The following is a 144,179-nucleotide window of genomic DNA, read 5'->3' as shown; positions in this document are numbered from 1 at the left end:
AGTGTATGATTTTAAGTATCTGACATTCTGGAAAGGCAAAATTATGGAGACAGTAAAACATCACCCACAGCCAGGGGTTCTGGGGAAGGGAAGACTGAATAGATGGATCATGGAGAATATATAAGACAGTGAAACTGCTGTTGTTTATACTTGTCATTATATGAGTACATTTGTCAAAGCCTATAGAATGTGACACCAAAAATGGCTCATAACTGATTTTAGGAACTCTAGTGATGTGTCAACACACATTCATCAACTTTAAGAAATATACCATTCTCTGGGGCCTGGGGATTTAGCTCAATGGCATAAGTGCCTCCCTTGCAAGCTCGTGGTCATGAGTTTGATCCCTGGTACCGGGAAAAAAAGAAATATACCATTCTCATTCATAGACTGCGGGGTGACAGAACAAAGCCTTACCAAGAAGCAAGCCCTCCCTGTGAACCAGTGCCACGTGCAGGCTGCCACCAGAGTGAGGACAGCCAGACTCAAGCCTCTTCCAACACATAAGCTGGCAAACAAGAAGAGCCAATCCCCCACCCCCATAAGCAATCAGATGATCCAGAGAAACACAGGCTGTGCTGATAGCAATTGAGGTGAAATGCAATTTGATAATTGGGATGTTTTTGTCTAGGGTCAATGTTCTGATCATCTATTCAGAGGATGGTGGTATGTCATGTGGCACCTAGCAGGGATCTCTTTCTGAGGGTGGTAGCCGTTAGTAATTAGTAATTCCTTATTGTCTTGTTTTGAAGTCCTATATCATTTTCCTTGTTTTGTTGGGTTGGGGTTTTGTTTTGTTTGATTTTGTTATATCAGATGGCATGAACAGCTACTTCAAAGATAGCAAGATACATTACAGTAGCCAGTTTGAATTTACTATTGTCTTGTTTTGAAGTCCTTTATTGCATTCATTGTTTTGTTTCTGTTGGTTCTATTCTGTTTGATTTTCACTACGTCTGAGGGTATCTGCAGCTATTTTGAGGACAGCAAGAGGCATTATGATAACTATCATTGATTTCATATTGTTTTGAAGTCATCTGTCACTTATACTGGTTTGTTCTGATTGGTTTCATTGTTTTATCTTCTTTGTTTTTTATCCACTTTAAAATAAGGAAAGAAAGAAAGAAATATATCATTCTGCTGCTGGATGTAGATGATGGAGGTGGGGAGACGTACATGTGATAGTGGAAAGGGATGGAATCTACTTTGTATTCAACTCTAGTGTGAACCTAAATCTGTCCTAAAATTCTTCAAAAAATATATTGCTTTTCTTGCCCACTTTTGAAAGATAGTTTTACTAAAGGAATCCAAGATCTGAGGTTGTTATGCTTTGCTTATGATACTTCTGCTGCTGAAATATTAAATGACCACTGGACATTGTTTTGGAAAAAAGTATTGTCACGCTTTTTGGTTTTTAAAATTTTTTCGGTCTTTGGCATTTTGTAGATTCACCGTGATATGTCTAGGTGTTCATTTTTTATTTGTGTTATTCAGAACTCATTGTGTTTCTTATATCTGATAATTTGTTCTTCCATTCAGTCTGGAAAACTATAAACTAATGGTCTCTGTGATAGAATTACTTCATCTTTGTCCAAAGCCATGGAAAATATATCCTGTGTAGGGGTTTTTGGGTTTTTCTTTGTAATCCATTTGGGGTACGGATATTCTTGAGCTATCCTCCACTGCAAAAGGCCAATTCCTCAGAATCTGAGAGTGTACAATAATAAAATATAATCTTTTACATAAATGAATTCATTGGTGGAATTAGAGGCCACCTGGTTGCCAGCAATATGATACTAAGTCTGTGGTATCGATCATACCATTGAAACTTGAGATGATCCTGTCTCTAGTCATGGAAAATTATACAAATGTTCCATGTTCTATTGATTAACACCAGTTGTAGACTTTTATATAGTTTATGAAAATTCGAGCCATAGCAAATTAATAACAGGTCTTTAAGACTGTTAACATATAACATGAGTATAAAGTTAACTTTTCAAAGAAATTTACAACTCAATTTTGCCATTTTATTTTTCATTTTGTTTTCATACTGGAACTTGAACTCACAACCTCATGCTTGCCTCGATTTTTAAAAATAAGGCCTCTCTTATTAATGTAAAGGAACCACCAATCTATTTCTCATCACTATGAAATCACAAATAAGGAAATGAATAATAAGCTTATTCATAGTTGCTGAATGTCTCCATCTGCGTATATTTAGAAGATAATTTCTCAGGGCAAAATTTCAAATGCTTTTGCTTCAGCATTTGGAAAAGAAAGAGCTTATTTACAGTGGCCACTTTCATTTTTGTCTGATCACCTTGTAACTTGAGTGAAACCTACTGTAGAAGCCAGGAATCTGTTTTGGACAGAACTTGGGACAGCAAGAAACACGGACAAGCTGTGAACCCTCCAAATATTAAAATAACTGTGGTACACACTCAATCAATTACTTTTGCTTACTAACCATAACCAGTTCTCAAAGAACTTGCATTGGCCATGAAGAAGATCAAAAGTTAATTGTAAAGACCCTTCTTGGAAAATAATAAACAAAAACCTATAGTTTAGTAAAATACATTTTGAGAGGTTTTTTATGGCAGGTACTGACTATTAGGTATTAGGACACACAGATGAGAAAGACCTGGCTGTACCTTCATATAATCATAGCTACCCATACAGTTATATAAACCACTGTAAAATCACTGTGTGAGTTGACTGTACATTGGAGTGTGAGCCAGGTTTACTGCTCCCTGCTAAAGTGATATAGCAGCTATTTCTCAGCACAGAAAGCTCCATTGTGAGGACCTGGCCCCTGAGAGAAGGTGTGTCTCAGACCCAGCCGAATTCTCAGAAGGTAGGGTGAGGAACCTGGAAATGCTTTTCTAGGGAGATTGGACTGATGAGACAGCCATGGGTCACTGGTCTCCAAGGAACAAAGAGTCTTTGATTGCAGACCAGCCTCAGGGCCATACTCGGTAGTGCTTCTTTTATTTAGTTTGCCCTGACTGCATCAGATAAGGGTTCACGGTCACCTATACTCATTATCAGCAAGCATAGACAGGACCTCTTGGGGAGTGCGTGCCCAGAAGCAGGAGACAATTGAGAAACCAGATATTCTTTTTCCACCTTAAGGTGGAGTAACAAAGCAATGTGCTCCACGTAGTTTCAAAAATAGAACTTCTAATTTCAGAATGAAGAACTTAACAATTAGTATTCCCATTAAACTGCACCTTGAGACTTCATAAATCTTTTTGAAGCTGTTTCATGGCTTAAGAAAACAGCTTCCCAGCCGCAACCCCTCAGGTTGATGCCCATATTAATAGAGAACATACATTGACACTTTTCACAAAGCTCTCATTGTTACACTGCAGACTTCACCAATTTTAACCAACACAGATGATGACTTAAATGTTATGTTCACTTTCTCCACCTAGAATTTTCTGCAATAGCAGTTTACCTATGCTTTCTTCCAGTATATTTATCTTTGGTAGACATACAATTGATATGGCAAATATGCACACCATTTTGGCAGGAAGCACTAATGTAGCCCAGGCATGCCAAGAGCCTGGGTGTGGAGGATGTGAGTGACTACAAGTTGATTCTATGAGAAATCCTGACTAAACTGACATTCATGGAGCAAAATGATGATCCTACAATTTCACTTGGTCAAAGAAAATTAAAAAATTTTCCTTGCATAATTGAGGGTGGGCCTATACCAAACAGAAGTTTAACATTTTATCCAGATTTAGAGATAGACTTTTCAGGAACATACTCTTAGCTAGGAAGACCTAAAATGCCAATGAAGATGGGAAAGGCACACCAAAGAGCATCACTGGTGTGGAAAACATTCACAAACAGAATGTTTTAATTGGAAAAAAGGAGAGAGCTTTGAAAAGCTCTCAGTCTTTTTTGAGAAGCAGTTTCAGGAAATTAAAATATATCCAGTTCTACTCTGAGACATCCTATGTCTCACTCCTTTTAGGCCAGCTCACAATATTTTGTCTTTCATACTTCCAGTGTTGTGAAGTATTGCCAGGAAGCCCATTAATACAGACTTCTTGGTTTCAGCTGGCTTCACTTTCTTGAGACTCTCTTCATCCTTTTAGCTGCAATCACTTTCTTCATGCATGTGGATAAATTTGCCCCCACTCTGCACTGTTTCAAACTGGCATTGTCAACATTTCCATTCTCTTCTCTTCTATAATTTCATTTTTAACTGATTTGAGTTCTATTTCCGCACTAGCATTTATTGCCACAGTGATGCGCTTTCGTCTTTCTTGACCAGTTCTTTCTGAAAGGTTCTTGCTGAAAGGGTTTGGCCCAGACCGGACACTGTAGCCAGTAAAGCCAAAGAGCTCCTATCTCCGTCATCCTTAGGAATCTACCTCTGGTGCCAAACAAAGACAAATGGGCTACCTGTGCATCCTAATGCCCCCTTAGGTTCCACCCCAAGTCAAGGCTACTTATGTGCCTCACTCCACGTGTTCCACGGAGAGATCACCAACCCTGGGGTGGAGATACCACACCCTGGGGGGTCGGGGGTGTCTCTCCCTGCATTCTCAAAATAAAGGTAATTTATATTTCATACTTCTTATCTCTTCAGCCACTGCCGGTCCCCCACAGTTCTATCACTTGCCTTAGTAGAAATTATGGTGGTGGTCTGACATGGCAGAAGGGCAAAGCGGAAACACCTACCACTTCCTGCTTCTTCCTCAGCCTTAATTGCAACTCCCCTTCCTGTTTGTACACAAAGAAAAATTCCAATCAGCTCCATGTGCCTCATCAATCCCTGCCCTAAGCATCACCCCCGGTTATATGTAAATCTCATGTCCCACATTTCCGGCCGAGAAAGCCAGGCTGCTGCTGGTGGTCATGGACTTGTCTCCACATCCTTGGAATAAAGACTGTTTTTACTTTATAGTCTCTGTTTCATTGCACCAAAAACTCTTTCATAATGTTGCCGAGTGAGTGGCAACACATGGCAGAGTGAGTGGCTCCCAGGAATCCCTCCCAGTTTGAGCCCCAGTGCCAAAGAATCACCTTTTTCTTCCTCTGGGACTGTTTACTTGCCACCACCAATCTGCATGCAATGCTGTACACTAGCAAAAAGAGCTTCATTATATTTGTGTTATGCCAAAGTACCTGTAGTGCCACTGTACTGTTCTGTATGCATTTTCCCCCCCACTGGGTGATGTAATATGTTAATCAATGCTCCCCTCTATAAAGAATTGTAAATCCCTGGGAACCTAACCTAATTGATATGTTAACCATAGTTGCCCTCTACAAATAACAGATGTGGTGCTAAAATAACTGACAAAGGATTGTTAATTACTGCTAGACTACTCTGTCCTCTGCTGAGGGAAATATTTCCTTAGCAGATTTCCTGATCCATGTCCACAACCCCTTACTTTGTAAACTGTGATATCTACAAAAAGGTTGGAAAGTTTTGAGGGGACACACAGCTTTTGAAAATTCCAACTGCACTGTGTCTCCAGGCCCAGGATAAAATAAATCAATGCTCCTTTTTAAAAAAAAAAAAAAAAAAAAAAAACAAAAAAAAAAACATATTTTGTCCCATTTTTGAACTCGAGTTTGGGGCTCATTTGTGGATTACAAGATGCAACAGTAACCTTCCTCACTGAACACAGGTGAGTTGCTAGCTGTCTGGGGTTTTGTTTCCATTCTTTAGCAAGCTTGCAACAGAAAATCCATCCTGCCTTCCCCAAACAGGGATACCAGTTTTCATGCTCCTTAAGCCATATGGCTTGAGGCAAGACTGATAATTTTTTTCCCTGGGACCCTGCAGCACTCTTCGGTGACCCTGCTGAGGAGAATGGGTTTTGGGACTTTCCATGTCATACTTTCAAAATAGGTGACAATCTCTTTTATTAAGTGTGACCCAGGACAGCTTCTACATTCCCTGGGGGGAGTTTAAGTTCTTACATCCGGAGGCAAAGTTGTTCTCTCAGCTTACTTATAATTCGGTCATGGGGACCACTTCCTGTCCCCTGAAAAACACACTTCTGGGGTGCCTGGTTCATAACCTTGGTGCTCTTGGCCTAAAGGCTATAAAAACCAAAAAGCTGATCTTTTATTTATGCTTTTGTTACAATGGTGGCAAGTTGGCAGAAACCCTTCATCTTTAGGCCTTTTTCACTTTAAGGACATGTCTTTCTCTCACTCTGTCTTCTGTGATGGCTCAAATACTTCTGACTCACTCTGCTCCTTCAGGATCTCTCCCTCCCCACCAGACCTCCTTAGACGATGCAGCTCCTGTCTTTATGGCTCCTCCCCTGCATCTCTCATATCAAACCCCACAGCCTTCTCAGCCAGAGGTTTCTTTGCCCCCTGTGCCATCCTCTACTTCTTCCTCACCACAGCAGCCTCTAATCCTTCCCTTAGCATCTCTCCCCAGTCTCCAACTTCTCAATGCCCCCAACTCAAGCTGTCTGTTCTGTTAGAGGTTTTTTTGTCCCCTTCCCCTGCATGGTCGTTTTCTCCACGAGTTTACCATCCACAGTCTCGGGCACTTCAGCCTTCTGGCAGGCCACATGTTTGCCAGTAGCCATGTTGCTGCAGCTTGCATGGAGGACAGCTGCCATCTTGCGGCCCTCCACCATGTGACAGGGCACCGCCATCTTGCAGTGGGTCTCAGGATCAACGGTCGCCCCTTGTGGTCCCTCATGTGATCAGCAGCAGCTATCTGGCTGTGGGTCACATGATGACCAGCCGCCATCTTGCACCCCCTCATTGTGTTCCTGGCAGCAGCTAAGCTGCTGTGGATCACAGGGTAACCTACCAAAAGCCTGCGTTTCCTTGTTGCATGGTGAGGAATGGCCATTTTATAGCCAATCATCAGGTAACTGCCCACACACACCTGCTGGATGGTTGGATGCTTAGTGGCCACAGCCTTCTTGGCCTCAGTCTCTACTCTCGCTTTGGGAACTGGCTGGCCCCATTCCCGAGGGATTAAGTGATAGTCACGTTCCTTTTATCCTTTCTGAGCTATCTCAGATTAGCCATAAATTAGATTCTTTTTCTAGTATTCTTATTTCAAGAGATCTCTATTAATTGATCTACCAAAAGGCTCATGCTAGTCTATTTATTATAGTTCAAATTGTCCAAATATATTTGTGTGCACTCTGATTTTATAAGATGATTATCAGTCTATATATCTATTGTCTGTTTGTCCAGCCTGTTTATACTGTACAGATCGTCTGTCTATGTCTGTCCATTTGCTTGCTCTGTAAACAGGTGTTCCTTTTTATTTGAGCTCAACAATCTTGTTTCTTCCTCTTTTACAGTTTCAGATCATTTAATTAAATGATCTGATTTAAAAAAAAACATGCTTCCACCTAGGTTGCCAGATGGTCAAAATGATGCTACAATTGGTTAAACAAAATCTCTTGGGGTGAGGAGACATTGGACAGGACTTCAAATGATGAACAAGAAAGTGTCCACCTGGTAACTTTAATCAGATCTTGTTCATTAGTTGGAGGCTCCAGTGATCTCCATAGCCTTATGTGAGACGCCTCAACTAAAGTTCATATGACTAAGATAATTTTTAAACACAGATTTATGTAATGTATATGTTGTGCTTAAATAGTAAGCAGTCCAAACAATGTCACAAATTTCTTCAGTGCTCAAATGTTAAAACACCCATGGTTAATAGAAAATAGTAGTTCCATTTAATATTCTATGTTAAGCTGACTGCCTCTACTGCACTGTACTGTTATCAGTCTTCTGGATGTTCAATAACTAAAATTAAGAGATAATTATAAATTCATTTTGGATTCCTTTTGCTGGGATCCACCAGATCTTTTCCAGAAAAAAGGTTATATGACTGGTGCTGGGGCTGAGGCTTGGGCAGGGGCCAGGTCTGAATCTTTCCCAGCCTGTCTGCCAGCCCTGGATCAGCCCTTCACTGACCAGTGGATGCTGGGCATATTGGGGCTATAATTAACCGTACTCAACTGGTGTTAAATGACACTGTAGCTGATCTCTCTCTTAAATAAAAAGGTAAAATTAATAAAACAGGCCATCCTTCAAAAATCAGATGGCATTAGACATTCTAACAGCATAAGAGATACTTATACAATTGTAAAACCTAAATGTGTGTGTGACAAATAAATGACATGTCAGTTTCTAAAATTCCCTGGACCTTATCCTTATCCTCCGTATGGTAAGCCATTAGTAAAGTTATAATCATAAATACCCTGCTGATTCCTTATTATTTGACTCCTGCATACTTGATTCTTTGCTTTTGTCTCCTTTAGACTTAAAGCTGCACACCTACCCAAAATAAAAACCAGATGTCTTATGACTGTGGAGGAGACAGATGCCTTCCACTGTGGGCCAGATTCCAAGACAAAAGGCTAAACTTGGCCCTCAGACCCCACAGGGAGACCTTCTGAGTATGGCTTTTCATGTTTTCAATAACAGAGATAAAAATCAAAAGGAAAAATAACAATGTGATCTTTTAGCAGTGACACTTGGAGCTCTGAGACAGATAAACTGACACAAAGTAGAACTGCCTGAACCCTTCCTGGATTATGTTCCAAGTACAACGAAAGACACTGGGCAAGAGAGTGCCCCAACCCTGGCATTCTTCTGGGGCCTTGCCCTTACTGCAATCTCAAGGACCATTGGAAGAGCAATTGTCCTAGCTGCCAGAGAGCGGATAAACCATCCTCTAACTCCTTGCCCTCATAGGAGATCTCATCACCACTGGATTCATCGCTGACTGATCTACTTGGACTTGCTGCTGAAGACTGATGGGGCTCGGGGTCCACAGCCCCCATTAAGGTACCCTTCTCAGAGCCCCAAGTCCCATTGAAGTCTCAGGTAAGACATTCTCTGTACTTGTAGACATAGATGCCATGTATAATGTTCTTCCTGAGTCTGCTATACTAAGTTCTCAGCCTCTATAATGAGTGTTGACAGCCAACCTATGCAGCCTTTGCAGACAAGGCCTATTCCATACAAGTTTCAGACTCTCTTCTTCTCTGGTCAATCCCATAGTTTGAGGTACCTCTAATCCCACCTGCACTACCCATGCCATGCCTATTTTAATTCATCTCAGGGATCCTGCAATTTTTCCTTGAATTCCCCAGTATCCCATAGCTCCCAAACATTTACAGGGACTTAAACCTATAATTAAGTGCCTTTTAGACAATGGTTTTCTTAAACCTACCCATTCATCCTATAACAATCCCATTTTCCTAGTACTTAAGCCTGATGGGTCTTATCATCTAGTGTAAGACCTTGGGGTAATCAATAATGCTATTACCCCAGTCCACCCAGTGATGCCAAACCCTTATACCATGCTCTCTCTTATCCATTCTTCCATCACTCACTTTACAGTCAGAGATCTTAAAAATGCCTTTTTTGTTCCTTTGTGTTTATGCAGACTGACCCAGACAGTCTGAGGTCTCATCAACTTACACCTGTTATCTCTATAGTAATCTGAAAAAAGGAGAGAGCTTTTTTGCAAAGGGTAGATCTCCTGTGCACGCAAAGGTCTGACAGTATAATTGCCATATGCTTCTTCTCCCAGGTTTAGTCTTTGTATACATATGAAATTCTTTTTAAGGATATTTTATAGTTGAGGGTAGATTTTCCTATTTGTGTAAAATGAGCTTATCACTAATTCAAAGTAAAGAGGTCTTGTTGGTTTGGCATACTCTCCACTGGCTCCATGAATTAAATTAAATGCTCGTTTCAGTGATTTTCTATAAGGTTTTGGTCTTCCATGAAAGAAGCCTGTGGATTTGGAATCTAAACATATTTTATTACTCCCACAAAATCATTAAAAAGAAAAACATCTCAAATGTTCTGCTTCCTATTTGTTAATAGATATTGCAATCTTTATTTTTATATATTTTTTGAGACAGGGTCTCACTATGTGTAGTTCAGGTTCTTAAACTCATTATGTAGCTCAGGCTGGCCTTGAACTCATAGCAGTCCTCATGCTTTAGCCTCTTAAGTACAGGAATTACAGGCATGTACTACCATGCCCAACAATCTTTTCCTTTCTAGCATTTATATATAGGGTCACTCACTTAATATGGGATAAATACCTAAATAATATTTTATCTGTTTTCATTTTATTACCAGTTTTGTATAAAAGTGAAATTTTTTTCTTAACAAAATATACAAACCATGTCCCATAAATATTGTGTTCTTGGGAGTCTAATATACATAAATTTAAGTATAAATATTATATATATAGTTATACACACACACACACATATGAAACTTTCCTACTCTTCCAAGAAAAGATTCCTCAAAAAAGCGGTTAAAGTTTTGATCAACTAAGTTGCTCTGTGTAACTTTGATACTACACAAACATTCTATATGACTATATTTGCAATTTTCCTTATATTTTTTGTATATCTCCTCAGTTTTCTTCCATTCAGATCTACCCGTTGGCTCATTATCATATGTCTTAGAAGATTTGGCCTACAAAAAATGGGACAAAGGCAACTTTGAAAATATAGGTTTTTTTTTTTAAAACATGTTTTCAGGTCTCTGAAATTTATTTTGGTTACTTAATGTTTTAAACTGCATTTAAACAAGTGAAATATTTGCTTGCTGTATATGTTTATTTATATTGTTGTCCAATGCTTTCTAAGAAAAAAATAAGAATGTATGTCTTGGTTACTTTTTACTTGTCGCTGAGACAAAATACCTGAAGCCCAAAGTTGGGAAAGGAAAGGTTTATTTCTTACAGTTTTTGGAGGTTTCAGTCCACACTCAGTTAACTCTAAGACAGGCGGGCATGGCTGGACCGCAGTTCACGGCAGCCACCGACAGCAAGCTCGAACCAGCAAAGAACATACCTTCTTCCTGCCATTACATCACATCCTGGCTCCACCCCTATGTGGGTGGAGCACTGACGCCATCAATCCAAGCACTAGGCAATGAACCAATCACAAATACACAATGCAAACTCATGAGGCCTGGGGGACACAGACATAAACCATGACAACGTATGATTCAAATAAGCTATGGTTTCAGTGAAGTAATTCATTTTGATAAAAAAAAATTTTGAATGTATTTGAAGTCAGCAAATCCCACTTGATAGTGTTCTAATTCACTTATTCTATGAGTTAGCTTTTTGCTGAGTCCTCTTTTAATCTTCTTTCCCCTAATGCTGTCTAAATAGTACAGTAATTTTTGTCATCATGTTTGTAATTTTCCTATGTACTTAATTTGTATATTTTTTAAAGAAAAATATCTTCATGTCTTAAAATATTTCTCTCTGTTTTCCTTTCTAGAATTTTCCAGATCCTTTTCTTTCCTCTTGGAATAATTTTCCTGATTCTTCTTCCTTTTTAACCTTGGGAGATGCCATTCACTTCTCTTTATTGAAGTTCCAAGAATAATGAGACTTACCTTATACGAAATACCATTAAGTGGGCTGTAAAAGACATTGTCCTTTAGTAACATACAATCATACAAAGTAAGATGGACTCAGATACTGTCCAGTGAGTTTATAAACTGAAAAGATTGAAAGAGTCTTTGAATTTTGGTGAACAGTGACTCCATTTCACGTGTGTCTGTGCCTGATGAGCCATCTGGGTCCTGGTCATTGGCAGACTATATGCCCTTCCCAAGAGGTGTTGTTCACGTCAGTGCTCAACTGACCAAAGAAATCGATTAGCCAGAAGTTGATTAATACTGATAGAAGAAAAAATATGGATCCAAAAAAAGCTGAAACACTTATTTCTGTTTTTATTTTCTCAAAATACATCTAAACCTTACCATTTCCTAGAATGCAGCAGTGAATATGATAGTCAAGATTCTTTTAGAAGAAAGAAAGCTTACGATGTGTTGAAGTTCATAACACTGTTCATTATGATTCTCTAAATATGGGTGCGTATGTATCACTTTAATATCTTTTAGGAATATATTTGGAAGGGTATTAACTGGGTCAAATGGAATTTCTGTTTTCAAATATTTGAAGGATCTCCATATTAACTTCTATAGTGATTGTACTAGTTTACAATTACACCAACAGTATACAAGGGTTCTTTTTTCTCCTAAGTCTTGCCAGCATTTATTGTTGATTTCTTGATAATAGCCATGCTTTCTGGAGTAAGATAAAATTTCACTGTTGTTTTAATTTGCATTTCTTAATGGCCAGTGATGTTGAACATTCTTTAATATATTTTTTGGCTAGTTGTAATTCTTCTGAGAAAGGTACATTCATTTTAGTTGTCCATCTTTTGACTTAGTCTTTTATATTGGGAATTTGTTACAATTCTGGAAATTCTCTTCACTCTGTTGGTTGTTTCTTTGCTGTGCAGAAGCTTTTCAATATGACGTGATCCCACTTGTTGATTCTTGATGGTATTTCTTGTGCAACTGAGTTTTTGTTCAGGAAATCCTAGCCTATGCCTATGTCAAGACCTTTGTCTATTTTATCTCCCACTAGATTGTTTGTTCTAACATTCAATCTTTGATTTATTTTGATTTTAGTTTTGTATGTGATGAGAGCTATGACTCTGCATTCAACCTTGCATATGGATAGCCATTTCCTCAGCACCATTTGCTAAAGAGATGATCTTTCTTCCAGCTTATATTTTGTCCTTTGTTTTCAAAGACCAGATAGTGAAATCTGTATTTCTGTATAGAGAATACTTCTGTATCCTCTATTCTGTTCCATTGATCCACATGTCTATTTTTGTGCCAGTACAATACTATTTTTGTCACTATAGCTTTGATATATAACTAGAATTTTGCATTGTGATACCTCCTGCTTTGTTCTTGTTGACTGAGATTTCTTTGCTAATCTGGGTCTCTTCTGGTTCCATATGAATTTTAGGATTATTTTCTGTAGTTCTGTGAGGAATGCCATTAGTATTTTGATTGGAATGGCATTAAATCTGTATGTCATTTTGGAAGTATTGCCATTTTAGTTATTTTGATTCTGTCTATCCAGGAACAGGGGATAACTTTCCATCTTTGTTTGCTTTGATCTCAGCATACTAAGTTTTCAATTCCACTATTATTTAAATTCATTTTCTGATAGATACCTAGAAATTCATACATCTTAATTTCATTGAAGTGCCATAGATTAAAATTAGATGAATCAAAAACTTAGATGAATATATTCTAGAATCAACAATGAGAACATTCAATGCTAACAGTGACACAATTTTTGTTTGTTGGGTCCTTGCCTAGATCCCCGATCTCCCAAATGAGTGTATGGTGAAGGCTTAAATAAAATGAGACAAATGGTATGATTTTAGGGCTCCAGGAGGGTCAAAACATTTTAGCTGAGCTTGGAACTCTGAGGGCTAGGACATTCTCTGGACTGCCCATTTTTCTTAGGTCCAAAACAAAGGGCAGGAAAACAAGAAAGCTTAGGCAATGAGCAGGTTCTTGGGAGTCACTTCAAAGACTTCTCCAAGTAATGAATCAAGTCAATTCAGTAGAACTGCCTTATCATGAAGATATGGTAGAAGTGAGACAATAAGTAATTCCTACAGCTGCAGTCTCTAACTACCTAATTGATGTTTGAGCCAAGTGTCCACAGCTGGCCTTGTCTTGCCCTTTGAGGTATCTCTGGCCTCACAGGCCACTACAGGCCTCAGCCAGGACCAGTGATTCATAGAGGTTCACTTACTATGAATCAGCTCCTGTTGCCAAGCAAGGGGCCTAGACTTAGGACCCATTCACAGATAAACATAGAAAGCCAATTAGTTGATTTTAAATCCTGCTCAGAGGTGCTTTATTGTAGTCTTCAACAACTATTTCTATATAAAACATTTTTCTGAAATCTTTGGTTTTGTAATATCATCCTCTTTAGTTAGAAGTTCTATTTTTAATTCACTTATGTTTTCTGCTGGACTAAAATCAACAGTGAAGTTATACATGACTCCTAACACTCTTCCACCCCTAAATAAAGCCGCTGAAAACCCTATGTTTATGCTAAATTAGGTACTATGGAACACTTTGGCTGCTTTAGAAATTTGGAAATGTCAGGTCAATTGCTATCAGGGCTGAGGTGTGCTATTACACTTTGATTAACCAGAGTGAGAAGACTGGCATTGCAGTTAGAAGGTTTATGCAAGAGTTTTGGAAAGGCAGGCAAGGACCAAAACCAGACAAATTACCACCTGCATTTTACATGGAAGCAGTGTTTGAAATGAGCTTGGATTGCAACTGCACATTCACTGGGAAAGCTAAATTGAGGCCCTTGATTCAAGCAGCTGGAGTCAGAAAGGGCAAAGTTCCTGGCACGTTGAAAGCCCTTTGGCTGAACCATGCAGGACAGGCTCAGAGAAGACTAAAGTCATCGTTCGATGAGTTAACAGGACCTGCTAGACAGTCTTAACAATCACAGCCAGCCAGCCCAGCAGAAACTGAGGCCTAGCTCGGCAACAGTACTAAGAACCAGTCCACAAGACCTAAGAGGCTGTATTTACCTTAGACTTTTCTCTGTGTGGGCGGGTACAAGTCTTCCTTGTCTGGTGTCAGCATTTTCAGGAATGCCTTGTGACAGGTCAGCAGACATAATTTAAAACTCCTCTCCCTGGATCTTGCTGGTGCTGGACAGAGGCACTCTGCAACAGGACCTCAGCAGGAACTCTTCTGGAGGCTGAGTACTCTGATTTGCTTTTAGCCACCTTTGTGGTGTCTCCTTTCCCTCAACATCATGGACAAAGGGCCAAGCTTACAGGTCCAGGCTTTGTATTAGGATGTACACACACATAATCTTTGAATCAGGAATAATTAACTCATGCAAATGTATTTGGCTCCAAAATGCAACGTGTGCTTAAGAATTGCTCTTCTTGGAGTTAGGTCTGTGGCAGTAGGTTGGTAATGATATAAATATTTTCAATCAATGAGGAAATACAAAACTTTTAGTCCTACTGCACTGTGATCTTAGGTCCCTATCTTAGGTCCCTAAGTGCTCCCAGGGGAAGCCATAGATGACTGTGATTTGATTTTGCTCTATTGCAAGGTTATCTCCAGTCAGCTAAGTGATTCTTAACCTGGGCATTTAGAAATGAGTGGGAGCGATGTGGGGTCATCACAAGGAACAATAGTGGCATTGACTGGAGAGACCAGTTATGTGAAACTTCCTGCAGTGCACAGGACAAGAACCCCGCACAGTAAGAATCACCCTGCACAGGATTTCTCTAGCTTTGTGTTATCTGTCATCAGTTCCCATGTGGACTCCAGGTACAAATAACCACTTTCTGCTTTTAAATTCACTCAGGATCATTTACTGTTCCAAATTATTTCATATCCTTGTGTTGTCAAAATCTTCATATGAGTAAACAAAATCTTACTTGAATTCCTGCCTCTTCCTCTTACTATTTTTTTTTTTTTTGGCCTGTGCCCATACTTCTTTATTCCAAAGATTACAGCAGCTGCACCCAAGGCTTTGCATGCCACTCCCCATCACTTCTCACTTCCTCCTGCCCTATCTCATCCCACCCCATCTCACTTCATTCTGCACCAGCCCTCTTGGCCCACCTCATTCCATGTCTTACAGTTTGGATTTGGAGTGTGCCCCCAAATTTCATGAGTTTAAGGCTTGGTTGCTAGTCTGTGACATTATTAGGATGAAGTGGAACCTTTTGGAGATAGGCCTAGGACAAATAGGTTATTGGGGAGCATGCCCTTGAGGCTATGTTGGGACCCAGTCTCCTCTCTTTACTTCCCAGATACCATGAGATGAGGAATGTTCCTCTACCATGCATCCCATAGTGAAGGAGCTAGTGACCCTGGGCTGAAGTCTTTGCAATGGTGAGTCAAATGAAATCTTTTCCTCTTATTATCTGAGGCATTATTGTCACAGTGACAGCAAGACCATGCCATTCCATCTCGTCTTAAATCTGATTTTATCTGGCATAAGCGCCTGCCTTGCAAGCAGGCAGTCATGAGTTCAATCCCTGGTACCGATAAAAATGAAAAAAAAAAAAGACAAAAAAAAATCTGATTTTATCCTGATCCATCCCATTTTTACCCGTCTTATGACACTTTAATTTGTAGCCAAGTCAAAAAACTTTGAAGGGTGGACGGAGAACTATTTTCTTCCCTGCAAAAAAGCAAACCTCATATATTCTAATTCTCTGTAGTTTCTTCTTCAGTAAATATTCAGTATTGAATAAAGCACATTTCTCTAAGAATTTACTAGTCTTTAAGAAGTCAATGTTAGATAAAACTTCATCATGGGTTTTAAGTAGTACTCAGAATTAGAAATTTGTACCCACTTTTAAAGTCACTCCAATTTAGAGAAACAGAGTCCTGCAGCCTGTAGTAATAAAATTACCCAGTTTTTATTTTAAATATTTAAGTGAGTATGACATATTGTCTTATCCCCAAGGATTCAAATAAATTTCTACCAGTTCAACACCAGCTCCTTTGGTGTTTGTAAGATGTATTTGTAGGAGCATCTGTATTAGTGACTGAAAAACTAGTTATCCTACATGAGCCCAATTTTGTACCTATTAGCAACTTGCTTTAATCAATAGGACTAACTACTACCAACAGATTGGGATGCTGAATTTAAATAGTATTTTGGGAATACAATAATTTAAAAGTAGATCAAGCATTATCCATAGTTATGGAATCTTAGCATCTGTACTTGAGAAACTGAATCCTATGAAATATGTACATCTAGAAATGCAATTTCTCATTTTGTCAACCAGGAGAAACTCGTGGCCACCATATGCATTATCTTCCACTAAGCAATGTCACCACTGTCTACTTACCTCTCCAGGCTCTCCTCACAGCTTTGAAATTTTCCTGAGAACAGAGCACAATTTGTTGTTTTTCCTAATAAACTCAGTATTAAAAGAGAAATGTAGTCTGTGTGTTTCTATAAGTAAGTATTAAGGAACAACACACAGCATTGTCTCATTGACTATCTTTGGCTGACAATGACGAGGAATTTCTGTGTAACATCATTTCTTAGCTTGATGAAATCATGAAAACTACCATATATTTAAATTTTTGTTTGCTGGCCAAGTAAAGTTGAAGAAAAAGCCTATTTTTTGCCATTGAGGCACCTGCCAGCTTGACAAAGGAGATGAGAGTATTTATGTTTCTAGTTGTTTGAGTAAGCCATATGGAACCAGCCATTAACCAACACAGACCAGTAAGAGTTGAATTTTACTAGAGTGCCTCAGGATTTAATCTGATTATCTCTCCTTTTTATTGCTAGAGTCTATGGAGGTAGGTTTTATTTCTTGAATTTTCTCTTAAAACCTTCAAAAAACTATCTCAAATTGACTATATTCTATTTTTCTATATAATTAATCAGTCAAATTAATAATAAATTAGCCAAAATTAACAGGAATTTCTCCTAGATACTTGACTTTTAATGGACACTGAAACCAAGTTTAGTAATTAAGAAGGCTTTTCATTGTGCTTAAGTGTATTAGAAGAGCCAAAACAAGATTTTTCTATTTTATAAGCTTCTGTCAAACTTAAAGTATGTCTAAATTTTAAACAAAAATTTGAGAGAATTTGTTAGGAGCCATGGTAGTGGGTAGATATTTATTTCAAAAATTATTGTGAGGACTGGGGATTTAGCTCAGTGGTGCAGTGCCTCCCTGGCAAATGTGAGGTCCTGAGTTCAATTCCCTGGTAGGAGAAAAAAAAAAAAAAAAAGGAACAAAAGGGGTTTAGCTCAGCGTAAGTGCCTGCTTGGCAAACGCAAGACTGTGAGTTCAATCCCTGGCACTTAAAAAAGAAAAAATTATTCTGCATATAACTTAAAGGTGAACTTTTGAAACAAATGGCCTTTATATACCAATAAAAGTACATCTAATAAATGTCAAGGTATTTTCCAGTTAATTATAGTAGGCAAACGTGTGTGTGTGTGTGTGTGTGTGTGTGTGTGTGTGTGTGTGTGTTTATATCTGTGTGCGTACCCATCATGTAAAAACAGTTAATTTTGGACAGTTAAAAGGGATTGAAGGTTTCACTGTCTTGTTGTAGAAAGGGCACCTGCCCCTGTTTCCCCAGGACGTGGTTAGCTAGCGTGGCTTCTCACCTTTCACTCTTCCACCTCGTTCACAGTGTTCATCACGCACCGACCACTGCTTGACTTTACCCTTAGGACTTCCTGGACTCATCTGAGACTCTTTCAGGTACTTCCCTCACCCGCTGCCTCCAAAGTGCGTTTACTTTCTTTTTCTCACTCTAACCCAACCCAACTCTGACTTTACTCATTTATGTTTTTAGTGGTGCTAAGGATTGAGCCCGGGGTTTGGTATATGCTGGGCGTGCTCTGCACCGTTAAGTTTCTTCCCTTCAACTTGGACCAGATAAGATCACAACCTCTGTTTCCCTTTCCAGTCTCACATTCATAGTTTTTTCTCTTGTTTTCCCAGTCCTTTAACCTTTCCTAAAATCCTTCGGTGGCACTGCCTGCTCGTTAGTGAACCCTCAAGGTGGGAAGGGGAGTGCTCAGGCCCTCAGAGCTGAGCTGTGTACTGGTTCCCCATCACAGTGGAGAGGAGGAGTCGTCCAACAGGCAGGTGGGGTGCCAGGGAAGTCTAATGCATGGAGCAAGTGGCCCTTTCCAGGAAGGGCGCATGTGCAGCCGTCTAGGTTGGAAGGTGACCACCTGGGCAGTTAGATTGTTGTTCAGATTAGCAATTTTGTGAGAAATGAAGTCCTAATTTTTCTCTGGGAAGTACTACGCAATCACTTTTTCCAGGAATCAGCCTATGGGGCACTGTGGAAGGAATTTGAGCTTGCATCAATCACCTGGAGGCTTGTGAAAACAAGCACTGAAGCTCCACTCCCAGAGCTAATTCTGTTTGTCTGGGATGAGGATCATTAATTTGCAATCTGACTGGCTTTCAGGCTACACAGATCTGCCTGTCCACAGTGCACCTGTGATTCAAGTTTTCTGACCTCTGATTCAAATAATTCTGGATGCAGTTCAAGGCCATGAGCCTGTATGCCATACAGGTAACCTACAGGCAACTGTGCCATTTAACTGGTACATAACAAATACCATTTAAATGGTACTTGTTAGATTCTTTCTTAAGAATCTTGGTGTTAAATAACACCAATACTTTTAGCTTTTCTCCATGCATTTGAGCACCTAGACATTCTCCTAACTTTTCTTTCATTAGTATCCAGTCTTTTTTTTTTGGTACTCAGAATCGAACTCAGGACCTTGTGCTTGCCAGGCAAGTGCTATGCTGCTGAGCTATATCCCTGGCCCCACTGCTTTTTAAAAAAAGCTTTTTATAAAATCTGTTTGCAAAACTTTCATCATTCTTTATTGCTCTTTTACATTCATTCTGCCATTTGTGTATATCTTCCTCCTATGTGGATATGCAAAATTAAACAATACGTTTATTTACATATTTTAGTTTTAAATGTGATATATTTACTCCATATGCAAGTAGAATTATATCTCTGTGTGTATATGTATGAATGTATAGTACTGAGAATTGAACCAGCAGCTTTGTGAATGCTAGGCAAACATCCTACCAATGAGCAACACTTCTGGCTTTTATAAAATTTTGAGACAAAGTCTAAATTGTTTAGCTGGCTTCTGAGAGATTCTCTTGTCTCAGCCTCCTGAGTAGTTGGGATTACAAGGCATACCTTCAAGCCTAACAGTATTTTTATATTTTAAATTGGAAAGAGACATATCTAATTCAGACTTTGTCATGTAGATGATTTTTGGTTGTTATACATATTATGCTTACCAAATAAAAGATATTATAGTCATTTAACATCTGCAGGTAATGTACTTTGCATAGTGGGTTACAGATATGACAAAAATAATATACAGATCTAGAACTCAAGTTGTTTTGAAGTGCTGTGGGAAGACAAAATAAAATAATAGTATGACAACAAAACAAAAATATAACAAAACAAACAAAATCACAGAGAAATAGAAACATAGGGACTGGATTGGCCCAATGAAACACCAAGCACTGAGAAATGATATAAAATTGAAACAACAGTTCAAGGGCAGATCATTGAGTTAACACAGGCTTAACCAGAAAAAGCGAGCAGATTATAATGGTCCACTCAGATGTCACTACTTATACAAATATCCTTGCTATCTGTGTTGTGGTACATATCTGCTTCTGGTGACAATTTGTTGTTTGTATCTTATCTCCTTTACTACAATTTAAGCTCCTCTGGGAAGAGACAATGTCCACACTTACATGCATAAGAAAATACTGCCATTTATTATTGCAGATAGGACATGAATTAATTGGGAAATAAAATTGTCATTGTATCATAGTTTATAAATTTACCAAGTGATTTCACAATGACCATATTAACAATCCCAGGAAATAGCATCTAAATCCACGCACAATTTCCTGCATGAGGAAGGACACTGAGCTAATCAATTCATCCACTGAGTGTCATTTATTGAAAGTCTGACTCAGGTATAAATAGAACAGGCCCTGTATGAGGGTCTGTGGCTTTGCTGTGATCTAGCAGTGATCTATTTAAAGTATGCAAGTTTCAATAGGGAGAATATTATAGCTTAGTCTGAAGCTGGTTTGAACAGAATGGTTCATGTTTTAGTACAATGTTTTTACAGTTTTAAAATATTAAGATGAGTATTTTCAACACTTTTGAAGTTTGGCTGTTTGTAGTATTTGCAAATAGTTGTCCCTAGTATAGTTTTTTTCTCTCCAGTAAGATGACTGACTTGTGTTCTTTCTTTTTGCCAAATTGGACACTGACTCTTACTGAGTACAAACGGGATATGTGGTGCATGTAGATTTGTGGCTCAACCCTGATCTAGATGCATCCACTTAAAGCAATTCAACTTTAAACACTATGCACCAGTCTCTGTCAGCATTTTATCTTTCCTGGGCTGTTAGAGGACTTCATATCGCTTCTGTCATACACTGCTCTGCATTATTATGAAAGGCTGGTGTATGTCCAAGACAGCAGAAAGGCCTTATGATACCCATTAATCAGTGCCGATAGTCTATGAACTATTTTTCATGCACACAGACTTGTATATAAAAATTCCATTAAGGTATATGGCTATGTGTATGTTTATATATATGACTGTCTTAACCATTCTCAGAGTGAGGTGAGCCCTGAACAATACAGCTTTGTGCTGCACCATTAGTAAATCTTCCTGTGAACACGTTCATGGTGCCTCTACTGAGATGTTCTAACTTTAGCATGTACTCTATAGTATCTGTGTGGTTCATGACCAAAGACTAATGCGCCTTCAGGCAAACAAATTAGAGGAGAAAATTCCATCTCAGTTAACTGTCTCGAGTTACAATACATATGTTTAGGTTTCTTGTTTCTACCTCCAATTTTGAGCCTTGGAAAAAAATTCTAGGACTGATAATGATGTATTTGTGTATGTAATGTACAATACATATGTATGTAATATCCACTGAGGATAAATCTAAAGCAAATAACAAAAAAAAAAAGCCTTCCATTTGATACTTTTCCACCTTTCCTTTTTGCAAGGAAGATGAAGGAATCATCTCCCTGTTCTTTGCCCTGCCCTTCCCTTTGCCTCTTAGACCTTTTCTCTACAGCAGCCAGATGCTTGTGAAGTCACCGCAGCACTTCAGCGAGTCTTTTCCTGCCTCATCCCGTGGGCTCCTGACCCTCTCCCTAAGTCTCCTGCAGTTCGGTACTGACTGTGCCCTGCTAGTCAGCTCTTTCTCCAGCCTGGCCATGTCCAGGTTCTGGCTTTATTCCCCAGCACCATGGCCGACTCTGTGTCCTTTCCTCTGTGCACAGCTCTGTCCTGGCTGCCTTCCCACTGCAGAGTGTGTCTGGTCCTCAGCAGTTTCTTACCCCGCAAAGATTGTACTACCATAGACACTTCTGATGCCCTACTTTGTCTTGTGGCCCTATTTCTTTTCTCCTGTGTCTTGCTTCATCTATTTATCTGTCTACTTCACATCTCTACTCAAAAAGTCATAGGCTCCAGGAATTCAAAATGCCCAAAATCAAACTCAGATTTTTGTCCTCTTACCTTGCTTGTCTTGGTGGATAGTTTGACTCTGTGTTCAGCTGCTCTGGCAAGAAACTTCAAAGGCATCCCGGGTCCCACTGTCTCCTCTTACCATGCCCGCCACCATGCCACATGCAGGTCTTACCCACTTAACTCTAAGTGTCCCTTTTCTCCATCTCAGCATTTGCTACTTTGTCTGCCCCTTTCCCTCTCTTCTCAGGACCACCTCATGGCCTTCCAAATGCTCTCTGCTTCAGAAAACCTTCATTCATATAATTTTTCTTGACAGTTGCCCACTGTGTACAGAATAAAGCCTGGGCTCCCAACATAGCCTCAACGGCCCTTTACCACCTGTCCCCCCAAACCTCCCAGCCAGACTTCTGACCTCTGCTTTTGGGGAGGAGTCACCTCCTACTCTATTGGAGATAAGATTACCGGCTTTCCTTTGTTCATACTGTCTCCTTGCCAGGTTTCCAGCTACCCTCTCTCCACTGCTTGTGTACCCAGGAAACTGTAACTCCTAAACTGTGGGATTATGCCTTCTCCTCGCTTTCGGTACCCTCAGTGAGACTGAATTGCTCACCTTTAGTGCATGCTGCTTTTTTCAGTATATTGCACTGAATTATGAAAGTTGATTTAGGGTTTCCTGGTGTTCAGGCTCTGCATTCCATTAAGCAGAGAACTGCATCCCACTCATTGCTATATTGCTGTGCTTCTATGTAGAAACTGAAAAAATGTTCAATTAACAGTTATTGAGGTTAATTAGAGATTAGAATTCTTCCATTTCTTTTTACAGAATTTCTTAATGCTCTATGAGTCTTGCTCATATTTTGTAAATATGCATAAAAGTAATGGGCAGTGACTGGATTGCTGAATGTCTTCCATAAATAAAAAAAAGTTTTATACAGTCATCGTTTCTGCAGTTATTACTAGGTATTGCTCCTAAATAATACATACATATTGTTACAGCAACTTTAGGAGGTAGGCATTTTGAGTACTATGTTCTCACTTTAAAGGAATGATTACAAAGAAATAATTTGCCTAAGGTCACAGAACTAGAAAATAAGAAAAATAGAATTTGAAACCTGGCAATTTGGTCACCATTACCATGCTGTTTCTGTTATTACTGTGCTGTCCTGTTCTAGTCCCTTGTGCATAGTCATTCAGGAGCAACAAATGTTACTTCAAGAATAGGCAAATATAATTTGGCATACTTTGACAATATAGATATGGGAATGTTTTAATATATATATTTCTTGTTATTCTGAGGACTGAACCCAAGATCTTCACACTAAGTTACATCCCCAGCCCTTTTCTATTTTTTATTTTGAAACAGACTCTCACCAAATCTCTTAAATTGCTTAGGCTGAGCTTGAGTTTTTCTTCCTGCCTCAGACTCCTAGAATGCTGGGATCACAGGGGATGTGGTGTGTGTGTGTGTGTGTGTGTGTGTGTGTGTGTGTGTGTGTATCACCTGTAATTTTAAAAGAATTAAGCCAATATGAAGGCACATACCTACAATCCCAGATACTTGGGAGGCTGAGGCAGGAGATCACTTGAGCCCAGCAACTGAGATCAGCCTGGGATACATAACAAGACCATGCCTCAAGGAAAAAAATATGAAATTACATTCACAATATGCTTTTTTTTTTTGCATTTTCTTAGAGACACTCTCCCTATGTTGCCCTTCTGGTCCCAAACCGATGGGCTCAAGTGGCCCTCCTACCTCAATATTGCAAATAGCTTAGACTTCAGTCTTATCACTATATCTGGTTTATGCTAGTATTTTGAGATTTGCTTTGCAATTTGCATGTTTAACCTTTGGCTAAAGGAAAATATTCAAATATATTTGTGTTTGTAAAAGATGTATACAAAAACAGTAAGTGTAGAATTTGAGTTGGAAAGACAATTTTATTTATTCAAAATCACACTTTAAAATTTTACATAGACATAAGAATATAAGCCACCAGATTTAAGATTCTTAACTAATGCAAACATGCATAACTCAAAATAAAAAATTATAGTAATAAAAATTAGAACAATAAATGTTAGATTTAATTATAAGCAGAAGTTTTAGTGCATGTCCACTGTCAACTTGAATACTTATGAATAAATTGATTTACCCAAGGAAGATGCATTTCTCTTTTTGTTTGTTTTCTTTTGAGGAACAGTTTGAAACCTTTAGATAAGGTGCCCCAAGGTACTTTTGAGTTCTGGTACACTAAGATTTGATGAGTGTAAGAAGTGGGTGAGTGATGAGAATTTGGAGAGCAAATCAAGTCTTCTGATTCGTAAGGAGCAGTTGTACTAATGGATATAGTGATAGAGGGTAAAATCAGCAGTGAAGAAAGAGAACGGTTTGGTAGACTTGCAAACAAAATGAAGGCACTGGAGGAGGCTTTGAGAAAGCGTCTCATCTTGATCCTGCTCAGGATTCTTTACAAATGAGGATGTGACTTGAAGTGTCAGTGACCTCACATACCAGTACATTTCAGTGTCTATCATGAAGCTGCTGTTAAGAATTTACTGTATTCAGTTACCTGTTGCTATATGCTTAGGGAACATGCACACTTGAGAATTTTTGAACTATGTATTAATTACATGCCATTAGTTACTCTTCCTGGTGCTTGGTGGTATGTGTTTGCCAGTGTGCTCTTGTGTTTGGGGAGACAGCACTACTCAATTTCTCTGTACCTTTTCTGTATGAATACAGTGGAATTGTCTTTTAACTATGTAGCTAAAGGCTGTCGTGTTTGTTTCTGTGAACAATTCCAGGCTACCCAGTATCTATATTTACTGTAAGGATGTCAAATTAGTTTTTGTTGTTGTTTGCTGGTTGAGACAGGGTCTCACTATTAGTTCAGGCTGACCTTGAACTCACTATGTAGCTCAGAGTGGCCTCAGACTCACAGGAGATCCTTCTGCCTCAGCCTGCCAGGCGCTGGGATTACAGGCGTGCCCAGCTATAATGTCAGATTAAAATCAAAAGGAAACAAGCTGAATTTACAAAACAGTTGCTCAATTTGTTCCAAATTATTAAGAAGAAACATGGCTTGCCATCTACCGTCCATAAAGTGAAATGTGCTTTGTTTTGTGGGCTTCTCAAATTTTTAAACTACTTGTTTGGTTCTTGCCATATAATTTTTAAAATGTACATTTAGGGGGTCTGTGTACCTTGTGAGAGTCATTTGTGAACAACTGACAGGTTCTCTTTCTTTTTAGGACTCATAAATGACTTTAGTAGCAGGGAGCAGAGCTCTATCAGAGCTCCCGGATCTCCCAAGGACTGATTCTCTTTCACAAGCTGTCTGCTGATAGTACCGCCTTGCTGCCATCACCTCTGTGGGTGTCCTCAGCCTCTGCATTGGCTTTCAATTCCAAAACACACAGGGGCTTCCCTTCTCTCTGCATGGCTCTGTGCCATCGGAAGGGACCTGTGAGTAAAAGCTTGTCTTTGGTCAACCCCGCAGCTTGAATGACTGTGTTAAAGCAGAGACGGGGAGTCCCATTCACCTTCCTTTGTGTCGCTGAAGAACAACAGCAGTGACACTGGAGAGGATGCTTCACATCATGAGTTCCCCACAAGGCTGCATGGTATCCTCGAAAGAGCCCTCTGAAATGTCATTTCCACTTTCAAAAGACAAAACTGAGGCTTAGCGGTGGCCAGCAACTTGTTCCAATCTATTTCGCAGTAAAGGGCACTCACTGCCAGCTCTGAAAGTCAGGTTTTGCTTCCTTCCTCTACACCTGAGCCGATTCAGCCTGTTGTTCATTTGTATTATGCTGCATTCACTTGGGTGATGATTCTTCATAATGTTAGATAGAATTGTTTTCCTCAGTGTCCTGAGTTTGTAAAGCTGCAGCCTTTAATCTCTCCAGAGACAATGCACAGGAGGGAGGCCCTTTACATAAGGTGCTAGCCTACCCAGAGGAAGCTAGGGAAACTTTCCTCCCAGGAGGTAATTAATTCCTATTGGCCTAACAGTCCATGTAGCACTACCGGTCATTAGGAGGCTCCATGAAAAGGTGTCTGCTCTTTTGTTCCCAAAAGCTTTTATTCTCCCCACCCTCCTAGGTCAGCTACTTAAGATCTGTGCTTTCAAGCTGGGGAAGACCTGAGCATATGTAAATGAACTGAAAATCCATAGCTAGCCCAGAAGAAAAACAAACGTTAAGATTATCATTATTTATGAGCTCAATGATCTGGTAACTAAATCAGTGTAATAATGATAATAGTAAAAGGGGACAAGAAGTCATGCAGTTTAGGAAACCAAATTAATTTATCAGGCTTCTGGCTCAGGAAAGAGGAAGAAGACTAAGATAAAAGAACTTTAGGACACAGGGACTGTGCTCTGCCTTTGACACTGCCTTAGTTAAGACATTGAACTCCTACCACCCAGATGCCTGTGCTAAGGAGGCTATAAGACCAGAGCCATTCAAGCGCAGGGGTCTTCCTTCCGGGGACATGGTTAACCAGAACCTCGGCAGCCCTTTCTCATTATCCCAGTAAAACAACTGACTCAAAACTTGGACCCCCTGGCACTTGAAAAATGAAGTCCAGATGACAAAGAGAGGATATGGGATTTAAACAGGATTATTTTATTAAATCCTCAGAACTGAGGGGGCTGGCCACTGGCAGCCAGCAGGTACTCAGGTGGTGGAGGATGGACTGACGGATGGGCAGGCCTTCCTCGGTGGTGGTTAAGGACTTGGTAGCTCAGGAGCCTGGAGGCTGAGTCCTGGTACCCCCATTAGCATTACGACCTAGTGGAGTTACAAGCTTCAGTTCTTCCTATGTAAAACGGAGTGTTGCTTCTCATGGTTGTTAGGAGGACTACATGAGAAAACGCCTACCACATAAGCAGTAGGTAATAAGCAGCACCTATTATTAGTATCAATATTGTGCCCATAGCCTCCACTCCACAGACTTCTCTTAAGCACAGGACCCTCCAGAGCGGGAAGAAGTCTGTGAAGTCTCCTAAACCCTTTGGATAAACCCCTCTCCATCTCCTCCCTGGGCAGCAGGGAGAAACCATCCTAGATCTGAGCACTACACCTAGGAAGGTGCAGGGCTTGGCACCTACCTACAGGCAGCTGCACTGTAGTGGTGGCACCAGCAGCTGGAAAAGGAAGTGGAAGTCAGAGGCTAGGGTGAGATGTGAGTACTCAGGGCAGTCTACACGCTTCCCAGCGAAGTCCAAGCCTTTTCTAAATCACCATGCCAGACACGGTCCCCGACTCATGTCATTCAAGGGCTCTCAACACATTATCATGGAAGATAAACGGGTGCAGGAGGGAAGTGTCAGTGCCCATGTGAACCTGTTAGTATTTTTTGGAAGCCAGCCTCTAGGGAGCAGGCAAAAAATGATCACTCAGCTACAGAAACAAATGCAGCATTGAGAAACATTGAGCAGAACTGAATTTCTGTAAGGTAAGGTTACTAGGATGGCCCACCAAAAGGGGAGAAGACAAGCAGTCTAGGTAACAAAAGCTCATTGGTTGCTAACAGTTTTTTTTCAAAAGCAAACATAACCCTTCCTTCAGGCATAAGATACTGCAGAACCAGGACAAAGGAAGACTTCTCACTGCAAGGTTTGGGTGGTCCCAGGCCAAGTTTCCCACTGGCAGGCAGGGGAAGAGGGCTTCTGGCAGGCAGTTCCTTTGAAAAAAATAAATGTTTTGGCTTAATGCTCGAGATTCAAAGGGGCAAAAATGATCTTCAAAAAATAATAAATAGCCACTCCCCCATTCATCTCCAAGACAGCAGAGTATCCACAGTCTTGAATGTAACACACCACTTCATGCCTCCTATAGCTCTCGCCTCCTTTTTAAAAAGGTTCCTTTGGCCAAAAATGCAGTCAAAACATGGACCCTACCAAGAGAAACGAGAAAACCTCAACTGCAAATCAGCAGGACACTGCCTCCGGAATACCACGCCAGCCAGCGAGAGTACTGAGTACGAAACTCCTCTTTAATTATATTTTGCTTAAAAATTCTTTAGGAAGTGTAAGGGCAATTCTCTATGCTTTTATGCCCTGCAAATTCTCCAGGTCGGAGACCAACCACAGGCGTTATAAGCCTCGTTAGTGACCACTAGAGAGGGAAACATCTAATTACAAAGTGACTTTGATGGCCTGTGTCCCTAGATGCTCCAGCATGAGTGCTTTGCCAAAAACTGCGCTGCCGTCTCCAGAGCTGAACGCGGGATGAGCAGTTAAATACTCCCAACGGTCTGGATCGGGCATTTGACCTTCTCCCCGGGTCCCCAGCATCCAAGGAAGCCTGTGAGCTGGAATGCGGCCCCTAGAAGCAAGTATACACCCACGTGCACAAGTGTTGGATTCACTTCAGCAACTCTCCAGCTTGTCTTTAAATATTGGGGGAGCACGCTGGAGAAATGCATTTTAAAAAATGCACTGCCTCTCCTTTCTCTGCCTGTCTTCTATTTGTTCGTGGGATTTTTCTCCTTTCTTGCTGGGACTATAATGCCACCTGCAGTGAAACGAGTGAAGGAGACAGATCGTTGATGATGGATAGGAGCAAAGGCCGTGCCTTAAAATAATGGGGAGCCGGCTTCCCCTGCCCGAACGCCAGGGCCCCCTCCCTCTTCCAGGTGAGATGACTGTGTCCTTCATTATCTTCCGCCGCGAACGCAGGTCACCGGAGGAGAATGTCTTCGGGTCGGGCGCAGCTCACCAGGGCTCCCGGGGTCACCTGCCAGGCCCCCCTCGGTATCTCGGGACGGAAGCAGGACCGTGTGACTTTGACACCGGGGAGAACAGAACTGCCCGGAATCCCGCCGCCCGGGCGGACGTTGGCCGCGCGGTTTCTGCTGCCCACCGCTGGAAGGCGCGCACCGAGAGCCGCAGAGCCCGCGACCGCGCGGGGCCTCGGGTTCCGACCGTTGGCGCAGGGGGCGGGCCCAGCGGGTGCAGCCCCCCAGCTCCCCGAGGTTACCCAGGAAGCACCCAGATTCCAAGGCTTTAAAGGCTCGGAGAGCTCCGTTTAGGAAAGAATCCGAAGGCGGCCCGGGCGCGCGCACCTGGCGGAGTAAAAGCGAACTCTGGAGTAAGCCGAGGTCTCCGCGGGCGTCGGCTGGCCTCCGAAATCTCGCCCGAGGGCGGGGACTTCGTCATCCAGTGTCCGGCGGCGGCTGCTGAGAGGCCCGCGGAGCCTGGTCTCCAGGGCGGGTCGGAACCCCGGCGGGAGCGCGAGCCGGCGTGGAACCCCGGCGGCTTCCTTCCACGGCGCGCACGGCCCACGGCCTCCGCGGAGCTCGGCGCCGTCTGCAGGCGCCCAATGGGCGACGCGCCGGGTGCGTGACGGCCCCGACCCCGCCCCCGTGACGGCAATAAAACCCGAGGCAGGCGGCCCCGGGCCTGCCGCGCGGCTCTGCGCCCGCACGCTTCTCCAGGGCGCTCCCTTGCGGCTCCGGCGAGCGCGTCCCTCGGCGCCAGTGGCAGCCGCTCCTCTTTCCCCGGTCCCCTTTCCTGCTATCTCCGGGTTCCGCCGTCTCCGTACCCCGCGGTGCGGGGCCCTGGCCTGCAGGTGAGAAGAGGCGCCCACCGCTGACCTCCGAGCTCACTTTGCAGCCGGGCTCGGGGCAGCGCGGCGACCCCGCTCCGGAGCGCCTCTGTGCCCCGCAGGATGAAGAACCCGATGCTGGAGGCGGTGTCCTTACTGCTGGAGAAGCTGCTCTTCATCTCCAATTTAAAACTTTTCAGCCTGGGCTCCCCGGACGGAGACAAAAGGAGCAACCGATTCTACGAGGTCAGTTCTTTCCTCCGCGGTGACGTGCTGGAGGTGCCCCGGACCCACCTGACCCACTACGGCATCTACCTGGGCAACAACCGTGTCGCCCACCTAATGCCTGACATTTTGCTGGCCCTGCCCGCCAACAAGAAGCGCACCCAGAAAGTGGTGTCTAACAAGCGTCTCATCTTGGGCGTCATCGTCAAAGTGGCCAGCATCCGCGTGGACACAGTGGAGGACTTCGCCTACGGAGCCGACGTCCTGGTCAATCACCTGGACGAGTCCCTCCAGAAGAAGGCGCTGCTCAATGAGGAGGTGGCGCAGAGGGCGGAGGAGCGGCTGGGCTTGTGCCCCTACAGCCTGCTGTGGAACAATTGTGAGCACTTTGTGACCTACTGCAGATATGGCACCGCGGTCAGCCCCCAGGCCGACAAGGTACCACTCCTGGGTCCGGAGGCGGTGGGTTCGGTGGGGACACCCCTTTCAGCCCCTGATGTGTTCCTTGGGAGCGAGAGATTTTCCTCTTGGACACCTTCCACACCACTTCCGTGCAATTCTCACAAGTTCTGATGTAACTAAGGGAGGCCAAGTAGGTCAATAAAAGGCGATGTACTTTACAGGGTTATCTCTAAATGCACCGCGAAAGGGTGCGGCTGTGCAGGGTGGCCTCCTGTGATTCCACAGCTGCCCAGTTATTGCTGCAGAAGTCATCAGGAATCCACACACGACCAGTGCAGATGACAAAGGGCAGGAAATCTGCGGCAGTGTGCCTGCGACTCTTCCCAAGAACTGCAATTAGAAAGAAGATGTTCATTGTTTTTATTTAATCGTTAATATTTTTTAAAGTGTGCCTTTAAAGTGGGAAAATATACTGCTTTCTCCCCCCTGTAAACTGCATAGCGTGAGTTCCCTTTGTTAGTCTAAACTATCAAAATTCCCCGTAGGCAGACAGCTCCAGTACATCCCCTCTTCCCTGGTCTGCTTTGGAGAGGCCTTTGCCTTGACATCTGAGTTCTTTTCTAGGCTGGCTTTCATTCCATAGTGATTTCCTTGGGAAGCACCCTTTACCCATTTTCCCCAGCGATAGGTTAGACTGTAAGGTCCTCAGAGACCAAAACTATTGATTTGCAAGAAGGACCCTGAACCGTTAGAAGGTAATTTTTAAGAGTTCTTAGAAAAAGAAAGTATTAAAATTCTAAGGTTCTTAAATGAGCTACAAATACAAAGAGAAAAAAAAGGTTCTTGCGTTTTGAAGCCTCTTCATCTTTAAAAAGTGAACCTGTTAAGCTCGCAACTCCGTTTGCAACTGGAAACTTTTGAAACCTTCAATATAGCTTTTAAAAAAGTGTTAATATTCATGTTTCCTAATGGAAACCAGGGTAATCACACAGTGAGCTTTACTGTTGCTTTTCATGATTAGATAGTTTTTGGGCAAAAATTATGAGTCCATATAGTCATGTTTTACATCTTAGATTTTAATTACTGCACGTCTTGACTCATTTTTTGACCTATATGGGAAAAATCTTCCTCCTCCATGGTAGAGCATGCAAGTATTATGTTTTTATTCATTGGTACATGAAACTTCATATACATTTTTATAGAGGCAAAATAGACTCAATTTGTGAATTCTTTTCCAAGCAAAATACAAATACAGTTAGAGCATTGTGCAGAGACTCAAGAATTACAGCCCAAACCCAAGCCTGTTTAGAAAGGAACTCCCTCACATTAACAAACTCTGCCTCTAGAAGTGTACAAAAGGAAACACTTCAGATTTACTTAGGAACCAAGCAAATTATTTCTCTGCGGAAAAAAGTTTTTCTCTGCAGTAATTAGGAGTTACCCCATACTGAAACACATGTAGTGCTGTATTATATATTTCTACCAAAAAAACACTACGAGTGCTTTTGAAAGATAGTAAAACACTTAATTTTCACTAATAACTAATTAAAGTTTTCCATACGTGGAAACTTTGTTGGATTTTACATCAGGGAAGTGTTTTAATTATTACTGCTACGTAGCACCTCTTGAGAAGCTGAGTTTTTGTCTCACTTTGATTGGTCTAACAAACAAACTGGCCCCAGACTAGATTTCCAGAGTGGGGAAAGTCTCCATCCTAAATTTTCTAATTGTAAGAACTGCTTTTTTGAACATGTCCTGAGAGAAGTAGGTCATGAATCCTGAAGGACAGTTTCTACTTTTCAGAGTGCAGTGTTGGATCTGATCGGACTCCTGTGATCTCTGTATCAATAGCTACTGCCATCTTAAAAGTTACAAAACCTCTCAAGTTACAATGCTTCTCTCAGGAAAACCTCACACTTGGTTTGAAAAGGATTTGGAAAAGAACCTTTTATTCTTTGCAATAATGCTCCCTCTCTCTTTTTTTCTTACAGGTTTAAAATGTTAAGAGATTTTTATATTGTCTTTTGTATTTTGTAAATTATGAATCCCTTTTGACACAATGGCTATTTTTGTGCACTTTTTCTACTACAGTTTTTTCTTTTCTCTGACTTTGCTCATATTGCTTTTTGTTGCCAAAATGAATTCCAGTCCCTCTTTATTTTTGGGGAGTTCAGTGCTCACAAGACACCTGGAACTGTCCCACATCTAGAAATGCCTCCTAGGCAGATGGCCAGCTGAACAAGAAAGGGACGTTAGGAAGAAAAGCTTCCTAAGGAAAGCTTTTTAGCGAAGGAGGAGAGTCCAATAAGAATGATTCTTACTTTGCCTTCATTATGAAATAATCCGAGAGAAGGTAAAATACGCACAGCTACATCAGGACAACTCACTCATCTACCTGGATGCACCGCTGCCCTGAAAACTTCACTTAGTTTGATAATCATTGCTCCCAGGATGGGTATTTGTTCCTTGGTGTCTTATTAGTTTAGGAGACAAATCAGATATCTGTGCTATAAACAGACCAATATTTGGATAACTGACTGTTTCACACTTGTGCTTCACACTTGTTTGTGCTAAAGCATGAATACAGATGACCGAACAGTGAAATCTGTGTGGTTAAATGAGTCATGCAACCTTTAATGGCATTTCATAAGAAATGGAATTTTAGGCAATCCCACTGTTAAGGGAACATCATCATAGAATGAATCTACACTGACGACAATCTTCTGGGCTTATCATTTCATGTATTTCAGTTGTTTACTACAGTGTCATTACAAGCCACACAACTATATTGAATTTGTTTATTTTATCTAGTAAGAATTTAGAAACCTCAGCTGAGTGAGAGGCTGAGGCAGGAAGACCACTGAGTAGTTCAGGGTCTGCCTGGACAACATAGTGAAGCCTCATCTCTTCAAAGGGAAGAGGAGTGGAGAAGAGGGGAGAGGAGAGGAGAGGAGAGGACAGGAGGGGAGGGGAGAGGACAGAAGAGGAGAGGACAGGAGGAGAGAGCAGAGGAGGAGAGGAAGAGAGGAGAGGACAGGACAGGACAGGACAGGAAAGTTGCAAAATTACCTTTCAGTACTGCATATATAATTGTAGGAAACCCTAAAAGCATATACAATTCAGTGTGCTAGAAAAGCTGTTTAAATGTAGTGTGAATAGCAAAATTCATATAAAAATGGCAATTGATGTAAATTTTTGCAGCGAAGGTAACTGAGGTAGAGATAACTGTCAACACATCGAACAATGACAAGGACCTCAGTGCCTTATGTTTATGCAGCATGTAGACTACAAAGCAGGCTTCTGCATAAAAGACCTCACTGGCTCTTCACGAACGCCTCAGAATTACATGAGGGTAGCCCGAGGAGGCCTTGCAAGGGGCTTAGTTGAGGTCACATAGTCAAGAGAGATGGATCCGGGACACTCAAACGGGACCTGTCCCTTTCAAGTTAAAGTTATTTTACTAAGAAAAAGTTACGCCGAAGAATGCCTTTGTCAGGGGTAAAAAGATATTTATCTTTTTTGTCCAGTAGCCAATTATGTGTCTCAAAATTGAAAGTGATTTCATTTAGATGGGAATAGGATATGACCACATCTAATTCATTTAGATGGGAATAGGATATGACCACAAAGCAAAACTGATGCCATACTTTTAGAATTTTGAGAATTATACAAAAGGTATCATTGTTATCACCAGTTTTTAGAACGATAAGGTAGAAGAATTGAGTTCACCAATAATCAGAGGCTAAATTCCATTTTTGCAATTCAAGATTAGAGACCCATTTTATATATAATTTTAGAATAGGCTATTGGGGTAGCTAATTTAACGGTATGTATGCATGTATGTATTTATTTGTCTTTTGAGACAAAGTTTCATTATGTAGTTCAGGCTGGCTGTGAACTCACTTTGTAGCCTAGGCTAGTCTCTCTCGGATTGACAGCGATCTGGTCTTCCTGCTTTAGTTTCTCAAGGGCTGGGATTGCAGGCATGTACCACCACACCTGGCCTTCAGGTTGTTTTTAACTTTAATCCTAAATAACTTTTATGTGGTTACATCCCACCATTGTCCGTAAAATTCTGTATTTACAAAGGTAACTGCCCTTATTAACCTCATTACCTAAAACATCATTTCAGGTGCTATGGGACCTAGAATCAAGAAGCTGGACTCAGAAAACCTTCCTAACAGACAGAAAATAACTAAGAAAACTGTTTTGCTGTTTGCTCTGTGTGGTTCTTTTTAGGTTCATTCAGCTTTCCTAATATTCTTAACTTTTGTCTTCCAGTTTTGTGAGTACGTGAAGATAATTATTCGTGATCAGAGAAGTGTTCTTGCCTCAGCCGTCTTAGGACTGGTGTCCATAGTCTGCATGGGTCTGGCATCGTTTGTTACCTTTCCTGCAATTCTTATACCCTTCTGCTTATGGATGTCTGGGTAACTCATCTACCCATGTCAACGTGTTCGCATTCTATGTACAAATGTGTTTATATTTATAGAGCACAAATCACTATAAATATTGCTGAGAAAAATGTGACCTGTAAACTGTGTTCTGAATAATAATGTGGTTAAAAATCACATAAAGTGCTTACCATGTAAGACCAAGAACAAAAGATTTCTAATCTCATCAAACACCCTTCAGCCCTCAGAAACGTGACAACTTGTGACAGAATTCAGCAATATAGGACAATCACGTGAGGTGGTAGCCATAGGAAATTTATTTGTGTATTTTTAATTTTCTTTCCCTGTAATCATTCTTCCGTATTCTATCAGGCCCAGATTTGAAGATTGCAAGACTTAATAAGATTGCTCACTTTATTGTAAGTTTATTTTGCTTTATTGAAAGACATATTAAACCAAAAACATTTTCCTCATTCAGATGAAAACATGTTGGATTAGCAAAACCAAAACAAAAGTAAAAAAAAATTACCAAAACTCAATTTGTTTTTTTCACATATCACCTGTACTCCCCAGTAAATCAAGAATATTGTATTTTCATTATATGAAACTAATATTGGCAAAGTTAAGGTTTGATGAAAAAGTAACTGACCAGAAAGTGTAGAAATCTGTGCTTTCCTGCAGCAATCACTACTATTGTGTATCTAGTCACTATTTATATTTGAACATTATACTTACAAGGAGACCTGGCATTTGTTAATTTTTTGCCTTTTATGCACCCTTTTGGCTAAAACACTGAGGAATAAATGGATATAGGACTGAAGTACTTTGAGTATCTGCTGTACATGGGTGTATCAAATGAATATGCAGATACTCACATCCACATAGGTTGAAAGACAAATTAAGTTTGATTTTCCTCGCTTTATTTTACTAGTACGATTATTACAGAGCATGCCTTGAAGTGAATATAAACACAAGTCCCATCTGTTTTCTTGTTCCTTGTCATCCGCAGATATATGTCATTGCAAGGGTTACATTTAAAGTGTTTACTAATGCCCTGCATAATTTCTTAAAGCCCTTACATTTGCTTTGTGGTCAGCTTTCTGCATTTCGTTTATGGACATAGCTTATGTGTTTAGTAGGATGGATACTACAATAGCAGTGTCTGAAACCCAAATGAGTAGGAACCAAAAGAAATTGCTGTTTTTATGTGTGTTAGTCCTGCCAAGTTGATTTCACTGTGGCTGTTAAGATACAAGAGTTGAGAGGCAGCAGTGATAAAACAAGCTATCCAGTACTTCTGTCAAATTACTAAATTCTGAAAATTAAGCCACAAGCTAGACTTGCATTTTGACCATTAAAAATGTTTTAGTAACAGAATCATGAAACAGTCATATGAGTGGTATTGAGAGGGTGAGGTCTAGCAGCCAGTGATCTGATCAGAGCAAATTTAAAGAGCAGATTTTAGTTAGCCTAGGTTTATCACAACAAATTCAGTGGCAGTGTGATAATAATTAAACTTTGCCTTCACTTATTCAGCTTACATATTTATTTAAATAGCCTAAATAACTGAAGCATTGAATGGCATCACCAAAGAATACAGATGCTCTATGGCCCTACTTCTGCTGTCTAAAATTACGTAGAATCTAGATTGGATTTGTAAAAGCAACCACTGTGAGAAGTGCTGTGCTCTGGAAGCCTGAGGCGGGAGGACTCAAGTTCAAGCCTAAGGTGGGCAACTTAGTGACTTAGAAGATCCTGTCTCAAAATAAAAATGGAAAAGAAACAGTAGGAACGTAACTCAGTGTGAAGGCCTAGAGTTCAGTCCCTGGTGGTGCATGTGGGTGTGCACACGTGCATGAGGGAGCACACACAAAAATACACTCGCAAAAGAGAATCATTGTGTTAGTGATTTTTCACTTCTACTTGTAGCAATTGTTTAAATAAATTCTTTTTTTTTTTTTTTTTTGGTAGTAGGGATCAAACTCAGGACCTTGCTTTTGCCAGGCAGGCACTTAGCTATATCCCTGGCCTGAGCTATATTCTGGGCATCATTTCTTAAATGCAGGGTTCTTATAAATAATTAACTTTTTTGCATCTTTAGTATTGCAGTCAGAAAAAATAAAGGCTCCCCAAAACTCTTGAAATGAAGCCTGTGTCCAAAGATTATAGTATCTCATTAAATGTCAAGAAAATTCTTAGGGTTATAGTGAACAAAGATCGGTTCATCATTTGAGTGGTCCTGCTTTGCTAGCCACTAACTGGCTGCAATTTCATGCTTTAGAATTAGTACTGGTTTTTTTTGCTTGGCTACAGTACAGCGTATATACACACAGGAATAGAAGGGAAGGAGCAGGTGAGTCTGCCTGAAGGGCTGCAGACGTGGTACTTGAAGGAAGTGTGGAGCTGGGAAATAGCACAATACTGCATGGTGTGCTCACCTGGATGTGGGAAAGGGAAGCAGGCACAAACTTTTACTCACTGAACACCAGAGTGTAGGGTAAATGGTGGATTTTCTTGTGATCAGATTGATTAATTGCTTACAAGGTAGAAAGAAGCACCCCTCCCTGACTGTAGTTATGAAGAAACCCCTTGTAAGATACGGGTACCCCAACTTGAGGCAGTTGGTAGATTTCTCTGGACGTCATCAGTTAAGTTTCATCCTTAGGGTCCTGCAAATCTCTTATCTCTTCGTATTTCTCTTCTAACTTGTGCAGTGATAACCAAGGAATGTCTGCCAAAGCTTTTGTTGCTTTTTTAATTTTTCTCTGTAGTTGCAGGCTGAAAGGACCAGCTGGGCTAAGATGAGTTATGCAGGTGTGAAGTGTCAGGTGTTGGGCAGGTGTTAGGGATGGACAAAGGTATGAGATGTGAACCTCTTCCTTTGGGCTCAGGACCAAGGAGACAGATCTGTTACAACCTTCTGCAGTTAACATCTGAACTGAGCATGGTTAGTTATTAACTGATCTGCCGAAATTATCTGGACTGTGTACTGAGGCTTGAAAGGTGGGGGTGTATTCTCTAGGAGACAGATTTGGGGCAGGATATTCCATGCACTGGGGTTGGCATGGGCAAAGCATGAAACTCCACATAACCTACATAGCCAATGAGGTGCTCCACTACAGGAGGCTGCCAAGGACATTCAGGAAATGCATGGGGCTCAAGGGCCAGAGCACCGCAAGGTTGTGAGCAGAGATGAGAATAAAGTCAAAGTGGTGCAACTCCCTGTAGACCGTGTGATCTGGACTCTGAACAGGCAGTAGAGATTTGTGATACAATAAAGTGACTCTGAAAAACTATAGTGGAAGGATAAGGGGACCCTGGGGCAAGGCTGGATCAAAGGACCAATTCAAAGACTTACTTAAGATCCTCAATCTTCAAATAAGGGTCGCTAATTGTGATGGTAGAAAGCAGACACATTAAAGAAGTACCAATAGACTGTAGCCACATGCATTCATTGGACTCATGATTAATTCTGGGTGGGATGTTAGAGAAGAGTCTTGCATGCTTTGTTCCTACAAACCGTTGATTTTTGCAAAGTAAATTAACTTGATGGTTATATGTATTGGTTGCCCCTCATCTCTGCTCTGCTAGATAGGTTTTTTCCTAAGGGCAAGCAAGTGTGGATTTATTTAAAAATTGTCTTCAGAATACAGACGCAGTACCTTTATTCCTTTTCATATTGTTAATGTCAAGTATCACAAAATGTTTTCCTACAGCAAGTTCTAGCAATGGCAAAAGTCTTTTGTTATAGATGAGAAGCCCATGAGGAATGGTGGCCAATCTTTGTCTCACATGAATGATCTCATTAGAGAGTTTTACCCTGCCTTGATTGTCAGCTAAACTAATTACATATTTGATAAATATGTGTGTTGAATAAAACCAGTTTTACATATTGTTCTCTCTCGTCTTTGAATTTGAAATACAGAAAAGTAGATCACAAATACTTTTTGACCATGGTAGCCTGAATAATATCACCTTTCCGAGTTTCCTTTACTGTTTCTTAAAAATAGTTTCCTATGTTTGAAACTAAAACTTTCTATGAATCTGTCTTTTGCCTGATAGAGTTAAGACTTTATCATTGTGTAATGAAAAGAAAATACTGAACTTATAAATACAAATGAGTTAGGTTTTTTGCATTTATATTTTAACCAATATGGTAACTGTTTACAGTCAGGGATATGCAAGGTAAACAGGCTAAGTGTCTTGATCAGGATCTGTAGTCAGCAATGTAATGTTAGGTAGGACTTGAGCCTGGGTATTTTTATTCCAAATGCCGCAGTCTATGTACTGCCCTATTTGTGACCAACCAAGTAAAGAGAATCATTAATTTCTTTCTAAAGTCACACTGCTATATTTAGCCAATAGTCATTGGGCATAAAGAGGCAACGTATTACTTGACTAATTTTACCTGTGACATTTTGGCTACCAATTTTAAGTTCCATAAATTGTAAGAGATAAGATCTTCATTTCTCATGCAGAGGGTGGTGGTGGTGTGGAAGGATGAGACATTCCCTGACCCAGGAACCTGAAAAGCAAGACACAACTGATGTCTGGTTTGAGTTTTGTGTCCGCTGTGGGCTGAATGTTTACACCGCTCCACCCCATGTTCAATACCTAATTCTTAATGTGATGACATTTGGAAATGTAAGTGACTTTAGTGACATCATGCAGGTGGTGTCTGTTATGATGAGATTAGATTCCTAATCACAAGTGAAGGAGGCCAGAGCATTCCCCCCTCTCTCCCTCTCCTCTGTTCTCCTCCAACCTTTCCTCCCCCCCCTCCCTTTTTCCTCCCTCACTCTTTCCCTCTGTCTCTTCCTCCCTTCTCCAGTGCAAATGCTGCAGTCTTCAAGCCAGCAAGAGTCCTATTAGGAAGGCAATTTGTACAGAACCAGATCTTGTCTTTCCAGTCTCTGGGACAGTAAGAAATAAAACATGGTTTTTGTCGCCTACACTGACTGAGCATCTGTGCAGGTTGTGCCCAGGTATCCTGGGTACCGCTGTGCTCAGCAGTCCACTGGTGAGGACCGTGTGGGGTTCATGACCTAGGGCTATGGGGAAGAAATGACAGTGAAATGCTGCTTCCGGGGCTGGGGATTTAGCTCAGCGGCATAAGCGCCTGCCTTGCAAGCAGGCAGTCATGAGTGGATCCCTGGTACCGATAAAAAGGAAAAAGACCAAAAAAAAAAAAAAAAAAAAATGCTGCTTCTACAGCAACTTCCTTTTAGGAAGTAGCATTGCATCAGATGTTAAGTAAAAACAAAAGCCCATAGTCCAATGACAGGTACATTCTTCTAACACACAGATCCTTAACCTGCACCTGTTGGTATTTGGCACTTAGGCCCTAGGATGACACCTGAACAATTCACATTCCAAATTACAGCGAGGAACTGGGGAGCTGAGATGTCAGGGTGGCAATTGGGCCAGTTCAGTTTGTCAACAGTGGGGAATGTGCGGTCTCTTTGAGGTCTCCAGGTCCATTACGGTGACAGGCAGGGTTACAAATTAAAAGTCATTAGTCACATTTGTGATGTGTGTCTCAGTTGAAGTCTGTCTTAGCCATTTTTAAAGTGTGAACAGCCTATACTGTCCTACAGTTCTAAACTCCCGCACAGATTTCAGCACTCAAGGGCAAAGAATGCCCTACAGTCCTCAGTGATGCTCTTGGGAAGCCATGGTCAAGTGCAGAGGGTGGAGCTCTCTGAGGACATTAGCACAGGAGGTGGGAAATAGGTCTAAAAGCAAAGTGGAAGACAGGCAGGGAAATCACCAGCATGGTCCTGTTGGAAGACCAGGCAGTCCAGTCTGTGGCTAGAGGGAGAGGCCTCCCTGTTGGGCCTGGTCCCTTTGGATGTCTTTTAAACTCCAGCATGGACCTTTGCAGCAGAGTACAAGAATAGAACAAAACCCGTGTGCCCTCTGCAGGGTGGGGTGGAGGTAGGATGGGAGGAACAAAGGATGAATGGAATCAAGGAAATCCTAACTAAAACATTTAGACTTTTAAGAAGACTGTAGCTCCTAGGAATCAACTGAAGTCCCCAAAGCCATGCATATCAGCACTCCTTTGGTTAGATTTAAACTCCTTCCCGACCAGACCATCATACCCACAATTCCTCAGGACCACTAAAAGTTCATAAACTGGTTTCATTGAGACAGTAGGGAATGGAAACCTGATCCCAAGACAAAGATGAAGGTTGAGCAAACCCAAAGAATTAAAAAAAAGTGTGTATGCCTGTGGAATGGGCCGGTACTCTTCTGAAGGGAGGGTTGATAGGATTATTTCCAAAAGATGAGAAGTATAAAACAAAAGAGGCCTTTATTCTGAGAACATGGAGAGAGATGACTGACACGCCGGCCGCTGAAGTCTGGCGATCTCTCTCACGGACACGTGGCCTGGGGGAATATAAGTAGCCTAAGCTTAGGGCAGTGCCCTAAAGCCATTAGAGATGCACAGGTATTTCATTGGCACACATTTGGTGCCAGGGGCAGATTCCAAAGGGTGGAGGGATATAGGGTTACAGGTAAATCTCTAGGGGTGGGGGAGACAGGAGCTCTCTAATTCCAGCTGAGGCTTTTTCTGGCTACAGTGTCCTTTCAAGGGTCACATTTTCCTGGGCTTTTGTACCCCTTCAATAAAAACTTGTTTCCAGTTCCAAACTATAATGTGCCTCATTCTCTGAGGGCTTGCACTCTATTCTTGGCTAATGTCTACTAAATCTCTGCCTAATTAATCCCTTCCCATGCCTCTTCCTGACGCATCCTGGAAATTCTTTGGCCATGGGAGCCTGCAAATCTGCTACAAAAAGATGTGTCAAGTTCTGTATTTCACCTTCAGGGCCCTCAGACCCAGCCTGGTGAAGGGTCACTTGGAGGATGATTCTAGAAGGGGCTGAGGCAGGCGCAGCTCAAGAGACTGAGCCAGTTCCGAAACAACTCTAGCGGCAATGTGAGATAGGTGGGTGAGCTCTCAGAGTTGGCTTGTTCAGGTCCCGAATACAATTATCGGTGTTTTCAAGGAGTTTGTAAGTGTCAAGTACTAGTTCATTCGGCACTCATAAAGTCGAAAGAAAGGATCTGAAGGAATTTAACTTCACTTTTCCCTAGAGTTGCCAGTCAGAGGAAGGAAGATTATTCATTTCTAGCTCCTTCATTTTTCATTACATCCGAACATCCAACTCTTCATTCTTTTCTTTCTGTTTTATCTGTCACCTCCCCACACATTTATACTGAGCCCTGGGCTGCAAGGCCGACGCTGCCCTGCCTGTATTCACTCTGGATGTGGAGAGTGAGCCGCAGGAGCTTCCTCTCAGCAGGCGGCAGAGCAGAGCTTTGCCTGTCCCTTGCTTCCTCCCCGCTGGCACCCTGGAGATGCCATTCAGGAAGTGTTTCCCTGCATGAACAAGGCACCTAAGCGTGCATTGCAAATGTCTCTCCAACCCTTGGCTAATCTCTACAAACAGCCACAACTCAAATGCCAAATCCCCAAACTTAGGACCTGCTCCCAGTTTGAGGTACAGTTTTTTTTCTGTCTTCCCAAATTTCTTATGTTGCCCAGATGGCTCATTTTAAAAAGGATATGGTCAGGATCTATTTGATGTGGATTCAGAGACCCTAACCCTGTTTTAGGGAGGCTGCCCCATTGCTGTGATCCACTGGGGGCATAGTGAGCACAATACTGAGTAACCCTCCTAGCCAGCCTCCCTCCCTCCCTCCCTCCCTCCCTCCTTCCTTCCTTCCTTCCTTTTTCTTCAGTGCAAAGGCCCCCAGCATGGTGCTGGCCTTTCTTTCCTTTTCTTTGATTTTCTTTGCCTTTGTCTTTCCACTTCTCTTTTCTCCCTCCCTCCTTCCCTTCCTTGCAGTACTGAGGCAGTAGGTTTGCAGTGGCAAAGAGGCTGGAAAATCAGGCACGGTCTGTCAGTTGCAGAGACCTGTCCATCACAGCCAGAACACATGGCAGAGCCCTGTGTGCCACGACCCCGATCTGACATCAGATGGAGGACACAAAAGATTAGGTAGCCCCTGGCCACGCGGATCACTGGCCTCTGACTTACTCTCTCATCCTGTGTGCAGGGTGTGTTTTCTCTTTTCTTGTCTTTAGGGCTCTTCTTTAGAGTACAGTACTTTTTCCTTCCTCTTTCACCGTGATTAAATGTTAAGCTTTTATGTTACTTGGTGCACCTGGTTCTTTGACCAGGACCGTAAGATCCCGCAGAGTACCACTGCTTACTGCGATCCCCGGGACGTGCAGTAACAGACTTGGCGAAGCTGGTCAGAAGGCCAGAAGGCGAGGCCCTCTCAGCACAGGGTTTCTGCAGTGCATGGACTCAAGCTGAGAAGGGCTGGTTTCGCCTTCCTGACCCTTCTCTCTCTCTCAGGGCAGGTCTTTTAGTTTTTAAGAGAGGTAGGTGATAGAATTCTGGCGCGGCTGAAAAGATAAGTATGAAATATAAATGACCTTTATTTCAAGAATGTGGGGAGAGACACCCTGACCCTCAGGGGTCTGGCATTGTCTCCGGGGCTGGCATTCTCTCCATTGGACACGTGGTGTGCGGGCATACATGTAGCTTAGGTTTGGGGTGGTGCCTGAGGGGCATTAGTGATGCACAGGTAGCCCACTGGTATTCATTTCGCACCACAGGTAAATTCCTAGGGGCGGGGAAGATGACCTCATGATGAGCCTCTTGGTTCCGCCTCCAAGGCTTTACCGGCTACAGTGTCCGGGCCTAGGGCAAGATTCTTTCAGTAGGCAGCTAGAGGACGGTAGAAATCTGTGGCAGCTGGTGTCCACCAGGCCCACAGTGTCAGAGAGAGGCGAGCTGCCAGGTGTGGAGTGTGGGGCCTCTGGCAGAGCAACCCAATGTGGCTGTGGCTCTGTAAGGCGTGGCCTCCACCACGGAGCAGCTCTGGTTCGTGCTGACTGCACAGTGCACTGCCTCCTCCTGCCTTCCTCACCCAGCTCTGCTCAGCAGCCCTGGGCAGCATCCATCAAAGTCCAGAGGTCCAGGTGGCGAAATTACATACCTTTGGCCACTAGGGGGTACTGTTGCCTTTCAAACGTTAAGAATTGAGCAAACGCTTTTAATACAGGTGAAATTTGTTAAATGTCTTTCCCAGGTATTTTATTCACTTGCTAAAGATTCCAGTGATTCTGTGAGATCTTGAATTTAGAAACGTCTGTTCTACCTCGGCTAAGCGTTGAGCATTTAGAGTTAAAAATATTGCCACAGTCATAAAATCGTTTGACTAAGGAATTTACACAATGTTAAGAATTTTAGCTGAAAGTTAAAAGATATTAAGGCAAAATTTCAAGTATTTTAGAGCTTCAAAATTAAATTTGTTTACCTAGTAAGAATAAAACAGCTATAGTTATTTCCTCCGAAGTCCCATTTTATTGTAAGTTAGATATAAATAATTAGTGCTTCTAATAAAATACCATCAGGGTAATATACTTTCTATAAGTGAACATGATATACAAAGCTATGCTAATTTAATTATGAGAATGTATTTAAAGCTATTTTAGGTGTGGTTTTATTTATAGGAAATTATTTTTGTTGTTCCAATGTAGTAGTAAAGGTATTCTTAAGGATTTGCAAATACTGTACTTTAGATTTTCAATACTGAATGTCTTCATTGTACTGCAATGAAACTCTGAATTTAAGACTTGCAAGTTTGCATTTTGGTACTGCTAGGAGGCAGGTATATTAAATATCCGGCCTATGGCTTTCATGTTTTCTGTGCTGTATTAGGCAAGGCAATTGAAATTTATGCATGCATTTGTGAAAGTCTGTCTCTAAGAACATGTTGGGTTAGTTGTTATTTTATTTTTTACTAGTCAAAAAATGCTTTGGCATCCATGCTTCCCCACCACTGGATAGCTGCTTCTCTTTGAGACTGGGCAACTGAGGTGAGTTCATGAAAGTGTCATTTGTGGCCTAGAGAACATCCAGGGAACTGATCTTCAGTTTGTGGTTTATGGAGCACTTGCTAGGCGTGCAGATTCACAGTGATAGCACATCATTCCATTATATTATGCTTACTGCTAATCCTAATTGTATCACAGCCACTGTCCATTTTCCGTTCTTGTTTACAAATACTTTATGTCCTGAGAGACTTAACCAAGTCTCCAATCCAGATAAGTTTCCTGGGACTGTTATTTTAGGAACATTCGTTCTAGGAGAAAAATGTTGGTTTGCCTTTTAATCTATTCCTTTCATTGCTCTGAATCTGCTTTGTTCCCCTGATCAATCTGTTTGCAATGCTGCTAGTTTGCTTCCTGTTATTCCTGTGGCTTCAGCGAGTCCTGGTTGACTGGTGCTTCTAATTTCTCCCAACTCGTGCAGGTACGCACTATGTATGACAGTTGTTCAAGCAGCTGAGGTATGTGGTTCGTTTCCTCTCTGGGGGCTCTAGGTCTTCAAACCTATTTTTCTCACTTGTGTCTATTTACTGTATCTAGGGTCACACTCAAGTTGTAAGTCAGTACTTTGCTTCTAAGGATCCCACAGCTTCTCCTGAGTAACAAGGGACGGGGCTGATCACTAGGGTCCTAAAGCATCCAGGTGGTTTCCGCTTTGCAGAGTTGGAGGGGAGACGCTGAAAGGCTACCAAAATAGGGATAACAATAGTGTGAGAAGTTGCTGCAGATTCCTTTGGCCACCGTATTTATTGATCTTACAGTTTGAAGTGATGAGGAAGGAGTTTGACGAAAAAGTTGGTATTGTGTTTCTGTACGTGTTGTCAGTGGATGTGGACTGTGGCTTGGGGGCAGGAAAAGTGCTGAGGGAATCACGCATCCTTTCAGCTTTCTCGCCTTTATGGAGAAGAGCTAAATTTGCTGCTTTCACAAGACATGTGGGACTCAGGTCCCCTCCTTGTCTCAAAACTCAGTTACTTTGATTTCTACCTCTTATCAAAGTGGCAGTGGGATAAGTGTAAGAGATATTACTTCCCAGGAGGGGACTCCACTCTGATCTTTTAAGAGGGTTTTCTTTTTCTGATGTTGAGAAACACTAACTGTTTCTCAAGTGGCTAAGGTTAGAGCCCCTCGGGGGCCTCACACTTCTCCCTTAGGAGTTAGTGAACCACAGTATGGAGAGTCCTAAGGTGAGAGAGACCCCAGGCGGGCTCTGTTCTTCTAAGAAGGCATTGTGGTACCCCAGCTTCAGGTAGAGATGACTGTCTAGTGCTTGAGTCTCACAGGGGATGCCTTGGGAGTTCAGCTGGTCTGCCTCCTCCTGCAGGGGATGCCCTCTGAGGGACCCCAGGTCCAGTTCTCTCTGTTTCTGCAGACCTCAAGCTGTGCTATGGCAACACCATACATAGCACCCCATAGATCTTACCAACCTCATCACTAGACTACATGCTTCAACACTGGGAACGACTGGCCCACCAGTCTGGAAAAGGAACTACTTAACTGTATCCACCCTCACAACATGGCTTGGATCCATCGTGAACTAGGGAATGGCGAGAGATAGGTGTAGGATGGTGGTTTAAATTACAATACTAATTTTTAGTTAAATTGTTCCAACAAAAAGCATAGAAGGTGGAGTGCACCCCTTATGTTTAAGCTTTTGTGGCTCTTGGTCTCTGGAAAAGTCCAGAAACTGGTACTTAAAATGGCCCTTGCGGTAGAAGAGGATATCCCTGATGACCCTGTTCTTAGATTCCTGCCTTCTCTCAGAGGGTTACAGGTCTCTCCCACTTGTTTAGTGGAAACAACCACTGGGGAAAGTCTCCTCAACCTCTTCCTTACAATTTTCAGGCTAGTAAAACAGTGCTCTTCCCCTCAGGTGACTCAGAAACTCAACCACAGCCCAACACCTCAGAGGAACCTAGCATTCCCCACCCACCCCTTCCTCAGGCCCATCAGATAGTGCTAGGCCCCAAGGATGTACTTGGAGTAGTACTTCTTACTCTCCTAACTCACAGCTCATTCTGCCCCTGAGAGGTCCCAGGACGTGGGTGCACTATTCAAATCTAGGCCCCCCTTTTTAGTGTAGATATACAGCAATACAAAGAAAGGCTAGGCCAACTTTAACAAGATCCTAGTATGTTTGCAGATAGGTTTCAAACTTTAACCCACACTTTGACTTGTCATAGCAAGGTTTTCAAGTTCACCACCTTTGCTGTACCCAGATGAAGAGGCTAAGACCTATGCAGATTAATAATAGAGTATGAGAAAGAAAGGGAACCCCAGAGAGGCTGTTCTCTCTCAGACAAAACCAAACCAGGACTATAATACTAGTGGTGGACTGGATTGATGTCTAACAAGACAGCTGCTCTTATCTTGGGACTGAAAAGATGCACTAAGGAATCTGCTAACTATGATAAGGTAAGAGGAGTCACACAGGGCAAAGGGAAAATCCAGCCGGCTTCCTAACCCACTTGTAAAAGTCTTTTGTAAACATACAAGACTCATCTTCCCTGGAGGGACAGATGCTGATGGGACATTATTTCATTTATCAGTCAGCTCCAGATATTTGGCACAGATGATAAAAAATTTTATGTGGGCCCTCAGATTCCAGTTGCTGAACACAGCCTTTTCTGTGTTCAATCGGCATCCAGATGAGGGTGAAAAAAGAAATGCCAAGATTATAGCTGTTGAAAGTGGCAGTGCTTTAAACACACCCAAGACACCTAAGGGAAAACCCAAGGAGAATCAAGAGAAGACTTTCTGCTTTATATGCAGTAGTGGACGCTGGACATGCAGTTACATCAAGCCACCCCTTAGGCCCTGCTCCATGTCAGACACCTGATGTGTCTCTTGTGGCACTGGAGGATTGGCGTCCCCACTCTCAGAGAGGGGCTGGGCCATCAAAACCCCTGGCCTCTGCTCTGAGGAGCACTGGAAAGGCCTCAGGCAATGGTGAACCTATTCGTCTGTGCTCCGCAGGCATGCAGAGCCTGTCCAGCAGCTGAGCATCAGAAAATGGTTGTTTTTTCTGAGCTAAGACCTCAGAATTTAGGATAAATTGCAGTGTTGACACTGTGATAAATGCATGGATTTGGGCTTGCAGTTTGGGCACATATTAGAGAACCGAACTGCCTCGGTTACTGTCTCCTCCCTCAGACTCCACATCCAACACTGGCAGCTTAAAGTAGGAGAGGTTTCCATTGACTCATGGTTGAGCCAACAGTCAGTTAGTGGCAGAATCAGCACAGGGGACAAAAGCTACCCACATCGTGGTGGCCAGGGCACGGTGAGAGGGAGAGATGTCGCCTTCCCAGTTAGCCTCAGTGTCCTGCCCCTTGTGACCACGTCCTGCTCCTAAAAGTAGTTTCATCCACACATCTGCAAGCAGATCAAAGCACTGATGAGCCCCATGCCCCCCAGATCCAATCACCTTTCAAAAATCCTGCCGCGGAACCCAGGAGCATCATTCTAAACCAAAGCCACAATGAGTACTCTAAATACCTGACTTCATCTGAAGAGACCTTGGGGCCAGCATCTGATAGCTGTTACCATGAAGGCTGAGGGATGTGGGGGAGCCAGCTCCTCCCGGTCTGCAGTGCTGCTGTGTGACTGCTTCCCAAGCCAGCATTCAGTGACTCTGAGCTAGCAGCATAGTCAAGGATGGTAGGAGCATTTACACCATGCAAATGGGCAATAGGCAAAATCAGGGCTCTGCATCTCCCAAACACTGAGTCAGATGTTCAACATTTACGTGTGCACTACTGACTGTACTCATGTTTCTGCAAAAATTATTAGCAAGGGCACAAAGAAGGGGTTTGTAAGTCCTTCCACCCGGATTCCAGACCGAGCTTTCTCTTGGCTGGTTGTGCTCCGTGTGTTGTTACTCTTTTGATTCATTGCCTCTTTGAGTTCTCGATATATTTAGTGAAATATTTTAAATTGCTAATGCTTTGTATACAAATTTATAAGGAATAAATGAGAATAAAACGCAGTTTTGAAGGAATCTTGAGATATTAAAAGTCCTATCCCTATGTGAAGGATATATTTTTGAGTAACAAATGTGCCAGCTATTAAAAAATATAAGATTTGGTTCCTCAAAACTGATGAAAGAAAGATGTATCAGAAATCATTAAAAGATCTTACCTCAGGGAACCTATTAGCCCTTGTGTGTTTTAAAATTATAACTGTTGCTGGGTGTGGCGGCACATGCCTATAATCCAGCACTCCAGAGGCTGAGGCAGGCGGATCACAGAGAATTCTTGGCCAGTGTAAACTAATGGTGAGGTTAAGACTAGCTAAGCTACAGAGTGATAGAACAAAACAAAAGAAAACAAAACAAAATAAAACGTGATATCTCAGCACCTAGGGCTTATTATTTAGCTTTTGTTTTGCTTTTAGTCAGTTACATTACTCTCGGAATTTTATAATCATAAAGCTGAGAGTCACCCTAGACCTTTTTGTCTTTAGCCCTTTTGACATCTTTTAATTTTATTAATTTTCTGTCTCTTCATAGTGGCTTATGCAACTTTGAGTCCCACAGTTCCACAGTGCCTAATGTATTCATAAACATAGATCAGCTGTGTAGCTTTTCCCCATCATTCCTTCCATAATTTTAAATAGTAATGTTGTGGCTCCCAAAAATAATTCTCTACCTTGATAATTGGAAAGTAGCAAGTTAGATAAAAGCTAAATACAAGATTTTTCTCTTGCAAAAACTCCCTTTGATCTCTACGTAGTGGCACTGTAATGGAAGCATAAGAGCCAGCCCAATATTCTTTCCAGTTCGAAACCCCGCAGCTCTGTGGATCCTGTGCCCTGGTAACATGCCTGAGGACTTCCACGCTTTGCGGAATCATTGAGAGGACCTGATACAGTTACAGATTACACATAACATAAATTACGTGGAAAAAAAAGAAATAAAAGGAAACGTAGCTCTTGTTTAGTCTCTCCTTGCTCTTTGGGAGCCCTGTTTTTCGGTATCCCGTGCCATCTCTGTCACCAGCTCGCTGTGGGTGGGAAGAGTTCATTTTCCTTTTGTCACCTCTCTGCCCAGGACTGTTTTCTCAGTCACAAAAGCTGGAGACAGAACATGGCCCTGTCATTCCGAGGACAAAGTTAGCCTTGCTGTTATCAGGACGTGTGTGTTCCTTGGCACAAAATGACTTTGCTGGGGTCCAGCCCCCAGAGGAGTGGCATGAGACAACTGGGGCCTTTAGAGGTGATCAGATCATGAGGGCTGGTGGACATGTGGTCACTGGGGTGAGTGCTCTCAGACCGCAGGCCCCTCCACCTCATGAGGGCGCACAGGAGACGCCGCCTAGGAGGACCCAGCCAGCAGCACTCCCTAAGTCTGCTGGTGCCTTGATGTCCGACCTCCAGCATCCAGCGCTGTGAGAAAGCAACGACCCCTGTGTGTAAGCAGGTGGTCAGCAGTGCTTTGTGACAGCAGCCCAGATCTGGCTTACCTGCAAAACTGGAGTACTGGTGAGAATGAACATGGATTTTGATGAGTCTCTTCCTGGGAGAATTTAAATTGAATAGTAGTGGTTACTATTTAGGAAAGACAAATATAATATTCCCTCTGGTTACTTTCAGAAGCAGAAACTAAAAGCTGACTATAAAAATTCTCAGTGAATCAGACTGAAAATAAAGTTATTATCTCATAAAACATCTTTTCGGTGTATTCTGTTGTAAATATTTTCTGTCTTCAACCTCATGCAATTTACTCAATAGAGGCACTCAAAATACTAATGCCTTTTTGATGTTTGTTTTCTCCAGCCAGAAGATGCTATAATAGCTACAGAAATGTACTTTACAAAATTAATAAAATTTATAGTTAGCTTGACTTTGAATGTTTGGTTTTTAGTGATTTTTTCAGTGATGAGACTCATAGGTAAACAATAGATTTTTTGTTAGGTCAAGCTTTTTGCACATCATATTCTTCAAACTTAAGGAATTTATCATCAAATTGGCTACTAAGCAATGACATAATTTGTATAAATATACTTGTAATAAAGTCAGCCTCAGATATCTCAACTTCAAGTAAAAGTTTTGAGCAAATTTTTTCCAGACAGACAACATTAATGAGTCAAATAACATATATGCACATAAGTTATACAAATCCATAATAGCAGCCAAGAAGAGAACAAGTCAGCATCTCCTGAGATGTGGCATGTTGGAACTTAGGGCACTGAGTGAGAAAGCAACCTGCCTTCCTTCCTGGTAAGCAGCTATGGCCTGAGCAAACAGCAGATGAGCCAGGAAGAGAACCAGTCAGCATCTCCCATGAATCGAAGGTGTGTGAGCTGAGAATCAAATACTCCACCCCCTACCCCACTCCCTCATTAGCAACTGGGGGCAGAGGTCTCAGCATCTCTTGGGAGGTTGACCATATGCAATATAGCAAATATGGGGGATTTCTTTCTATCTTATCTTTGAAGGCAAATATTGTTATCACTGTTTTGTTTTGTTCTGATTGTTTTGCTCTATTCAGTATTTTGTTTTGATAATGTTTTGTTTTATAATGTTCTGTATTTGGTTTGATTTTGTCTTACTTGATTGAAAGGACAACTATTGTGAAGATGACAAGATATACTATGGCACCTATTACTGTTGTCCCGGCAACCTGCTGTGAAGTTCTGTACCAATTTCACTGCATTATCTCGATCAATTGGTTTTGTTCTATCTTGTTCTGTTGTATTTTAATACCTTCAAAAAAAAAAAAAGCTCTGTAACTTTCCGGTTCGGGACCACTTGTTTGGACTCTGAAACAAGGGGATCTGTGTATGAGTGGTCCTGAGCTCAGTTAATTAAATTTCAAATTTATCAAAAAAATCCATAATGGCAACCTCTTACTAAGTCTGGTACCTGTTGGCCTAGTGGCAAAGTGGTATTTTTCTCTTTTTTATTTAGAAGAATACTGAGGAGCTGAGTTGTAGCAGGGCAAGAACCCTCGATTCAATCTCTAGCACCAAAAAATAAATAAGTAAAAAGAAAGAAAAAGTGAATCTCATAGAGATGAAGTTCTAACGAAAGGAATTTTATCTCAGGATTGTTGTCCTCTGGTCTCTGAAGTTTCTAGTACACCCAGGCTGACGTTCTTTAAATATAATTTATGCCCACCACGGAAAACCGGCTGAAACTGAGGCCGTAACTTGACTCTCTTTCCCCGGTGGTTCATCTAGACTCCCCTCTTTCTTCCTTGCATTGTTCTTTCTTCTTTGCATCCTTTTTGTCTCTCCGAACTTCACAATGTGGCATTGTTGATTCACCGAGTGTCTCATTTTATTCTTTTCCTTTATTCCAAATCCCTACCTCAACTTCCTCCCAAGCCCTAAGAGATTTCATTTTAATATTTTCAAAATATACCTATAAATATACACATATCCAGGTAAAGCAGTTAGTATTTCTCATGCTTGTATCTGCTTTAAATTTACTTTTGTGCTATCGTGGCAAGCCTGTTTCTATTTCTACATTTTTCTTCTCAAAACTAGATTTTAAAACTCTCAACAGGTTTTATGTTCATTTATTTACTGTTTCTTACAGTACATACCTGTTGCATAGTAATCCACGTGGCTTGCACATCCATTCCCTGAGTGGTGAACCTTGATTAGTTCCAGTTTTCTCCTACTCCAGAAAAACTGAAATGTCACATGTGTTACCAGAGGTGGGATTGCTGGGTAGTTTGTACAACCTGTTGCTTTGTGACTGGCTCTATAGTTTATGCTGCCATAAGTAATGTGTTTCTCCATAAGTTTGTCAAGATTGGCTTCACCCTGTACATTTTGTTTTATTTTTGCAATCATTTGCATCATAATGGTTTTTGATTGCTAATAAGTATATCTACTCTTCATATGCTTATTTGATCACTGTTCTTTTTCAATTATTCTGTAAAATATTAAGATTTTTACTCGTTTTTGGCCAAAATAAGAAGAAAAATTGTAGGTACTTGGAATAACTGATGAGAAGCTCAGAGAGGACTTGCTCTTGATGCTGCACTTACTATTCTGAGCATTTATAAGTTTCAAAGAATTCATCTTTCCCAGCAAGCATAAGAAGCACAGAGTACAGTACATACATTCTAATCACACAAGAGCCTGTTGAACAAGAACCACTATGTAAGTGATGCTGAAGTCTTATTTAAACTTCCTTTTACAAAGGTTTTGCTTTTTGCTATCACAGCAATCGTTATCTTACTCATTGTTTATCAAAAATATGAGCCTGACAAATGGAATTTATAGCCTACTAATAGCAGGTTAGGGAATGAATCAAGTATTTCCATCATTGAATCACTTGTGTTGGCTTCTGTATAAATGAGTACCAACATTTAAGACACAAGTATTCATTTGATTAAAGTGACCGCTACAGACTCAAGGACAAGAAAAAACTGAAGGGGCTGGGGGTTTAGCTCAGCGGCATAAGCGCCTGCCTTGAAAGCAGGCAGTCGTGAGTTCGATCCCTGGTACCGATAAAAAGGAAAAAGACAAAAAAAAAAAAAAAAAAAAAAAAAAAAGAAAAAACTGAAGCATACTTACATCCTACTATCATGCTTATTATTTGGTATAGGCATTTTACATTATTTACTATAAAATGAAAATTTAACTGAATCTTATTTGTTCATTTTCATTTTAATACTAAGGATGCACCCAGTTATATAAATTAATGGAACAAATAGAATCCTACTTAAAATATAGTAACTATATTTTAGATATGATTTAAGAATCCTAAACATAGAAATTCTTATAAGAAAATGTATTATTTCAAATTTTGAAATAATACAACATTTTCAATAAAAATTAAATACCAAAAGCAAGTATGTGGCAGATTTAAGAAAGTGTTAAAAAAGTGAGACCAAAAAATCTGTTTTTATACAATTAAAAAACATTTTTTATAATTTCTATTTTATTATCTTTCACTTGATTTAAATAATCAATTCACATTAGATGTCAAAATTAATTGTCTAAGAGTATTAAACTTATTTGTTCTTTTTTCTTTCAGAACTTGTACTCCTTAATAAGTACATAAGTAAATATAATGTTTTATTTCATTATCTTGTGCCTTAAAGTTTATAAAGAATAGGATATATTTCAGTTTTAGTTTTTTCTCTTTTCTTATTTTAATAGATTTGACAACTGTTTGTGAGTTATTTGCACTTATTTAACATTTCTTCACGGAACACTTCAAATCTAAAGACTTCCTGGTTACATTTTTATCTTTTAATGTTTTACAAAGGAAGACCTATTGATTTACTTTCACATAAAGATATGATGCAGCAGTAAAACAGTATTTCTTTACTTTAAAATGCAAATATTTTAAGAAAACGTTATCTAAAGTTTTAATCCAAAATTAATTCACTAAACCAAATCTGCATCACATTTTTAAACTTCTGATAACCTAATATTTACTGAAATTTTCACATATTAAATAATGAGAGGTCAAATATTCAGTGAAAATAGAAACAGAAACAAAAAGTAGACTGAATAAAGAATAATAATGGTAGACATAATCCAAAGCATTATGATAGTACATTAAATATTAGTGTTCAAAATATACCCATGAGAGATGCCCAGAAAAAAGTTATAACCACTGTTAAGGCTTGTGTTTAGATGTCCCCCCACAGCCTCAAGTGGTCATAGGTGGGGCTTTTTCAGAGATGGCTGGATCTATAGTGTCTGATTGATTCATGATGCAGTGCTGGGATTGAGGTGTGTGATTACTAAATTCGTCCACTGATTGGTTTGGCACAGCACTAATCCCTATAGATAAAGCATAAAAGGGGCAGAAACACACTGTTAAGGTTCTTGTTGCTTTTGCTATCTTGTGAGTGCCATGAACTGTTCTCCTCTGTGATGTCCCTCTGCCAGGTGCCAGTCTGCCTTGGAGCTGGTCAACTATGAACTGAAACCTCTACAAACTATGAGTTTAACTTTTTCCCCTTTTAACATTGCGTGTTGGGCATTTTGTTCAGCAATGTGAAAAGTAGCTAAGATAACCACTATTGATATCCATATGTAGTTGAAGTATATGGTTTAGATTATGAATAATAGATATAAAAGATACAGAATGCAAACAGTAGTCAAAGGAAATGTCTACTAGTAAATGTATTAAACTAGACTATATTGAACTACCAGTAAAATTGTCAAACTCAAGAGCAGCATAAGAACAAATCAGAGATCAAGGAAGCGATTATGTAGTGATAAATGTTCAATTCACCTAGAAGAGAGAGCAGTCCTGAAAGTGCATCTCACATACAGGTCTCTCTCTCTCTCTCTCTCTCTCTCTCTCTCTCTCTCTCTCTCTCTCTCTCTCCAGGGATTGAACTCACAGCCTCGTGCTGCCAGGCAGGCGCTTACACCACTGAGCTAAATCGCTGGCCTTATGTTGTTTCTCTTGTGTGAGGAACCAAAGGGTAAATGAACATAATGGGGAGTAGATGTTGGGAAGTAGGAAGAGCATGCTCAGAGGGGAAGGGAAGTGGGAAGTGAGAGGGAGAAAGGAAGAAAGAGAAAAAGAGAAAAAAAGACAATAGAAGGGAAAATGGAAACAAAGCCTGTGTAAATGCAGAGGGGAAGAATGGCTGAAGGGAGGGGAGGTGAATGGGACAAAAAAGAACTGGAATATGTTATGTATAAGGACAAATTCGCTATGATCAATGTGATCAGTATATATGACAAATATACACTAATAGAAAAAAATAAAGTTTTTAGAAAAGAAAATTAAAAATTGGAAAAAAAAAACCCCAAATAACAAAAATGTAAGTTCTTTTGCCAAAGTAGACTCATATTAGAAACCAGTAACAGAAAGATAACTGAAAACCCTCAAACACTTGGAAATTAAACAGCACACTTCTCGATAAACCATGGGGAACAAAGGAAGCCTCAAAAAAATGAGAAATTCCTTTGAATGGGTAGAAAATATGATGTATCAACATTTGTGAAATGCAGATAATGCACTATTTAGAGAAAATTTTATAGAGTTAAGTCTAAATCTTATAATAAAGACCTTACATTAAAAATCTAAGCTATCATAATAATATCTAAAAATAAGGACCAAATAAACTCAAAGTAAGCAAAAGAAAAAATTAGGATACACTTAAAAAGTAAAGTTAAAAACATTAAAGTTAGAAAGAAATTTAAAATACTTAAAAAATGTAGCAAAACTGATAAACTGATAAGCTGTTAATAAAACTGACAAAAGATACAAGCTATAAATATTAGAATGAAAAAGAAGCTATTAAGACACACATTACAGACATTAAAAGGATACTAAGTGAATATTACAATCACATGCATATAAATTCATCAACTTAAAAATTCAATAGACCATATATCCAAAGTTGCAAACTACCAGAACTCACTCAAGATGAAATCTGTCATCTGAATAGCTGTATATGTACTAAGTAAATTGAATTAATAGTTTAAAACTTTCAAAGAAAGTTTTTCATATCCAGATGTTGTCAAATGTAAATTCAGTGTACACATTTACAGGAGAAATAATACCAATTATACATATTATATTTTAGAAAAGTATCAGAAGGGGTACATTCCAATTTATTTTATAAGGACAATGCTACTCTGAAAACCAAAGTCAATGCAAAAAGACACTCCATAAACAAATATTTCTCATGAAATCAGATGTAAAATTCCTCAACCAAAAAACCAGCAAATTGAGTTCAGACATACAGAAAAAGAATACTGTACATATATACCAACTGGTGTTTACTAGATATTAGACTGTTTTAATATTTTTAAAACCATAAAATATGATCCCTCAATTTAAGATTGCAAGGAAGAAGAACTACATATTATGCCAATTATGGCAGAACAAATCTTTGACAAAATTCAACATTTAGTCATAAGAAAATTCTCGGCAAACCAGGAGACCTAGGAGTAGAAAAGATTTAATCAAAATGAAACACTTCCATACTGCAAAGGATATTATTAAGAAGATGACAATACACCATAGATTAGGAGAAAATTTTTGTAACTTCTATAATCAATGCAAGACTCACATTGAAAAAACACATAGAACGCTGAAAACCCAACAGGTAAACAAACAATCCAATTTAAAGACAGGCAAAAGATTTGAACAAATACTTCCAAGCCTCCTCCCAGTTGTTACCAGTTTTACTGTTATATTCAGTGAACCCAGGTTTATTTTATCAAGAAGCTATTTGGGGACCATTTGATAATAGTCTTCCACTACAACTTTTATCAATAGCATGACAAATATTACATTAAAGTATTAACTGCTCAATTAATTTTGTTGGATGTTAATTTAGTTCAAGTTCAGTTAATGCTAGATCATTAACTCACTTTACAGTTATAACAATAATTTCTTAATATAATATTGTTTTACTTGTCAGTACTGGGTATAAATTGCTATTTAAGACATTTTTGTGTATATAAATGTGAGATTTATTTTTGGAGAGTTAATTTATATACAGTCTATAAAATAATTCTCAGAGAGTGATTATGATCACTTCAAATATTTTGTTTGTTTTTGTGGTGCTGGATTTGAAGCCAGAGTCTTGCACATAGGAGGCAGATACTGTACCAGAGACTCCCTTCCAGTCACAAACGTTTGTTTTCCATGGGAGTGATACCTCAAATCGTATTTCGTGCTGTCATTTTCATGGAAATTACCCCATTTTATCCACAAAATAAAAGATAGGCTTTTTGCTTTAATCATATAATTTATTATTTAAGAAGATATCAAGGAGTATGTACTTCAGTACAGATTTCATCAATCAGCGTAGAGCAGCAAAGACAGGATAACACAGTGTGACAACTGAATAGAAGGAAAATACCAAAGATTTCACTTAAATTGTTGGAGTAAAAAGGGAGAAAAATTCTAGCAATAACCCATTTTTAAAAGGCAAAGTTTACAAAAATGCATGGTTTTAGATAAAAATCCTTCTTACCTCAATTCTTTTTCTCTCTTATACTTACAAAAAAGGGCCAGACTTAAATGTTTTTGCTTAATTTTTAAAATATTAACAGAATTCTAGCAAAACTAATACAATAAAATTTTTGCTATCAGTAAATACAGTAAAAAAAAACCAGATTTTTACAGCATATTTACAAGTTATTGTTTTTCTTTTTCCCTCTTTGTATAAAAGAGGGAAATGTGTGTGTACCAGCATGTGTGTATCCATTACTCATCATTACCCATTAAGAACAAAACTTAAAAGTAAGATTTTTGAAGTGTAATGTTGGTAATACGTAATGTTTCGGAAACTTGTAAAATGTTATTTAGAGAAGGTGTGGTAATGTGAGAAAGAGAATCAAATATAGTGGTTTAAACACCATTCTTCTGTGACAGAACTGTATGTTGTGAGTTGTGTTTATAAATTTAGCAAATGTCTTTGAAGATCCAGTTATCTATTGTGGTAAGAAAAATTCAGCCTATGTAAACTTCTTCACCTTACCCTTCTCATACAATGCAAATAATTAGACTCAAAGCATTTTTGAAAATCACAATAATATTCACTATTTACATGTAAAATCCAAAATTATAAACAAAATGATGAATTATGGTATAAATTATAAATATAGAGAGTACTTCAAGCAATAACTATGTAATTTAAATGGATCAATATTTTGATTTAAACCACTTTTAACCAGATGAAGAAAAATTCAGTGTTGTTAGTCATTCTTAAAATTTGCGTTATTTTAAAGACAATACCATTGATAAGTGTTTAGATCTATGTTAGTCTGTTTTCTGCCACAATGATAAAATACCGAAGACCATCAATTTACTAAGGAAAAAGGTTTACATAGGCTCAGGGTTTCAGAGAGTTTACACCTTTGGGCCTGTGATAAAGCAGAGCATCAGAGCTGCGAAAGTGGCTGAGGAGCTGCTCATATCATGGCAGTCAGGTGAGAATGAACTGAAGAGAGAGGTCTTAGCATCCCTGTGATGGCTAAGTGTCACTGTCAGCCTGGCTGGCTTGAAGGCCCTTAGTAAAGCACACTCCTGTGTCTGCGTGTAAGTGAGTCAGGAGGGATGAGCTTGGCCCCTGACCCTTCCTTTCCTGTGCTGTCCCCTTGCTCCTCTTCTTGGTCACCGTGACCTAAGCACCTCCACAAAGCCCTTCTGCCCTGGGGTTTCCACCTTGAAACCAGCATCTCATGGACTGAGTATCCTGAAACCATGAGCCAAATTCAACTTGTCCTTCCTTGAGTTACCAGTGTTAGAATGGTGTCCCAGACACAGGAAAGTGAATTCAATCCCCTTCCAGGGCACATCTTTCAGTGACCTAACTCCACCTCCACCCTCACCTCTGAAAGATGGTACCACCTCCAAACAGCATCACAACCTATGAAGCTTGGCAGGGGAGGGGAGGAATTTATCCAGACCATAGCAGCTTCTTGATAGAGTATAAGAAACAAAAAGATTCAGAGTCAAAACACCAAGACTTTAGTGGGAACGATCTAGGTGTACACAGTATGTCTGATAAGTTCTCTGAGCTTTCTCTGTCTAGGGAGGTGGGGGCTTGTATTTAGATCGGGTAGTTTATCATGACAAAAATCTTGCCTAATGTGGAAACCTTTGCATTTCTTTAAAGGATAGACCTTCAGGGGCCAGCATAGGCAAACATTTCCTGAGGCTCAGGATGGAAAGGAAAACACACCCTGGATTCTAGAGTTCCCCTGGAGGAAAGTTTTCCCATTGCCTCCTTGAAGCCACATGTTGGGATGCGGAAAGCAAGAGGCTTGCTTCGAGATCTCCTATCTGAGGGACTGGGCAGCCACAGGGCGTGTAGAGGGCAGCGTGGCCATCTCCATTCCTATTTGATTTGCCTCCTTCAGGATCCCAGCTTTGGTTTGGGGAGTGCAAGGGGCACCCTCCTAGGACTCCTAGGCAGGAGAAAAAGTAGGAAGAACATGTTCCAATGGAAGACAAAGGGGAGAGCTGAAAGGAGGGGAGAGAGAGAAAGAGAGAGATTCAGAGACAGAGAGACAGACAGACAGAAACAGATTCAGAGAGAGAAGGAGAGAGAGAGGAAAAGAATGAAAAGAATGGAAACAAAGCTTTTGTAAATGGGAGAGGAGGAAAAGTTGAAAGGAGAATGGGGGGAAATACAGGTTTATTGGTTTATGTGCAGGTACAAGTTCCCTATGATGAGTGTGATCAATGTGCATGACAAATATGTACTAGTGGAAAATATTTGTATAAAAAGCCGCCAAGTTAGTACCATCTTTCACTTTGGAGTGAAACTTCCTTTCTGCCCACCTGCTGGGCTTGCAATGCGTCCCCACAGCGTGACCCTGGCATCTCTGGAGGGGCACTCAGCAGGCAGAGCAACCAGGATGCTCTGCAGATGGCTCTGCACAGAGAGCACCGGTATCCAGGGCCATTGGGCTTCTGGAGAGCTCGCCAGGGGTTGCGTGGAAAGCAGGAGATGCCAAAGCCTGGGAGAAGGGGTCTCTACTGACCCCAGGAGGGCGTGGAGCTGGGTGCCCCTGGCTGCTCACCACCCCTGGGAGCCAGAGGACCTGGAGGAGTGGGCAGGAGGTTGACTTCGTAGCGAGGCCGGCTGGAGCCACAGCCTGCCCGACTGGAGTGGGTGAGGAGGGAGGGTCTATGGGCCTGGTCCTGGTCTTCCCATGGTGAGTAGGGGAGAGTCCAGCTGCGTGGAAACAGGGTCACAGCGAGCAAGCAGCAGAGAAGAGCCAGGACCAGAACCCCAGCCCTGGGCAGCAGCTGTGGGTGCAGGACACTGTGGAAGGGTGGCCGGATCAGGACTTAACTTCTGCTTACTTTGTTAGAAAAAGCCATGGGGTAAGAGGAGGACCCACAGAAAACTTGGCGGGCCTTGGACCATGACCAGGGACTGGTCTCACTCCCCTGCTGAAGTTTCCTTTTCTCCACTGTCACTAGCTGGGGCAGAGGCCCCAAGACATTCAGCAGGAAGTGACCTAAGAACACCCCAGGTTTTGTCTTTTATGCCATGAATAGCAGGAGCTCCTCTTGTAGGAGTGCGTAAATAACACTGGCTAATCCTGGGAGAGAGGGGTGGTGGGGGGACAAATAATTTTTCTTTATGGTAAAAAATATTTTTTTAATAAGTTTCTCAAAGGGGTTCACAGAGGAAGTACGTTTTGGCAGTCAGGCCGTCTCATTATCACCCTCTACGCCTGTCACACACATCATGAGTACACCTATCATAGGGTTATCGCAAGCTACTTTGTTATTATTATATTATTATTATTATTTGGTATTTTTGAGACAAGGTTTCACTATGTGATTTAGTTTGGCTTGAATTCACTTTGTAGCCCAGGCTGGCCTTGAACTCCTGGTGATTGTCCTGCCTCAGCTTCCCAAGTGCTGGGATCACAAACGTGCACCACCACCCCTGGTTCACCGTCTCAAGGCCCCTGGGTTTTCCAGCAGGTCCTCTCTTGTGAATGGGGGTAAAGCTCTCCAGGCACCGCGGAAAGCCTGGAGCCCGGGATTGCAGCCACCTGCTTACAGCGCTGGAATGTGCGTGCATCCTCCGTGTCCCTGCGCTCCGGATGTGCCCCGAAGCCAGCGCACGGTCCGGGTCAGCAGCCTAGCACTGGCCCTCCGCGGCCCTCCCGCCTCCCTTAAACGCCCCAGCAGAACCAGGCGGGTTCCTGAGCCCCTCTCTGCAGCGGGGAAGCACGGTGGCGGCCGCTCCCCTCGTCCCCGCGTCCCAGCGCGGGCGGCGGTGAGGTTGAGAGCTCGGTAAGCCCAGGCAGCGTCACGCGGGAATCGTCCCGAGTGAGCGGCGGCTGCCTGCCGCTGCCAGCCCCGCGGGCCCGCGCACCCAGGCCGAGGGGAGGCGCCCCCGCCCGGCCGGGTCAGGGGTGCGGAGGACCGAGGCTGGAGCGGTGGGCCCGGAGGGTGCCGAAGGGTTAGTGTGTGCGCGGCGCCGGGCCAAGCCGAGCGGGACCGTGGGGACCCCAGCGGAGCGGGCGGGCAGCGACCTCAAGTGGCAGGTGTCCCCCCCCCCCCAAGCTGGACCTTAGGAAGTGCCGGTGCCACGCTTGCAGTCTCGTCCTTTGGAGTCAGAAGCAGGTACTTAGAGCTTCGCTGGTTCCCACTTTCCTTGGGAGCGCGGTTGGCCCTGTGAGCGTGTTGGCAACCGGGTCAAACCCACCGTGCCACTGAAAATGGCTGTGTGAATTTCATCTTTCTTTGCTGTCTTGCCGATGCATCGCTGGGGGACTTAGATGGAGGCGTTTTCAATCCTGTTTGTTTTTTTCCCCCTTAAGAAATATTCAGAGTTGGTGTCCATTTAATACCATATTTGGGGGCTGGGACAAACATGGTTCCTGGTCTAACTTCACTCTTAAGCACCTTTTTCCTTTGAAAATCCTCTTTGTCCGTTTGGCCTTCTTGGAAAATCCTAAATCTGGAGCGATCAGGGTAGGTAATCTTGGAAAGAACGTCGTTTCTTTATAAATGGCACTTTTGTGCGCCTTTGAGATGAGTCCCTAGAGCTATGTAAGTCTAAATTTAGGTTGTTGTGGGTCAGCAGTTTCCAGGGGTCAGTTGCTCCTCTGAGCCCTCTGTCTGCAGTGTGCTCACTCAGTGACTGAGAACACAGAGCGTGGGGCAGGAGGAGAACGAGGCTGGTTTTAAAAATGTGTCAGATGTGTTCTTTAAATAGACGATCAATGATTAAACTGCAGTTTGTCAATAAAGCAAACTTTATCGCACCTCCTTAGAGACATAAAGTTTGGGTGACTTAGTGGTAGTTTTTAATTATACATAGAAGAAAACATTTCACTGGAAAGCGTAGCAGCCCTTTTATTGGAAAATAAATTGAAAGAATTCAGTTACAGTTCTTCTCTCATTACTTCATCTCTCAAAATTGTAAGATTAAAATCCCAGCTTCTCAGAATTACAATATTCAGTGTAAAAGTCACATCATCTGAGACATTAAAAGATTTTTCATTCAGGACTTTTACAGCATAGTTGATACTGGCTGTAGACTGAACACTCCGTGTGCCCTGTGTGTGTATTCTTAAGAGAACAGTTTATGTAGGGTACAAGTTGGAAAATGAAAGTGTGAAATATTGATGAATAGGGCAGGGCCTCAATTTTAGGATTTATACTTTGCTGAGACACGTCAGTGAAAATAATATAATACAAGAAATTTGGGACATCCAGGGGCCCTTTATGAGCTAGTATTCTATTTTTACTTTAGAGTTGGAGACTTTTTTTCTTGTCCTTTTGAGTCACCTTTGCTATGCAGTTCACACTGGTCTTAAACTCACTTTGTAGCCCAGGCTGGCCTTGAACTTGCTATGATCCTCCTGCCTCAGCCTCCTGAGTGCTGGGATTACAGATGTGCACCACTACACCTGGCCTGAGAATTTTAAAATAAGAAAAAGAAGCTGGATGTTGGTTAATTATCAAAATGCCAAAAACAAGAAACCCTGTGTGTTTCACATTAATTATGGTAGAAATTTATTTATTGTTCTGAACCTGTGTCTCCTTTGCTCCATAGATGCAGTCTCTGGAATAAAGGATAGGTCCATATTAGAATTTGTTAGACACTGTATACTTGCTGTCCAAGAGGTGATATTAAATTGTTTCTACAGCTAGTAAGTTTGAGCAGTGACTACAGCCTTACACTGAAGACTTTTAGCAGGTTTTGGTGGCCTTATCCTTCCTCCTCAGATGCCTAATTTGTCAGGTATGTTCTGTTTTGCAGAGATGGTCCATGTGTAGTTTGCTGAGAGAGTTCGTACCATTCCCATGGACAAGGAAGGCATCCAAGGATGTACCATGTCTTCCTCTTGCCCTTGCAGCAGAGTGCTTGGGCGGGTAACAGGTCCCTGGAACATGAACCAAGAATGTTTCTGCCTTGGAAGTTGAGTGGCTTCTCAGACTCCTTGTTGCTGAAGATTCTGAGACAACTGTGAGCTTCTAGTCTGACTCAGAAAAGAAGGAGCAGACCTCCCCCTGGCACCCCACACCCTGATTTTATAATGATAAAGATGATCTGTACTCAAGACTCTCGGGATTATTTGCAGTCATTTGGATTGTGTCACACAACGCTGTACAACATTATGTCACATTGCAGCATTATGTCACAAAACTGTCTTGCATGGCCAAGGACTCATCTCCTCTGACCACTGTTTCCTGTTCCTTGGGTGTGACACAGCTCTAATGACGAGTTTCTTATCATCTGGCTCCTGGATGTTGTTGAAGACCCAATGCTAGAAGAAGCTTCAAATGGAGGAAGATGTTAGAGTGGTTCCATCACTATAATTCTACTGTCAAGGTCATACAGCCCCTTCCGCTATGTGGAAACTCCATCAGACTCCCTCTTAAGGACACTTGTGATTAGAGCTCAGCTAGAATCCTCAGCTTCCCATCTCCAGAGTCTTAGTCACGTTTACAAAATGCTTTTATCTCCTATATGGCAAAATTCACAGATTTCCAGACTTGAAGTCTTTGGGAGCCACTATTTAGCCCACTGTGCCTATAGATTCTCTGTTTTTCCTTTGTCTCCATCTCATACTTAGAATCACACCTCCTGACACCTGGCTTCTAAATTCTGCTTACTTTTTTTCTTCTAGTGTATATGCCTTGGTGATAGCGTTACACTGTTCAGTTTTTCTAAAGTAGAGATTAACAATCCCGATGACTTTCTGTGGCAGCTGTGATAATAGAGTAGTGATGTCCTTATAGCCTAATTTCCTTACTTGGGCAAATTGCAATTGTGTGCCATTGAGCACATGTATTTACCAACATAAATCCAGAGTAAATTTGGAAGAAAATGGCCCATAATCTAATTACTCTTAATGGAAATGTGTTAGCTTTTCTAAGCACTTGCTTTTAGGACTATGATAGCTTACCTGATCATTGACAATCTAGAATTCATACTGTTTTATTAAGGGATAATATATTTCCTGAAAGCTGGGCATTTAGATTCCTGTGATCATTATTATAAATAAGATTAGAAGTAGCAACATTCTGGTGCTTTGGTGTCAAACAAGCTTTAGAAGCCTGAACTGGCAGCCAGCTGGGGAGTCATCAGAATTCGGGGTGTCTCGTAGTTCATCATTGTGAGTGGAATTTGAGCAGAACAGTGTGCCGATGAACCCAGCTGGTATCTCTGCTCAGGTAAACGACTCCTATTAATTCCTGGTCATTGTCATTAACCCTGAAAGTGGACTCCTTATATCACTCCCTGGGGACTGGAATAAAATGTACAACATCTTTCCATTTTAGAGCTCGCTCAGTAGCAACAAAATCTTGGGACATCTTGTACATGTCTGTTGTTTTCCAACTCATGTAGAAAGTTAAAGCATTAATATTTTTAATTTTCTATAAAAGTGTTAGCAAAAAGGAAGCGTATGTAAGGAATGAGAAGTGAACCCAACTTTCCAAAGTATGGAATTTCATTCTTGGAATTACTCCTTCAGACCATTGGGCCAGCTTCATTATGCAACTATAGAATACACTAAAGGCTATGTTTAGAATACACTAGGTCTTATGCTAGAAGCCTAGAAACATTCATTTTTCATCTTTAGCATGTATTACTAGGAAGAAAGCAGGGATGGAACAGAGTGAATGAATAGAAAGCACTGTTTGTAATGTTCCCAAAAAACAAGATATGTGTCTAAATACCTTGTTCATCTAACTGTCGGCTCTAGCAAAAATACACTGTGAGAGAAAGAGAGTGGTTTGCTAAAAAACACTGACAGTGGGATCACCAGATGCAAAACAGAATCCTCTGTGGCTTCTCCCATGGGGCTCATTGTGTGACAGTCCTCAGGGCACACGGCACTTGGGAGCCTCATGACAGTCTGACTAGGTGTGTAGGAGGCATGTTTGGTATAGCTGGGAGTTATCCTGACTCATGTATACTCTTTTCAAATGTTTTTGTAGTATCTCAACTTTTGTAACCTGTTTAAAAAGATGAAACAAACATTCACTGAAGGTAATTGAGATGTGTTTTGACCCTGGTCATAGGGCGCACTGGAAAGAGAGTATGTGGATAAGGCCTCATGCAGGAATCAGAACTGGAAGGGATCTTAGAAGTTGAGCCCAAGTTTCTCATTTCACAGAGCAATAAGGGAGGTTATGTGTTATGAGGCAGCTTAGAAGAATCTTTTCTCTTGTTGTGAAAACTGAAATCTAGCAGTGCAGCAAAGCACTGGCTGGAGGGAGATGGGGACCTCCCAACCTAACCGTGCAGATTACCTCCCAGTCAGGGGTCTTCTTTTCCCATCTCAGTATTTTTGGGCAAACATTTTTTTTTTTAAGGGCAAACTTTTTTTAAAAAAATTTTATTTAAAAGGAAAAAGAGAAAAAACAAAACAAAACAAAGCAGTGTAAGGGTATAAGTAATACAGAACTACAAAAAAAAAAAAAAAAAAAAAAAAAACAAAAAACAAAAACCCAGTAAGAAATCACCAGTTAATAGATTACACATTATCATCTTAGAGATAGTTGCTCAAGTCACAGTATCAAAGCATACAAAGTGGACATTCAAACAGTGAGACTGTAAACAGTTGTGTTCAATGATCCAACCAAAAACATTAATATGGTCATCTATTTAACACCCCTAAACACACTTGCAGTTGTATTCTTCAGAGCACTTTTTTTTCCCTCTCTTCTTTACAACAAAATTTACACATTTTGGGTTTTATTACTCCTTAGTTCTTATTACTTTTTTTTTGGAAGAGAATAAAGTCAAATATGGCAAAACAAAGCTGTCAGTTAAAACCAAGGATAGACATAGCACATGATGTAAGAACAGAGTACAAGGTTGTCAACAATGGTTACCATAATGCCTCTTGCTTCCTTAAAAAGAATTGTCTATCTCATTAGGTATTATAAAGTTGAACAAAACAGTAGAGAACAAGACCAATAAAACCTAAACATTGTAAACATTACAGGACTTCCAAAGGAGATAATAGTCAAACCAGAATGGGCATCATGGTGAATCTTATTGCCTTCAAAGTAGTTGCCTATACCCTCAAACTTCATGCTATCATACAGAACGGAACAGAGTCTAATCAGTCAAAACAAGATAGTGGGAGTATTACAGAACTTCAAATCAAGTTAATAGGAAATCAAAAAAGTTACTATAATATATCCTGCTAATTTTAAAAAATTTTTTCCCTTAATTAAAAAATCATAATAAATAGCTAAATAATTTTTTTAATGAATAAAGGAGAGATTGAGATAAAAGAGGACATAACAGCATAACAATACAGGTCAAAGCATGACTGTTTCAGCAACCTAGTGCTCCACCACCAAATAACCCAACTTAATAGTAGTTACCATAGTGTCTGTCTTTTTCCTTGAAATATTTGAATATAACTTCATATACTATAGCTTCAAATATTTCCATATCAAACAGCCCAGAATAAAGCCATTTCAATTAATAAGTGAAAATTTTATAAGGCTTCAAGGCCACATAATGGGGAATCATGATTACCACATACTTTTATATATTTGAATCATTACATTAGGGAAACTATTCGGTATTCACACATGCGAGATTGATTTATTTCACTTATGAGAATGGTCTCAAGCTGCGAAGGGCAAACATTTTTGAAATGGGTTCCTTTAACTCTCATGTTGGCTTGAAAATGTTAAGTCAGGACTGAAATACAAATTTTAAAAAGGTGTGCATAAGAAATAACTGAAGGGTGATGGGAGCACAAAGATGTGTTTTATAATTTGTGAGCCTTCATTTATGTTACATTAGTAATATTTACGTGATACAAATTGGTATAAATATTGTGTATTAAAAGCTAGTTAAGAACCAACTGGGCACTTTGGAAACTATGCAAATCTTCGACTTTTGTTTCTCATTTTTGCTATTTGTGTTTTATCACTTTACAGTTTGTTATGCTTTTTCCCAAAGGGTGAAAAAACTAAAGAAGGGGGAAAAAGCTTGTGGAGGGAAATTGAATAATTGGCAAAATAGAGCTTGCACCTTTCTGTACATTTCAATAAGGGCAGTCTCATTAAATGACCCAAAAACCAAAACAGAATTGACCTCTGTGCGTGTGCTCATGTTTGTGTGTAAGAAGCTTTATGTCTCCCATCAATCAGTGAAGAGTAAGCATCACTTTTGTTTTCAGCTATAGATTTAATTAATGACAGTGGGTTTCACTGGCCTTAGAAACAAAGTAAAAGAAAGTAAAAAAGGATAACAAGAATATGGTTCCACTTTTTACAGGCTCAATCCTTTCATTGTATATGTATATATTTCTAAATCCATGCAGTTACATAAATGACATTTGCACATATCACCAGAATATCACACCAAAGACAATGAATGCACTTTCATTGCCTTCCCAGAGTTACTGAGCTCTAGAAATAGTAGAGTTAAGAGACACATTTTGGTTGCTTGTTTCTCTCTTAGTTCTCTCACTCCAAGGAACTAGAAGCACTCTCCTTTCAGTCAGTGGTGGTATCGTGGATGATAACAGTGGTTCTCCTTGGTTCTCCAAGCACTGCACCTACAGGCATCTGGAGAAGTAATTCAAACCTCTCCGGGCCCTCCAGGATGGGCTGTTCCTGGTCTTCAAGGATGATCACTTGGACCGTCGGCATGTGCACACCTGGGGCAAAGTCCAGTTTTCTGCTGATGCCAATGTAATCTCTTCCAGCTAGCAGGGAGTGAAAACACACTAGTGAGATGACGATACACTGTTGTAACATTACTTTTCCAGAAGGAATTGGGCGATCTTAACTCTGCAGCATTCTCTTTTGTACTCAGAACTCTCAGAATCATTTGTATTTTGTGGTCTCAAACACCAGAAAGGGGGGAATTCCCTTATTCTAGCAAAAGCTATGTTGTCACTCATTCTGTGTCTATAGCCATCCTTTTCAGGCCAGGTCCATCCCTTTCCTGTTACTTCCACCAAGATTCCAAAGGAGGTTATAGTAAAAATTGCTCAAGCAGAGAGTAATGGAAAGACAGTTTTGTATTTAATACACTTTGGCTCAAATCTTGATCCTTTTCTCATTTGTACAAATGACTTTATTGAGTCTCTGTTTCTTCAACTGTAAAATGGGATTAATTTTAGCTATAGTACTAGGTCATTATGAAGATTATAGATAATCTAGTCATGTTGCCAGTACAGTTTATGGCAAATGATGAGCACTGAGAACCTAGAAGTTATGATTATTACTGTAGCAAATTATAATAAATTATAAATATATACACAAAATTATTGTTTATTAAGTAGCCTAAGCAAATGTTAGATCTTTATTAGATTTTACAGGGTATCAAATCTAAATTCTTATCTCTTCATCATGCCTAATTAAATCAGTGACTCAATGCCCCAAGTGTGGATAATATTTCTATTTGTCCATCCCTACCTGAGAGTGGGCATATTGTCATCATTTTTATGCAAATAGGCTATCAAAATGAATTTAAATTTCTCTTTCCAACTACAAACAAAAGTTCCAAAGAACCAATTGATCTGTTCACTTTTGGTGTCCATGGATACATGATAGGATAACAAATGACCCTCCTTGAAAATTAACAAAAAGAAAACAAAAGCCAGTAAGAATTATTACTGGTTTCATGTACAATATCCTGTGGTATGTTCACTGAAACATTATAATGTGTCAGTTCTTGTGTGTGTGAACAAAATATCTGTTTTTATTTCCTGTAACTGTTTCTGGGTATGTAATGAAACTGGAGTCACATTTTCATAGATAAATATGCACCTGATTCTCCTTATACCACATCAGCCAGTGCACAGTTTTAGATTACTAGGTTCTATTTCCTGGAATTTTGCTTTTATCTTAAAATATCCCTCTGAGTTTTGGACCTGAGCTACGCTGGCTGTCCATTTCGGGACACCAAAAAGACCAAGCAGGAAATGAGGAAATGTAAGCTTAATGTAGGCGGAGAGGTCTCTCTCTTCCTGTGGGGTCCCACCGTTTCTATTTTTGTTGTAAAAATAGAACGGTGAAGAGCTATGGTACCTAAGAAGCAGTAGTTAGAACCATCAGCCTCACGGGCCACTAGGCCTTCCTTACTGTATCAGCAAACACAAAGATGACTGGGACAGGAGGATGTGATGCTGAAAGGCAGAGAAAATGCCCAGGAGTCAGAAGTGAAGGCCTCCGTCCCCTTTACAAGTCTAACAAATGACCAGATTTCTCTAGGAGTTGGATTTGCCCATTGTGGAACTCTTTCATTTGACTTATTGTTTATGAGCAGCAACAGTACCTGCAAATATCCTGAACATTGGGAAATTAATCTGAGCCTAAGACTATCAAGAGGGTCATGAATGAATCATAAAGGCTGCTGCCTGAATATTCTATGTACAGCAAGCGCTGTTGGGTATGTATCACTGTTGATCTTGATTGCCAACTTGATTGGCTTGAGAGATGCCTGCATGACACTTCTGAGTGTGTCTGGGTGGGTCATGGAAAGGTGGCTTCGGAGACTGTATCTGATCCCTGACTCCCTTCCTGTCTGGCTTTTCCTGTCTGCTTTATATCCCAGCTGCCATGAACTAAGCGGCTTGGCTCCACTGTACCTTTCTGCCATGACGTTGCTGCCTTGGAGCCTGTGGACCGTGGACTGAGACCTCTGAAATGCGAGCCAAGCTAATCCTCTCCTCCTGTAAAGGTGGAGGAGCCAGGTATTTTTATTCCAGCAATGGAAAAGCTGACTAGTATGATATTCAAAGCATCTGTGTGCTCAGGTAGAGAAACTTTAAACCAGAGCCTGCAGAGACTAGGCATGCTTGCACTGGGCAGTCTAGACCCAAGACATGTGTCTTGAGAAGATGATTTTCCATGCCCCTCACCTTCTGCTGGAGTCTGTTCTGCCTTTCTGGAGCGCACAGTAACGGATGATGCTTGGGAAAGGTCAGCGCCTCTTCTCCAGACATACACCTCCAGGTAGCCAACGCTTTCCTCAACGTGATACTCCATGTCTCTGAAGTGCAGAGTAGGCTCTAGGGAGGCAGGAAGGGGTGGACTCAGAATGCTTCAGCCTCCTCAGGCATATTGTATCCAGCTTTGTGCGAATGGGTATTTTTCACAATTGTCAAACCGGAGACAGATCTCACAGGTCCCATTCACTGTGAAGTTCAGGGCCAAAAAAAGCTAAACCAAACCAACCAAACCCAGCAAAATGTAACAAAAACAAAGCAAACAAAAAAACCTCTCAAAATACCTAAAAAGTCATGTCCAACAGTAACACGGCATGAGTTTGACTCCAGGAAGTGCTCAGATATTTAAAAAAGACGCATAGCTGGTATTTTTTTTGTGTGTGTGTGCATCTTGGGGATACCAGGAATCAAGGACCTTGCACTTACCAGGGAAGCATGTCCTATTGAGCTTGTATTCCCCAGCTCCTAAATGGACAGTTAGAACTGTGTCCTTTTTTCTTTCTTTTAAGTACTTTCCGTCAAGCAAATAAGAGGAAATTTGCCACCTGTAACTCAGGCAAGTTAGCTACTATTTGGAAAGGATGGTGGGGAAGTCAGGGAGCCTTTTCTGTGTTGTGCCTTTTCTCATGGCATTTGCTGACCTCAGGGTCGGATTCATATCCCTGGGATGTGGGATTCTGATAGCTGAAATGCCAGACATGCCCTGCTCAGAGGCAGGGAAGTAGCTGGGCTAGAAAGAAGATGGAGGAGGCCAAGACAGCTACCAGGCTTTCGGCAAAGAACATTTTCTAGGAAGATGGAATATTTGACAGTGAGAATGTAAAGAGTGGGCAGACAAACACATGTAGACATCATACTGGTATGTATCAAGTACCTATTTGGTCAGTATGTATTTTTGCAGGTCTTGTAAATGCTGAGGAAAGTTTTACTAAAAGTTTCATCATAGCACCCAAAACCTTTTATAATCTGAGTTGGGTCCCCTCTCTACTCCCTGAAATTGTCAGGGTCCATACCCCATGCTGTGCCCTGTTCCCCAGTTAAACCTAACAGCTCACTATGCGCCCAACACAGCCTGTGTTTATGGGCTTTTTCTTTTTCTTTTTGTGTAATGCTTGGGGTTGAACCTGGGGCCTTTTGCATGATAGGCAAACACTGTCACTGAATTACACCTCGGCCCTCTTTTGATTTTAAATTTTATTTTGAGACAGTTTCTCTCTAAGTTGCCCAGGCTGCTCTTCAACCTGTGATGCTTCTGCCTCAGCCTCCCTGGTCACTGAGATTACAGCTGTGTGCCACCACACCCAGCTGGGAGCCTCCACCTTTGCTGGTGGTGTCCTCTGAACTGGAATGCACCTACGTAGCCAATGCCTACTCTTTTTGATAGTTACCTATTCTATGAAGCCACATTTAATTTTCTTGGGAAATTTATCATTTTTTATCCATGTTTCTCTAACATTTTGTGCAGTTCTGCCATTTGGTCACCTTAGGCATATGGCAGGTGGAAAGCCTGCACCCACAAAAACATGCCTGGTCACTGGCCCCCTTCCTTCCAGGAACTGCCACTCCATCTCCTGTTGTCTCCACCGCTGGGAAGGAAGAGGCAGGAAGAGCACGATTTATTTTTAGAGCTCAGGTTGGCCTTGAACTGGAACTCACTGTACAGACTGGGCAGGCCTCAAACCCGTGGTAATCCGCTTGTCTCAATCCCCAGATTGCTGAGATTACAGGCATGAACCCTGCCCCACCAAGAAAGTTCTTTCTTGATGAGTAACATCCTGGTGATCAGTGTTCTCAGGCAGTGGGAAATGCGAGAAAAACGAACTGTTTCTCATGTAGGTTCTTTACAGATGTGTCGCTCTTATGTTAGGGACTTGCCTTTCTGCAGTTTCCTGAGGAAAACTGCATTACTATTGTGTTCTGTCCCTTAATCCTTCAACCATTAGCATTTCGCAACACCTCATCCCTCTAGATGGCGCTTGGGGACAAGAAGTACAACAAGCTCAGGCTGGCTGTCTCCTGCATGGAGGGCTTGCAAGTGGTCCCTTATAGTGCTTCTGCATGTTTTGCTTTGATAAACTCCATGAATACTGATTAACCCCAATGCAGTTCCTTTCATTTGCTCATCTGTGAAAGCAACCAGCTAGCTTGTCTCCCACATTGAGATTTTTTAGGCAGTTGCCAGACTGTAGTCCATTATGTCCTTGAGATACAAGATTTACTTACTATTTTTTGCATGTGACACACATGACTTCACAGATTTCTTATACCCAGAGTCTTGCTAAGTTGCCTAGGCTCCTCCTCAAACTCAAAATCCTTCTTCAGCTTACCTGGTTACCTCTTGATTTTTCATTACCTCTCTGGAAAGATGTAAAATGTTGTGCTACCATTGTATCCTGCTGTTCTGTGTTTGTCTGAGAGTCTTATGAATTTCCCAAGATCAAGGGTCATATTCCATATACTGATTGCATCTTTGCATCCTTGGGGACATAATGGCCAGTGTAGTCTAAGAACTCAAGTTTACTGAATGGGTAGTTTGAATTTATTACAGTTTTTTTTTAAAGCTTGGACAAATAATCTGCTATAAATTATCCTGTAGGATTTTGGGAAGGGGAAAAAAGTAAGAAAGATTAAAAATTGAATGTTATATAACTGTTCAAAGGAAAAATACAAATATTCAAGCATCTGTGAATAAAGTATACTATGTAAGAGGATAATAGTATTACTTACACAAAAAGCATCATGAAACTATTTGGGATTTTTCATGTATTACACATGAAGGTATATGTCTCAGTAGCAGAAGTCCCTTATGTGGCCCAAGGGATCTTCAAGTACTCCTTATCTGCCCTGTCTGAAAACCTGTGATACTAGCAAAGATGCTTAAAGAAAGCAATTACAAGAGTGATATTTTGGTCACATCATCCATTAAATAGATTCTCCAGCTAGAGATATGTTTTATCTCCATGAAAAGAGGATGTCCTTTAAATGGAAACTAGGAAAAGAAATATGGCAAGATGTCAGTGACCCTCTCAAGAGACATGATCACCATTTGAAATGAGTGTATATATTTACAGAAATTTAATGCAAAGTCTTGCAGATGAGGTGGCAGAGCACTTGGTACATTTGACAAACCACCCAGAACAGCATATTGGAAGATGAACAATACCAAAGTCTTTTTTCAGTTGTTTCATGAAAATAAATAATAGTTTGGAAAATTTTAGAGCTGTTGATTTAAACAGATCTGACTTCATAGAAAATAAAGATAATGCTTACAAGTCCATATTGATTACTTAATACCTGGTGAAGTCAATTCAACAAACATCTACTGAGCACCTCTGTGTGTCGGAAACACAAGGAAGCCCCTGAAGATGTAACGAGATGTATCCTTGCCATTGAAATACTTTTGGTATGAGGCAGTCACACCAATTTTAGTCACCTAAATGCTGGATGTGTGGCAAAGAAGGAACCAACTCAAGCCTCAAAGGAAGCAATCTTGGAGAAAATGAGGCTGTGCCGAATCTTGTGATATGAATGAGAATTAAAAATGAGAGAGGTGGGAAACATGTTCCAAGCAGATCACTTAGTCTGAAAAAGGCACATAAGCATGAAAGAAGAGCAGTATTTGAGGAGGAGGATGGGAGTTTATTTGCAATGTGTGAGGTGAGGATAGGGGAATGTTTGGAAAGAATTTGGAGAAGAAGATAAAAGCCAGATACAGTTGCAAGTTGAATTCATCTCAGGTTCAATGTGACTTTTTGGCTTTTCAGATACTAATACAAAATTTGGATCAATATTAAGCAGTGAAAGAATGTTTTGCTATTGTTGGTACGGTGTTGTATATCAGTCCAACGTCAGTTGTGGGTCAATGTAGGAAGGCTCAAAGCTACCAATTTGGAAACTGCTACAAAGATATAAAAGAGACACCACGTTGCAAGTGAACTAAGCAGGATGGAGTAGGAGAGATGAATCAGAAATGCCCTGAACAACACCTGCTGATTGGATATAGGTGGTTGTTAGGATGCCCTGCAAGTTTCTAAAGTGAAATATGAGGCATGTGAATAGTAGGCAATGTCATTAATTTAGTTGGGAATAAAGAAGGAGAAACAGTCTTGAGGGAGAATAAGTGAAGGCAAGATGGTGAATCTGGTTATAAGTATGTTAAGTTGATTTCCTCTGGGGCATCCAACTAGATATATTCAGAAACCCTTTTATGTATGAATCTAAAGTTGAAGAAACAGGTCAGGTCTAGAAATATGATTTGGAAAGACCCGAGCACAAAGAGTTGGGGGTAAATCCCACTTTAGGAGTTATGATCATCCAATGTAAATAAATACAAAGAAATGTAATGGGGAGCATCAGTCTTAGGGAGAAAGGTAGGGAGAAAGGACCCTCCCCAACACAAGCCAATATGTCGACAAACAACCAAACCAAAAATAACTGAAGACCTTGACAGGGGAAGTAGAATCAGGGAAACCAAGAGAGTATAGAACTGTGAGAGGAACGGGTAGTTACAATATCAAACGCTGCAAGCATATCCAGCAAGAAGAGCTGGGCTGTGTTCATGACTTCTGTAAGCATTGTTTTCCCCCTTCTTTTTGTTCCTCTGGTTTTAGGGCCTTCTCAAACTATTCCACTCATTTGGATAGTCATTTTGTGCTTACTGGCTATCTTAGTTTATCTGGATTGTTATAATAAAATAGCATAAACTGGGGATCTTTAAAGAGACATTTATTTCTCAAGTTCTGGGGGCTCAGAAGTCTAAGATCCGGGTGCTGACAGAGTCAGGATGTAGTTAAGAGCTAGCACTTTCCTACCACGGCCTCATGTGGTGCGAGGGGTGTGGGGCCTCTCTGGGATTCATTTTGTAAGGGTACTAATCTTCTAGTCATGAAAAATTTGCCATCGTTATCTAGTCACCTTTCAAAGACTCTACCTCCTAAGGGCATCAGTTTGGAGGTTTTGACATACAACTTTTGGGGAGCACAAACATTCAGCCTATTGTACTCCTTCCTAATATCAAGAGTAGCCAGGTCACATCAGTGTTTTCAGGCAGGTAGATAGGTGCCCGTGCCTCGGGATGCCCCAGCAGAAACAGGAACATTGATGTACGGTTAGGTCTTTCCTTTGCTGCCCAGGTAGACACTGAGAATTGTTGCTTCCTTTCCACTCATCTTGAAAGGGGAGGTGGGAGTTTGAGTTTATAGCACGAGTCAGCTTCCTAATACAAACCCCAGTCTTTGTTCTCAGTAGTTCTTGGGTGTCTATAGTATACTAGGCTGTCAATGCTCAGAGACAGGTGAGACAGAAACCAATACATCAAACAGACCCTAGAAAAATCAGATCATTGGATGTATGGTCCTTTTCCTCCCTCCCCTCTGCAGAGAGAAGCAGGGGCTTGGCTGTTCTCTTCACTGGAAGGAAGTGGGTATCTTGAATTCTCTTCTTAATTTTTTTTTGTAGCAGAAATTGAACTCAGGACCTCATGCTAAGAAAGTTCTGTGCTTCTGAGCAATATCCCTGTCCCTTCTCCCCTTGGTTTTGATGTAGCTGGTTTTACACTCATCCTGGTACAGTCATCCCTCAGCAAGTTGTTTGATTTGTTGTAAACGTTGGCATTTCACTAGATAACACAATTTAGTTCAATTTACTAACTTTGCTGTTCATGTGATGGTTTTCTTGATCATGTTATGCTTCAGTATTAACAAAATTCAATACAGGTATTTTTGCTTTTGACTTTAGAATTTTAAACATTTAATTGACATGTCATACCTGTACACACTTATGAGACAGATTACGATAATATATGTATGTGCTGTGTAGTAATCAAGTCAGGCTGATCAGTTATTTTTTTGTCTTCAAATATTTATCATTTCTATGGGTCGGTGACCTCTGTACTCCTTTGTAGTTATTTTGAAATACATCATAAATTGTTGTAGATGATGGTTACACTACTGTGCTGAAGGAGATAATCTCTAATTCTGCCTAATTATATTTTAATACGCATTATAATGTGAACTCTTATACACTCATGGTGGGAATGTAAATTATATGTTTTTGTGTGGTCCTGGATAGTGAACACAGGACCCTTTTAAAGATTCTCACTAAGTTGTTAAATTGCCCAGGCTGGACTGGAATTTATTACCTTCCTATCTCAGCCTTGCAGAATGCTGGGATTATATATGTGTACTGCCATGTCCAATGAGGAATGTAAATTAGTATAGTCATTATGGTAAATAGTCTGAAGATTTTTTGAAAAATTAAAAATGGAACTATCAAAGGATCCAGAAAGTTCACTATCAGATATATCCCTATAGGAGGTTAAATCTTAGAATTTGATTATTGTAGTATCACTCTATTGACTCAGTGGCCTCCATGGCTTACAGATGTGACTTAATAATTTGAAATACAAACTACAAAATCAAAGAAAGTGACAAACATAGCCAAAATATTTTACCAAGATATGTACAATGACAAAGCAATGACCATAGCCACTTGTGTTCTCTGTTCTTTTCTTTCTAGGTGTAGTCAGTAAAGTCCTGTTATTTAAGTTTCTTATCATTTAACTCCAAATATTAAGAGGTAGATTGTAGAAGACTACATGGGCATCCCTCCTTGAATTCAGAACAATTGGTGCAACATTAGTTAAATCATCTTCTTTCCATATACTGAAATATACAGAGCTGGCTTCAGTATATCCTTCTCTCTTCAATTAGCTCTAAGCAATGCAAATAAGGCCAGCTGAAGGACTGATATGTAGTCTTTAAAGTCAGTCTGACAGTCTCCTGTTTCCCAGCATAGTGCTCTCCATAAAAGATTCGAGCACAATGGGATGGCAGAGCTACTCAGCTCCAGGAATGTCAACTGGGTATGAGCCTCAAAGAAAGAGGCTATGAGTCCCCAGGGTAGAAAAGTTTGTATATCAGAAACTGAAGTAACAGCCACCTAAACTCTTTCATATGTTAGCCCAATCAAGTTATGCAGACTGGTCTTTCTGCTTATCTCTTTGCAAAGAAGCTTTTCTCCTCGCCTGGCCAGCCAGCTTGAGTTACTCCCCATTCTCACTGTCACTCATCCCTGAGCTACATCCTGCTTCACAAGATAATAAATTCTGGGAGAGGCCTTGGATCAAGACGTTTGTCTGCGTATCCTCACTGAGATGGGGCTTAGGATCCTTTGACTGCCCTTAACTTTGAATATGTCTTAGTGTCTTTACTCTCACTGTGAGTTGTACTGGAGGTGATAGTTTGGAATTAACTTGCCAGGATTCCAACAACATCTCAATGGGATTACAAATATAACTTTCCAAATTTTGAGGAAGATTAGAAAGGGATTACAATACTTGGTTTACAATAGTAGATAATTTGCTACTTCATAAGTAAGCAAAAAGGGTCTCTTTATTGTTTTATAATTTCATTGACTTACTACTTCATAAGCAAACCCAAAATTTAATGTAGCTCTGAGTTGTCTAAGTCAAGCACCAGAGAATGTTTTCTTGGGTGGGTTATTTCTGTCTCATGTTCTTGTTATTGTGGATATTTTTTACTTCTAAATGAGCAAACTGGCAAAACACACCAGTCTCTTTTATTTCAGATGTTTGTTCACTTATTAAATAGCATGTTGTCTTTTGGAAGATGGCAGAGTAAAAACTGGCAGGAAATCACAACCGTTCCAAGGCCCTGAATCATGACACCTGGAAAACAACAACTTAGCAAAGAGGAAAGGACAAAGAACTCTAGGAATTAAGAAAGATTCAACAGGGAAACTGGAAATCATTGAGAAACTGAAGACAATGCAGAGGAAAGAATGAAGCATCTAAAACACCAGCCCTGGCTCCTCAGAGGAGCATCTGTCTCCACAAATATAAAGTAAACCTGGAGATCACTTAGTAGTCCCACGGACAAACAATGCACTGGCAGTCCTAACTCCAAGGAAAGCTCCTGGTTACTGGAAACTGAAAATACTATATGGGACTTTACTCTGAAAGAGACTCCTGCGTATCATGCTAGAATTGGAAAAGAAATGCATATTTGGATAAGATTTATCATGAGCTACTTTGAACATGGACTAACTGAGCTTTCAAGGAATCAGGTATCAGCTATACTTCAGGGTTCTGGGGTCACCCTCCACAGTGACTTGGCAGGAGAGAGACATGAGTGTCACAAAGAGGGTGCAGGCTAGTCATAGATCACTGTGAGAAATTTAAGTAGTTGTGAGCTCAGGCTGAGAAGGACAAGGTGATTGCATTCTCTGGAATGAGAACCCAAGTAGGTTGCATATGATTTTCTGAGAGGCTGGCTCTGAAATAGCTGGCATTAAGTCTAGCAGACTGCTTGTCCCTCCCCCTCATTCCAGCTCAGAGGACGGTGGTTTCTCTGCTTTCCGCATCAGCCAACATGATCAGGGATACGCCTTGGCTGGGATGGTTGCCACATTTATGTATAGAAGGACTTCTCTGAAGCAAGGAGGACACCTCACAAGCCCACTGCTCTGTGGAGATAGCAGTGACTTAGTCCGCAAAGAGGGGTATAAACATAAAGAGCCACTAGACTGAACACAGCCTTAAGGAGCAACTATACCATTGATCAACCCTGCCCAACAGGAAAAGAAGGACAGGACTCAGCAAACACACAAAAATAGTGGTATGAAAACAAAATAGGCACAAGACACAACACACCATCTTTCCCCTGTATCTGGTGATTTTAACACTGCAGGCCTTAGAAGAAAACCACACACACACACACACACACACACACACACACACACACACACGTGGAGAGATTCTTTTTGGACTCATTTCTCTTTTCCTTTGTTTTTGTCCTCTATTTCGCTCTTTTGCTTTATTCTTGTTTTTTTTATTTTTCTTTTTCAGTTTTTTCTTTCCTGTTCCTATTACCTAATCCTAGTAACTTTCTTTTATTTTTAATTAGATTATTTGTCTCACTATTCTCTCTTACTTCCCACCTTCTTTTTCCTTTTTCAAATTTTACTTCTTTCATTTTTCCCTTTCACAGCCCCTCAGTAACAATTATCATTATTAAGCTTTGTTAATTTTCAGATATTTAGTTGACACTGCTGTTACTGAATTCTTTTCTATTGTTAATTGTGATACAGTTGCTGCATTTAGTAAACATTTACTTTATATTAATATTTAGTTGTCTTTGTGGCTATATTATTATTGCAGATATTCTTTCCTTTATTAGGGGTGGTAGATTCATTTGTTTATGCTATTATTACAGATAATTTTTCTATTTTTAAGGGTTGTACTTTTATTAGTTATTACGTCAATTTCTAGGGTTTGTTTGTTTTTTTTTTTAACTGTATTACTATTGCTGATTTCTTTGCTATTGCCAGTAGCAGCACAGTTGTTGCTGTTAGCTGGTTTCACTATATGTCAATGCCTGGTTTGTCTTTGAATCATCAATATTACTATGGTTCATTCTCTCTTTTCTGTGTGCTGTTGAAGATCAAGCCCCCAGAAGACACTAAGAAAACCCTCAAATATTATGCTAAGTGGGTTGAAAAGATATAAATACCACAATGTAATCACATATGAGGACACATCAGAAGAAGACAGGTTCTAACTAAAAAGATGTCCATAGCAGAGATAGTACATGCCCGCAGCACAAGCATTCTGGAAGTCAGTATGATCATGTGTGTGAGTTCAGAGTGGGCACCTTACTGACTGTGCCTTACAGTCATAATGTAAACACTTAACCTTTTCACGTTTCTGTTTTGACCTTGCTCTGGGTGATATCTTTGTTTTTGAAAAGCTACTTACATATTTGGAGAAAGAAGAGTATTAAATATTTCTTAAAAGACAGTAGAGCTGGACTTGCTTCTCAACTGCTGGAGAAAGAATGTATGAGTGAAAGGCCCCATTACCAAGTGTGAGGAAGCAGGGAGTGAACATACCATCCTCATGATCAGCCAGGATGATCACCTTGGTGGTGGGGAATTTGGGTCCCAGCCGCCCTCCTGCTGGTAGGCTCAGGGAAACATGAAAAGATTCCTCCTCCTCATAAAAGGAATCGTCAATGATGAGGACCCGGCAGGTCTTTTCAGTTTCATGCTTGTCAAAGTGAAGGATGCTGGTGTGATCTTCTGGTCGTGAGACATAGTCAGAGAAAGATGTCACTGTGGCAGGAATCGTGCCTGTGGCAGAACCTGCTGCGAATGTGAGGAGGAAAAGGTAAAAAGAAATGAAATTCTAAACCAGAATTCTCCACCAGTTATTTAAACTATTTTTAGATAATAATCACCTGAATTATGAAGAACATTTTACCTTTTCCAGTAACAAACAATAATATTTAATTAGCTGACTATGTAGCTTTTATTTACAGGACAAAATACCAGCCATAAACAACTTGAAGGAGTAAAGTTTTATTCTGGCTCCCAGTGTTAGGAGTTTTTTCTAGGGTTAGCTGGGTCTGTTGCTTTTAGGCCTGTGGTGAGGCAGAATCATTGTGGTGGAGGCCACGGTGGAGGAAAGCTTTCCACTCAGGGCAACCAGGAAGCAGAGAGGGAGGGAAGAGCTGAGGACAAATCATACTCTTCAAAGACTTGTGCCAGTGATCTACTTCCAAATAAGTCTTAAGCTTTCCACCACCTCTCAATAGTGCTGCCAGCTGGGGACCAGCCCTCAATACCTGAGCTCCCGGGGGTTACATTTAAGATCTAAGCTATAGCAAATGCTTTTAAAATAGGCTGTGGTATTGTGACATGATCCAGATTTAGTAACATTAGAGTATACTGAATAAAGTTTGTTTAGATTAGAGGTTAAATCAAACATCAAACGCTCTGAGCACTGGCTTAGCCCAAATCTTTTAGGTTCTAGATGGAAAAACCGAGGGGAAGAAAAATTAAGACTAGAAGATCTATAACATCATACTGGTATAGTTAGAATTATTCCTTTCCCTGTTCTGTCTACAGTGACATAGTTGTGAGCAGTTTATATGTAATCTGTTTCTTCTTTATACTCTGATGAGGGTTCCTTGTATGACATCCTTAAAAGAGCCATAAAATTGTTTGAGTGCTTCATAAGGAATGCAGGTTTAACTGGAGGATTTAAGTTTAGAATCTATGTACTTGAAATTTTTTTATAACTTTATTACATTAAGAATCAATATAAGCACACAATTTGATGAGTTCTGACAAGTGCATATGACTAGTAACCACAAACCATCATAACAAAGAAGAAAATCCACCCACAACTGTTGGCTTGTATCACTTGCAATCCATCTCATTCCCTTTCTTTCAGCCTCTGAAAATCACAGATCTGCTTTTTATCACCACAGATTTACTTGCCTTTATGAGAATTTCATAAAAATGGAAACAAACATTTAACGCCTGGATTCTTTCACTGAGCACAGTGATTTTGAGATTCATCCGTGCAGCATAACTTTGTTCTCTTTTATTGCTCTTCCTCATTGTGTGCCTATTTCTCAGTTTATTTACTCATTTACTGGTCGATAACTGGTTCTTTCTAGTTCTTATCCACTCTAAATGATATTTTAACAAATATCCTGAATTTATCCTTGAGAAATAAAATACCATTTTATTTCTCTGTAGTATATACTTGGAAATAGATTTTATGGATATATGAATATTTCTGAAGAATTAAAAAGACAAATACATAAGTGTAGAGCTAAAAGGGCAAAAAGAAGTCACAGTACTTTAAACGATTTAGGGTGATCAGATTTATTAAATGATTCAACATAGACTGCAAGATAACTCAGTATGTTAGCTTTTTTGTGTGTGGGGTTGCTAGGGATTGAGCCATGGTTCATGTAACTACATCCTTAGTACTCTACTGGTTTTTATTTTTATTTTTATTTTGAGGAAGGGTTTGACTCAGTTACTAAGTTGGCCAGGGTGGGCTTGAATTTGTAGTCTTCCTGCCTCATCCTCCCAGAATGCTGGAATTACCAGTGTACATGGGTAGATAAGCAATTTTCAGAAGATAAAAATTTTTGTACCATGCTTCTTCTGACCGTTAAGTTACATAATCAACTTGACTGGATTAGGAGCCACCTAGGAGATTACTCAGGCACAATTTGGGCTGTGTTTAGAAGGGTTATAGAGATGTGACTTTGGAAACTATATTTACTCCCAGGCCTCCTCCTCTGTGGTGCTGTTCCCAAGCTCTGCTTTCCATGATCTGAGACGCTTTGCTCTGCTCTGCCCCTTCACTGTGGTATTTCTGCTTTGGGAACATCCATCCTGAACTGAATCCTTTGAGTCCATAAGCCAAATGAGTCTTTAAGTCTGTGGGTATTTGTCCCAGCAACAAGAAAACTGGCTAATACTGAGACATTGTACTGGAGATGAGGAGTTATTGCTGTTCCTGATTATGTAATTCAGAAGATTTTGTAACTGGTTTGTGGGGAGAAGTTTGGAAAGGTTTGGAGATGCAAACTAGAGAATGTTTGAATATGGCAATCATAGCTTGATGGATGATTCTGGTAAGATCTCAGAAGACCAAAAAGGCTGATAGGAGTGTAAGCAGTAAAGGCCAGGCTTGTGAAGTTTCAGTTCAGAATGAAGATTCTTTTGGGAGTTGGAGGCATGTTATATTCTGACAAAAAGTTTGTCCACATTTTTCCCATGTCCTAAAACTTTGCAGGAGGTTGGATTGAAGGGCAGTAGACTAACTGATATGGAAGTGGAAATTTCAAGTAACCCAACATTCATGTTGTAGTGTGTGTACTGCTGGGTATGTTTAATTAGATTTACATGCAAGTTTGGAGCAAAGGCACACCAGAAATATTTGAAAATTTTGAATAGAAAAGAAACATATGCGAAGTTAGGGCCAAAGGAAGTGTGGTTGTTGAAGGGAACAGCAGCATTAAATAAAATCTAAGCATGGTGGCACACGTCTGTAGCCCCAGCATTGTGTGAGGCTGATGCCGAAGGATCATAAATTCAAGTCCAATGTTGGCAGTTTATTGATTTAGCAAGAATCTGTCTTAATAAAAACAAAAAAGACTGGAAATGTAGCTCATATCCTAGGCGAAGGCCTTGGGTTCAGTCTCTAATACTGGAAAACAAATAAAGAAAAAATTAGCTGCTTTGAAATTGGACAAGAAGGTGGCTTGAAGGCATCTCAGGAATCATCAGTAAGACTCAACCCTTGGCAACCTCCAGGATACAGAAGTGTAAAGCTTCCATTTTATAAGCGAGCCCCTGGGACCCACGTTCCACAAGATCTGCCTAGGGAATTTGCTTCCTGGGATTCATTTCACCATGCTCATCCATCCAGGCACTCAGAACCAGGAAGTGTGGAATGTACCATTAGGAATCAGGTGGAAAGTAGGCTGCCTCCTTCCTGTGGGAGAGCTTCTCCTAGGATTCCTTTGGGATCCAGTTTCCATAAAGTATTCAGAAATAAAGAAAGGGCACCTGAGACTTGACTTTGAATTCTCTATGAAAAAGTGTATTTTCATGCTCTTGGTGGAACAAAAAGGGAAAAAAGGGTCAGCATCCCTTCCTGAAACACTAAACCTCCATGTGCATGGTATCTATCATCTTTTCTCATGTACATCATTTTGTGGATCTGGAAGGGAGTGAAAATTGTAAATCTCATACTGTGTGCCATTATAGTATTTTTTCCTCAACGTCCAAATGTTTTCAGAGGACAAAAGTTCAATTTGATTACTTAAATCTCTTTAGAAGTCTTGACAAAAGAAGTGTTTAACAGTCACTTATTTTCATGAAAATTATGAGCATTTCTTATATCAACAGTTGGAATGGAAGCCTTTTACATGCTTTGTATGCTATCAATAATTCAGAAGCATTAAGTATGGTCACAGGTGGATGAAGGAGGTGATGAATTTCATGCTGTGCTTTGATGGGAATCTCAAGTCCCCAACACTGAAATTTCCATTTTCTAGGGCATTGGCTACCCTTGCTGCCTGGTCAAAATGTGCAAGATCTGTGCTTTTATTAGACAATGACATGGAGACATTGTATTAAAAGCAAAGTTGTTTGGTCGAGAAAGAATAGCTGGTAGAATTAATTCTCCATTACTGACATATTGATAAGTGGGAGCATAGATTTTGAGATGGAATATATGAAGAGATTGTGGTCTGACCACACACAAAAACAGAGTATTGACTTAAATTTTTCAAAAAGCAGCTCAGGAAGCCAGCCTCAAACAGTACTGAAGAGCAGGACTTAGTACTCTCAGTTTTCCTCATTTTTATCCATATCTATACCTAGAACAAGTTGCAGAAAGCCAAAAATGTGCTCTTCTTAATCAGATAGGACGCCCTGCTTTTTCCTAGCTTACCTCTGTTCTCCCCAAGCTGACAGCCTCCAATTAGGGTACTCCTGACACCTTTTTATTTTTCTACTCTACAGTCTTCTCTATCTTCTGCCTGCCACTGAGTCTCTGCCAAGTGCAAGCCATGGTGACTAACTTCTTTGCTTCTGTGAGAGCTGAATAAATAAACTTTTCTGTATTCATTTAGACAGTCTTCATTTATTTTCACAACTTTTGCTTACTGTATAATTGCTAGAAAATTAGGGAACATGACCATAGGGAATGTGGTACAGGATAGCTATATTTTGACTCTATAGAGAAGTCAGAACGAGACCTCATTTTAAGGTATGAGGATGACTGGTCCCAAGACTGAGATCATCTGTTGCTGTAAGATGGAAAGGATAAGAAGAAAAACTGAATGATCTATACAGACTGCTTTACACTCGTCCTGAGCCATTGAAGACCACAAAAATAATGCCATTGCTATGTCTTCCACTAGTGTATACGAACCGTTTCCACACACAATGTCTCATTTGATGCTCACAGAACTTTTTAAGGTAGTCAGAATAAATGCATTTATCCCAGTTTTAAGTCAAAATATATCTCTGTTTGAGGAGTCTGGGAAAGCTGCGATTGGCCTATGTATCCAGGCCCCACCCTGGACTTTGCTCATCACTCACACTGTTCCTAGGTTCGCCCTGGTCTCATCTGACCCATCTTATTACCCCTGTCTCCAAGTACTCATGAGCCACATACCGTGTTGTGTTGAGCAGATGACTGTTAGTTCCTGGCTTGGGTCTCCAGACCGTCTTACAGGAATCAAAAGCTCTCCAACATTCTCTTCTATTTTGTACTCTGTCTCTGGAATATAAACTGTTGATTCTAAAGAAAGACACGATAGAAAACATTTCAGCAAGATTTAAATTTGGTTGGTAATATTTTAACACACTTCAGCAGAAATGTATATGAGTTTTGATCCCTATATTATTAAACATGATTAACTATTGAATAACATGAGCCTAAGAAATAATACTTATTATTGAATAGTCATAGAAAAACAGTGGAGCTGGACTTAAAAGACTCCTTTTGAAAGATCACAAAGGATAGTGAGCTTTAAAATGGAAGGAGAAGACTTGCTATAATAATCCCCCCAATGAAGTATAAGATATTCTAAACAGAGATCTGATAGATCTGTTTTTTACTGTTCACTTTTAATGAATCTTTTTAATGATCAGGCAATAGAATTTATTAATTAAAATACTTTATTCCACAATTTATTCAATATTTATTGAGCAGACACTGTATAAGCTAACATGTTGGCTTCTTAAAATGCTGAAAAAATTTTACTGAGTTGTGTGCAGGTACATGCATATATATGTGCATGTGTGTATACACATACACATCATTAAATCACTGAAATGTCAGTAGATATTAGTCATGCTGAGAGAATGACTTTAAATGTACTATTTTTCTTTGTGATTTTAATGTTTCCTAAGGCTTTTAATTTTTTTCCTACTGTTTTTTTATTTAAAGAAAGACTAAACAAAACAGAAAATGGGTAGAAACAATACATATTTTCAAAGAAAAGAAAAACAGTAATAAATCCCTAGTTGATGTTTGTGTATTGTCCTCTTACAAATAATTGTTCAAGATACAAACGTGGAACATATAAGTGGGAATTCAAACAGTGAGATAGCAAATATTTCTATTCAACTATCCAACAAAAACTTAGTAATATGGTTATCAATTCTAGACACTTAACCATACATGCAGTTATCCATACCTTCATTTATGTTGAGACTGAGCAAACCAAAGCAGACTAAAATCACTCTGGACAAAGAAAAATAGTATTGCTGGATTTCACATCATGACACTCCAAGATCAGCACTGGGTACTGTAGTGTCTTTTTTCCTTCAAAGTATTTGTTCATTTCATCATGTGTCATAAGGTCAGTTCTTGTAAACTGTTTCTAGGTTCTATGCATGCATGAGTCATAACATGTGTTTCTATCCTTTCTATATTAGAGGGAGAAACAAAAAGCAGGACAGAACAAAACTTATCCCTATAGACCACATAAAACAAAAAAGATATATAAAACCACTGTACAAGAATTTCTACCATGGTTACTATGTTGTCTATTGTTATCTTCAATAGAATTTGCTATATCATCAGATTTAGTATAATTGAATATATCAGTACATAACAGTATTTATTGAAACACAACTTTGTAGATAGTGTAAAACTACAAAAACAGTAGTAATCAAACCAGAATGGATATTGTAGTGAATCTTGTCATTTTCTGTGTAGTTATCTATACTCTCAGACTTGATACTATCAATTATAACAGTTTTGAATAAAATCTGTCGATAACAAACAGCAATCAAACAAACCAGATTTAACTAAGATCAATCATGATATAACAGTATAAGTTATACAGGGATCCAGATTAAGTTAAAAGGAAATTAAAGATGATTACTGTGCTATATCCTGTTATTTTTGGGATAGCGGTCTGTGCCCTCAGTCAAGGCTTTTAATTAAGCATAATAAAAACTGAAAATTAAAAATAGGTTGTTACTATCACTGGGTGTGAAGTAGTGACTACCTGAGTCAAATCATATTAACTGCCTCAGTTCTTGCCTCCTTAATATCAGACATCCAAGATAGATTATTCTTTTTGATAAAATAATCAAAGAGTGGAAGCATTGTAGGAGACCACCCTTTCTTGTTTTTGACCATGGAAAGCTTCTAATGTAGACATTCTATTATTCCAGTGTTTGGAATACAGGGGATTCTTTGTAGAGCCCTGTGCAGTGCAAAGCCAACTCTCCAGTTTTTAGGTTCTGTAGTTTTATGTGTTGTATGAATTATTTCAATCACTGTGTCTCATTAAAACTTAAAGATGAATTGTAAAGGTCCCCTTTAAGGAATAATTTTGTTTCTCCTCAAAAGGCAGGAAATATTGTGATTAGTATTTCCTTTGTACTTTCCTCTCCTCTCCTCTCTGCTCTCTCCTTTCCTTTCTTTTCCCTTTCTTCTTCTTTCTCTCTTTTTCTCTCTCATTCTCTTTCTTTTCTTTCTTTCTTTCTTCTTCCTTCCTTCCTTCCTTCCTTCCTTCCTTCCTTCCTTCTGTTCTCTCTCTCTCTCTCTCTCTCTCTCTCTCTCTCTCTCTCTCTCTCTCTCTCCCTCTCTCTCTTTCTCTCCTGTTTCTTTCAGTTTAAACTTCCCATTCAAAGAATTTCTTTCTTTAGAGTTTCCTGGACATTTCCTGAATGAATTAATTCATCAAATCTATTGATGGATTCAAGAAAGTGATATAAAAATATAATAGAATTTTATGGAATATATACTAAAAGGTTGGGAGGTACCAAGCAGCCACATGCAAGACAGGGATCCTGAAATCTACATCTGACTTGCTGAATGGACTGCAGGAGCTCCTAGAAGACTGCGGAGTTGGGCCCGGGATAAGCTGTGGATTAGCCTTGTAGGCTGCAGGGCTACTCCACACATATGGTGCACAGGAAACTTACAGGGAAGATTTGTGTATATGTTAAATGAATCCTGGTAAGGATTCTCTCTCTTTTTTAATCTCCTTTAATATTCCTTTTCAAAAATGCCAGAATCAAATGGAGAACTACTGTCTTGAAGTAATTTACTTTACACTAAATCTTAAATCGGTGTGAACTCATCTGGTGGCTTCCAGAGCTTGAGGAAGGTGTGGATACTGGAAATAGATCCCTGAGCCTGTGTAGACCAAGAGAACACATCAATCAATGTCACATACCATCTCCAGGATCCACAATTTCAACTGTTGCCATTTCTGGAAATTCCAGTGCAGCCATGTCAGGTTCTGATAGAATGATCTGGAAAGTTTCCGAGGCTTCGTACTCATTGTCAGGTATAATTCTCACTTTCCACGTGGCTGTGGTCTGTCCAGGGTTGAATTTGATTTGTTGAAAGGCCTTTGCCTTAAAATCTTTACCTTTTTTTGCAGTTTCATCTTTGGTCCCAATGCCTGAATAAAAATCAGGGAACTGTAAATATAAAGCCAAACGACTGATGAAAGATTCCTTCAAAGTTGTTCCTATTGTTTGTGAAAGTAGATAATATACACATTACTCCTTTTAATGTCCATAAAAGACACTAATAAATGATCTCCTGATTAAAAAAGTGTAAGTAAGCAGAAGTAAACTGAATTGAGAGGAAAGCAAGAAAGGTTATGACAGGAAAATATAATTAGCATATTTATTTTAGGCTGTGTTCACTGAGAACCTCTGAGAAACTCTGCAAGATGCTCAGGATTCAGAGATGAGTAAAACACTGCACCAGTTATCAGAGCTCCTAATCTAACTCGAAGATACTAGAATGTGAGCTCTTATGGAGGCAGGACTGTTTGGTTGTTTTGATGAATTCCTGAGACCCTGGCACATGGTAGGTCCTCAACAATTACTTTTGCCTACCAATTTCTTCAGTCTTTGGAGGAATGACTTTGTAAGTTTTGTTCTTGTGCAGATCCTTACTCACTCACAGTGGCTTTTTTCCTCAAGCGTTTAGTCTGACTGGGAGAGAATTCTTAGTAGTTTCCCAGAGTTAGGTCCCTGGAAATGGACGGCCAATGGTAGATTGGAGCAGTGTTTGGAAATAAGAATTAGTCATGTACTAGGAGACCAAACAGCAACAAAGAAACAATACCAGAGAAGTATAAAGTCGCAAGTGTTAGATATAAAGGTGAAAAATGTAATGACTACCCTCTTGTCATATTTTCTTGTTGTTGAGACACAATATCCAACACTGATAATTTAAAGAAGGAAAGGTTTATTTTGGCTCATAGATTTTAGAGGTTTTGGTCTATGCTTAAAAGAGCCTGGCTAGGAGGAGAGCATCTTACTTACCTCGTGGTGGCCATGAAACAGAAAAAGCAAAGGGAGGACGAGGGAGAGAGATTCGCCCTTCCGGGCCGCGCCCCAGTGGCTCACCGCTTCTGGCCAGGCTCACGCCTAACCTCACACTTGGGCTTTAAATTCATCCGCACATCTCTGATCATAAGTTCTTCCAAAAATCCCACTCTAAACACACCAGACTCTTTGGGGACATCCCAGATCTATACAATAGCACCTGTCAATACTAGATAAGTCCTCTCCTGACCACAGAATGTTCCAGCAGCATTGAAGCATTGTTGGTTTTATTTGATAGTCCCAAATGAAGACCCACTGAAGCAAGAATACTCATGGCTCTCCACTTGCACTCTCATACGGTTTAGGATCTTAGTTGTTTAAATGTGTAAACTCAAAAATTATGGACTGATACTAGCTATGGTGAAAATCTTTAAATAAGTGAGATTGATGGCCTCTTGTCCAATTCCTTTGTCACTTTCTCAAAATATCTGAAATCCTATAAAATATACTCACAGCTGTAAAACATGAAAATAATTTTTAGGGAAAGGTAGCTAGTGTTTTCTTTGCAAAACGACTGAGGAAAGTCTGTGTTCACACTGGCTTGGTAACTGAAAATGCGTGCTCACGTTTAGGACAAACTGCCTCTAGCCACAGGTTGAAAGTGAAGAACTCAGGAAGGGTGAGTGATGTCCTCAGCTGAAGTTTAAGTACAGCAAATGATCGCTGCTATAGGAATGAAGCAGGCATGTGGCTATTTGCTTAATATATTTGGCAAGTGTTGGCTCTATGCTATGTGCTGAAAATATCACACAGGATTAGGGTCAGTTACTGTTATCCTCAAGAAGTTCTCCATATATGGGGAGAAAAACAGAAGAACATGTAGTTCATGTAGTCTCGGTTCTGTTTGACAATGCCATGGCGCAACAATGGTAGTTACCACTAATAAGCATTAGCTGTGTACCAGGGACCATGATATACTGATTTAGAATTAGAATCATGTATAATGTACCAATACATGTTGAGGTAGATAAACCACAGAGAATCATGGAAGCTTTTTTGCAGCATTGCAAAAAATAGTGAGAGAACTGGAATCCAAACTCAATAATTTTATGTGCTTTTCTTCAAGATCCTATGCTTGGGATGGGATGGAGACATTAGGAAGGCAGTCTGGAGCATCAAGATTGCATTTGTCTTTACTGCCAAAGTAAAGACATCTAGGGGGATCAGATGTGGCTTAGGGTAGTGTTATGTGAGCAGGACTTCCTATAGTTCACGTAACTGCAGATGTTGGGTGATTCTCATATGCCCCATGTTGGTGGGGTTGGGGAACCAGATAGCAGACACAGATCCATTACATATGGCAGGGCACAGCAAGTGGTACAATGAAGGCAGGCAGAGCAAGTGGGCATAGCGTGGCAGAGGTGGGAAGGTCACTGAGGTCTTTAGTCTGTAAACATTCAAATGGTTCAGGGAATATAGATGCTTTTTCCTGAACTACAGCTTGAAAATACTTTCTGAGTTACTAACCCAACCCAGAGGAAGGCCTTGAGATACAAACTGGTGCAGACACAGTCCTCCAAGGGAAAGGAGACATTTTGCAGCTAAAGTTCTCAACAGCAAGTGTCACCATGTGTGGGTGAGGTAGTCTGGGAGTATAGGCTGAGGCTCCAGCTGCTCTTTATCTGAAGGGGACAGTCCTATTCCAGAAGCCTCAGGCTTGGAGAGGAGAATGGGAAAAGAGTACTTTCCTTAGTTGCCTATTTTTCTCTAGCCCATTTCCTTCTGGGCTGCTTTTTAACTGTCCTGACCTGTTGGCTGGATACTGACTGAAGTCCTGCTTATCCTTTGGCCTTGGAACGTCCATTTGTAAAATGAAGATAACATGCTTGTATTTGTCTCTTTGATGGGTTAAGAAAATAAAGACAAAAAGATTTCTGAAAGTTCTGGCAGTGAAAAGTGTTATGAAATTATTGTATTGCATTATTAGAATAAGCATTATTATCAGTAATGCTGGTGATCCAGAATGACTTGTGGATTACGGGATGGCTAGGGACTGTCTTAATCTTCCTGGAGACCTTTGAGTTATGAGAGAGAGAAAAAATGTAAAATGGCAAAGAGAGGGAAACAGGAGAAGAGGATAAAAACAGTGATCCACAGCAGAGTCTAACATGCAGTGAAAACCACATCACGACATGCACATGTAGTTTGTAGGGCACCTCTGAAACCACTAACTGCGTCTGTTTCACTTTGTGTTGCTGTGACCTGCTGTCAACAACCAAGCTCAAGTTACTTACTGATGAAGGATGTTCCTTCAAGGTGTCCTCTGCGTGTTAGGAGCACCGCTAAGAACTTGGAGTCTTCATCCACAATGTAGTACTCCCTCTCCAAGGAAATCCAAGCCCAGTTTAGAAGGAAAGTCTGATTTGTTAATTTATTTCCTCCTGTAATTGATAGGAGTAAAAGAGAAATCAGTGGGAATATTTGATCAGAAAAAAATAATGATCAGGGTATGCATTGTGCCTTTTAAACCAGGGATTTCAAAATGCACACTCAATTTTTTCTTTTTCCTTTTTAGCAGAGAGTAAATTTCATGCTTTTCTGGAGGATGTCCTTTTGTGCTCACTCGATGTGGAGGGAGGCAGGTGTCTTCTGATCGTAACAGGTCTGATGAACCAGGGTTTCAAATAACCAGAGCTCGCTTAGTTTTAAATTCAGGTCATCCTTGGCACCTCCATCATCCTTCTCTTCTTGTCTCTCTTATTTACTTCCTTTTTCCTGGCTCTTCCCTCCATCTATTTATGTTCCCTGTGCCTTTTATTATGCCTTTTGCACTAATCTGTTGAAGGTAGATCCACATTATGTTTATTTATCACTCCCAGGGCCTACTACGCTATCTTGAACTCAGATTCCTCAGTGATTAAAAACTGCACAAGTAGCAGGCGGCACACAAAGATCCAAGGGCTCTGCTTGATTTCCTCTTGTCCACATTGTCCACATGGGACACGGGCCTCTCTCTGGTGGTCAGCCCAGCTTCTTATTGGGGTGTAGTGTGTGTGGCTCTCCCTCTGCTGGAGAGTGGCTGCTACAAATAATCCTTGTAAAAGAATACAGCAATAGGCCTTTTTAGGACCCAGTTTCAACTGATGGCCCATATGATAAGTCTCAGATGTCAAAGTGAGGGGAGGACAAACTATAGTGTGCAACACTGATTAAAGAAACATTTAATAACAAGTTATTTAACTACAGAACCCTTTAATCAAACCAAGGATATCAAATGTGGGCAAGGCATGGACAAGAAAGAAATTGTGAAGACAATATTTTAGGAAAGGCTGGAGCCCTACTGCCGACCTCTATTATCACCCAAAGGTGGTAGTGAGAGGCTGCACAGAGTTCAACTCCAATCTAAAGAAAGTGGGTTTCAGTGACCCTCTTAGAGAGCTCTTGGTATAATCTTTCATAGTTGGAGATCAATGTGGTTCTCTCACTCTCAAAAAAAAAAAAAAAAAAAAAAAAAAAACCCAAAACCTTAAGTGTTCTTGGAAGAGTTAGGAAAGTAAAGAGGGCTTTGCTGGGAAATAATTCAACAGCCATTAGAGATGGAGGAGGAAGCCTCTATGTGGAATGGAGATAAGTTGTCCACCAATTGGGCCAATCCAATCCAGTTATCACCCAGTTCTTCACTTGCGTAACCTCGTGGTTGAGTCAAAGTAATACGTCATGGTTATTTTCATGATGTCTCCAAAGTTCTTTCACATGGTTTTTATTTTATGTTTGAAACCACATTGTAGAGTAGGACAAATATTAGTCTAATTTTATAACTTGACAAATAATTTCAGGCAGGCAGTGGGGTCAGGGTGGGAAGGAAGTTGGAAGCTGATCCCAGATTCCTATGAGCTACAGAGGCAAGATTCAATGCAAAATCTATTTAAAAATGAGTTCCCTTTAATAGTTGCTATCTATAGGCTCTGGTATAGGAGAGCAAAAATATTTCTCATACCAGATATAGTCTGTCTTCCTCACTAACCTTCTCCGGGGCCAACCCTGGAGGAGTGAAGCCTTATTAATAAGCGAGGGGAAACATGAACATGGAAAATATGAAGCTAGCCTCTTTCTACATCACATCTTCTAGCCCATAGCTTCAAAGAAGGTCCAACACAGATTAGGGGCAGAAACCTCCACAAATTGTGAGTTAAATAAACCTTTCCTTCCTTAATTTTGGACGTCAGGTATTTTGTCTCAGCAATGAGAGACAAGTAACTAAGACAAAGTAGAAGAATCAATTTTGTCAGGTTCAAGTGAGAAACCTAAAGTTCTGGCCTTACACACCTTATCTGTGAACAAAACTCCTGAAGAATGTACCTGGAACCATATAGTGAGTTCCAAGGTCATCGAAACCCCATTCTTCGGTTAGGATGGAAGCCATGCCTGTGGGAATAAGAATTAGCTGCAGCGTGAGGTGTAGCTTTGTGAGAGCCATTCTCAGAAGGAACCTTGCCCCACACAGTGCAGTTTCCCAGCAACACGAGAGGCCCCTCTAGCAGTGCTAGTGTTGGTGGATGAAGCTTCAAAGCCTTACGGCTAATAGGCTGTGCACCCTGAGCTCTCAATTTCAGAGAAGTACAGCCTCTCACTGCACATGTTTCTGTCACTGCACATGTTCCTGGTCTTCAGTGAGGCAGCCAACAGCGTGTACGTTTGCTGAAGTCTAAATTTTCTACATGCCCATAAGGCTCTCAAGTTTATATGGATTCCAAAGACTTACTGTTCAGCTCAGTAATGCACATATGGGTTCTGATAAAGCTTGATGTAAGTTTCTTTTGGAGTTCACATTTGGGATCTGATAAGATCTAAGTATTTGGAAACAGGGGAGGAGATGGTGGTGGGCGAGATGTTCACAGGATGGTGGGGTGGATGGGACAGCTTGGGTAGCAGGTGTCAAGGCTTCTAGCTTTACTTATGTACAAAGAGCTGTTTGGTAATTCTTTTTGGGGATGTTCCCAAACTGTCTTGATGATATATTAAGAGCTCCATTTTGGAGAATGTGTGCTACTGTTATGTATAACAATACAAGTTTTCTGGGCCCTTTTTCTCCTTTCTTAAAATAGAATTCTTAAAGGGCACAGGTTTTCTTAGATTCTTTTTGCATGCTGTGGCAGGGGCACCACATGCTGTTTTGACATGAAATAAAGCTCAACGAAGTCTCAAAGCAAGACTTCAGAGAATTAACGCGTAGAATATAGAATCATTTACTCTATTAAAAATAAAGAGATAAATGTCACATCTCCATCCCAACTGACAGATGAGTAAATGTGCTTGCAAAAGATGTAAGATGATTCCAAGAGCAATTTTATTTGGAAATGTTGGGAAAGGGGGAGCCATATGAAGGTCCACATTAAGAAAACAATGTGAAAAAGAAAACCCATAGAGACCAGACTTTAGAGCCAAGGGCATTCACTGACTTTTGTAACTGGATTTAGTTGAATCTCGGAACCATAAAACAAGCTGCCAAGCAAAGGGGCCTTGGGATAACGTCTGGTTTGGAGTTCTTTTGAGACTTCACAAAACAGTAATTAGTAAGGAAAGGTTGGAAGCAAAATAAACCACAGCATAGCTCTGTAGCATTAGTCCCTATTGTTAAACCAGACATTACAAATATGGGGAAGCCAAGGATTCAACAGATGTTAGTTATTAGCCTCTTTCTTAGCAAGCACTTATCAAGCTAAGAATATAAACAGAGCTTTTCTTTCAAGAGGAAGTATTCCATTTGCCAGAAATTCCTTCCTGTCAAACCACAAATCAACAATTGCTAGATCAATGAATAGTTTCTATTCAACTAATAAACTCCTGGGTAAAATATTATTTTTTCTAGAATTAAAAATGTCTTTTTAAAAAGAATAAGCTATAAATGGTCCCAGTAGGATTCACTAAAGCAACCCACTATCAAATTTATAAGTCTTACAGACCTCTGAGAAAAAAAATGGAAGCAGGTTTATTAGGAATTGTTTTGAATGATACTACAAGTGGCAAAAATGAAATATGGAAGTGTAAGTCACAGATGAATTGTGTTTAGTGGCAGCATGAACTGAGTGAGGTACTGTCTGCAGCCATGGTGAATGATAGTTAGCCTAAAATACTTTTTATTTAAATGAGAAGAGGTTTTGAAGATTTTATGTTACATGTGTGATTTAATGAGTTGTACTGCTGCATTACTGAACCTAGAGTGCTGTTATATGGTGACCAGAAGTGTTCATATATAGAAGGAAATGTGATTGGCAGAATTGTACAAAAGGTGTCTAGGCCTTGATCCTTTGTGTCTTTCTCTCACTCTTCTTTCTCTCCTATAGTGAGCTGTAAAAGGCGTGACTGCATTCAAATGACAGAAGGCTACTTGCTGTGGATGGGTGTCTCTGTGTTTCTCTTTCTTGCCAAAAATTTTCTTTTCTTTTATCTTTCCCTGTTTCATATCTATGGTTCATCATCTTTATTTTTGTGTCTTTGTGTACTCATGCCCTTCCTGCCTGCCTTCCTTTCTCTCTCTGTTTTTGCTCCTTCTCTCTCTCCTCCTTCTCTCCCTCCCTCCTTCCCTCTCTCTTTTCTGTGGCACTAGGATTGAACCTTTACACTGAACTGGTCCCAGGCTTTTTTTTTTTTTTTGTATTTGAGACAGGGTCTCACTTAAGTTGTTAAGTTACACAGGCAGGACTTATTTGTGCTTCAGTTTCTAAAAGACTGGCTAGTATCTGTTATGTGCTCTACTTTTAAAATTTAAAATATAAAAAATGATTATTCAGTAAATAGCATCCACAAAGAGGTTTCTCAATATATTTTTGTCTCCACTGGAGCTCTGGAATCAAACCTGGTAGACTCATGGAGGTTTGTGATAAAATCTTAGATAATGCTTCACATCTGTATCTTTCATTGATGGAGATGAAACTTGCATGGTTTCTGAGGGAACAGGTGCCCTAAGGAGTAGAGGAAGACTGTCTTGTACAGGAAGCTGTGTACTGGCTGTGTGCAGGAGCCTAGCAGGACCCACAGTAGGTCCACAGTCTGCTGCCAGAGAAGAGGAACCAGTGCTCTGGGAGGGTGGCAAGACAATCAGTGAAGGTAGAGGGGCTGCATTAGGGCACGGCAGGTATATCTGGTCATCTCTAGAATTATTTCTTTGCTCTTATAAACCTCTCCCTGTCGGGAACCACTGAAGCTGGAAATTGAACACATATGCAAGGCTTTGGCATGGTGGCATGGCCAGGGCATGGCCCAGAGAACAAAGAAACACCTCAAAGGACAGGACAAAACAACAGCTATGAACACCTGGTTCCAACCCCAATTAACAAGATAGAGGCTGTAGTCCCAGGCATCTCACTCCTGCTGTCTATTGCTTACCACAAATGTTATCGTGGAGATAAGACAGTTCTTTTAAATTAGCATAGAATGTCACTTGGAGAAATCATTGAGATGACTCTTCAGGTCCTGCTCAGATCATTCCATCTCCTTTCCTCAGTATCCCATCTCCTGTTTTTGAAGACTTAATGAATATGGACCACCTATAGAAGCTCTTTGTTTCAGCCCCTAGAGTCTTGAACTCTGCTAGAGAGTTTTGATCCTCCTGTAGCTGTGCAGTCATATCACTTGTCTCATTTATTTAAGCCTTCACCATACATTTGTTTGGGAGATTTGGGATCTTGGCCAGGTCCCTGAAATCCCATACTATTTAAGACTGGAAAAGGAGTCAGTGATGAACTCTGTCTTTTCATTTAGATACCTCTTCTCGCTTCCAAAATGATGTAAATTTTGGAGCAGTTCTTTTGATGGGTATTTGCCAACCTGAGTAGGTTATGGTTCACAGTGTGTGGTAAAACACCAGTAAAGTCATTTCTGTGAAGATACCTGTAGATAAATGATCAAACTGGAATAATCAGCTGATTGTAAGTAGTGCAGATGGCCCTCTGTTATGCAGCTGTGCTCAACCTGTTAGTTGAAAGTTTTAAGAACAAACAATTGGAATTTGCTCCAAAAGAAGGAATTGGGCCTTCGGATTCCATATGGAGATTCTGTTGGAGTCTTCCACCTGCTGACTGGTCTGCCTCTTTTAGATGCAAGACTGCAACTTTGACTCTTAACTAAATTTCTAGTCTACCTTGCAGATTTGACAAATCTCACACTAGTGTGAGCCAACAAATGTGTATTTCCCTTATCCTCTCTCTCATCTTCCTATGTACATATTGGTTGTTTCTGTTTTCCTGAATTCCTACTAATGCAGTCACCTTATTGTTTCCTTCTGTTCATTTATCCTCTGACACATGAAACTTCTCCAGATAAAAGTATCGTACATCTCCTATCTTAGCTATGTTTTATCATTATTGACATGTTTGGATCCTGCCTTTATAGTTTTTTGGTTGCTTTAATACAGTAAGAAACAACCATTATGGTTTTTGCAACAAAAATTCTCTTTGGAGGGAGATTTTCCTTTTTCTCAGAAAAACTGATGAACAATTTTGATGTTATCTAATTTGTCCCAAGATCTTTCATGAAAATTTAAACCCAGATCATCCATGAAAGAAACATAATGGACAGAAGGGAAAAATAAAAATAAATTTTGTATTTTTATTAAATTGAATCAACATTTAAAATTGCTGGAAAAGAAAAAAATAAAAATACTAAACAAAAGCTAAGGACTGGTTTAATGTAATACATCTAATATCCATTCAAGAGCTTTGAAAGCAAAATTTGACTTTTAAAAGTGATACATTTAGAAGTGTTAATTAAAATGTTAGGCTATGACAATGTATTTTTAAGGATTCATTAATTCTAAACTTTAACTGTGGGGGTGGAGCTAAAGATGGCATATCAGTAAGCAGCACTGAAACAGCTCAGATGCCAGTATAAAGCATCTTGGAGAAGACCAGATGGATCCTTTCAACCCAGGAAGAAACCAAAGGGAAATGAGCTGGTCAAACTCTCGGTCACAGTGCTCTCATTAGAGCTGTTCAGACTCGCGGTCTCGGTGCTTTCACCACTGGAGCCTCAGTTGCACTAAAGTTGGGGGTCAGCAAGCCCAGTGGAGAACACAGCCAGCATGGAGACCTGCACTAACCTGTGGTGAGTGTTTGAAACTTGATCCTCCAATGAGAAAGGGATGACTGACTGGATGACATATTAGAATCAGGCAGGATGGGCCTGAACAAGGAATGTCAGTGACTTCGGTTGGCTGCTCCCTGCCCAGAGCAGATTGGTGAGATCTGCTTGGGCTGGGTCAGCCCCTGGACAGGACCCAATAGTCAGGGATGAAATTGTTCTTGAAGTTGCCCTGAACAAGTTCCATCAACGTGGCACACACTAACGTTATATTGACTGGCTAGTTGACTGGTGTGGAAGGGAGGGAACAGGCTATGCTGCCCCCACTTGTAACTCAGTGACCAACAGCAAACTGGAGAGGGCAGAAATCCCTAGCCAGCATGCTTCAGAAGAACCAAAAACAACAAAGAAAGGGCTAGGACCTCCACCATACACCTGTATAGAAGAAACAAGAAACATGACAAGAGAAAGATATAAGACAAAACCCCCATTCCCCATCCCAGGGAATATTGGTCCAGGAGAGGTAAATACAGATGAGATTAAGGGCAGCAAACATGCAATATCAGACATGGCATCAGCTGACATAAAGAGATATCTTTGTGACATCATATATGAAATCAAAACTGAAATATTAATCCAAGTAAAACAAGATATAAGAAGGTTAATAAAAGAAATGCTAAGCACCTCTAGAGAAGACACAGATGGGAGAATGGAGGAACACAAAAAGGGAGAGAAACATTTGATGAAGAATATAAAACAAACCTAGAATATATGGAACAGATTCAAAGAGATTACCAGGAAATTTAAAAACTCCATTGAAAGCTGTCAAAATTGCCTGAAAGAAGCTAGAGATAGATTAGCAAAACTTGAAGATAGGTTTGCAATGTGTAATCATGAAATGAAAGATCTCTTAAAAATAACAAGGAAATAGGAAGTAATAATACAAAGGCTAGAAGACAACAAGAGGATCTATAACTTAAGAATAAAAAATATGAGTAAAGAAGCAGGGGTAAACACAAAGGCTATTCACAGAAATGATTAAGGAAAACTTCTCAAGCATAGGGAAAGAAAATTGATATTCAGATGTATGAGGCATACAGAACTCCAGCCACCTACAACCAAAACAGAGCTACACCCAGGGATATAATAATCAAGATTCCAGAAATTCATCAGAATAATAGAATATTAAAACCCATCAGAGAAAATAAACACATCTAAAGACTTTATAAGGGAGAATCTGCTTAAAATTTATTCACATTGTTGGTAGACTTGATTTTCTGTGACTGTGTGACTACAGATCTAACAGCTTCTTATGAGCTCTAGACTGTAGGCTTCCCTTAGCTTCTAGAGGTTTCCTACATTGCCCTGACATGTGAGTCTTTCAGTGGGTAGATGGGTGGTTCACAACATGGGCCATGTGGTTATAGAAGGCCACAGAAAAACTGTTCTAGTGCATGCCAACAAGACAAAGGTGTCTCATTTCTGTGTCTGTCTCCTCTCTCTCTCATAGATATATGTATGCATGTGTTGTCCTACTCACCTTTTTATTTCTCTGACACATTTCTGGACACTCACAATTTAAAGGAAGAGAGCTTTGGCTCACCTTTTCAGTCCATATCCAGCTAATTCTGAGACAGGACAGCATGGCAAAGAGGTGTAATAGACAAAATGCTGCTCACCCCATGGTGTCCAGGAAGCTGAGTAAGGGGAGGAGTGTGAAGAGGGAGATGTAACCCTCCAGGCCATGTTCCCAGGAACTGCCTCCAAACCAGGCCTTACCTCCCAACACCAAGCCAGCTGCAGCACTTCTATAATTCAGTTGTCTTCTACATGCCTGGGGGACTGAAATCTCTGAAAGCATGATCCAACATGAAGCTTTCCTACTTTTGAACTGAATATCTCAAGTATTTTGCTATAATAACAAAAGGCCAATGCACAGATCTAGCTATACTTACTTTCTATTTAAAGCAGTACACACACACACACACACACACACACACACACACACACTCACAAATACACACTTAGGACTCTATTTTCCTAACAAATGAGTTCACAGGAGAGAAAAATGAGGGCTGCAGAGGAAAATCAATTGAAAGTATGAAAGGCAAAATTGTGTAGAACTACATCACTCTTTCATGCCTAAGCAATCACAGACAATGTATCTGCCAAAATGAAGCTACTTTATCAGAAAACAGCCCAATTTTTCATAACAGCTAGAGTATGGTGTTACCAAGACCAATTAATATGGCTTTACATTGGAATATGAAAGACAAAAAATACTGTATGTGTGTAAAGTCGTATTTGATGGGTAATAAACTTGGAATGCTTTGTACCTAGAGAGAGAGCCCTTTCACATGGAGACTTGTAATGACATTAAGGATGATTTCTACCAACTTTTGATCACTTTACAATTTAACTTTTATTAGGTAAAAGAGCAAAATGTGACTGTTCAACTGCTGTACAGACTTAAGTGTCTACTGACAGAGGTCACAATTTGGAGGTTGCAATAGGTAGTTCTAGATCTTTCATTTTGAGCAAGAGAGGAAAGAACTGTCTGGCATCTGAGAAATTTTAAATTTAAGCAACTATGAATTTGTTGAAATTATTAGTTTTCTAAGTTCTTTAAATGTAAGTTTTTTTCTTTTACTGCAACACCTTTTAACTGTTAGTTTTTTAGTGCTCTATTGAGACAATAGTACTTAAATTATTTTGAACTCATATCAAAACCATATGAGGAAAAATTCTGTGACTGTCTCTAAAACCTACACCAAAATACCCTTCAGGGTGTCTAAGAGTGAACCTGTCTTGAGGAGGGACACAGTCCATGTCCTGCAGCATAGCTAGAGGTTATGAGCTTTGAAGTCTCAGAGACATATTAAAAATTCCCTGTGAATGTTGTATTCTCTTTCATAACATAAGCACTTGTATTAACATAAAAATGAAATTATGATCAAGAAATATAAACCAAATTTTCTGAGTCTTCCTACAACCCCTAGATCATGGGTCCAGCTCCTGTATTAAATGATTAATTTTACTTAGAATAAGTATCAATGGAGTGATGAAATCTTAGAGAGGGGCAGATTACAGCCTTTGGTTACTGAACTCCTATAGTGCATTACACCAAAAATTTCTTTCCTTAATAATTTTTATAAGTTTATCTTGAAAAAAGCGATTCATGCATACTTAGAAAATCCCACACCTAAAAGCATTTTCAAAAGCAATTCATTTGCTTTCCTATCAATTGCCACTTAGTCTTAACTTTCTAGTGAAATAAAGGGTTCTCCAAGGCAGCAATGAGAGTAAATATCAAGAAGTCTTGAGTTCTCAAAACTGAAGGAAAGGTTCTCATTTCTAGGTATATATGCAAAAGAAACATGGACTTCTATTTTGAGAGGATGAAATACTGTAAACTAAAGTGAACATATACTAATCAAAAGTCTAGAAAAAGTTTTTCCTTTGTAATTTTGTTAATGTGAGGTATCATATTAGTTGATTTGTGTAATCCTATATTCACAGATGGAAAGAATTAATATTGTCCAAATGTCTATACTACTCAAAGCGATTGATAGATTCAATGTAATTTCTATCAAAATTCCAACGCAATTCTTTATAAAAATGAATATGAAACTACAACAGACCTTGACTAGTGTCTTAGATAGTTTCTGATTCCTGAGACACAGTTCCTGACACCTGTAATTTATAAGAAAAAGGCTTATTTGCCTCACAGTTTGTAGAGGTTTCAGTGCATAGTTGGCTGGCTCCAAGGCAAGGTGACATGGTGGGGGGACATCACAGAGGAGAATTTCTTATGGCATAGCAGGCAGACAGGAAATAAGGGCAGAGAGAGGAAGGGAGGGAAGGAGGGAGAAGAAGAGAGACAGAGAGAGAGAGAGAGACAGAAAGACAGAGAGAGAGAGAGAGAGAGAGAGAGAGAGAGAGAGAGAGAGAGACAGAGAGAGAAAGAGACAGAGACAGAGATAGAGACAGAGATATCAAGGAAGAAGGGAGGGAGTTAGATACTTCCAGGCCAAGCCACAATGACCAGACCTCACCTCCCAATATCACATTTAGCTATAATATCATTGTGGACTAATCCAGTGATATAGATCACACCCCTATAATGCAATCACCACCCCAAAGCTCCACTGATGAGTACATAAGATGTTGGGAGACATCCAGATATAAAGCGCCCCATTACTTGATTAGAAGAAATTACACAGCTACAGAAATCAAAGATACAAATACCAATGGAACATAATAGCTCAGTAGTAAATCTATGCATTTGCAGCAGATTGATTTTTGACAAAGGCACCAAGAACCCACAGTAAGAAGAAGATAACCTCTTCAATAAATGATTTAGGGAAAACTATGTATCTATAAGCAGAATAATAAAATTAGACCCTTTTCTCTTATCACATAAAAAAATCAAATAAATGTGTGATAAATCAGCATGTGGAGCAATGGAACGGAGCAGAGAACAAAGAAAGAACCTCAGACAAGAGGCTGACCTTTGACAAGGGGACCAAAGTGTACAATGGAGGGAAGATAAGTCTCTTTAGCTGGTTCTGGGAAAATTGACTATGCATATGCAGAAGATTGAAGCTAGACCTATGTATTGCTCATCATGCACTAAACTAAAATAAAAATGGATAAGAGATCTAAATATTAAAACAAACACTTAACCTACTAGAGATAAAATAATTAAAACTTTTAAAAACTTAAGTATAGGAATGTGCTCACTTTGGCAGCATATATATATATATATATATGTCATGTTTTATGTCTGTGTCCTCCAGGCCTCATGAGTTTGCATTGTGTACTTGTGATTGGTTCATTGTCTAGTGCTTGGATTGATGGTCTCAGTGCTCCACCCACATAGAGGTGGAGCCAGGATGTAATGTAATGGCAGGAAGAAGGTGTGTCTTGCTTTTTGCTGGTTCCTGATGGCTGTTGGCAGCCACCATGAACTGCGGCCCAACCATGCCTGCCTGCCTTGAAGCCAACTGAGTGTAGACTGAAACCTCCCAAAACTGTAAGAAATAAACCTTTCCTTTCCCATCTTGGGCTTCAGGTATTTTGTCTCAGCAATGAGTAAAAAGTAATTAAGACAATATGTATATGTGTGTGTGTGTGTGTGTGTGTGTGTGTGTGTGTGTGTGTGAGTGGGTGTGTAGGCAAGGGCTTTGAACAGAACTCCAACTGCATAAGAAATAGCATTAGGAATCAAAAAAATGGGATCATAACAAATTAAAAAGTTTCAGCATAACAAAGGAAATAACTAACAGAAGGAAGAAACAATCTATAGAATGGAAACCTTGTTAGCTTGGATAAAGGGTTGATATATATGAAATGTGTAAAGAACTATAAAAAAAATTAGGCTCCTAAAAATGAAAGACAGCTAAAGCAAAGAAGACAGGCAAATGAAATGAATAAACTTCTCAGATGAAGTAGAAATGGACCAGTTAAAAAATGGGCAAGTAAATAGGCACTTCTCAGAAGTACAGATGGCCAATAAATACATGAAAAATGTTCAGCATCTCTGACTATTAGATAAATGCAAATTAAGGCAACATTGAGATTTCATCTTACTCCAGAAAGAAAGCTATCATCAAGAAATCAAGTAATAAGAAATGCTGCTAAAGATATGGTGAAAAGTATCCCTGCTACAATGTTGGGGAATGTAACCTAGTACAACCACTGTGGAAAACAGTATGGAGTTTTCTCAAAGAACTAAAAATAGAAATTCCATCTTTTCCCTATCCCCATCAGGTAATATCTTTCTGAAAGCCAAAGACATCAAATTTTGGTAATACACAATCCATATTAGCTAAATCTTAGAAGCAGCCCATATGTCTATCAACAGATGACTGATAAAGAAGGTGTGGTATTTAAGCACAGTGGCACAGTGTTGCTTTACAGAAGGATACATTTGCATCATTTGTAGAAAAATGGACGTGCCTTGAAACCATAGTATAGAGAGAAATAAGCCAGACCCACAAACGTAAATGCCATATGGTTTCTGTTGTATGAGAAAGCCAAAATCTAGTGAATTAAAGAACAAGATAAAAGATAAAAGAAAGAGGGAGGTATGTCTTCTGCAAATGGGAAGAGGAGATAGAAGAAGAGGGAAGAGAAAGGGAATTTTAAGATGAATTAAGATGTCTCACATACATGTACTAAAATAAATACTCAAGATGAAAGTAGTCATTATATATCACAAATGTGCAAATGAATAAATAGAAGGACAAAATATTTAAAATCAGAGCATACCTAGAAAAGCTAGAGATTACAGATAAAATGTAAAATAATACTTTAAAAATGTTAATCTAAATTCCCAAGGCATAGGTATTTAATAAGTAACAAGAATCTAACAATGGCTAAAACATGAGCCCTGTCCAGAAATAAGCACTGTGTTATGTTGGAAGCCTAATTACTTCCTCTTATATATTATATCCTCTTATACCTGACTAAAAAATCAGATGGAAGACAAAACTATGAAACAGCTAGAAGACAATATCATGGAAATGCTCCATGACATTGGTTTGGACAAAGGTTTTTCAGACAAGACCTGCAAAAATACACAAGTGCGATGACATCACACTGAACAGCACTGATGCAGACAAGGAAATGATCAATACAATGAAGAGATGATCTACAGAATAGAAGAAAATATTTGTAAATAATGCATCTGACAAAAGCTTAGTTTCCTAAATCTTAAAGAATTGCAAACAACTCAATAGCAAAAATAGCAAAAGCCCACCAAATACAGTAATTCAATTAAATAATAGGCAAAGAGCCTACACAGATATTTCTCAAGACACACAAATGGCCACAATGACATGAGCAAAATGCTTAGCTTCATTACTTGTCTGGGAAATACAAATCAGAACCATAATGAGATGACATTACACCCTCTTAGAATGGCTACTATCAAAAATACCAAAGAAGCTCAGTGAGGATGTGGATAATTCTTGTACATCATCGTTATGAATTCAAACTAGTGCAGTCATATGGAAAAACGTTATGGTGCTTCCCCCAAAAATTAAAAGTAGAGCTACCATGTGATCTAGCAGGATAAACAAACACCCTCCCTTTCCTATGTATTGTAGCAATATTCACAATAACCAAGAAGTGAAATCAACCTAAATTCAATCAAGCAATAAAGAAAATATGGTGTAAACACAAAATAGAGTAACAGCCAGTCATAAAAAAGAAAGAAATCTGTCATTTGCCACAACAGGCATGAGTCTTGAGAGTATTATATTCAGTGAAATAATCCAGGCACAGAAAGACAAACACCACACACATTACTTCTTTGTGGAATCTGAGAAAACTGGTATCACAGAAGTACTGTAGGAGAGCGGCTACTGGAGGCAGGGAGAGCAGGAAGGAGAGAGGCGTGGGTCAGACTAATCAGTGGACTTGATGTTACAGTGAGGTAGAAGAATGGATTCCATGCCCATAGAACACCTTTCGGGCGAATATAGCTAACAAATGCATTGTGTATTTCAAAATACTAGAAGATAAGATTTTGAATGTTTTACTGTAAAGAAATGAAAAATATTTAAGGAGATGGGTAGGGTAATTTATCTGATTTTACACTTATATAATAATATACAATATATACCTGTATCAAAGCTTCATATCACCTATCCCATAAAGATGTGCAATTATTATGAACCAATAGAATTTTAAAAATAAAATGCCTTTTAAAAAATCTTAAGAGTATTATATAGTATGCATTCCATGTAAAACAAATTTTCTTCATTGAATCAAATCTAAGCGGAAGGCAAAGTCCCCAGGAGTCAATGATTATTTATACTCAACCATAAAGATTATAAAATGATGTGGAAAATAATTGTGTGGGACTTAATAAATTTTCTGCTCTTGCATAAAAGTTATATAGAAAAAACTAAGCTCCATTCATTCACACGTACAAAATAAAGTTTAATAATACATGATAGAATTATTTCATACATTTTGACATAAATTAATCACTATTCCTTAATCACACTCAATTATATTGTTTCTTCAGCACCCTCATATAATAACATATTAATCACATATACTAGTGGTTTCTCACAAAGACTAAATTGTCTGTGTCTGTAATTTAGGTTAATGGTGACTGAAATTTTTTCTTGAGATTTTCTCAGTAATAATAATTCACTTAGGTGTACTAGGATCATGCTGACTATAGGAATATCACTACTATTCTTAAAGTTTTACCATCAGCAGGACCTTAGAAACTAGCTATTTTGTAGATGAGGACCAGCCTTCAACCACAGACCAATGGGTACCCGAGCTTAGACTGCTACTTAGACCCCCTGGTCTTCAGATATGTTATCTATGCATAGTTTTGTTAGTATTTCATCAGACCCTATAAGATAGGAAGGAATTAACATCTCTATTTTGGAAAGAAGTTCAAATATATGGTAAGATTTGCCAATACTATTGGGCTGGGAAATGTTAGATCTAGAATGAGAACTTCATGGGCAATATTTTCCAAGCTGAACTTATTGTCTGCCCATGTCATTCTTGACTTCCTATTTTACTCTTTCAAGATTAAAGAATCATTGATTTCAACTCTTACAAGTTTAAAAAACTCCATCTACTTCTCCCCACCTAAGTTCATACCAATGCTATTTCTCACTTTATCTTATGGCCATGTGCCTTGTTTTAGCTCTATATGTACTTCCAATGTAGACTTGTCCTCCAAACACAGTGATAAGAACAAAGTACATGAGCACTACAGTCTGAATGTTTGTGTTTCTCCAAAATTTGGACATTGTAGTCTTAGCCCCCACAGTGATGGGGCTGAGAGGCGGGGCCTTGGGAAGGTGGTGAGGTCATGAGAACAGAGTCTTCATCAGTCAGTTTACTGCCTCTATGCAAGAGACTGGAGAGAGACTCCTTGTCCTTTCCATCATGTGAAGACAGTCACCACCTATAAGGCAGGAAATGGGCCTTCATCAGTGCCAGATCTGTAGCTACCTTTATCTTGGACTTCTCAGCCTCTAGAACTGTGAGAAATGAATTCTTGTTTTTATAAGTCCCACTGCTTATCATATTTTGTTATAGCAGGCAGGAAAGGCTGGAGCAGTGAGTGTGTTAGGCCTTTTCTTGATTCCCCATTTCCCTGAGGATGAGGTCCGTGGAGTGCACTTAGCACATCCCGGGCAGATGTTCTGAAGCTTACTCACTTGCTTACCTCTGCTCCCTAGATTATGCAATCAGAGTGCATTCAAATAACTCTCCAAATCTCCTCTACTCTTTCTCTTTTTATCCCTCTGCCCTGTCCCTTTTCTTTTCTCCTTTTCTTGCTGAACTCCCACTCATTTAAGTCTCAGTTGAGTAGCCACTTTCCTGGGAGAGACCTCAGGCAAGACGACAGTCAAGATGTTTGATCCACTTGTCCTTTAGCTGCTGGAGCTTCCTCTAACATGGCAGTTACTCTGTTGTAACTTACGCCGTCACACTACATATGTTTCTAGGAAGCAAAGACTGTGTCTTTTTCTGTCATCAGGGTCCCTAGCATATAGTAGGGCCTCAACAAATATTCATTAGTTGAAAATGAAGCTATAGTAAAGGCAGAGTGGTTCTCTGCCCTTTTATAGACTGAGTCCATGTGCTGGCTGTCCCTTTACAAACTTACGATAATCATTTTCTGAACCCTAAACACTTAAGTTGAGCAAGTGTTTTTCCTTTATAGAAGTTAACTGAAACACAATATAAATGACAGTAATGCTATCCACAAGGAGTGTGTTTTGAGAGGCTTTAAATTAACCACATTTCTATTCAAGGGATCTAAATATTTTTAATTAAATGTTTATTGGTACATTTTAGAGACACATAATGATTCATTCATCATAGAGAATTTATACCTGTACTTGATAGATCTTGATTCTTTTTTCCCCCGTGTCCTTTTCCTCCTTTAAGCCTCTCTTCCTGACGTATTTACAAGAGCTTTGTTTCCATTTTTCCTTCTTTATTCAGTTTCTTTTTTCTATCTTCCTTTCCTCCTCTTCCTTCCCTAGTTCCTCCTTCCTATTTTCTTTCTATTTCACAATATCTACTATACATTGGGTCTTTATTTACACTTTTGGTTTCTCACGCCAGAGAAGCAATGCGATATTTACACGCGTGTCATATTTATTTCAGTTAAGGGTATCATCTTAAGGGGCATCCACTTACTAAGAAATATCTCAGGTTTACCTTTCTTTGTGGCAGAGTAGTATTCCATTATACAGGAAAACCCACATCTTCTTTATACAGTCATTGGTTGATGGGCATTTGGGCTGTTTCCAAGATTTAGCTATTACAAATTATGTTGCCATAAACAAAGGTGTGCATATCACTATGGTATGATGCTTTACAGTTTGTTTTTTTTGCTACTGCGGATTGAACTCACAACCTCACACTTGCCAGGTAGGCACTTATGCCGCTGAGCTTTTTGGGAAGATATCAAGAAGGGGAATAGCTGGGTCAAATTGAACCTCTAGTTTTAGTTATTTTTTTTGAAATCTCCACATGAATTTCCACAGTGGTTGTACCACTGTCCAACCCCACCAATGGTGGAGAAGGACTGCTTTTTCCCCACAGCTGCACCAGAATTTACTTTTGGTTTATTTCTTGATAAAAGCCATTCAAATAACAAACTCACTGAGAGAGAAATTAGGGAAAATGCATTTTTTCACAGTAGTTTAAAAAATAAAATATTTAGGAATCAATATAGCAAAAGAAGTAAAAGATCTTTGCATTGAAAATTATAATACACTGGAAAAGGAGATCAAAGAAGATATCAGGAAATGGAAAGATATCCCTTTCTCTTGGATAGGGAGACCCAACATAGTGAAAATGACCATATTCCCAAAATTGTTATTCGGATTTAATGCAATCCTGATCAAAATATCAATAGAATATCTTTCAGAGCTACAGAAGACACTCCTAAAATTCATTTAGAACCAGGAGGAGACCCAGAATAGAAGGGCAACAAAGGCAAGGCAGAGGGCATCATAATCCCTGACATGAAATTGTACTACGAAGCTATTATGATAAAACAGCATGGTACTGGCAAAAAAGAGATACAAATGTTTGAGGCATCCCATGTTTTTGTATATGCCTTTTCAGAACTCAGTAGAACTGATTGATTAAATCAACTATCCTTCAGGAACTATCAGAATTTTGAAGTGTAGTCATTTAACTAGATCTTATACTCTAATATATTAAAATTCTGAATTATATTTACTCTTTAATTGTATATTAGATTTCCTCAACACATATTTGTCAGTAATTCTTATGCTATTAACTCAGAAAAATTTCTCCCAAAAGTACTTTTAGCTTTAGTCATTCACCTAGCTTATCTGTACTTAACTTCCAAGATTAAGCAAAATCATTCCTTTTCTGATGCTACTTTTAGTTTTACAGGTTTAAATTATTTTGCCTTGGGTGAAAGAGAAAATTGTGTGTAGGTGTTTTAACCTTTTTGTACCATAACGCCCTTTGGCATGCTGGGAGGGCTGATAGTCCTCTTCTTAGAGCAAAAACAAAAACAAACAAACACACACAATGAGTAGGATTATGGAAAAACCAATTATATGGTAGCAGAATTATCAAAATATTAAAAAATAAGTTTCAGCAGCCGCTATGGAAAGGAGTTTGGCAGTTATTCAAGAGCCTAACATAGAATTACCAAATGAGATACAGCAGTGCCATTCTTAGGTAAACACCTAAAGGAAGTGAACAGGAGGAGTTAAAGATACTTGTGCACCAGTGTTCACTAGAGTGTTCTGCGCAGTAGTCCAAGAGGCTGAAACAGAGTGTTCACCAGCAGATGAATGGACAAATGAAATGCACGGGGTGAGTATGACAGAATATTGTCAGGCATAAAAATGAAGTACTGGTCCATCTAACAAAACGCAGAATCCTGAATCGTTGTGCTAAATGAAATGTCAGCACAAAAGGACACATACTGTTACAAGTTTATTTACATGAAATATCTAGAAAAGAAGTTTTATAGAGACATAAAAAGCATTAGAAGTTACTAGGCAGTGGGAAAAGAAGGAGTGGGGAATTACTTATTGTTGACATGCCGGGAATCAAACCCAGTACCTCCCTCCTGCTAGGCGGATGCTGTGGGAGGGGCAACTCCCCCAGCTGGGGAGTTACAGAAAATTTCTGTTTGGCTTGATGAAATGTTTTGAAAGCAGATAACGATGATTAGTGCACACATTATGAATGCAATTAATGGCATGAACTGTATGTCTAAAAATGGCTGAAATGAAAAAAGTGTGATACACATTTATCACAGATTTAAAATTTTAATAATGTAATATACTAAAATCTATTGACTTGTCCACTTTATTTTTTATTATGTTATTTATGTATTTATTGAAGTACTAGGGATTGAACCCCAGGATTTGGCTGGCCGGTATGTTGTCCAGGCTGGTCTCAAGATGTGGTCTCCTGCCTCAGCCTCCCAGTGTCCTGGGATTAGAGGAATGTGCCACGAAGCCTGACTTCGATGGTACACTTTACATGGTGAATTGTGTGGTATTTGAGTTGTATCACAGTAAAGCTGTTAAGAGAAAGTTTGTGATAAAATTCCTACCAAAATTTCAAAGCAATGATGAATGCTGTGGATATTTTGATATATCTATGATGCCTATAACTTGATATTTCCACTTGCTGTAAGTACGAGGCTAGCCTTATTGTCATTTGTTACCTACTTTTATCTATAACAGCAGGAAGGGCTACAGTTTAGGTAAAAATTAATAAAATAAGTCTTTTCATTAAACAACTTCTTGAATTTTACCTTCATGTCTCTGATTAATATCTATAAATCCATTCTACTGAACATAAACTACTTAGGGAGAAAATTGTTTTGCTTTTGGTCTCTTTAGCTCATCTGCATAGACAATTTTAGCAACAGACATTCTAAATATTGGTGAACACTTAAATAGTTTGAGATTGTATATTAAATTGGAGTACCATAAAAGCAGGAAATAGCAGATGTATTTCAAATCATGCCTCAAATAATTATTTGTTTAAATTCAGCAGTTATATTCAATTACTTAGAAAAACTAAAAAGTCATTAGCTTGAGAGGCTCATTTTTTTTTTTTTTTTGGTCGACTGTTTGCTAATTTGCACACATGCTGCTTTTCTTTCATCAGGGAAAGTAGACACCACAGAAACACGTTATAATTTTTTGGCTGAGTAACCCAATTGGCTCTCCCAAGCCCGACTGCTTCCAGCTGTAATATTGCCAAATAGCCGCTCCAGCATGACTTAGTGCTTCTCCTCATGTTTAACGGGAGGTTGCAACTCCCGTGCGGATGAGACATTGTCCATCACCAGCCTCAGAGAGGATTCAACTTCCCTCTCTTTTGCAGAACTTTTTAAAAGCAGTTTTCTAATATTCTTTGAAAACATAAACATCACAACAAAGCATTCTACTTCAGAGAAACTCTACTTCTAAAAATAGCAAGTTACACACCTCTCTTCGCACATTTATTAGAAATCCCTGTCCAGATACGATAAAAGTGGTTTATTATTTGATATAGACTATTTAATAATAAAATTGCTGCATTTATACAAATTTTTAAATAAATACATCAAAGGATTTTATATTTTCTAAGAACTATTTTCCACAATGGAATATAAATTTAGCAGAAGCAAAAAGGGTTAACTAAAGGCGGATTATTTTGGGGTAAGAAAAAGAAACAAGAACCAGGGAATAGAATGAAGATAATGAGTATCCAGAGTGAATGCTACAAGCTGGGCCCAATAAACAAAGAACAAATGAAGGAAAATGAGAATAGAAGGTAGAAATAAAGGAAGAAGGAAATACAGATATAAATACCTTGAATCCCAACTATATCACAAGCAAGCTCTGAGCCTTCAGGCCACACAGTGTAAGGACACATTCTGATCTTTATTTTCTTAGAATCAAAAACAAAAGCAGGGCATTCTACTTGCTCATTCTCTTTAACAACAAAGCTGATTAACAAAGCCCTGTATCCTTGATAGTATCATCAGGCATTCTCTTACCTCACACTACCTGAAATACATAATGATTTGCATAATGATCACACTCATTGTGGCAAGTTGCTACATGGAAATAACACATTTTAATTCCTTTTTTAAATCCCCTACCCCTTCTTTTTTCCTCTTCCCTTTCTCTCCATTTCTTGATTCCCTTCCCTTTTGCAAAAGCTCTATCACCTTGTTTCCTTTTATGGCATCAATTTTTCATTTTTCTGATTTAATTTATTTATACTTTAGGTTTTAAACTCATTAGATTTTTAAAAACTCATTAAATTATTGAAGGCATTGTTTTGAAGTATGTACAGCCAGGATAATGTGGTTAGTTGTATTAACAATATTGCTACTTGTGAGGTATTCAATATTCTTACTTTTTAAATGGAAATTAATTTTCTAATAATAAGGGTGACCAATATTAAGAATTATATAAAAAGAAATAAAGACAAATTATATCTGCCATTGCCACTGGAACTCAATTTTAATATCCTGCCAATATATGTTATAGACATTTCCATATATATATATATATATATATATATATATATATATGTCTTTATTTGTACAAATAGCTTTGTATATATGTAAGTATTTGTATTTTATCTATATTCCAGAACTCTTTTTGTTTTTAGCTTATGTACTTTCCTTACCTCTGTTTTTATTTAAGATAAATTAGAATTATTTGGTAATTAATACTAAAGAAGTTCATTAGGACTTTTCTTGGTCAACTGTGAAATGCTGAACCATGGATCTAATAATTTGACCACACAGACTTTTTTGCCTTGTTTTTGAATTCCTAGATCTATACTATAGAATTTAAAGTTATAAAAAAAATAAGTGTGACATTACTTTTAGCTACATGGACAGACTCATGGAATTTATAAGCAGTTATATCATTGTCTTAAAAACAAACTTCTTTGTCTGTAATATAGATCCATAATACATCACAAAATTAAAATGAGGACTTCCAGAAAGATGAAGGAGAGGTGAGCAGCAGAGAAAGAGCCACTCTGAGATTTGATATCCAGACACTTGATTATAGCAAGGTGAGGAAGAGAAGAAAGAGGGAAGCAGATCCCTGGGACCCAGCAAGAATTTGAACTGAGAAATGAAGCCCAATGGAAAGCAAAGAGAGAGACTTAAGTGAAGAAGAAGGAGGCAGTAGGTGCTGCTTTCTCCTGACTCACTGTGTAGGAGGGAAGGCTCAAATCTGCAGACACATGGTGACTATGGTAACCTCAGAGGCCTTCACAGAGAAATATACCAGTTGAATGGAGCAGTGGATGCAGCAGGGCACTGCAGTGGCAGGTGAGTTATCCAGGTTCACATGTCCCCCAGGAGAGGGTGACAAGCCAGTAGCCATTTTGGAGAGGGGCCAGCTGAGCTCAGAACTCAGAATAGCAGGGGCCCAACTCCATCTAGTGGCTCCTAGTAACAGGGCCATGCAACGTAGTTCAGAATGGCAGGGAGCCAAGTTCAAACCAGCAGGAGGCACATGGTCTACTGCAGGCTGAGCAAATGTGGTTTCAGGCTCACAGCCTGAAAGCAACCTGCACCTCAGTGAAACTAAAGATGCAGGCTCACTAGGATTATCCAATACTCACCACACAGCTGCAGCTGGCTTCCTAAGATCAATCAGCTCAGACCTAGACTCAGCTTTTGTTGTCTGCCAATGACAGCAGAGACTTGCCTTGAGATGGACATTTCTGGGGCTGGGGATTTAGCTCAGCGGCATAAGCACCTTCCTTGCAAGTGTGTGGTCGTGAGTTTGATCCCTGATACTGATAAAAATGAAAAAGACAAAAAAAAAAAAAAGAGGTAGACATTTCTTTCTTTCTTCTTTTTTCTTTTCTCTTTTTGTTTTGCTTTTTGCTTATTTGTTTACTTTGTTTTGCTTTTCCTTGGTTGCTTGTTCTTGTTTTTATATGACTGTGAACAGCTTCTAGGGTTTTTTTTGTTGTTGTTGCAGTTGTTCTATACTGTTCTTGGTTTTATTTCTTTTCTCTTTTCTTCTGTCTTCTTTATCCATTTGCCCGTCTATGTAATCTTCCTAAGTCTTCTAGTCTTGTTTGTAATCTCTACTTCTTTTTTGATTTCTCTATTTTTCCCCTTAACCATTTTAAAATTTTTCCCTTAAAGGTAAAATTGCCATATCAAGTGCTTATTTACTGTATACAATTTCTGGTCTGTTTTAGATTTTATTTTATAAAACCACAAATATAGTTCATATGAGTAAAGGTGGTAAGTTACTAGTTACCTGTTTGTCATTTTCTAGTCAGTATTTGAGTCTATTTGTTGATCATACCACTTTGTCAAGGACATAATTGTTGCAATTTAGTTGTTGTTCTTAATGTACCAAGACTGAAACTGCCTAAGGGTTATGAAAAGTACTACAGATGAGTGCCAAAGAACAGGGTCTGAGTTAATTAGGTAACAACTTCTCATCCTCAATTAGTTGAAGAGGAAGGATCTTGTAGTGAACTCAAAACCCAAAACCCAGCTATCTCTGATAGATATCACTGAGAAATAAGTCATTTCCTAAGAATTCTAAATACTGGCAATAAACATATTCACCATAAGCAATTTACAAATATGAATTCAGGGATTAAACAAAAAAATAGAAAATGAAAAGATACTTAAACAAAGTGCAAACCCAGACTTCCAGCTCAAAAAGGAAAATCCAGGGGATAATGAGGTGGATCAATTTGAAAACCACATACCTGGATTCTCAGGACTAATAACAGCTGAAGTAACAAAGCAGATGAACAAGATTCTAGAAAAATCAACCCAGAACTAATTTCTCAGATAACTACAGAAATGGAGACCTTAGTGAAAGACACGCTTAATGATTCTAGAGCAGATACACACAAAAAAATTAGAGGAGCTTAGGAAAATGATGTAAACCATGAATGCCCAATATGGGAAAGAAATGGAATCCATAAAACAGATTCAAACAGATATTCAGGAGATTAAAAATTCCATTGAGGGGCACAGTGCCAGCCTTGGAAGTGCAAAGTTTGATTCCTGGTTACAAAAATATTCCATTGAAAGTATGTGCAGTAGAATTAGCCAAAGTGAGGATAGAATTTCAGGGATAGAAGACAGGACTGTGGTTAGTAATGAAATATTTCAAAAATAGTAAGAGTCCATAAGAAATTGACCCAACAGTTTCAAGATGATGTAAAGAGGAATAACATAAATTTCATTACAGTCAATTAAAAAACGAGATACACAGGAAATGACATAAAAAATCTCTTCACAGAAATCATAGCAGAAAACTTACCAAGTAGGGAATAAGAACTTGACATATAGATAAATGAGGCCTATAAGAGTCAAATTATTCGTGGTAAAAGAAAATCTGCAGCATGTCATGTAATAGTCAAGATTCCAGAAATTGAACACAACAGAATATTAAAAGTTATTAGAGAAAAGAAACAAATCACCTGTAAAGGAAAGTCCATCAGGATCACAATAGACTTTTCAACATAAGCCCTCAAGTCAAGGAGAGCTTGGGATGATGTATTTCAGGCCCTAAAAGAAAACAACGGCAAGCCAGATTGGGGTACCCTGCAAAGCTACCTTTCAAAATTGGTGAGAAATAAGATATTCCTGTGACAATAGCTGAGGAAATTCATGAACACCAAACTAGCGCACTAAAATATTCTGAAGAATATTCTAGAAAGAGATAATAAAGATTACAACGCCATGAACCCTAACAGAATGAGTCACCAGGCAGGGCCAGCAATTAAGCAAAGAATGGAAAGAAAGGAAGCTAACAACAGAAAAATAACATGACAAGATAAGTCAATATATATCAGTTATAGCTGTCAATGTCAATGGTCTGAATTCACCAATTAAAAGAAACAGAGTGGCAGAATGGATCAAAAAGCAAGATCCAACAATATGCTGCATACAAGCAACACATTTAATCTAAAAGAAATTCATAGACTTAAAATCAAAGAGTGGAAAACAATACTCCATGTGGCAAGAACTCAGACAAAAGTAGGGTTAGTTATTCTATTAGCAGATGAAGTGGATTTCAAGGCAAGACTGATTGAGAGAGACAAAGAAGGTCACTACAACCTTATAAAGACAACACTCTTCAAGGAAGATATAACAATCATGAATATATAGCCACCAAATACCAGCACATACAACTATATAAAACAAATATTATCAGCCATGAAAAGTCAAATAAGCACTAATGCAATTGTAATAAAGGACCTCAATGTCCTACTGTCACATATAGACAGGTTAGCTAGACAGAAAGTCAACAATGAAATGTTAGAACTGAACCAAACTTTAAAAAATTGAACTTAGTGTATGTCTACAGAGCATTCCACCCCACAACATTAGAATACAGATTCTTCTTAGCTGCACAAACGACATTCTCCTATTCTTGGAGAATGTCCATATTATCTCATATCTCCATATTATCTCATAGAACATGATTAGGTAAATGAGGAGGAATTAAAATTATACCATGTGTATTGTCAGACCATAGGGCAATGAAATAGGAAGTCAGTGGCAAAAGAAACCTCAAGAGCTTCATAAACACTTGGAAATTAAATAATGCCTTCCTGAACAATCGATGGGTTACAGATATAATTAAAGAAGAAATTAGACAGTTTCTACAATTAAATGATAATAGTAATACAACACACAAGAACTTATGAGACACAATAAAAGCAGTCCTATGAGGGAAACTTATAGTGGTGAATTCTTATATCAGGAAAATAGAGCAAGCTCAAATAATCTGATGCTGAACCTCAAGCTTCTAGTAAAAGGAGAGTAAGTTAAGCTCTGAGCTCATATGAGGGAGAATCTTATAAAGATCAGAACAGAAATTAATTCATTGGAGACTAATAAAATAATATAAAAAATCAATGCATTCAGGAGTTGATTTGTTGAAATATTAAATAAAATTGACAAATCCTTAGCTAATCTTTTATCAAAAATGGAAAATAATTCAAATTCATGCAATTAAAATTGAAAAGGGTGAAATCAGAACAGATCCTGCAGAAACCCTGAAGACCATCAGTAACTGCTTTGAAAACCAGTGTTCTAATAAGATGGAAAATGAAGAAGAAATAGACAGATTCCCAGATACATAAGAATTGCCAAAGCCGAATCAAGAAGACATAAAAACTCTAAATAAACAAATATCAATCAATGAAATTGAATATGTAATTAAAACCTTATCAACACAAAGAAAAGCCCAGGTCCTAATGGATTTGCTGCTGAATTCTATAAGAAATTTAGAGAAGATTTACTTCTGGTACTTCCTAAACTCTTCAATGAAATTAAAAGGGAAGCAACAGTCCTAAACTGATTCCTGGAAGCAAGCATTATCAATTATTCTTGGGTAGGAAGAATTAACATAGAAAATGGCCATGTTTCCAAAATTGTTATACAGATTTAATTCAATCTCAATCAAAATTTTAACAGCATATGTCACAGAATTAGAGAAAACAATCCTAAAATTCATTTGGGAATTGAATATACTTAGAATAGCCAAGGCAATTCTGAGAAACAAAGACAAGGCAGGGGATATCACAATCCCTGACTTGAAACTATAATACAGGGGCTGGGGATTTAGCTCAGCGGCATAAGCACCTGCCTTGTAAGCAGGCGGTTGCGAGTTCGATCCCCGGTACCGATAAAAAGAAAAAAGAAAAAAAAAAAGTGAAACTATAATACAAAGTTACTGTAATTTAAAAAAAGTGTAGCATTGGCAAAAATACAGACTTGGGGATCAACGGACCATAATAGAAGACGCAGAAACAGCTCTAGACACACTCAGTCACTTTAGGGTAGGCCAAACACATTCACTGGATGAAAGACAGGCTCTTTAATAAATGGTGCTGGAGACTAAAACTAGACCCATGTCTATCACTATGCACTAAGCTAAAATCAAAGTGGATCAAAGATCTAAATGTTAAACACTAAATCTGCTGGAAGAGAGAAAGGTAGATCTCTTTAAGGTATAGGTGTGGGCAAAGACTTTATGAACAAAATTCTAATCACATGGGAAATACAATCAACCATTAGGATCTCATCTTATTAAAAAGCTTTTGTACAGCAAAAGAAATCATCAACAAAGTGAAGAAACAATCCATAGTGTGAAAAAAACCTTATACAAAATTTCTTCTAGAATATATAAAGAACTGAAAAAAATCAGCCCCTTCCCATATTCAAAGACCCAATCCAAACATGGCCATCTGAGATGAGTATGCATTTCCCAGATGAAGAAGTACAAATAACAAATCAATATACGAAAAATTATTCAGCATTACTGGTTATTAGAGAGATACAAATTAAAAAAACACTGACATTCCATGTCACTCTAGAAGGGATGGCTATTATCAAGAAAATTTACCAATAACAAATGCTGGCAGGGGTGTGGGGAAAGAGGAACACTTTTCCACTATTGGTGGAAGTGTAGACTGGTGCAATCACTGTTGAAATCGGTATGGAGAATCTTCAGAAAACTAGGACTATTGGCTCCACTTGACCCAACTCTTCCCCTTTTGGTATCTTTCTGAAAGAATTAAAAGCACCATACCACTTTGACATATATTATATAGCCATGTTTGTAGCAATGGGTTTGAGATCGCTATCTTGGGAACAGCCCAAAAGCCCAACTGATGAAAGCATGAAAAAATTCATGTTTTAAAAAGATTCAATACAGTACTAGTCAGCCATACATAAGTATAAATTTGAGACATTTCTAGGTAAATTAAAACACCTCAAGACTGTACTCTTAAGTGAAATAAATGCCTATGTAAATATTGAATTGTCTCTCTGATGTAAGAAACTGTAAATGAGAATTAAAGTGTATAATAGAAATTGTGAAATAGGGGAAAATTATTCAAAAGAAAAAGGGGTGGAGTTGAAATGGAAGACAGGGAAAAGAAAAAATGAAAATGGATAAAATGGAAACAAGGCTTTGTAGATGACAGGAAAAGGGTTACAAGGAAGGGGAGGTAGTGGGGGAAAAGGGAGACTCAAGCTATATCATGTATAGGTATAAATTCCCTATGATGAATGTAATCATTATGTATATCTAAATTGTATCAATAAACAATAAAAATTAAAATAAATGATGTTAGTTGCAAATAACTCCAGTGAGGCTTATAGGAAAGAATTCACTTGGTTTCTGTATTAATCAGTTGGTCTTAGTGCGTGTGTGTGTGTGTGTGGTAGAGACACACTAGTGGAGAGATTTTGCTCACAGTTTTAGAGGTTTCAGGTTTTTCTGTCCAGGTTCAGCTGGCTCCAAGGCAGAAATATGATGGTGAAGGACTTGGTTATTTTTCTCTTGTTACTTAGATAAATACACAACACCCAAAGTTAAAGGAAGAAAGGTTTATTTGGTGCATAGTTTGTAGAGGGTTCAGTCCATAATTGGCTGACTCCAAGGCAAGGTGGCGTATGGTAGGGCGGCAACAGTTCATGGTGGTGGAAGACAGCAAAAGCAGCAATGGAAGGTGAGGGGGAAAGCTTCCTTCTCTCCCTTACACTGTATGCAGGCCACCTTCCCTCGGGCAGGTGTACCATTCACACCCTTTATCCCAGAACTGGACCACAAATGAATCACAAACTCTAGATTCAACCATTTCTGAAAAGCCTGCCCTCATACTGCACAAGGCTTTGGAGAACATCAAGGCACAAACCATAAAGGCATGGTATCAAAGTTACTTACGTTGCATAAGCAGAGCAGAGGCAATTGGTCAGACCAAATACTCAAACCTAAGGCCACACCTCTACAATCCACCTAGACCCACCTAGAAATGTGCGTATAGATCCTTGAGGCAGAGTCCAAGGACAATCAAGTTAAAGTCCAACCTAACTGTCACAGTTGCCTTAGACAGATCTTTTGTGTAAGTCATTTTCTTTCTTTTTGGTGGGGAGGCAGGTGGTGGGGAATTGAAATCAGGACACTGCACTTTCCAGGCAGACACTATGCCATGAGCTATACCCTTGGCCTTTCTTCTTCTTCTTCTTCTTCTTCTTCTTCTTCTTCTTCTTCTTCTTCTTCTTCTTCTTCTTCTTCTTCTTCCTCTTCCTCCTCTTCCTCTTCTTCCTCTTCTTCCTCTTCTTCTTCTTTTTTTTTTTTTTTGTTGTTGTTGTAATGGCGGGTACTGGGAATCAAACTCAGAACACTGCATTTGCCAAGCAGGAGCTGTGCTGCTGAGCTATGTTCCCAGCACCTATTTTAATTCCTAAACTTTTTTGTGTTATTAGAATTTTAGGTAATTCCTATCTCACAGATTATGGTAAGATTCAAATGGGATAAAACTAATGGAATGATGTAAAACACTTTGACAGAAATTTTAAGTGCTAAACAAGTATAAGGTAACATTATACAGCAGTTAGGAAAGACCTATTTTGTATATATATTAAATATATTCAAAATTTCAATGCAAATTTATGAATCTGAGAATATAATGACCTATGAAGATTAATGAGCCAAGAAATATGCTTAATTGATACAGTTCAGAGCTTTAGATTGTAAAATGTGTTCCTTATTATACCAGTGGCTTTCATACATATATGGAGTGTTGTGTCCCAGGTACTCTACTAAGAATCTCATGTGTATTAGTTCCTTTCATCCATATGGGCCGCTAAAGATGCTCAAATACTCATTCCTGGAGTCTGAGGATGTGTTATATTACATGGCAAGTGGGACTTTGCAGAAGTGATTAAATGATGGATCTTGAGATAGAGGAATTAGTCTAGATTGCTAGGCTGGCCCCAATATAATCACAAAAGTCTGCAGAAATAAAAGAGGGAAGCAAGTGTCAGAGTTAGGACACATAAGAAAGAGTAGGCTGACTGTGGCTTTGCAGGTGAAGGAATGACCATCTTGTAGAAGCTACTGGAAAAAGCAAGGACATGGATCTAGAATATCCACAAAGAAATGCAACCTTTCCAAAACTTTGATTTTAGTACAGCAAGAAAAACCATTTTGTACTTCTGATCTCTAGACTTGTAAGGTGGCAGCTTGTGTTGTTTTAAGCCATACAATTTGTGGTTATTAAAGCAGCAATGGGAAATTAATAAAATAATAATCCTTATAATAACCCTGTCATTTACATTGTATGGCTATCTCTAATCCACAGATGGACAAAATAAACTATGGTTTCAAAGATACCTAGCTACTATGGGTTGAAGGTGAGATGTGGGTGTAGGTACCTAGTTTCAGATCCCATGAACCAGAAACCTTCATGATATCAATCTTGGGGACTTGGTAAAATTTTCAGCTCTAGGATCATTTTGTGAGTGCTTCTATCCATCGGACTCCTGAGTTCATCAGATCTATATGCCCGTTGCATAGTTGTGGAAGTAGGACACAGTCTTCTCTTAATGTTCTGAATACTGTTACTGCAGACAACAACAACACAAGCATCAAGAGATTCCACTTCAGTTCATGGACGATAATATATCCCTATATGTCTCTCCATCAGAAATAGCTTACATGACTGGGAGGAGCTATTTCTGTTAAACTATTAATTGATCAAATTGTAGTTTTCATTAGACACTGAATTTTATGGAAATCTTCTAAAGGTACTATAGCCCACGCTGGCCTGGAACTCGCAGAGACCCTCCTACCTCAGCCTCTGAATTTCTGGGATTATAGGTATGCCCACCATGTCTAGATAAAAGTGGGAATATCTTAAAAGGAAAAGACATGAAGTTGGCTACTATGAAGACATGGATTCACCAAATTTAAAAATATCAGGAAAAATATTCATCTTTGTAGGTACTTGGGAAGTGTTCCAAGAATGTTTGTGTTTAGTAGACATGGACCTTAGCTATGTGCATGGCTTTCAGAGGCAATTTAAAAATTTACCAAACAAATGATTATATAAATAATTAACTAGCTTATGACTATGCATGTATATTTTAAGATCTAGCTATCAACAAATGTATCCTCAAATCTTCAGAGTGTCTGCTGGATCATTCTTATCACTTTAATTTACAGTGTTTCTTTGTTGGATTAGAAACAGCCTTTGACCTGTTCTTCGACTTCTTTCCATTGTTACAGTTTCACTAAAAATAACTAGTACAGCACTAGCAATTAAAAGTCCTGGCTTTGGAATTGGCCAGACCTAGACTTGATTTCACCTCACTGGCTTATCACGTGGAGGACTTCAGATGAGCTGATCAAAGACAGTGCCTTCATATTAAAAGTACATTATATTATTGTGTCCTGCCTGGCTCCTAGAAAGCAGTAAAAATGGTAGCTACAAAAACTTTACATTATTATCTCATGTAATCCTCCTAGGGATTCCTTTGGAATAGGCATGAAGATGAATTTTTCATAGAAGGGGGAATGAGTAATGAAGAGGACAAAGTAACTTCTTCAAGGTCACACTGGGCAAGTTGGGATTCAGACCCAGCTTGCAAGCTGGCCTTTCATGCGGCCTACTTTGCAGGAAATTAGCCTTTGAAAGGTTGCACGTGATAGGCAGAAGGCACTTGTTTCCTGCTGGGAATGAATAATGATTTATACTGAAAGTGGTTATTGAGTGGCAAGCAGCACACAGGCATAATCTCTGCTATTATCCTGCTATATTGCAAAATGATTTTTCATCTGAACGCATAATTATTGTATCCCTAGCTGTGTAAAAAAATGCTTTTTGTTAACTAGGTGCTGCCTTTATAACAGAAGATACAGTGCACAGACACGGATGCAGCAGGAACAGGCAGCTTTTTAACAAGTTTTCTTCTATGCCAAAGGATTCATTTTTCATTTCATCCAAGAAGATGATAGTTCATAGGTGAGGGAGCCATAAGACTCAGTTCTGAAGCTGAAAATCCTAATAAAATCTAAAGGTAATATTCTATTTTTTTAAATTTCAGAATGATAAAAATCACTAGCTAAGCTCTCCAAATCTACTGAAGGTAACATTCAGTGTCTTTTGAGGGCATCACATGCAATCCAGGTGAAGGACATATTTCACATCTTACTCTTCAAATTTCTCATTGCTTTCTCTTCCTAAGTTTATTTGTTATGAATCATTCCTTAAGCATAAGGTGTTAAAGAGAAAATAATTCATTTGTTGGTATTACGTGTGACATTACTGATTATGATGATTATATATAAATGATTTAGTTTTTTCCATTTTTGTATTTGTTTTATTTTTTTTGAGACTGGGTCTCACTATGTAGTTCATGTGGCCTTGAACTCACTATGTAGCCCTGGCTGGCCTTGAATTCATGGTGATCCTCCTGCCTCAGTCTCCCTAGTTCTGGAATTACAGGTATGTGCCACCACACCTGGACAGTTTTGTGCTGATTTTAACCACCCCGATCTTTTTAAGATCTTGCTGTTGACTTACCACTGTCTTCAACAGAGAAATAGAAGATGTCCTTCGTTGCTCTGCTGCCCTGCTTCAAAACATAGCAGATCCGCCTTTCATCAATGTCAGCTGCAAAAAAGAGCAAATGTCACACTAAGTTATCTTGGAGACTTGGATCCAGGATATTAACCACTTTTAGTCTTTTAGTTGGGCATGGACATATTGTAATAAATAAAATTTAAAATAGTAGTGAAATGAACATGACTCAATCTGCTAATTTGTAATGGCAAAAATTAACTTAGGTCTTGCTCATAGTGCTAATAGATGCATGCTCTCTGAGGTAATGTTTGACACACCCACTGTGCATGCTTTACAGCATCCTAGTTCTCTAGGGACAGGCAAGTGTGTCTTGTGGAAGCATAGAAATTGGCACAATGATGGATACTCAGTAACACTGTCAAGATGAATTGACATAAGAGTAATTACCTTGAAAGAAAAGAACATGAAAATAAAAGCATGTTTTTTTTATTCTATTGCCTGTTCTCTCAGGTTTATTGCCTGTTCTCTCAGGGTTTATTGCCTGTTTTCTCAGGGTTTTGAGAATTTATTTCTTGGATGTACAGTTGTATTTTATTGGTAATTGTTAGAATTTTAAAGATGATTTGTTTGGGAGAATTGATAAGAAAATTCCTATAATATAATACATAGTTTCATATGTATTTCCTATAATACAATACATAGTTTCATAGCTTTAGAAGCAATTCAGAGACTGTAAATAACTATTTTTTAAACACTTTCTGCATCTTGTACTCTGAGATTACATCTATCTTACTTGTATTATATGTGGGAAATTTTATACATCTCTTTATCTCCCACGCAGAAAGCTACTTAAAGAAGTTGTAAGCCAACATGAAGAGCAGCCACGAGATACTAGGCTACATCACTTGTGAGAGTACAGGGACTTGTCTTTAGTTCATAATTAGTAGTAACACAAATATAACAAAAAAATCATCATTAAAATATAGCCCTTCACACATTTAGGCAAACTCAGTTCTATACTTTTTTTAGATGTGGAAATTACGTTTGAATAGTACACTAAAAATGTGCAGTGTAACAATTTATACTCATGCCCTACATAGCAAAAAATCTTTCAATATCTAGATATTAAGAAGATATACAAAGACTTTCTAGATGTCACTCGTAAAACTCAAAGCCAAGCTGACATTATAGAAACGAATGCAAATATATAGTATTTATAAACTGAAGCTGCCCTCCTGTTGTTTTATAATTTCAAGGTATAATTACAAGCTTTATTAAATAACAGTCAGCTCCTGTTACATAGGCATGCTGATGAAATAGCTGGAAAAGAAGTTGTTCCCTTTTTTGTCTCTACTCGGCATGTTGTACAGAAGCAGATATTACTGCAAATGGGCTGGGCTCAGAATAGTTTTACAAACTGCTGAGCGACCTCCTCTGAAGGAGGGTGACACAGGCATGGAGGACGGATGAGACTGACCTTGTGTAAACATTCGAATGCGCTCATCTTCAAGGGCGGTGTTGATAAGGAAGCCATGCTCCGGCCCCCTGGTCACTTTATACTTCAGGAGCCTGTGAAGACTGTCTTGATCTCCTGCCTTCAGAGCCTTACTGGTGATGAGGAAGCCTATGTGTCCATTGGAAAGGTGCTCATAGCTCCAGGCAATGAGCTGGGGCACCTCTGTTAACCACAATGTGGGGAGCCCTGTCATCAGAAGAGATTATCTGGATCTTCATTACCTGAGGTGTGTGGGTCTCCAGGACAGTGTCCAGGAAGACGTAGAAATCAACACCAGTGCCATCTGTCACAGTCAAGGAGAAGCTGTCTTCAGTGGTCTCGGTGCCATCATGTTGGTAGCTAATCAGATTTTCATTGAGATCTTGTTTGGTGAAAGTAGTCACAGAATGGCTACTGTTATATAAAATCTTTCCATGGACTGGGACTTGAGTGATTGTAAAGAGAATAAAATCATCTGGTGTATCCTCATCTTCCACTCATCTTCCACTGTCAACTCTAAAGAAGTGACCAGTTTGCTCTCCCCTCCCTGCAGAGTTAGTTCATGGATGGTCAAGATAGGTTTCCTGCTGCCTCTAACCATGATGAAGATCCTGAATGTACTGAAAACAGAGCTATGACCACCAGTGGCTGTGAACTCAAACCTATCTCTCTTTATCTCATCATTTGAAATATGGACATAGGATATTTTGTTGCTAGCCAGTTGAAGCTCAGTGAAAGAGGCTATAGACTCCCCAGGCTGGTCAGAACATTCCAAGTGGCCCTGGCTAGGAGCCTGTGTAATGCTGAAGTGAAGTTGTTCACTAGGACTGTGAATGTCACTTGCGTTAAGCAGTTCAGTGGTGAGGGTCGCTCTGTCCCCTTTCATCAAGGTGATCCTTTTAGTGACTACCCCAGGGAAGACCCTATTTAAGTTGCCAATAGTAATATAGAAGTAGCATCCTGTTATAAGATTAACCCCATCAGTTACATCAAACTTGATAAGATCAACAACCTCTTCTTGGCCTGTGTGAGTATAAGAGATGAGGCCTCTGTCAATTTCATCCTGGGTAAAATTCATTCCCGAAGTGAGATTGCTCTTTATTTCTCCTTCAGGTTCTGTCATTTGCTGTAGAAGCCCTTGTTGAGGCTCAGAATGGAGGATAAAGCTGAGGCTCTTACCATCTGAATCAAGATCTATGGCTTTAAGGACCTGATTTGTGATGACTTTAGAGTGTCCAGTCTCTATACTCAGCCCACGGTTGATGCTCAGCTGAGGGACTTCATCATTCACAGGGATCACCACGATGGGTACTTTTGTGTGGGTGGTGTGTTTGCTATCACTCAGCCAGATCTCAAAACTGTCTTCTGTGGTCTCAGAGTCATCGTGCTCATACACAATGGTGGACGCCTCCTGGATCTCATATAAGGTAAAGCTGCGGATGGGCTGGTTACCTGTGGCCAGCTGCTGTATGATTCGTCCATGGAGAGGGAGGACTGTGAGTTGAAATCGAAGCTTATTTGGTGGTAGGTCAGCATCTGCTCCACTGAGCAGTGGGGTGTCTATGACCAGGCTCATCCCTTCTAATACCAGAAACTCATGGACAAAAAGCTCAGGCTGCTCATCATTGGTGGGTAAGATGATGATAGGGAAGAAGATATGTGGGGAGAAATTGATGCCATCAGAGCAATGAAATTTGAATTGATCCCCTTGTGGTTCTACTGCTCTGTGGATACTCTGTACATAATTGATATGTCCCTCTTGCAAATCCTTGATGTAAAAGGCACTGATGGCATTACCAGCCTGTGAAACTTCTGAATCAGGAGCTGGAACAATGTTCTCCAGGTAGCCAGAGGCTGGCTGCACAACCATTGTACATAGGATTTCATCCTGAGGAGTGTCTGCATCTTCAATGTTGAGATGTCTCAAGGTCAAGGGGCTCTTCTCACCTTCGTAGACAATGAAGGACTCCCCCACTGTGACCTTGGGGGCTGCACTGTCCACTGGCAACACAGTCACTTGCACATGAATCTTCTTCATTTTGCAGTCTCCCACTACCCAGGAATAAGAATCCTCCAAGAGGATGAGACTGAAAGAATCATGCTGCTTTTGGAAACCAACTTTCCCTCCAGTGTGGACATAGGTTACTACCCCACTGAGGAGGTCTCCTTGGGTGAATCGTTCTGTGGGCAAACCATTCACCAGGACAGTGCCCAATTTGGGGCTGTTTTCCACAATGAAAGACAACATCAAGTCATTTATGTCCTTCCTGCTGTGAAAAACACCCATAGTAACTTCAGTGGCACTGTTCTCTAGTGTATCTATGAAAATATCCAATGATTGACTGTCTTTGATAGAGATCCTGGGACTTTTGTCTGCCATAGTGGGATGCACCGAAATCCTGACAGTGATGGGTATATGGTGTACTCCATCACTTACCTCCAGAAGAAAGACATCACTGGTGGACTGGTCTCTGCTGTGATGGTAAGAGACACTCCCGTTAATAATATCAGCTCTCGTGAAAGATTCCCCTGGAATCATATGTTTTTTAAAGTGTTGTAAGTGACCATGTTGGGGACCCCTGATTAATATGAAGACAATTTTATCAATGTCTGTGTCATGGTCTGTAACATCTAGCTCATTACTGCTGAGGATAAACCTGTCTCCCTCTGAGACAGTAAAGCCTTTGTTGGTGACTTCTGGAGACTGGTCGTCCACAGGCTGCAGGAAAATTGTGAATGTTCCTGGCACACTATTTCCTGCAGTGTCCTCCACCTGGTAGGTGAACTGTACAACCCGAGGTATAATACCCAGTTTTCTGTCGGGGAGCTGGTAAGCAATCTTCTGGTGATTTATCTGGGCTTGGGTGAAGTACATGATGGGTATGTCTGGTGAATCAGTAAGGACAATTTCTCCGGCCTGTACTTGGTGGTTGCTATCTGTGTCCATTGGGGGTGTCAGTAGGGTGTACCACAGGTTCTGGTCATCTGAGTTCTGGTCAACATATTGGAGGAATTTCTTCTGGAAGTGTGTGAGCTGATACCCTTGCACAGTCATCTGTAGAGTAGTTCCTGGATGTAACTCTGGACTCAGCATATCCACTGGCTTGACCTGGATGGTGAAAAAGTGCTGGTTGGACAGATTGGGTGGGTCATGGTCATCTTCCACATGGAAGGCCAGGTGGGCCATTACACACTGAGGGCTGTGTGGGCCAACGTGGCGGTAGAAAAGTCTTCCTTCCATGATGTCTCTCTGCAGCCACTCAGTCACCACCATCTCATACAACCCTTCCTTTTCTGTATAACGCCAGTCACTGTTTAGAAGGGCCTGGGGTGGTTCAACCTGCCGTAGCAACATCTCCCCCAGACGCTGGCTAGAGTGGCAGGAACCAGAGGCCATTTCCCACTCACTCTCATTTCTCTCTAGGGATTGATCCTCTAACACAAAGAGGATGGTGGAATCCTCAGAATCAATATCTGTAGCACTCAGGACAAAGGGGGAGATGCGGACCACCTGCCCTGCAGTCAGTGTGAGTCCTGTGTTGGCAGTGATTATTGGAGGTTCATCATCCACAGGTATGACGGTGAGGGGGAGGAGGTACTCCACAAGGTGGTGCCCATCCTCCACCTGAAAGACAATGTTGTCACTGTAGGTGTCGCTGCCATCATGATAGTACACCACTCGCCCTGTTGCCAGGTCCCCTGCTGAGAAATACTTGCACCCAGTAGGTGCCCCAAGAACCACCAGCTGCCCATGTCTCAAGCCCTTGACCGCAGTAATTTTCACATCCTCTAGGTTTTCTTTGTCATTGATCTGAAGGTTATGAACACTGGACAGAGGCCTGAACTGACCCTCAAAAAGCAGTAGTCGTGTGGCATAGCTAGCCACCAGAGCCAGGGCATTCACGGGCTTCACTACCACCGTGAATACAAAAGGATCTGAGGTGGCGCCATTGCCATCTGTCACCTCCAGTTCCAGATGGAAGACGAGGTCCTCTGCAGAGCTCTCCCTAGGGGGCTGATAAGCAATTCTGAGCTCCTGCAGCTCTTTCTGGGTGAAGAAGGACACTGGAGGGCCCAAGGGATCATCGGTGCTGACCACGTAACCAAACTGTCCCCAGTGCCCTGGGTGGACTGCGGGAACATTAAGAATGCTGAACACCAGCTCCTCAGGGCCAGACTCATCGTCCTCCGCGGCCAGGGTATCAGGGGTCAGGGCAGTCAACACCATTTGATTGACCTCCAGCATCCTCGTGGCCAGGAGGCTGGGCCTGGGCACAGCGTTCGGGGCTCCTCTCTGGATTCTCACTAGCAGCTCGAAGTGCTCACGGCCCAGCACCTCCACTGACCCCGTGTCTCCTCCCTGTGGCCGCAGCAGCTCCACCATCATGGGCACGTAGTCCCTGTTGGGCGAGGAGGTGGTGGCCATGTGCTGGTATCGCACTCCAGCTCGGATAAAAGCATCACAGTCCACCAGCTTTCCCCTGGGGAGGGGGACCCCCACAGCGTCCACCAGGCGCCCGTACTTGGGCTGTGGGCCGCCCTCTAGAGGAAGGACGGTGAGCCGGCACGTGCGGGTGGCCGCGCCCCAGGACTCCGGGGAAGGGAAGCCCAGCACGCTCCGGTCGATGGCCTGGCTCCAACCCCGCAGTTTTAACACGGTCAACGGCCTGTTACGCGTCACCAGCTCCAGCCGGGAGAAGACCACGTCCACCATCAAGGTAAAGGGCAGCAACAGCGTCTTGGCTGGGGCTTCGTAGCGCAGCTGGAGCCGTACCCGGGCGCGCGGGGGGCTGCGCGAGCCAAAGTGTGTGTAGCGCACCTGACGCGCCCCGAAAGCGCAGGGGAAGCGGCGGGGGCTGAGCGCGCCGCGGTGCAGGGGCTGCACGTCCAGCACCATCACCTCGCATCGGTCTCCAGGCTGCACGCGAATCACCAGGTCCCGGAGCGGGTCGAGCCAAAGCGAGCGGCCCAGGGGCACCCGGAGCCCGGGGTTGGCAATCAGGACGCCGGGACCCGCGGTGTCGCTGTCATCAAGTGCTCCCCAGGCAGGCAGGTAGAGCGCCGGGTGGAGCTCGTTTCCATGCAAAGGTACCTGACCCTGCAGCGCGCGGCAACTCAGGAGCAGGCAGGCGAGCGCTACAAGCCGCGGGCGCGCCCCGGAGGGGTGTGGGGCATCTCCAGCCATGGCCGCGATGAGATTCTAGGGTCGAGATGCCAGAGGATCCCCTTTCCCAGGAGGGACTGCTTGGTATCAGGCGGCGACGGCGCGGGGCTGCTGTCCACTCGGGAGCTGTTGCGGGGATCCAGCTGCAATAAGCAGGGGGCACTTGAGTCGCGGCAGGTGTCAGCAGCAAGGGAAGGGACTCTGCCACCCCCTGCTGTCACCGCCTTCCGCTCCGCCTGTCCCGCGTCTCACCTGCTGGGTCAGTTCTGCGCATTGGAGTACCGTTTGTGTGGTTCATTCATCCAAGGAATGATGTTTCCGGTAGAGTAGAGAGACATTATTCCTCTTTTTCACCTCTGACAGGAGTGCATCTTCTTCTTGCAAAATTGAATCCCAATGTGGCCATTAAAAAGCCTGCAGGAGCTAGTTTGCAAATAGGATTTTCCAGCTGTCTGTCTGAGCCAACAGCTTTTTCCAGCTCTCGTAATTCGATGCCTCCAAAGCGCCCCTCGCCTGTTTCTTCTGCTTAGCTATCCGGAAACAGAAACAGCGTCCAGGCCGGCAAAGTTGAATCCTTTAGAATTTGTTCCTAGTCAGTGGGTTTCATGTAAAGCACCGGAGCGTGCAGGTCAGCTTTCTTCCATTTTCTTAGAATGTGGTTTCCGTATCTGATCCACAGAGACTGTGTGAGCTTATTAGACATGATTCCTAATTACTTTCTTGGTAGAAAGAAATATAGAGTAGCCAGAGGCGAGAATATCAAGGAAAACAGCAGAGGAAATATTTTCCACAGATGCTTGGATCAATATCTGTAAATCGATCTACTTAACACCTGGAAACAGCCTTTCAGAAGCTCATCAGCTTTGCTCTGTGGGTGTAGTGTCAGGTAGAATCTCATCTCAGTTTTTTAAATATTAGCAAAATCTACTTAGTCACTGTGCAGAATAATCTTTTCCTATAAATAAAATAGTAGCTGATACACTTTAAAACAAAGGAACACAATTGTATTGATATAGAGAGATTCCAGGAAATATAAATCTGTAAATGTGTCCCCTCGGTTAGTCTTTAAATGTTCCTTTTGCAGATGCCTATTTTATTGCTAATATCAGTTGTATCAGTAGTAGCCAATTCTCAGAGCAAGAATATGAATGGTAGTAGTGTGAAAAAGTCAATCTATTTAAACATGACATTTAATCAGCCAATGAAATGCCCTGTTGTACGTAATCCTGTAAAGGAGAATTCCACAAGCCAACGCATATTTATTCGTGTGACAGATTTAAAGTGCATACATTTGAAATATATGTTTAGCCTAACTAGGCAATGTCAGTCTAGCATGTCCAGAAAATATTATTTTAAAATCATTTTAAATTGAAATAAGTCAAATGTCATCACAAGTGAAAGAGGGATTATATTTCATAAAGCTACTGCCATGGCTCAAAGCCCTTTCCATAGGGCCCCTGAGCCACGTTACTAGATTTCTGTCTGGAACAGTATAACCATTCATGCATCAGTTGATAATTGTCTTCCCCTCCAGCCCTGAAGCCCTGTGAGAGCAAAAATGTGTGACCTCACCACTGAGACCTAATACCTGTCTAAGGACTGGCACGGAGCCAGAACATATTAAGTATTTGTTGAATGAATGAATGAATGAATGAATGAGTGAATGAATGAACAGAAGAATGAAAAAGCATGAGAAGTGGCAGCTGAAATATCATAAGGTCTAGGTATTGAGCATAAGGAATGAGTACGGGTGAAAAACTTTCTTCTTTGCCCAAAATATGCCAGTTCATTAGGGGCTGGTGTCAGTTTGGTTCAGAGAATGCAAATTTAGTTTCCAGACAAACATTTATATTAACAAACCTTTTCTTTCCACAGGCAATTTTATTTAACCGTATTGTATTTTGGCTATCATATCACCTCAAATTTATTCCTTAAACCTGATCTGCATTTCAAGTCTGTCATTAAGCAAGAAGTAAAGGGACTCTAAACTGGACACTATGTCCATGGTTTCCACAAGCTCTACATTATGTGATTCCTATGAAATGCTCACAAAGTGGTTATATGTCTTATTTCTAGTTCATATGAGGTAATAGAGCTCCCTCTGTTCAGCTATTATTAGAGTTAAATAAATTACAATACATAAAATGCATTGAATAGTACCTGGCACAGAGTAAGCACTAAATAAATGTAAGATATAATCATAATTATAGATAGGAATTGAGATTTATAGGAGCAAAGTAGGAAGCTTTATCTTGTAAATTTTTCTACTGTCACCGAACATCTGTCCTTCAGGGAAGGACTCTTCACAAGGCCTTGATACGCCAGAGGGACTTTCTGTCCTGACCCACTCCATAAATTACTGGCTCTGCCCTGAAGTACATAGAATAAATGGCATCAATAGGACATAGAAAGGGGACACTGTGTGCACATATTCTGTATGTGCTTTGGCACAGAGACAGCCTGCTTTCAGGAAAGCCGTATCCAGTTTTTAGGAGAGAACAAGGAGAGAAAATCCTGGCCTCTTGCTATGAAGTTCTCCAGCAGCAGTTTTGACTTCCCCAGGCCAGCGCATTCAATACCAGCATTTCAAGCAGCTCTTTTCTGAACTTACTTTTTCTCTACCAGTAGAAGAAAGGAGGGGCTTTATGCATGCCTCAACACAGTTGCTTGCCAAAGGCTAAGAATGTATTTGTTACAGTGCTGGTCTTACCTAGAGGTTTACTGTGATCAGCCTGGGCCACCGATGGATGATTAGACACTGATGAACATGCTCCAGGATGGCTGCAGGTTAAAAAGGAAAGCAAAAGAAAACATTAAAATGGCATTCACAGGCTGTGTGAGTCTTTTCTCTCCTGATAGAACTGTAGAGAAGTTGGATAAGATGTGTCCTCAATGCTGTCAGTGGCAAGGCCAATGGTGTCCCATCTGTTTCCTGTCAGTGTCTTCCAGCCCTAAGAATTCAGAGGCTACAGCTCCACCTCACTGTTCCGTCCCAGACTCTGTCTCCCACTGTGTAGCTCTGGAGGCGGTTGTCGGTGGCCTGTGGGACAGAAGGCACTGTTTGCTGTGTTTCTATCCATGTCAGCAGATTGTTAAACACAAACTCCACCCAACAGGGCAAGGAAAAGACTCCCAATGAAAGTACTGACCTGAACTTTTCACTGGGTGCTTCTAAGCATCCCATTTGCTCCCCTTCAAAGAAGAGGTTTCATGTCAAGGTACACAGGTATTGTCAGAAGCGTGGTAACTAGGTGGTGTGGAGAAGGTGAGGGAGGGAGAAAATCAATATTTTGCCAGCCATTAAGAGATAAGAAGTGACATCTGGAGGAAAGATCTGTCCTTTAGGTGGCTGGCTGCATGGCCCTGATTCCCAGAGGTGCGGTTCTGGCCGCTGCTGCCCTGGGAGGATGATGGGGCGAGGAATGGAGATCAGGGTGGCTTGACCAAGGCAGGTGGGTAAAGGCCTCTACTGCTCCAAACAGTGCAACAGTTCAGACTTCCTCTCTCCTGGGTGAGAAGACCACCATGGAGCTGACATGGGACTTCTCAGCACCACTTTACAATGTCATAAGTGATCATCTTAACCTTCCTTTCTACAGCACACAAAAGAAGAAAACATTTTTTTTTCCAAAGGAGAGCACTAGGAATAAATGCTAAACAATAATTAAAGCTAAAAGGTTGAGAGTTTTTCTAAACTACATGAAACACTTTATTCTACTTATTGTAAGGACAGGGACAAAACTCACTTCCTTCAAAAGCTGTTTAAACTTTGGAAGCAAAAGCTCTCATGCTAAAAAGTGATATTATGTAATTGGCATTGTTTTTTTTTTTTTTTTTTTTTTTTGAGAACCTTTCATTGATTCTGAGCTCAAAATGCCTTAAAAATAACACTATTTTGCTCACTGTTTGAAGTTTTCTTTAATTCAATTTGAAGAAGTAAATAGGCTATCTGGATTTTGGGGCATAGCTATATTTACTAGTATGTAAGTTTTATTTAATAAAGCATTTTTCTCTCTCTTAATACTTGATCTGTTGCATATACCAGTCACAATTTTGGCTCTGAAATGTAAAGGTGAGTTAAATTGTGAAAATGCTTTGTCATTATATGTGCCAATTAAATAAAAATACAGTAACTTCTTATTTTTTCTTTTGCATATTCTCTGAGTATTTTGACATTTTCTCTATTTGATCAAGAGCAAAAGTACAGAACATAAGTAGGAAATACATAACAAATACATTATTCTACTCACCTTAAGTATGTTTCCAACAGTTTTAGAGCTTTAGCATTACCTTATTACCGAATATGACCAAGATCTGCTGAATACATATTCAAATGTTGCATGTGATTTACACACTAACACGTTTTTAGAAGTTAATGAAAGCCCTTGAAGTATCAGTAATGCACGATGAATGGTTTTGGAGATCTAATGTGACACGGTGACTAGCGTTAGCAGTACTGTGTTGTATACTTGAAATTTGCTAAGAGTAGATCTTAAATGTTCTTGCCACACTTGCACTGAAATTTAAGGTTATAGCTATGGTCATAGTTAGTTTGATTGTGATGATTATTTCACAAAGTCTATGTGTGTCAAAACATTACATCACAATGTTGATTTAACAATTATATCTTATTTCATGTCTTATGTATATTAAAATATTACATTGTATACCATAAACATACACAATTTTTATCAATTACATATCAATAGAGCTGGAAAAATGTAACTTTTAAAACCTGTTTTATTGGTATATCCTTGTAGTACATTAGTATGGATTAAAACTGGTGGTCAACTTAACACCAGCAAAATTAAATTGGCATGGTGCTGAGTGTAAATGGTCCACCTGAGGAAAGTTGCCAGCATAAAAAGAGACATGGAGAGGGAGAGTGAGGCATTGTGGGTTCCCCTAACTGTTGCTGTTTGGAGCCTTTGGTTCTCCTGGAGGAGCTTCTAGCTTCCCCGATATAAATTTGGCCATTGTCATCGGAGGAGCTCAGGACCTTGTCGCTGAGAGGTCTTTGATTCACTTTGGTGGAGATCTGGTCCTCACAACGAGCATAGCTTCCTGGCTCAGGAGGGGAAGATGTGAACTGTTTAATCTGCAGGAGAAGCTTGTTTATGCTGGCTTCCTGACATGTAGGAGCTTGGGACCTCATTGTCTGTGAAGATGGCTGTGGTACTTTTCAGAGCAGCCCTGGTTTTTATTTTGAGCATAACTTCTCGGCCAGTGTAGAACCCTGAGTCTACCAGCACAGCTCTTTCACCCCACTGGCACAGACTTTCTAGCTTCCACCCCTGACCTTTGGCCCTTCCCAGTGCAGATCTCTAAAACAGACTTACAGAGTCATTATCATGGGCTCCAGACCTCCAGTTGAAGTCATGGGAGGCACTGCCATGGGCTCTAGGTCTTCAAATGGACTCATACAGGACATTACTGTGGGATCCAGTCCCTCAGCTGCATTTTCTGGGTCTTTAGTGTGTGGACAGATTTCCTGTACTTTCTTGTATTTAATGCTGGGTGACCATCATAAAATAATATTATAAATTCTGTGTCCTGTATGTTATTGTTTCTGACTACAACATATATAATATCTACATTTCTTATGTAAAGTTAATATATGTACGTAACCTATGCTGCTAATGTTAAATTACTATTATTATTGAGTGATATCATATAATTTTGCTAGGGTTCTTATAACAACTTGCCAAAGCTGGATGTGTTCACAACAGAAATTTATTGTCTCACAGTACTTGAGGCAGTAAGTCAAAATCAGCACTATTAGTTAACACACAGAGTGAAAACTAAATGGAATGATACAAGAAAGTACCTAATGTGCATGTGTCCAAGCTGTGTGATATCAGCTGTCTTTAACTGCTTGACTATTTATTCTATTTTGAGGCAAGAATTGACTTTGAATTTCTTTATGTTCCCTAGGACCCGACACATAGTAGGTGTACAGTAATATTTGTTAAAATAAATCCTTCCAAACTTTATCTTTAGCTATCATGTTTTACGTAATTTTTGCTGTTGTGTGTATGAATCTTTCCAGGCTTGGTCTTAGTTTCTACTTAATAACATAGAAGAATAGAGTTTGTATATTGAAGATTTGGTTAATTTTCCTCAGGACCTTTTGAAAGAAAAGACCTGTAAGCAAATTCAGATATGCAATTTCTGAAGTTTATTGAGGGTCTGATTCTACTCATTTCATTTGAACAAGTACAGCCATCACAAGCAGGAGATTAGAATTCATGCTGTCAGCCTAAAATGGCATACCTTTGAGTTAGACGAGAAAATTGTAAAGTCCAAATCCATACATTATGATAAATCTAGGTTGCTTTTGTGTCATTTGCAAAGTGTGAATTTTAATAATGCAAAACAGCTGCAGTGGGAGTGAAGTCCTGCTGCTCCAATCGTTGTTGTCATGGAATGAGTTTATTTTTGGGAGTGTAACCCATTTAATATTCATTTAAAGTGACTGTAAAAGCAACTTTGAATAGATGTTCTAAGCATATGTGCAAATTTTCTGAGTTTTCTTATTGCACACATAATATTGAGTAATATTTTTATTGATTTATTTGTTATCAAGGAGTTTATAGCATTTAATCCATTACTTTTGACATGTGTGTCTTAAAATATCAAATTTTATAAATTAAGATGTGACAGATAATTACACACAAAGCACTTGAGTTAGGTACTTTTCTAGTTACTAAGACAAAATACCCAATGCCCAAAGTTAAAAGGAGAAAAATTTATTTGGCTTATACTTTGTAGAGGTTTCAGTCCATAAGTCACTGGCTCCAAGGCTGGTGGCACGTAGCAAGAGGCAATCATTCATGGTGGTAGAAGGCTGAAAAAGCAGTGAGAGAGCCTAACAGTGTTTTTATGCTTATTTTATATCCTATCTAAGCTACTGAGGGTGTCAAACCAATCAGTGGACTGATTTAGTAATTATTCCTTAATCCCAGCATCACCTCTGAAAAAAATCCAGCTACCTCTGAAAACTACAAATTTAAGGTTGTATAAGGCTTGAGGGGACATCTAGAAACAAAATATAATAGCACTATAAATAGTTTCATCTTTTCCAGTTTAATTATAGAAGTATAGTTATAATTATAGTTATATATATAGTTATAATATAGTTATTATATATATAATATATATAATATAGTTATATATATATAGTTATAATTAAGAGTTATAGTTAATTTTAATAAGTGATAAACACACACTGTTTAAGTTATGTCATAAAAATAGTGTATACATGGAATCGAATTCTGTACCTTAACACATTGGAAACTATCAGTGCCTTAATTTGTGTTACTGGCATAACTCATTTTTGTGCAATTCTTTGAAAAATGCCTTTTTTGCTCTGTTTTCTGAAAGTACAAGAAAATCTGTTTTAAAAAACCAGTTATTTACAACGGTGTACCTGTTTGAATTTGATTTCTTATGTACTATACAATCAAAATAATAAAAAGTAAAGTGGATTATCAGGGGGCAGAACATGCTAAAATGTATGTAATAACGGTCTGATTTGAATCTTAATGTCTCCCAAAGCTCAGTTGTTTAAAGGCTTAGTCCTCAGCTAATGGTGCTTTTGAGGAGTGGTAGAACCTTTAGCAGGTATAGATCATTAATTGGGGGTGTGATCATTAATTGGAATCTATCAACTTGGTTTGATTGAGAATAGCCTAGCAGAGAATTAAGGGCTTGTAACATCTATGTTTTTAAGTATTTCCCACCCCCATCCAGTTTTAAAAAAAGTATATTTTGTCAAAAGAATACAGTGTTATTTTACTCTCCAACCATGTATGATTTCCTGATATTATTCACTTTTAAATGCTACAAAGATAGCATTTGTGTACTTTGCAATTCAGAAAGGTTTTTGTTTCTAATTTTTTATAAAATACTGGTCATAATTTAGTTAATTATTTGCAGATCTTGTTTAACCCTTTTCCTTTCTGCATAATTGTAAGATTTCCGAGGACAGGGACTAGGCATGCTTTATGGACTTGGGACCTCTGGTGTCCAGTGCAAATTTTTTGTTTCCTTCCTGACATTGGATATAACTCTGGCTTTAACACTTCACTGAGAAAACTAGTGGGTTAATATCACTTTTTAAAGAGCTGACAAATATGTTTAAATCAATTTACTCCCCATTAGGTGAAAAATGATAGAGACAGCAAGAGGTGTGTACTGATGCTTCAGTTGTTACAAGGTGAGGCTGCTGAGTACATGGCAAGTCAGACAAAGCACCAGTCAGCACCACAGAAATCCTACAATTTCATGGGCTAAGTCCCTAGAAAGCTGTGTAAAGTAATTAATGTGCAGTCATGAATAGAATTTCACTCCCAAATTCTCAAATTCATACTAAGAGATAGTTCGTAGAAAGAACAATAATTCATCTGATCGATTTAACCTGAACATCAAGCTATTAAGAACACTACAAAACTAAACCAAAACAAACCCCAAAATCTCACGATATCTTTTACCACACAATCTTTATTTATATATATATTTTCAATTTTTCCAAATGCATTTTACAACCAGTTTGCTCAGAATCTAATCAAAGACTCTATATTATGTTAGGTTGTACTGCTGTATAGCAGAATCGCAATACTACAGTTGAATTCAGCACAAGGCAATGTTGCTTAGGACTTCATTCCAAGGATTAATATTATTTTTAGATATGTTGGTTTATAGAATTAATGACTTTTAAAATTAATGTCTTGAGGGGCACATATTATATTTTAGAAATTAATGTACGTATTGTATTTCCTCTCTTTTTGAAGCTGACGTTTTGAGAATTAACTTTTATAAGGAATGGAAAGTATTTATTTTCTATGAATATAATTGCAATGGTCCCATTGTTGGTTATTCATCCTCCAATCACTGCAGGGCCTGTGGGATGAACTAGAGATAATCACCAGCCTCACTGGGGCCCTTCTGGGACCATTTAATACTGAAGGTTTTACTTTGAGATTCCTGGTTAGTCAGTGAACAACCATGTCTAAATCTAAACCCTTCTTCTCCTTAAAAATACATTTTGTTTACATTTTATTATGAAAAATTTATTTTATTTTACTTTAAAGAGGATAAAACCAAGGAAAATAAAAACAGAATAAAACCAATCAAAGCAAATCAGTGTTAGTGATACAGGACCTCAAAACCTTACAAAATCAACAATAGTTACCATAATGCCTTTTGTAGTCTTCAAAATAGCTATAAATACCTTCAGACATAGTAAAAATCAGACAGAACAGAATAAAATAGAAACAATAAAAATAAAACAATGAATGAAATAAAGGACTTCAAAGCAAGACAATAGAATCCCAAAAGGCTACCATAATATATCTTGCTGTCTTTGAAATAGCTGCTCATGGCATCAGATTTAACATAAAAGAGAATAAAACCCAACCCAACAAAACAATGAAAATGATATAGGACTTCAAAACAAAACAATAGGGAATCATCAATGGCTATCACCCTCAGAAGGAGATCACCTCTAGATGCCACATTGCATACCACTATCCTCTGAACAGATGATCAGACCACTGGCCCTAGACCTGCAATGTTAGTGAAACACCAAAGCACCGCAGGCATCCAATAGCATTTCACCTCCATAGCTATCATCACAGCCTGGGTTTCTCTGGATCAGCCAGTCTTGGCAGGGCAGGGAATGGTGCATCTTGTTTGCCAGCCTGTACACCAGAAGGGGCTGGGGTCTGGCTGTCCCTACTCTGGCATCAGCCCACACACGGCGCTGGCTCCCAGGCAGGGCTTGCTTCCTGATGGGGCCTTGCTCTCCCCCTCTGCAGTCTGTGAATGGTGCTGACCATTGATCAGCATTCAGCTAAATGAGAAAACATCTTAACTATATTTGTTGGTGCTAGTAGTTGTTCCTTATATTTTTCATGCAAATAATTGTATATTATTCAAATAATGATAATTTTTTCTTATTTTAATGAGCTTATGTTATTTTTATTGCTTTATTGGAAAGATCAGGACAACCAATACAGTGTTGAGTGGAGGCAGAAAGAATAAGTACTGGTATCCTGTTTCTGACTTAGGGAGAAATTAGTATCTCATCATTAAACATGACGTTAGTGGTAGGTTTTCTATATAAACCTTTTTCAAATTGGTTTTGTATTCTTAGTTTGTAGGAAGTTTCTTTTAAACTTTATTCAGAACATTTTCCTCATGTGTTGAGATGATCAGTTGGTTTCTAAGGCTTATTAGTATGGTAAATTACAGTAATTTTTTAACAGTAGAATCCGGATATATTGCTATGACCTACTATTATTTATTAAACATAAATTTCTTGAAAGATATATTACTTCTTTCAATCAATGATAAAAGGTGTATTAAACAAAAATAAAACATAAATGTTTATACTTAAGTAAAATAGTAATAGCTTTAAGAGTGTACAAAGCAAAGTGCATTTTCCAAGAATAAAGTTGTTTAATTATTTTCACTAACAATCTTTTTTATTCTCAAGACAAATTTTACCTAAATTAATAATAATAAGACATAAAAATAAAATGAAAGTAGGAAATATTTGCATTATCAAGTAGATTATTACTGAATTTTCAGACTTCCTGGTGCATATTAAGCATATTTAAGAAGCATTAAACATTTCTACTCCTGAGACTATTTGTAGTACTCACAGTCCATCCAAAGCTGCATTATTTTATGAGTAACAATTGATAAGCACAAGTTTAAGCTTTATGTCTCAGTTTTTCTTCTGAAACTCAATAAGGAAATTTCTATATAAGCATGCTAAATAATGCCATTATCTTTTTCTCTATACTACAACGAGTACCTTGTTACTCACTGTTAATTTGTTCTGAGAGGTGGGACAAGAACCAAACACAAGGAGTACAAACAAATCATTTTGACTAGAAAAGGTAGCAAGCTACCAGGCCACTGATACTGAGGAGTTCTGGCTCGTGTGTTGACTACCTAACAAACAAGGCGCATCAGGACATTTCCACATCAACATGATGAATGGATTCCAAATTTCAAAATAGTCGAGAACAAAGATACGACTGTAATATGTTTCAAACCTCAAATACTTTATATCATGAAATGGACATGGGTGTATGAACATTCTTAAATGTAATTGAGTAAAAACTTTCCTTGGTGCGTATTTCATCAATTTACAATTATTTCAGCATAAATGCATACAGGAAACTGTTCAAGTCATTAAAAAACAAACATTTTGCTATGTCATTGTCTATGTTTAAATATCATCAAACCACAATAATGGTGTCTCCATCACTGATTTGGCCTATTTCCAGGTCCTAGAAGCTGGATCACGTGAAGACAGTAAAATTTCAATCTATCTGTAAAAGTTCTCCATAAACAGTTTTGAAATTTAACAGAACACCTATAATCCAAGTCAGGCAGCTTTTTCTTACCTGCTAGTTAAGTAAATACAATATAAAATTTTTTAATTTTTTAGAGAAATTATGGGTTTGCAAAAATATTAGGAGAAAAGTACAGTTTTTAAATACCCTCTGGCTCCAACCACATTCATATTCAATCTCTATCTACATAAACACATCATCATTACCAAAGACCATTTAGTTTTTAATATTTAATGCATCCTGTCATTCTTTTGCTCAAACAATGATGTGTCTAATAACACTAATAGTAAAATGTAATATACTTCTATTTAAGAATCAAAAGAATATTTTAGGGCACATTTGTGCATAAATAAAGAAGCTATAGGATCATAGGTAAAAGGTTATCATAGGTTTTTTTACTTTATGACCTCAGTAGTACAGTAAATGAAATGAATATGAGAAACAAGAGAAAGTATATTTCAGGTCAAGAATCTACTAATGTCTTGAATTTTAGTGATCTCAAACACAAGCATTAATGCTTTTTCAGTTCAACTAGTCCATATCTGTCAGCCCTTTCAAATTATGACCTAGAAAAGAAAATTATTAATGTAAAAATCTCTACAGAAAAGTCTAATTCACTATAAATATGTTATTAATTTCATTTTTGAAGTACTCAAGTAGTGTAAACCTAGGTAACTCCTTTAGTCACAGCAGCTTTACAGGTAGAGTTTCAAAGAGAAGGTAAACTTCATTTGAAATGATGGATACAGTTTTCTGTCTAAAGTCATCAAAACCAAACACAACAGCATAATTACAAAACTGACATGTAACAGAAAAAGAAAGATGATTCTATAGAATCAATGTCTTTTCTAACAAGAGAAATAAACTCCAAAGGATTATGTCCCCAAAGAATTTGAAGACATAATGGATGAAATGGACCCATTTGAGAACGACAGAAAAGATCAGAAAAAAATTCCGCATTTTTTCTGCATTCTATGCAGTTTCTCTGAAATGCTTAGGTATAATAGTGTCAGTTGGCAAAGTGCTTCTGTTCAAAACATTTTGAAATAATATGGAGGCAGATAGAAGAGTCATTTTTCCAGATTCCCCAGGACATACGTGTGCACTTTAAACGGTCAGTAAGCAAAAATTTTGAGTATTAATATCAGTTTGATTCTATGAAAATGTTTAAACTAAAGATGAAATTTTCAAGAAAATAGAATTGCAACTTTACCCTAATACTAAATGGCTATTGCTTAGTTAATTCCATTCATTTAATGAATTAGGTGATGTTCTATTGACGCTAATGTAACATGGTTTATGAAAACAAGTGTGAACATTTGTAGCAATAGCAAAGGTGCAGATCAATTTTTGCTAACGTTGTTGATATATATTTTAAGGTTTTACATATGTAAGTAGAATTTTCCATTTAAAAATGACCTTTACCTGCTTCTACTTACATAATTAACTTTGAAGAACTTGAAATAACTCAAGTATTTTAAAGTCCTTGTCTGAGGATATAAGTTACTTGGGATAAAATTGCAAGAATTTTCTCAGAGAATATGCGGTTCCATATACTGAATATCCAGGTTCATTATAACAATTTTGTACACAAGATTTGCATGATGAAAACACAAAGTTTATTGGGTTAATTTGCAAACTTAAGTTAATTACAGCTGCTAAACTTCACAAAATAAATATTGAAACTTGACACCTACTTACCTACCCCAGATCTAAAGTTCTTCCTCCACATCATTGCTTCTCTTTTATTCTAATGTAAAATGCATACTTAAGCAAAAACAGTACAAAACAATAGAAGCCCTTCCATTATGTATTTAATCCAGATCTTATTATAGAAGATTTTAAGTTTACAAGATCAATGGCTTATATGCTTTTTTGATACTCTAAACTTGCATGTATCAAATTGGGTGTCATTCTAAAGACCCAAAGTCAAACTATAAGGAATCAAAAATCAAAATATAAGGAATGCCAGGTATGATGGCCCATGCCTACAACCCCAGCACTTGGGAGGCTGGAGAATCCCTGTGAGTTAGAGGCAGGCCTTGGCTACAAAGTGAGTTCCAGCACAGCCTGAACTCTATAGTAAAACCCTATCTCAAAAATACAAAAAAAAAGGGGCTGGGGATTTAGCTCAGCGTCATAAACGCCTGCCTCCTGCAGGCAGGAGTCCTGAGTTCAATCCCTAATACCCATAAAAAGGAAAAAGCCAAACAAAACAAAACAAAACAAAACAAAACAAACAAAAAAAAAGGAATGAAATTAG

At 39.7% G+C, this 144,179-nt stretch overlaps 2 protein-coding genes across 2 annotated transcripts; one reads left to right on the top strand and one right to left on the bottom strand.

Annotated features, from left to right (window-relative positions):
• Positions 1–29,339: 29,339 nt before the first annotated feature.
• Positions 29,340–38,383, top strand: Lrat (lecithin retinol acyltransferase). Its single transcript, XM_003476847.4, has 2 exons — positions 29,340–30,133; positions 34,379–38,383. Exons 1-2 carry the CDS (start codon positions 29,594–29,596, stop codon positions 34,529–34,531), a joined length of 693 nt encoding a protein of 230 aa, XP_003476895.1. The 5' UTR covers positions 29,340–29,593; the 3' UTR covers positions 34,532–38,383.
• A 28,695-nt stretch (positions 38,384–67,078) lies between these two features.
• Frem3 (FRAS1 related extracellular matrix 3) lies at positions 67,079–130,568 on the bottom strand. Its single transcript, XM_013160078.3, is given in 10 exon segments — positions 67,079–68,022; positions 70,186–70,335; positions 80,182–80,433; positions 85,286–85,411; positions 88,311–88,541; positions 91,716–91,862; positions 123,889–123,978; positions 125,366–125,552; positions 125,554–125,889; positions 125,892–130,568. Coding segments are annotated over 10 exon segments (6,438 nt in total). The 3' UTR covers positions 67,079–67,780.
• Positions 130,569–144,179: the final 13,611 nt, after the last annotated feature.

Source organism: Cavia porcellus, unplaced genomic scaffold, assembly GCF_034190915.1.
Source record: "Cavia porcellus strain 051 isolate PalLab524CR breed Dunkin Hartley unplaced genomic scaffold, mCavPor4.1 scaffold_14, whole genome shotgun sequence".
Classification (NCBI taxonomy): domain Eukaryota; kingdom Metazoa; phylum Chordata; class Mammalia; order Rodentia; family Caviidae; genus Cavia; species Cavia porcellus.
The sequence above is the reverse complement of the archived record's forward strand: the minus strand, read 5'-3'. Positions and strand labels throughout refer to the sequence as shown.

What these genes read in the sequence shown, in the direction of transcription:
- Lrat (XM_003476847.4), top strand. Translation starts at nt 29,594, where the DNA reads ATGAAGAACCCGATGCTGGAGGCGGTGTCCTTACTGCTGGAGAAGCTG. An exon ending in TCAGCCCCCAGGCCGACAAG is followed by an intron (nt 30,134 to 34,378) that starts GTACCACTCCTG and finishes TTTGTCTTCCAG; the next exon opens with TTTTGTGAGTACGTGAAGAT.